This window comes from Archocentrus centrarchus, chromosome 18 (assembly GCF_007364275.1).
Source record: "Archocentrus centrarchus isolate MPI-CPG fArcCen1 chromosome 18, fArcCen1, whole genome shotgun sequence".
Lineage (NCBI taxonomy): Eukaryota > Metazoa > Chordata > Actinopteri > Cichliformes > Cichlidae > Archocentrus > Archocentrus centrarchus.
In genome coordinates this window covers 20,487,192-20,630,292 of record NC_044363.1, presented here as the reverse complement: position 1 = coordinate 20,630,292, position 143,101 = coordinate 20,487,192, and the positions used below count along the sequence as shown (strand labels likewise).

At 41.7% G+C, this 143,101-nt stretch overlaps 8 protein-coding genes across 9 annotated transcripts; 3 read left to right on the top strand and 5 right to left on the bottom strand.

Moving 5' to 3' along the window:
- Positions 1-10,012: 10,012 nt before the first annotated feature.
- Positions 10,013-17,470, top strand: LOC115797206 (diamine acetyltransferase 2-like). Its single transcript, XM_030753722.1, has 6 exons — positions 10,013-10,219; positions 10,512-10,563; positions 13,017-13,100; positions 16,389-16,490; positions 16,582-16,622; positions 16,801-17,470. Exons 1-6 carry the CDS (start codon positions 10,157-10,159, stop codon positions 16,966-16,968), a joined length of 510 nt encoding a protein of 169 aa, XP_030609582.1. The 5' UTR covers positions 10,013-10,156; the 3' UTR covers positions 16,969-17,470.
- A 5,125-nt stretch (positions 17,471-22,595) lies between these two features.
- On the top strand, positions 22,596-31,800 carry tnfsf12 (TNF superfamily member 12). The gene is made up of 6 exons (XM_030753825.1): positions 22,596-23,315; positions 24,620-24,701; positions 26,515-26,574; positions 26,724-26,747; positions 26,865-26,992; positions 30,632-31,800. Exons 1-6 carry the CDS (start codon positions 23,064-23,066, stop codon positions 30,905-30,907), a joined length of 822 nt encoding a protein of 273 aa, XP_030609685.1. The 5' UTR covers positions 22,596-23,063; the 3' UTR covers positions 30,908-31,800.
- A 16,660-nt stretch (positions 31,801-48,460) lies between these two features.
- On the bottom strand, positions 48,461-97,946 carry chd3 (chromodomain helicase DNA binding protein 3). The gene is given in 49 exon segments (XM_030753720.1): positions 48,461-48,762; positions 53,748-53,874; positions 54,181-54,344; positions 55,189-55,384; positions 58,154-58,286; positions 64,179-64,216; positions 64,218-64,242; positions 64,244-64,286; positions 66,222-66,353; positions 66,447-66,563; positions 66,701-66,737; positions 66,739-66,909; positions 67,916-68,073; positions 68,182-68,344; positions 70,273-70,404; positions 70,406-70,418; positions 71,232-71,289; positions 71,292-71,366; positions 71,827-71,868; positions 71,871-71,909; positions 72,253-72,339; positions 72,580-72,757; positions 74,288-74,316; positions 74,319-74,472; positions 74,795-75,043; positions 75,135-75,227; positions 75,229-75,260; positions 77,592-77,709; positions 77,932-77,963; positions 77,966-78,068; positions 78,474-78,615; positions 80,219-80,392; positions 81,011-81,132; positions 81,465-81,602; positions 81,696-81,896; positions 81,984-82,175; positions 82,560-82,656; positions 82,818-82,949; positions 83,031-83,254; positions 85,698-85,901; positions 86,011-86,280; positions 87,981-88,156; positions 90,648-90,777; positions 90,922-91,061; positions 92,331-92,569; positions 94,368-94,495; positions 94,587-94,775; positions 94,877-95,004; positions 97,599-97,946. Coding segments are annotated over 49 exon segments (6,390 nt in total). The 5' UTR covers positions 97,762-97,946; the 3' UTR covers positions 48,461-48,499.
- An 8,111-nt stretch (positions 97,947-106,057) lies between these two features.
- Positions 106,058-109,331, top strand: naa38 (N-alpha-acetyltransferase 38, NatC auxiliary subunit). Its single transcript, XM_030753848.1, is given in 4 exon segments — positions 106,058-106,117; positions 106,120-106,161; positions 107,241-107,415; positions 108,858-109,331. Coding segments are annotated over 4 exon segments (366 nt in total). The 5' UTR covers positions 106,058-106,093; the 3' UTR covers positions 108,983-109,331.
- A 79-nt stretch (positions 109,332-109,410) lies between these two features.
- On the bottom strand, positions 109,411-117,019 carry dnajc3b (DnaJ (Hsp40) homolog, subfamily C, member 3b). The gene is made up of 12 exons (XM_030753681.1): positions 116,575-117,019; positions 114,662-114,772; positions 114,317-114,441; positions 114,117-114,191; positions 113,868-114,011; positions 113,515-113,696; positions 113,313-113,432; positions 112,985-113,090; positions 112,679-112,799; positions 112,101-112,233; positions 111,838-111,986; positions 109,411-110,960 (listed from the first exon to the last, which is right to left on the bottom strand). Exons 1-12 carry the CDS (start codon positions 116,657-116,659, stop codon positions 110,815-110,817), a joined length of 1,497 nt encoding a protein of 498 aa, XP_030609541.1. The 5' UTR covers positions 116,660-117,019; the 3' UTR covers positions 109,411-110,814.
- A 2,026-nt stretch (positions 117,020-119,045) lies between these two features.
- Positions 119,046-123,051, bottom strand: cldn15a (claudin 15a). The gene is made up of 5 exons (XM_030753889.1): positions 122,695-123,051; positions 122,242-122,406; positions 121,913-121,994; positions 121,720-121,827; positions 119,046-119,654 (listed from the first exon to the last, which is right to left on the bottom strand). Exons 1-5 carry the CDS (start codon positions 122,909-122,911, stop codon positions 119,561-119,563), a joined length of 666 nt encoding a protein of 221 aa, XP_030609749.1. The 5' UTR covers positions 122,912-123,051; the 3' UTR covers positions 119,046-119,560.
- Positions 123,052-131,150: 8,099 nt separating this feature from the next.
- Positions 131,151-136,205, bottom strand: fis1 (fission, mitochondrial 1). The gene is made up of 5 exons (XM_030753701.1): positions 136,097-136,205; positions 135,604-135,736; positions 133,082-133,158; positions 131,992-132,097; positions 131,151-131,909 (listed from the first exon to the last, which is right to left on the bottom strand). Exons 1-5 carry the CDS (start codon positions 136,139-136,141, stop codon positions 131,806-131,808), a joined length of 465 nt encoding a protein of 154 aa, XP_030609561.1. The 5' UTR covers positions 136,142-136,205; the 3' UTR covers positions 131,151-131,805.
- A 382-nt stretch (positions 136,206-136,587) lies between these two features.
- LOC115797413 (cytidine deaminase) lies at positions 136,588-140,648 on the bottom strand. 2 transcript variants are annotated; one of them, XM_030753992.1, is made up of 6 exons: positions 140,590-140,648; positions 140,416-140,494; positions 140,167-140,283; positions 137,625-137,736; positions 137,493-137,550; positions 136,588-136,745 (listed from the first exon to the last, which is right to left on the bottom strand). In XM_030753992.1, exons 2-6 carry the CDS (start codon positions 140,420-140,422, stop codon positions 136,632-136,634), a joined length of 408 nt encoding a protein of 135 aa, XP_030609852.1. In that variant the 5' UTR covers positions 140,423-140,494; positions 140,590-140,648; the 3' UTR covers positions 136,588-136,631. The 2 variants fall into 2 exon arrangements, with proteins under 2 accessions (XP_030609852.1, XP_030609850.1); XM_030753990.1 differs by having other exon boundaries at positions 140,416-140,635.
- Positions 140,649-143,101: the final 2,453 nt, after the last annotated feature.

Genomic DNA, 143,101 nt, shown 5'->3' with positions numbered 1-143,101 from the left:
AGCACATTGGGTTGCACAGTGACGCCAGCAGAATTTGGCTGTAAAGCTTTTTCCAAATTGACCTTCTAAAGTTGGCATAAAATTACCATCATGTCTCTTTTTATTCAGAGGTGTGAATAATGTCAGTGTTATGTAATAAGTCTTCTATTCATTCCTTCTAAACAGAAGGTAGGCGACCTTGGATTCTTTTAGTGCTTGCAGTTGCTTGGGATCAGTTTGCATCATCATCATTGATGTAATACTGTGCATGACAGCAAGTGACAATTAATGGCATTACGTTGTATCATGTCCTGTGTGTCATCTTATTAAAAATTGTAAATTTTCACCAGTTAAAAAGAATGGCCATTTTTAACTTTCTGATTATCCAACTGGTTTTCAAAAGGTTTCTTTATCGTCAAAAGAAGGATACTTATCTTCCCTCGTTTCTTTTCTGTAGACTGACCACAAAGATTGGTTCATTTGAGCGGATGGAATAAAAAAATTCAGCACTCCCAGAACCTGTTTTATTTTCCCCTCATTGTCACCTTTAGGCCAACAAGCCCTAAGTCATCATTGGTGATGACTCCAACCCTAAATATGTAATATTTGTTTTTTTTTTTATTGTTCCAGCAAGTCTTGGCAATCAGTGATCAAAGAAAATAATAATTCTTACTGACACACATCAAAATCTATTTGCATTTTTTTCTAAAATGTTTTTTAAAATGGACATTTCCCCTTTCTCCAACATACAAGGTCAGGGTCAGGTTAGGCTTATCACCAGTGATGATATAAACCTCAGAGGGTAAAACACATAACATACAAAGATCATACACTGTGCTCCAAATTATTATGCAGATTGGATTTAAGAGTCATAAAGATTTAATTTTTTGTTTTTCCATTAACCTCATGGATGGTATTGTGTCTGGGGATCTTTGGATCACTGGCACCTGTGATAATTAGTTTGCCAGGTGAGCCCAATTAAAGGGGAAGTACTTAAGAAGAATGTTCCACTTTATTAAGCAGGCCACAGGTTTCAAGCACTATGGGAAAGGGAAAGGATCTCTCTGCTGCTGAAAAGCGTCAAATAGTGCAGTGCCTTTGACAAGGTATGAAAACATTAGATATTTCACGAAAACTGAAGCGTGATCATCGTACTGTGAAGAGATTTGCGGCCGATTCAGGGCACAGACGGGTTCGTGCAGATAAAGGCATAATGAGGAAGGTTTCTGCCAGACAAATTCATCGGACTAAGAGAGCAGCTGCTCAAATGCCGTTACAAAGCAACAAACAGTTATTTGAAGCTGCTGGTGCCTCTGGAGTCCCACGAACCTCAAGGTGTATGATCCTCCAGAGGCTTGCAGTTGTGCATAAACCTACTATTCGGGCACCCTTAACCAGTGATCACAAGCAGAAACGGTTGCAGTGGGCCCAGACATACACGAAGACTAATTTCCAAACAGTCTTGTTCACTGATGAATGGTGTGCAACCCTAGATGGTCCAGATGGATGGTTGGTGGATGGCCACCACGTCCCAACAAGGCTGCGACGTCAGCAAGGAGGTGGCAGAGTCAGGTTTTGGGCCGGAATCATGGTAGGCCCCTTTAGGGTCCCAGAAAGTGTGAAAATGACCTCAGCAAAGTATATAGACTTCTATCACTTTCTTCCATGGTACAAAAAGAAGAACCATGCCTTCCGTAGCAAAATCATCCTCATGCATGACAATGCACCATCACATGCTGCAAAGAATACCTCTGTGTCACTGGCTGCTATGGGCACAAAAGGAGAGAAACTCATGGTGTAGCCACCATCCTCCCCTGACCTCAACCCTATTGAGGACCTCTGGAGTATCCTCAAGCAAAAGATCTATGAGGGTGGGATGCAGTTCACATCAAAACAGCAGTTCTGGGAGTCTATTCTGACATCCTGCAAAGAAATTCAAGCAGAAACTCTCCAAAAACTCACAAGTTCAATGGATGGAAGAATTATGAAGGTGATATCAAAGAAGGGCTCCTATGTTAACTTATAACTTGGCCTGTTAAGATGTTTTTGATTGAACTAGCTTTTGATTTTAGTAAATGTGACTACAACATCTGAGAAAAATATCTCTTGCATAATAATTTGGAACACAGTGTAATAATAACTATAGTTTATGAATGAATAAAGTTGAAAATAAATGGGTGAAAAACAAAAGTTGGCTTTCTAACACTATCTGCAAAATCAGTCCAACCATCTCTCTTTACTTCATTGTCTGGAAAGGACTGTTTGATATAATATGGCAAAATATTACACAATATGGCAGCATTATGTCAGAAGAAGGGTTTTGTTGAAGAGGAAGGAGCTTTCAGCGTATGCTCTTTGTGTTTTGGCACATTGCATCCTGTTGATGATCCATCAGTAGATCAGTTATGAAATTCCGAGCAGCCCCTCTTTCACTGGTCATTCATTGATCATAACCAAATGTTTTCCTCTTTTTGTGTTGCTTTTTCTTTTTTTTTTTTTTTTGGATTGATTTGTTGCTATATTTATTTATAAATATATAAACATACTACCTTCCAAAAATAATGGCGTAATAGTTTGACAAAAACATCATTTTTGCCTAGCTCATCATATTTTAAACATTTGGTTCATTTTTTTTTTTTTGTTTCTGAAAAACTTGAAAATATGACTCACATCATTTTTTTTAATAGCGTATTTTAAGAGTGTATATACTCTATTCAATCTTAATCATGGGAAGGGGGAAGTGAAATTGGAAAATGTTTCATATATCTATATAAATAGCTACAAATGAAAGGAATAATTTGCGGTTGTCTTGTGACTGTGTTGTGCTGTGGAGTGGGGTGGGGTGGTACTTTGGGAGGTTGTTTTCAGTTCACTCATGTCCTTACAGGGAAGAACATTACAACACAAAGTTGTTGTCAGCGATCATCCTCATCCTGTAATGAAAAAAGTTTCCATTTTGATATGAGCAGCGTCTTCCAGGATGACAGTGGGTTGAATGGATTGATGAGCAGGACAAGCTGTGAAAGAGTGTTATGAAAACATAATGAGGGAATATCTTTTGGAAGAATAATGTTGATGCCATCAGTGGAATTTAAGAGAGTTGCACACTGTCACACAGAGCTAAAGACCAGTCAGCAACCATCTGGCAACCTCCTTTCAGGAGGGAAGAAAAGTGGATGTTATCAGTTGCTAAAGCCCCATTCACGCAGGCCTACAGATGGTCAGTGACCCCATGGTAACCTGTGGTTGTTAGGGAAAAGTGTGTATTCCGTAACTGGTTGCTGTCACGAAATTAGTGGCAAGGAGCTACTGCATCAAAAAATCTCCCTGTGATTGCTTTGGTCGCTAGCAATTTGCCACGGCTGCCTGCAGTTTGTATGAAAGATGCCAACTTGTTGCCAAACATTCACAAACCATTTGCGGGAGTGAAACTGCGATAAGTGCGACATGAATCGGAGGTGGAGACCATTCAACTTCAAAATAAAGGCTTTGAAACCTGTTGGTTTCAGCAGTAAGGGCCAACTTTTACTTTAAAGGCAAATCAACATTTTTCAAGTTTCACTACTGCTCAGAGAATAAATAAAGAGTTTTTGCAGACTAGTCTATTGACTCGTTTTATTGAACTTGATTCTATGTATTTAATTCCAAGTGACCACCTAGATTTCATCCAGATTGGCTACCACGATTCAAGACCTGCCTCTAAGAGGACACTGGCCTGGCTAGCAAACAAAGTCGTACTCTGGAGGTTAAAGTAAATGTGATTTAAAAGAGCTTTAGATGTGCTGATAGGCAAATTTTGTTACATTTTGGCAGACCCTGAAAGTATACCGATTCTCTGCCAAGATATCCAGGTCCTGGCCCAAGCTGCAGGCACCAGATATGGGCTGGCAACAGGCCAATCAGCCTGAAACTTCCTGAAAAATTGAGATATTCTTGTGAAATAAAGACATCACAGATGACATGCTGGTGAACCACATGGCTTTTGTAAAATTACTTCCTCTACAGGAATAGTAACCTAAAGCTAAACCAGTACAACACGAGAATTGCGTTCGCTGTTCATACCAGCCGTCCTTTTCTCTGGGATTTTGAAGCATTTGTCAGCAGTGTAGAGCCCAGTCAGTGGCCTCTTTCCTACTCAAACTGCTCTGACTAATACTGTCTACGGTGTTATTGCTTCCAACTGCCTGTGAGTCCTCAAGTGCGTCTGTAAAAACGGTCAGTGGCGTCTCATGCACGTCATCAGCAGCTCCAAAGAGGCCGCTGATGAAAACGCTGGCAGTGCTTTGCGTTTCTGTTTGCGTTGTATGAAAGGAGCCGTTAGTCAGCCTTAAAGAGCTACACAGTCTTGTTGGAGCTATTAATAGGCACACAGCCTGCCTTTTTTTTTCTCAGGAGAAAGGAGAAAGCTGGCTACAGAGCATTTGAAACCAGCCCAGCAAAATCCCCCTTTCTCTGCTCATTTCCTCCCCACCCTCTGCTCTGCAGAGAGCCGTGCACTGTGACAAATCATGAACAAAGTTTATTTTTAGCCTCAAGCAACCACAGTCTCCTATAAATGCTGTAACGTGCGTACAGAGCCAACATATAGGCTCAGGTTGTGAGTTTATGCAGCGGCCCTCTCTGAGACAGAAGAATCCGTCATTAATCATTAGTTCAAACCAGATTTCACGCATGACTGAAGCAGCTGTAGTCGTTGTGTTGTCTGGTTTCACTGAGAATCATCACACTACTCTAGTGCGAAACAGGATCACCCAGGGAAGATGACCTTAAAAGGAATTATTACACAGGTGTGTGAGCAACATCCATAAAGTGATGCTTGACAATTAATTTAATAACCATTATCAAGGATAAGTGATGCCAAAATAACTACAATTGTGACACTACTATAGTGGAGTATCACTTTGTCAGAGGCAGTTTTAGCGTGTTATATCAGGATCACTGGTGAGTGCCTTGGGCAGTAGGTGTTTTTGTAGCTCAGAGGTTGGGGAAGCAGCTCCGTGGTCTCAAGATTGTTGTTTTGAGAACATGAGAACAGGCGCTGGCATATCTTCTACTTGTTTTGTGTAAAGGATCCCAAAAATGACCATAAAACACCAGCTTAATTTTACTAGAGCAGGTAATGTGTGTGAGACTTTCGCAAAGAACAGGCCACTCTGTTCACAGCAAAGGGGTTTGGTGTCTTCAGAGCTCTGGGGGTTTCAAAATGAGGAGGTGGGCAGTGGGCGACTATGTAGGCTGCCCACCCAGTGAGAAGTTAAAACTGTACCAGTTTTTACCTGTGTTCCAGTTGGCTGAGCAAAAAGCTACCGCCCACCTGTGTTTTGCTTTGCAATGTAAATGTAAAAGAGCTGTTAATACACTCTTCTGCTATTTGCTTTGGCTCCTGCTTTAGGTGACATATTATGAATGAACATGGAAATCCATAAAAGGCGCCGCTGATCTATGAGCAAGAGGCTTTTGGTGTGATCACAGGCTTTGAAACAAGAGACTCACAACGTGTCATGAAGTCTAAATCAAACAATAATTAGGTGTTGCTTATTGTGGGCGAGCGTCCATTTGCACGAACAACAAGTTCCAGTGGTAAACATATAATTAATGGAGGAAATATCCAGAACCTTTTCTTATAACACTATGAAAAATATGTGTTACCAGCAAGTAAAAGTACCCATTGTGCAACTTTTTACTGTGTCAAAGAGACTATTTTTAGTACTAAACTAAAAACTGAACCAAAGTAGCAAACAAAGCTCTGAAATATAAAGACTCTACTTCTTTGAACTATAGTAGGGCAGTAGAAAACAGCCATTCAGTGCTCACTACTCAACTGTCAGCTCTGAAGTGTAATAAATGCATGTATTTCTATCACTGCAAATAATAAGGCTGTTCAGTTCCAGTAAAATAACACTCAGAGGGACCTCAGCAGACTTTGCCCTCTGGCTGTGGCTCTGAATTTGCTGACATGACTGTTGAAGCTCATCATTTAGCAGCTGGTCTCAGAGAGTGATCTAACCAATGAGGTATTTTCACTGAACTGCTTCTCTTTTTATGAGCGGATGCCATTGTGAGTTTCACAATTGGGATGCTTGAATCAGGGAAATTAATTTCACAGGCTTCCACAAGGAATTTCGACTCAATTCAGTCACCAATTCACAAAAAAAAAAAAAACAGTGACTTTATATTGTGAGGTGAAGACCCTTCAACAGCAGAGGGAGAACCCAGACAATCAGATGGACCCCTGTGAGCAGGCACTTGGTGAAAGTGGGAAGGAAGAACCTTTAACAGGAAGAGGCATCCAGCAGAACCAGGGTGGGGTCAGCCATCTACTCACTGAGTGAAGGGAAAGAGAAAAGGGAAAAAAAAAAAGGAGCATAGAGTGACCACAACCACCAAACAGGATAGATGAAGCTGTGGGAGAGGGGAGACAAAGGAGGGGAGGGGGGAAAGAGAGGAGGAGAACTGCTCCCCCCAGCAGCCTGAGCCTATGGCAGCGATGAATCAGACTCACTTAATCCAGCCCCAACTATTATCAAAAATGAAGGTTTTAAGCCTAACCTTAAAACTAGAGATGGGATCTGTCTCCTGAACCCAGACTGAGAGCTGGAAACATAGAAGAGGAGCCTGACAGCTGAAGGTGCTGCCTCTTATTATACTTTTTAGAACTTTAGGAAGCAACTTTTTAAATGATTAATGTCTTGATTGCAGATTCTTAATCTACTTTACACTTTTTATGAAACTTCCACTGGGATGTACAAGCCATCCTCAGTTCCTCTAACTTGTCTCTCTTTCGTTTTGTAGGGAACTTGCCCTCCATCCTGTGTTTAGACAGACTAAACTCGTGAGATCATCATTATTTCCGGAGCTGTGGTTCACAGTTTGATGACATGTCCACACTCTGCATCATCACATATGAAGTCAATTTAACCCCTTCGGTTCTGACGGCTTCTGTGAAATTTGTTTTTTAGCTTCATTTTTCATTAAAAGATCTGAATAAATGTTGATTAAAAAAACCAAAAAAAAAAACCATCCACACACAGTAACCCACGCAGAAGCCACCGTTATGTACCAGCTTTGTTATCAGCTGTGGGTGTTGAACCACGCAGACTAACTGCCTGCTGCTTTAATGTGTCTGTGGACACGATGAATTTAGTCTAGTTTATTTAAGATGCTGTGTAACTGTGCACTGTGATTGCACTGAAAAGTGCGGTACCCCCAGAGAACAAGCTATAAGCCAAACTCCAAAGCCTCGTTTTACCTCCTAGGGGCTTAAAAAATATATATGAGCTGTGCTCACAATATGCTGATATTCCTGTTCTTCAGGATGGAGCTAAAATTTTCCTGTTAGTCCTAATGACCCTGAACATGTAAATGTTGATAAGCTGAGAGTTTTGGGCCATTAGCTTTGTTTCTTTTTCTTTTTTTAGTCTGATTTGTTGTTAAGCTGTGTGAAAACATGGGCTACTAAACTAGTGTACAGTCTGCACGTCTTTGATGGATCAGGCATCTTCCTAAGTGAACAAAAATTAATAGCAAACCCTGCAGGGTTAGTAGGTTTAATCCAGCATACTGGGAGGAGGCAAATGCAAGTGACCGAATGACGTATTTGTAGGACGAATAACTGTAACGTTGAAAGAATGGGGGAACAGTGTATGGTTTTTACACTGGGGCCCCCTAGAGGATTATTTTGGCCCCTGCAGGAGGCTGAGGAACACCAATAAAATTAAAACCGCAAGCGGTGATATCGGGCCCTCGCACTCCGCGCGCGTCGACCTGTGGCGCTCGTCGACCCGTGCCGCACTCGGAGGTTTTGTGATCGTGATGGGTCTCTAGAAAGTTGAATTCTTTTATAGGAAAAGGTGTCTTTTGCTCTCGGCATAGACGCAATGGAATATTTGGGGGTGTGGTCACAGCTCCAGCATGCAAAATAGGGCATGGGTCTGATTGACTTTTTTGATGGGCTATTTGTCTAGATGATGTGGAGCCAATTTGGTCTCACTGGGTGAAATGCCCTAGGAGTTCATCCAAATAGCAGGCCTGAAAATGGCAAAAATTGACACTTTCAATTGAAGATGCTGGACTTCCTGTAGGGTTTGGAGTATGGCTCCAAGAGACTTTTTTGTATGTCTTAGGATGTTACATGAGTGTGCAAAATTTCAGAGCTGTAGATAAAATGTAACTCAGGGGCTAGCTAAAAAACATGGTATATTATGATATTTAAAGCTGCCAGTAGGGGGCGCTCTAACGTTTATGGACTTTATGCATATCAATGTGTTCAGGGCAGGAGGCTTATCAAATAGATGAGGATTTTGTAAGGAATGGTGAAAGATATTTCATGTATTTCAGAGCAAAACTAATTCTGTGGACGGTCATACAAATTTTCATTTGCTTCTGTAGGGGGCGCTATTGCGCCTACAGTCTTGAATCTGTAGTTATGGATTCAGCCTGGGTGTGTACATGAGTGATTAAATTTTCAGCCTGATCAGACAAAGCATGTGCGAACAAGTGCACAAACAATTTTGGTGGTGAGGGAGAAAAACAAAGGCCAAATTTAATGGCCTGGTGTGACAAGGCCGTTTAATATTTTGTAAAGATTTCCACAATATTTGATGGGCTACTTGTGTAGATGATGTGGAGCCAATTTGGTGTCAGTGGGTGAAATGCCCTAGGACGAGTTCGTTCAAATAGCAGGTGTGGAAATCGCAAAAATTGACACCTTCAATTGAAGATGGCCGACTTCCTGTAGGGTTTGGGGTATGGGTCCAAGAGACTTTTTTGTACGTCTTAGTATGCTACATGAGCCTGTACATTTTCATACATGTAGAGAAAACGTAGCTCCGGGGCTACTCAAAAAACTTGCTATTTTAAGATATTCCGAGCTGCCACTAGGTGGCGCTCTACCGTTTATGGACTTTATGCATATGAGTGTGTTCAGGGCAGCATGCTTATCAGACCACTGAAGTTTGAGCCAGATTGGGCAAGTTGGCTTGGAGTTACAGCCATTTTTGTGTTCATGGCGAATCATCGAACTTTGCCGTCCCATAAGGGTCACGCCCTTTTGTCAAAAACTCACAGTTTTGAAAACACAGTAAGTCCAACTTCTTAAGGCTATCCAGGTGAAATTTGAGATGGTTCTGCTAAACCACCTTGGAGCTGGACCTCCAAGTGTAAAATATGACATTTCCTGTTCCCACTAGGTGGCGCTGCGACTGATAGTAAATATTGTCATATGTATGTGTTCAGGGGGGCACCCTCATCCTACTGGAGAAGTTTGATGCACATTGGATCATGTAGGTATGAATGAGAGGCAATCAAAATGTCATGGCGAATGATCAAAGTTCAAAGGGGCATAAGGACCCCTCCCCCTTGGCAAAAACTCACCATTTTCGAGATTTAGATTCCCCTGGGGGTGTAGGTTAGACAAACCAAATATGAAGATGATAACGTCTAAAACCTCTGAGTTATTAGAAAAAGCGTGAGGGCTGCAAATCGGCAAATTTGCATAATTAATTAAAAATGGCGGACTTCCTGTTGGGTTTAGGGCATGGCTCCAAGAGGATTTTTGTGCGCCTGGACATGATATACATGTGTATGAAGTTTCATTCATGTACGTGAAACACAGCGGTGGGGCTCCAGTTTAGGGGGCGCTAGCGAGCCATTTGGGCGCGCCCTTGCCCGAGCCCATTAAAATACGTAAATTTTCACCAGGTGTGACGCATGTGCAAAGTTTCATGAGTTTTTGAATATGATAAAGCCCCCAAAAAGCCAATTCATTTGCCTGAATAATAATAATAATAATAATAATAAAAAAAAAAAAATAATAATAATAAACGAAGCAATTACAATAGGGCCTTCGCACAGTTCGTGCTCGGGCCCTAATAAATGGGATGCGGGTCTCTAAAGTGTCAGGCAGCGATTTCTTAAAACAGCTGCAGCTAAAACCCGATAAAGGCCGCCACAGTTCAGTCCACACGAGGAGCTCATTACCCCCCGTCACCTCCTACTTGAAGGAGGGCGCTCTTTATTTAGTTTGCATCCTCTCTGGAGAGGTTGCGGCGTGCTGGTCCAGGATAGAAGAAGAGCCGGGCCGTTCACCCAGTTCTCCCAGTTCTCCACATCCGTCCTCTAACGGGCCGGAGCAGCACCGCGGCACTGTGAGCATCCCCTCATCAGATCCACCCCCGACATGGACTTCTCCATCCGCGCGGCCAACCTGGACGACTGCAAGGACATCGCGCGGATGATCATGGTGAGCGGACACGTGCGCGCGTGCGTGCGGCCCAGCTGTGGATGACTGGGAAGACATTAAGTGGCGTGTCACGGCTTACGTCAGCAGAGCTTTTCGTAAACACGTTATGTTGCTGTTTATTAGATTAGTGAGATATTATTGGATGAACCGTACTCGTCCTGCTCATTAGTTTCAGAGCAAACAGGCTAATAAAGTGCTCGTAAATGACATGTTTACTGTCGGCTGAGCAATAGTGATGCTTGTGAAGTCCTAATAAATGATGACAGCTGATGTTATTTTTATTTTTCTCCAGGAACTGGCAGAATATGAGAAAGCGTCAGACCATGTGAAAGTCACCCAGAAAGGTAGAGTATGTGTTTATGTCTCTGGTTCTCTGCTTTGACCTTATTCTTTATATATATATATATATATATATATATATATATATATATATATATAAGATAAGATAGTGTTTATTTGTCACATGTGCAGTTATACACAGTACAGTGCACAGTGAAATGTATTTTGTACCTGCAACCATATATACACACACATACAAATAAGAAGAATAAAAATAAGTAATTCACACTATACACTATATACTATACACTATACACACTTTACACAGAATTATAGAATATTATAATAATTTACATTGTGCAATAATAGTCCAGTTAGGGCTCAGAGTTGAGCAGATGGATGGCTTGTGGGTAAAAACTCTCCTTCAGCCTTTCAGTCTTAGCCCTCAGGCAGCGGTAATGCCGGCCTGATGGGAGCAGGGAGAAGAGAGAGTGTCCGAGGTGGCTGGGCTGTTTTAGGATCTTCATGGGGAGGGTGGTTCTGATGGTCCGTTCAGCTGAACGAACCACCCTTTTTAGGGCCATGAAGTCCTGCTTGGTGCAGTTTCCCATCCAGGTGGTGATGCTCCCACGCATGATGCTCTCGATGGTGCAGGTGTAAAAGTTCCTGAGCACCTTGAGTGGGAGCTTGAAGTCTGTCAGCCGCCTGAGGAGGTAGAGATGCTGTCTGGCCTTCTTCATAGTGATGTTTATGTGATGAGTCCAGGACAGGTCCTGTGAGATGGTCACTCCCAGGTATTTGAAAGTGTCCACTCTTTCCACCTCAGCACCACTGATGAGAAGTGGATGGTAGTCCCTCTGCTGCTTCCTGCTGAAGTCCACGATCAGTTCCTTCGTTTTGCTGACGTTGAGCAGGAGGTGGTTCTCCTGGCACCAGTTCTCCAGGCGGGAGACCTCTCTCCTGTAGGCTGTCTCTTCATTGTGGGAGATTAGTCCCACAACAGCAGTGTCGTCAGCAAACTTGATGATGACGTTGGACTCTGACGTGGCCACGCAGTCATGGGTGTACAGTGAGTACAGCAGAGGGCTGAGCACACAACCTTGGGGGGATCTGGTGTTGACGGTGAGGGAGGATGAGGTGAGGTGACCCACTCGTACCACCTGTGGTCTGCTGGTCAGGAAGCTGTGAACCCACCTGCACAGGGATTGGCCCAGGCCCAGGTCCAGCAGCTTAGAGACCAGCCTGGAGGGAACTATGGTGTTGAATGTTGAGCTGTAATCTACAAACAGCACTATATATATATATATATATATATATCAGTGACGTGCAGTCAGGGGAGGCAGGTGAGGCACGGCCTCACCTGTCATCGTGGAAATATAAAATTAAAAAATAAATTAAATGGTTATATTCATTCAGTGATTTGTATTTTAAAGTTCTTTTCCATTTAACTACACCATTTTTAGATTAGTTTTTTCAAAATCGCTGAATTTTTGCATTTGCCGGTCAAATACTAAGAGACGAACGGTGAGGCACCAGCCCGGCGAGCCGCACCACGGATTGCGCAATCCGTGGTGCGGCTCAGTATAGTCATTGCCAATGACTACTAACTGTGCTGGCATGCTATGCAGTGAGACCGGATTACTTTCCCTTTGCATGTGGCTATTAAAATGTTCTAACACTTTTACTATATGAACTAAATTTCTATATTTTAGCTGGTGTATATAATGCACAGTTTTTTTTGTTGTTTTTTTCATTAACAACTGTATGTGTGTGTAATGCATTCTTGTGTTGAGCGATCATGAAACTGCTGCGAAGAGACACTAGGTGAGGCACGCAGTTCTCGTGCCTCATGGTAGGGGGCGCTGGTGATCCCAGGGACTCTACGACTCCTCGGTGGCAAGCTACCATAAACAGTTAGCAAGGCCAGTTAGTTTTTCCTGTTGCTTGGCCTTATGTTCAACATGGAAGATTACATAACTCAACTGAAAGAATTTTCTAAACTGGACTTTCAATCGAAGCAGAAGATAATAATTAAAGGAAGACCAACACCGGAGCTAAAAGGTTTGCTTCAGACTATGTTAATGTTAAACAAAACAACTGTTGCCAATCAAATGGTGAATAAGCTATATGTTTGTAAATCTGATGTGATGACGTCAGTGCCTCACCAGTCACGACCCTCACCGCACGTCACTGATATATATATATATATATATATATATATATATATATATATATATATATATATATATATATATATATATATATATATATATATATATATATTCAGATAATCAGATCAGATATTTTTGCTGACTTAAATTTTGTTTAACATCACAAAATATGAGGCGCCTTAACACTGCAGAGGCACAAGTGAGATGACATCCTAATGAAAAGGTTCTCTCTGTTAAACTAAACTAAGTTTCTCCTTTGTGAAAACATTATGTTAACATCTGCCCTTAGTTTCAGGGAAAAACTTTAACATGTCTGCTGTGTTTAAATGTCTGTAATTTCTTTTCAGACTTGGAGCAAGATGGCTTTTCCAAGAACCCGTTCTTTCATGGGATCATCGCTGAGGTGCCAGAACAGCACAGGACCAGAGAAGGTGGGGGAGATCATCTTACACCTAGAAGAAGAAACTTTAGCCAAGCCAAGTTTTTTTATAAAGCACTTTAAAAACAGTAACCACTGACCAAAGTGCTGTACATAGAACACATCAGGACACGAGAAGATAAATTTAAAAAAGATAATAAAAAAAAAAAATACATAAATAGAATAAAAATAAAGAAATAAATAAAACAACAATAAAATACACAGTTTATCCTAAAAAAAAAAAAAAATTTTAAAAAAGAACAAAAAAAAAACCAGCAGTTCATACTAGTCAAAGACCAAATGAAAAAGATATGTCTTAAGAGCAGATTTAACATTGGCCAATGACGAGGCCTGTTTAATGCCCAATGGCAGTGAATTCCAGAGTTTAGGACCTGCCACAGCAAAGGCTCTGTCTCCTCTGAGCCTCCGCTGTGTCCTCAGCAAATCAAGGTGCTCAGCTGATCTGAGTGACCGGGAAGGAGCATGTAAGTGCAGCAACTTGGAGAGATACGGTGGGGCAAGGCCATGTAATGACTTAAAAACAAATAAAAGAATTTTAAAATGGACGGGCAGCCAATAGGAAACTGTGCTTTAACAAAATCCTAAAAGTAACAGAAACTAACACAACACCATCCAGAACTGGATTTACCACGTTTCAAACAAAGAATGCTCTCATTTTCATCTTTAATTGCCAGGAGAGCTATCTCATTAAAGTGGAAGGATCCAGCTCCCCCTTCTCATTCACACTGGATAAGGGATATTATGTTGTGTATGGACTTAGAAAAGATAATATTCACTATTTTATAAAGTTTGGTGCCCCTTCGTGACAGTCTATGAGAAATCTACTACTATTGTCTCTGATTAGCGCCCCCCCCCCACCCTTTTTTTTCTCTTTTTATTTTAATAATAATAATTTTTTTCCTTTTTATACATATTTGTGGATAATATATTTTATCATCTTAAGGTTATCTTAAATGCCATTATTCATCTGGTTTTTTTTTTGTTTGTTTGTTTTGTTTTGTATTGTTTTGTTTTACTTTGAGCAAATGTTATATCTATATTGTACCTCAGTTTAGTTTTGTGTGGGTGTGTCTGCTGTCTGGGGTTTTGGTTGTGGGTTAAAATCTGTTAAAAAATTGATTACTACACATGGCTTTGTATTGTATCTGTCAATATATTTCCAGTAATCAATAAAGAGACATTTGAAATAAAAAAAAAAGAAACTAACACAACACAGTGAGCGAGCAGGAGAAGCAAAAAGGGAAACTCAGGACAGAACTTTACCAAGAGGAAGGATTTGGGCTTTAGTGGGTTCAACATCAGGTTCAACCTTGGATTTCAGGGTTACAGAGGTGCTTCACGTCTTACCAGGGTACATCACCAGGGTAACTTATGCTGCACAACTAATCAGCTGCAGAGCAGGTTATGTTCAGGCAGCACGTACACAAGCTCCTCCCCATGAGAAATCAGTACTCTGGAAAATAGACCTGCAGTTCTACAGAGTCAGTGTGAAGTCTTTATCTTTGCCTGATGAGCATCAGTAAGAAATATAGGAAAGAGCCACTTCATCTGTTGCTTTTTTCATGTTCTTGCAAGCATTGTTTATTGTTCTGTATACCTTAATAAAATACCATAATCCTCAATCAGGGCACAAAAAGGCTTACCAGCTTGAATTATGTTTTTATTTGTTCCTTCTCTCAGAACAATAAACACCAGCAGGGCTCCATGTCAGACAAAATTGCTGAAACTGTTATACACACCATAAGATATCTTAATTTGAGGAACAAATTAATTTAAAGGAATTTATCAGGTTTTTTTTTCACAGTCAGATCTTCTCGTGCCGTAATGAGAAATCTGTCTATTAACCTACCCAGTCGATAGTTTTTAGCACATCGAGCTGCAGCAGCTATGTTGCTTTCAGCCTGTATTATGTGTGTAAACTTCTCATATCTTTTGCAGCTGCTTTGGCCAGTAGATCTGGCCATGTTTGTGATTTATATACTTCAAACACTGTTTCTTGTAGGGAAAGCCAAGGTTGAATTTTTGAATTGATAACCAGCTTTGTAGAGCTGATTAGCCTGATTGCCAACTTTGACAACGATGTGCTCATCACTGATTTTCAGTCCAGTTTCTGCGTAATGTGGCATACCTCAGCCTTTCCTCCCTCTTTCCCTTCCTTAAAAATGATTTATTGACATTTTTTTTTTTTGTAGATTCAACAGATAAATTCTGTGTTTTTGTGACAGGCCGCTATTAACAAAGTGTCTAAAGATACAACATATACAATTGTTTTTAGAGCTGAGCACTGTAGTAGTAATAGTACTGGTATTTGACAACAGAGAGGCCAAATGAGCTAACTCTACACTCAATAATGAGACCACAGCACTGAAAAATACAAAACCAATTTCTATTTTAACAATTACAAAACAGTAGCTACACTTAACACAGGCATTAATTACTAACTATTCAGCCTCTTCATCAACCTATATATTTTTTAGTTCTGTTACCTAATCTAACAGCACACAGCAGATGTGGCCTTCCTCCTTAAACACCTCTTACATAACCAGGCCGATGCAGAGCTTTTCCTCAGAATGCAGTAATTAGACCATTAATATACGCTCTGCTACCCAGCTGTGCCTTTTTCTTCCATGACACAAGTCTTTTTTCCACAGTCACCACTATCCACTATTCACTGGCCTCAAAAATCAGAGTCTATTACTGAGAAGCGGCTGCTTATGTCGTGGACCTCATTAATGTTTTGCTCCACTCTCATTAGTGTTGTTTTGAACAGCTGAAAATAACTGAATAAATCAATAAAGCGTTCAGACCCAATCAGCAGCCAACTAGTTAGGAGAAAATAGTTGAAAGGAGAGTAACTGGACTCAGATTCATCGAGTCAGTAGAAACATGACTCCAGATTCATGTCAGTGCTGCTTCTTCTCTTTTGGAAATTGTTCTACTGCCTCCAAGTGACCAAAGTCAAAAAAGAGACGTAATAGTGCTTAAAATGACCCAACCAGCCCAGACACTGGGAAATATGAGGTTACATTTATACAGATTATCGCCCCTTAAGTGTGAGCAGCACTAAAACTGCAGTAATTCCTTCGCTGATGTATAGGAAATGATACACAGTTACGTGTGCACAATACAAGGTAAAGCATTATGCTGTTAGTAATCATTGTGCTAGTCATTAACTTAATGGAAAAGAAATACAGCAGTTTTATACATACTGACACTGTTTGGCTGCTTTTAAAGGGCGATTACTTTTACTACCTGAAACTGATTTTCATTTTTCTTTCAGGCCACACAAAGATCGGCTATGCACTTTACTTCTATTCCTATAGTTCGTTTGTCGGCAGATCCATTTATATGGAGGACTTGTACGTGATGCCTGAGTTCAGAGGTACAGTACAGCATCTCAGGAGATCTCACCTCATCACTGTGTATCTGTATTTGCAGTAAATCTCAAGTAATGTACGTGATCTGTGTTTCAGGAAAGGGCGTTGGTAAAGCACTGATGAGCAAGGTGGCACAGGTGAGTAAAACAGGTACAAACTGTAGAAGTTAAACCTCGAGGCTTTTCTTATTTTCAGTATTTGTTAGCAAAAAACTGCTAATTAGTGTCTCAGAGGTAGCATACAGTGGAAGTTTCCATCCTACATCTGAGCACAGCAGCCATTCCTGTCTTCCTTCTTGGTTCCTCTCTCCTGTAGCTGGCTCTGGCTGCCGGCTGCCACCAGCTCAACTTCACCGTCCTGGACTGGAACAAACCATCTATGGACTTCTACCTCAGCCAGGGCTGCTTCAATGTCACCTCCAGCCTGGGCTACCACTGCATGCGCTGCGAGGGGGAGGCGCTAGAGCACCTGGCTCAGCCTTAACCCAAGCCTCGTGACCTTGTGGCCTTTGCAGCCACGAGGTCAGCCCACACACTGCAGGGATGGACGCCACTCAGCGGCCTCTTTCCAAAACTTGACAAACTGACTTTTTTTCACTGTTTGCTAACCCCTGCCTCCTTTAACTACAACATTCAAACATTAAAGCCCTTCAGAGATGTGTGGCATTCATCAGTGTTGAAGGTCACATACTTGTTGCTAACTAGCTCCTACCTTAATGACTATTTAAAGAAACATGCCCCTACTACATTATACACATTTTGCCTCTCAGACAGTGGATGTTCCAGTCCTGAGAGGACTAATAATGTGTGTAATACCACAGAATAAAACAGCCAGCTAGTGATATGAAGTCCTCATGAACACTAAATATGATGCACATTGTAGATAGTGTCTTCCACATTTAGTAGCTATAGAATAGAAGAAGAAGAAGAAGAAGAAGAAGAAACAGCCTTTATTGTCCCACAGAGGGGAAATTTGGGTGTAACAGCAGCCGCAGTTATTATAAATATAAATAAAGATATAATAATTCACACTATTAAGAAAAGAATATATATAAAATCAACAAACAATATTAACCTTAATACTACTACTAATAATAATAACACTATATACAATGTACATGATGTGCCTGTGTGTTGAACCTTAACAGGCCGGACTATTTACAGTATACAGAATAACGACACCAAGTCTGAATTTTACTATAAGCTTCAGTCGGGCGCCAAATTTGAGGTCTTATTCAGTGCCTTTTGGTAGCTTGGTGGGCATTGGAACAACTCTTATCCCTTCACTGTGGAGAAATTGGACAATCACCATCCTGGGCAGGGATTTAGTAAATGGTCACATACTTTCATTTTGAAAGAAATATGCAGTGTCAAGTATTGGAATAGGTCCTGTGCAATACATTTAAACAGTACGTTACAGAGGCACTGAAACTGTTTTGTGTTTTTCTCATGTGATGTGATAAATGGTGAAAATTTAGACGACAGGGTGCAATACATGTGCATGTAGTGACATTTTTAGACTATTCATGACCTAAGGTATAAGATATCATCAGAAATATAATTTCCTTTTTGTACAAAGAGCTACAAAAAGTTATGCATTGCAACACTAAGACATACATTCAGTTTATGACTGTTTAAAAAGTGAGTTTTGGGTATCTTATCCCTTTAAATTTACTGTAACCTATAACGACAGCAACCAAAGAGTCAGTCACCCCCCCCCCCCCCCCCCCCCCCCCCCCCCCCCCTCGTCTCCCAGATGAGGAGCGCTGTAAAGCTGTTGTGAAGCACAATGTTTGTATTTGCACTGTTTTCTTCTTTCCTAGCTGTGTTCGTATTGAGTTCTTGTGATGAGGCTGTGCGCTAAAGGAATCAGCTGGACTCAGACTAAAACCTCCATATTTGCAGCCAGGCTTGCGGGACTGGTTTCAAAGACCTGGATGAAGCCTCGAGCCAAACAAAAACAATCCATCTGGTCAAATTTGAAAACTAAGAGAAAATCTTGGACTGGGCTCAGTGCTCGTCTTTGAACCTGTCCCGATAAAACGAAAGCAGCGTAATTCTGGTCTGCACTTCTGTTTTATATTCAGTCTCTTTTTCTTTTTCTTTTTTTTTAAAAGAGGGCTTTTTTCCAGCACTTTAATGAAAACAGGCTGAGTTGGGGTTCTATTTGGTTTGTTTTCTTTCTCTCTAAACAAGTAGAAACCGCTGACCGGGCTTTGTTACTTTTTCCAATTTTCATTTGCGAGGTAATTCAGTCGGGAATGTGTGGGATTTATTTATTTATTTATTTATCCATCTGTCTTTGGGACATCAAATTAGTGCATGTTTGATGTGCAAAATCTGCAGCCTACCTCAGTTTTGCAAAAATAAATCTTTGTGCTGTTACAAAGTGTATTTCCACAAGAATCCATGCAGAGTCCAACGGCTCATGAGGGGATCATTATGTCTTATCTTCGGCTTCCCATCACAATTTCAGACCGAGAGCTATAAATTATTCAGCCTGAGACTGTTTTCCCAACATAGATTTCCCAAAATATTCCAAAATCAAAGTTCAGCCCTTGTTCCTGTCAGTTATGACTGCAATAAATCTCCGAAGAGACGCTTTGCATATAAAAGAGAGCAGCAACCACCAGTCTGATGTTTGAGATGTTTCCTCAGTTTTTAGTGTGTTGGATGTGTGTGTAATTACAACACTGTAGAGGAGGCAGCCATGATGTGTTTTCATTTCCACTGCTGTGCTGCTGTTTAGCTGTCAGAAAGGACCCTACTGTGTGTTACGCAGTGTGCCATAAGAGCTCATATTCAGTGTCCGTGGTCAGATCGGTGTCTTTAATATCTTCATATTTCCAATGTTATCTGTGAAATGGTTGAAAAATAAAGTTGGGTGGAAACCTGTTGAATTCAAACTTTTTCAGGAGCGCCGTGCATTTCCAGTTTCATCCGCTGAGTTTTAAAAAGGGCTTCATGGGATGCATAAATTCCCTCAGCTCACAGAGGAGCAGTAAATTCCTCCGCTGAAGTCAAAACATGAAAAACGAATCACCAAAAAAATGGATTTCTAAGTTTTTCATGTGACATTAGACAGTTATTTGGAGCCATGGAATTGTCAAAAAAGGTAGCTGCTAGAATTTTGAGTCATTTGCTGTGTCCAAAAAAACCAAAACAAAACAAAAAAAAAACATTCAACCTGCATGAGAGTCCGTGGTTTCATGAAAGTGTCAGTTGTGACTCCAGAAGTGTTTTACTGTCCACCTGTATGCCACTTTGCATTGAAGTAGTAAAATCTGTCAGAATGCAGTTTTTTGTGTAGCTGTGCACTTCTTCTTCAGTCTGTCTGTTTTCCTGTTTATTATTAATATTGGACACTTTGAAGCCTTTTTTTGGAAATACAGGCCTGCAATGTAGACCTGAGTGAATTATGCTATCCAGAGGAAAATTTTCATGCGGTTTAATTTTGCCAATAGGGGGCGTACTGACATCAACCATTTCTTTTAATCCCAGTATGGTGTCATATGTGCAGAATGAATGCTGTTCATATATGCAGTGTTGTGCAAAAGTCTTGAACCACACTTCATTTCTTTATATTTTGCTTCCAAGCTGTCAGACTTTCTTGTAGTTTGCTTTAAAGTGGTCTTGAGCAACAGTTCTCCAGGCTTTCTGAAGGACTTTCAAAGACTTTGTTGGACACTGGCTGCCTTTTCACCCATTTCCAGTCCAGTCCCCATACCTGATCATTTTCATTTTTGTTACTTAACACTGAGCCCTGAATCATTCAAGCATAAAACAGGCACATGACTCAGAGGAAGAACCAGTGTTGTATCAACACGACAGATAACTTAGCAAAGAACCAATTTAAAATTGTATTTTTAGGCACTTTGTTACTTGCAGCGTGTCTCCAAAAATATAAAACAAACACAGACACACAAATTATTTTCATTTCCTTTGTTGAATCTATGAAACATGCCAAAGATAAGAGCTAATAGCTGAAAACCTGGCATATCTTGCCATGGTGTGCACTGTTTTCTTAAATTATTTTTCGGAAAATGGACAAGGATCAGGATAGAAAAACACACAGTGGAACACTATCAGTCATGGATTGGCCTCCCCAGAGCCCGGACCTCAACATTATCGAAGCAGTGTGGGATCATGTTGACAGAGAACAGAACAAAAGGCAGCCGACATCCAAAGAATGTCTATCAAGAAGCCTGGAGAACTATTCCCGAAGACTGCTTAAAGAAATGACAAAAAGCTACCTCAGAGAGTTCAGGTTGTGCTGAAGAGTACAGGTGGTCACACCAAATATTGATTTCCAAGCTCAATAGAACTGTACACACTCTGTTTTTACCTCATATACTGTATTTCTGTCTATGCTTGCACATGTTTCAATAAATCGCAGCACTCATTTTGCAAGCAAAATATAAAGAAATCAGGGGTTAAGACTTTTACACAGTACTGGACACTGAGAGAGTACTTGTTACTAATAAGTTGTGAAAGACAAAAACAGAGGAGTTCACTGGTAGTTATGCAGCTCACTTTGTTCCATTTGCCATGTGAGAACAATCACATTACTATGGAGTTTTTAACCACAAGTAGTGCTACGTAGCAATGTTTGTAAATCTGTGTTTTGTGACTTCTACACATCCCATCGATCATAACTGTCATGAGATATAAGGCATGGTACACTCAGGACAGTTCGCCGGTCCATCACATGGCTCTGACACATACAGTTACAAAGAAACTGGAACATTCCATGTTTTTTTTTAATCATATTCAGAGGAGCAAAAACTTTTGATCTTTGATACAGTGCCTACAAATTAATGTGATATACTAAGACACAAACAAATAATAGATGTAAAGCTGTTTGGAAAAAACAGTTACTGTACATCATTAGCTTTGAACTGGCCACTGTTATTAGCAGAAATATCTTCTTGTCCACAGTGCCTGACATTGGCTTTCTGAAATGTTGGACCATCCTTCAGTGCAGCATTTCAGGGTTTTCATCCATTCCTGCAAGCCTGATTTTTGACAAGGTCCCTCCATGGCCCTTTACTTTTTCTCCTTAAGCGTTTGTGGGTTCGCTGTGGGCTCATGATTATTATTCACTCAGATATGATGACTTGAATCAGTGTCTGCAAACTCACCATAGCTATGAAGCAAGAAGCCCCAAATGAAAACATTTCCACCACTATGCTCTACAGATGGTTCTTCTCCTGAAAAGCTGTGTTGGGTCCAAGCCTACTGCTACTGTGGCCAAACAGCTCTGCCTTTCATTGGACTGTCCAGAGCATGTTTTTCCAAAAAGTCTCAGTATTCACCTAAATGTTCACTGGAAGACTGCAGTTTTCTTCTAATCTGTTTGGGCAGGAAATGCTTTTTCCTGGCCTCCCAAACAGGTGAAATACATGACTGCAGGCACATGCACTTTGGCGACATTGGTTGCAGAAGTTACCTGCAGAATCCTTTTCCATGTGAAAATGGAAATGATGTGATGTGATAGCTGTAGTGTGCCAGATGTGCTGTCCAACAAAGGCTGGGAAGAATAACAAGACAGCAAGCAATGAAAGGTTCAAATTCTTTTTCTTTCTTTCTTTCTTTCTTTCTTTCTTTCTTTCTTTCTTTCTTTCTTTCTTTCTTTCTTTCTTTCTTTCTTCATAAAAATGCACTAGAGCATTGAAAGATGTCTCATACCCCTGCTATTTTAATGAACGCTGTAGTTTTGTAAATGTGGCTTCAGCTGTGTGCCAGTTTAAAATAATTCCTAAAAAAATATATTTTAAGAATTACAGCTTTTGTGGTCGGGACCCCGACATGGTGTCACCAGATTTAGACCTCTATGCTTCGCATAAAGGACCTCGTACTTCTGTTTTAAACGCTCCCCGTTTGAACTTTTTGTCCTTTTGTTCTTTGGAACAGTTTATCATTTTTATTCAATTATGAATGAAAACTTGGTTCTCTGGCTCACCTGTTGATGGTACAGTGGGAACAAAATCTCCTCGAAGAGCAGCCTGCAAAACTTGAATCTATACAGCCACCGTGTGGTTACAAACGGCACTGTTGCGCACATGAATGGCACATATTTCGAAGGCATGCAAGTTGATGAAAGTGATTTGACAAGCAGCGGAAGCTCCAGTGCGCCTCGCGTAAAGCTTTCCGTGCGCTCCCCTCGTCGGTTTTCACGGCGGCTGCCAGCTGGTATCAAAACATCAGGGCGCACGCAAAGTTCACCTCCAGGAGAGTTTGTGTGTGTGTCTGTGTGTGCAAATTCATGTGTGCTCATTCTGTCTGTCTAATAGACTGACCCCCCAGCACGCTGTTTAAAGGGAAGACAAGAGAGCTGAGTCAACGAATCACAAGAAGGATGCAACAGTTGATGTGCGCCAGTTGCACAGTTTTCTTGTATTTGGAGACGGCCTGCACACAAAGAGGATGGTGGCTATGATCTGATCAGATGTTTTGCTGCTTTCAAACTCATCTGGCAGATAAACCTAAAGTTAAACAGCAGATTCTACACAGCCATTACAGTCTGTCATTTTATTGCCAGAATGGACGTTTGGACTGAAATGCATTTGGAGGGACTTCATGATCTGCTGGAATGGAGTTAAAGCGGGGGATTTCGGATGGTCTGCGGCGGTGATTAGCAGTGCAGTCTGCACCAATATGCATCGGATTCTGCAGAGGAGGCGAGTGCGCAGGCTGCGGGTCGTCTGGGCTTCTCTGGCTCTGGTGGCTCTGTCTCTGGCCGCATGCAGCGCGCTGTTTACGGCGTGGACTTTGCGACAAACGCGGGACCTGTCTCAGTCCTTCAAGATCCTGCAGGACCGACTTGAGCAGGTTTGTATCATACTTTTAAAAAAATCATTCAAGCGCGCAGACGCCCCCCCCCCTCCATATTTGTACAACAATAATATTTACTCGGCTGCAACTTTTGACAGACAATCAAGTGTTTCTTATGTAACTTCTTTTGTGGCTGCGGTTACGGGAATCTTGGCTGGGGGCATACGGACAAAAACACACATCACCCTCCCCCTGTTCTCTCTCCCCTCGCACGTAGACTACTTATTCTCTTGCACCATTTCTCTGCTTGGCACTTTTATTACCCACCAATAAGCGCAGTTAAATTGGCCGAGTTGCTGCTTATTTTTGTGTCCGGTCTCCCCCCGGACCGTGATGGATTACTCTGGTGCCAGTTGTGCTCTAGTTTTTTATCTAAATTTACCGGAAAGCCTCAACTATTTGGCGTATGTGCACTCACCCCACTGACTGCGCGGAGACTTGAGGCGTGAAACAGGCTGCACGATAAAGCGTGGCAAGTGTAAATCATTTTCAGCCTGCACAAGCCACGGGCTATCATGTAAATCTGAGTTACATTTGCAAGAAAATGGCTCTGAATGTGGCGCAAAGTGCAGCTTTCCTAAACTGTTTTGCACTTGCAGCAAATATTCGGCGTGAGATTGCATCATAAGACAAACACATTTCTAAAAGGAGCTGATGGAAATTCTTCTGGTTTTGAGTTTAGGGTATTCACAAAACCAAGCTGCGATGGATTTCATATCGGAGGGGAGTGGGATACAGACCTGCACATATACAAATACCCCCAAAATTGGACACGTGGAGTGTTGCTGGAGCCCTCCCCAAGGGGGCCCCTGTTCTGTCCATTTGACCATTAGCCAACTCCTGATGAGAGCCAGTGAGTGAACGTCTGGAGGGTGCAGTGCAGCTCTCTGCCTCCTTTTCCACAGTAGCAGTAAATTTAAACATACTTCTCCCTGAGCAGCTTCTCCTCTTACTCGATATAGCTTAGTCCCCCCCTCCAAGGGTTGAGAATTTAAAACCTTCCTGGCTTGACAAAATCAATTTCTTTCGACTAAAATAAAAGGACATGTTTAGAATGTGAAGCACTGAAAACATGCATTAGGTGTCGCAACCAGTCGCTGAGGAAGTGGTAGCTTTAAAGTCAGCATGGCAGTAGAGGGGCAGGATACTGGAAGAGGCCAGTCTCCTTATGTGGCTGGCAGGAAGAAGGCTGTCTGCGGGTTCTGTGCCAGAAAAAAAAAAAGTCATAAGAAACTAACTGGACATTTGGTAATAGCGTGTGTGTTTGTCTTTTTTCCCCTCTCTGTATACCTCTCTCTCAGGTCAACACACAGAGGAAGGCCATTGTTCAGCTCATTCTGGAGAAGAGAGAGCTGCTGGTGGGGCACCGAGTGAAGAGAGATGGTACTGCAACTCCACAAGTCTGCCAAAGCTGCATTTTCTTAACTGCAGCGGCACCAACGTATAAGACGTCCTGTCCTTTCAGCTGCTCCAAATCACCACAGACACAGTCTTCTTACCAACTGTTGTTTTTTTAGGAAGAACATTTAACACAAACGCTCGCCAGTCTTGGCCCGCACGCCACTTTGGTCAGGTCTCGTGGGCCGCAGGCGCTTACCCGCTGCTAAAAGTTGACACAGGAAAAAGTAGGCAGCTGGATGACTGTTCCAGAAATTACAGGTCTGACCGGAGCGGCCTCGAGTCCCAGAAAAACCAGCTGGCGCGGGAGCTGGGGGCCTTGTTGCACGCTTTTGGGCAATGAAATTGATTTTTCATTTTTCTTTTTTTCTTTCCCCCGCCCGAGCACACGACTGACACAGCTATGATTTGTTGTGAAAGCGGTGATATTTGATGACCTATCATTGCGGTATTTATAGCCTCCGCTTGCGTCACCATCACGGGACTGCTTGATCGTCCACGTTTTGTCCGAGAGTGAACCCACAGGCGCTTTCTCGCCGGGTTTTAGCCGAAGGGATGAATGTCCAAATTTGACAGAAGAATTCACAGTGTTTTGCCAGTACATCTATATCGATATCCTCTAAGTTTTGGCTTATTTGTTTTAGTAAGTAATATCTGATTTTGGTCCTTCAGCGTGTATTAAACTGTGTTGAGAAACTCAGGGCTGTCAATGGAGGGAGAGAGAGAGAGAGAGAAAGAAAAGACCAAACAGCTTTTTCCAGTTTGTGGAAAGTTGACCGCCGCAGTGCAGCCTTTCAGCAGGACACTGCTGTTATGTTCTCCTCTGAAAAGACTGACAGCTTAAGTCGGGAAAATCTGGCCAGCCTGAGGGTTTTACGCGCGGCCGTAGCAAATCCTGAATCCACAGGGTCACCCACATGTGAGTTATTTTCGCAGGGACTTAATATTCCCGAATGATGGCGGCGGGGCCCCCCCGGCGTTTGGCTCCCTCGTCCAGAAACATAAAGTGTGTAATTCACAGTTCATACACAGAGTTGTATCAGTATTTGAAATCGCTCCCCGCCGGCTGCATTGCAAGGCAAAAATAAACCTTTAGCGAGTAATAAGAGCAGGCGGTCATCAGCTCTTACTGCCCTGTTTTATTTATTGCATTAATCTGAGCCCGCTCTCAGACGGATGTAGCTTCACTGTTTGGGTCACGCTTCAGTCAGAGACCTTTTTGGCTCTCCTTGTTCCAGCACTTCATTTTTCTTGCTTATCAGCTTTGTCTTTAATGCCTGTCCTTTCTCGTTTACTTCCCCTGCTCATCTTGGTATTAATCTACCCTTGTTCCGCGCGCGCACACACACACACACACACACACACACACACACACACACACACACACACACACACACACACACACACACACACACACTTAAAGCTCTCCATCCATCCATTCTCTGTATTCAGTGTTTTCTGCATGACTGTGTGACCAAGTGGCTCCAAGATTAGCTGCTAAAAGGGCAGGGGGGTAAAATAAATAAATAAAAGAGGCACACGCTTCTGACTGAAAATAACAGTTAGAGGAAATATATTGAAGCATGTGAAAGGAAATCCTTTGCCCATCTGCTAACTGCGTTAAAACGAAGCAGGGTTGAATCTGAATGGCAGCAAATTAACTCAGCATGTTATTAGACAGATACAGATGGGGCTGATTGCTTTGTCAAAAAAAAAAAAAAGAAAAGAAAAGAAAAGAAAAAATACCACAGACTCATTTTATTTGCATTCAATCTCCCATCCTGCCTCCCTTTCACAGAGAAAACGTCAAAAGCGGGGAAGAGTGGAAATGGAAAGAAAGCGGCGTCTCATTTTGAGAGTAAGTGGCTTGGCAGATCCCTCACAGCCGTCTCGTGTAGCATCTGCTGAAGTGTTTTCAATCATACACCCCTATACGATTGCACTCATAAAATCTTAATTGACTTTCCCTTTTCGTTCTCTTTCAACGTCTCTTTTGCTTTCCACCAGTAACCAAAGTCTCCTCTCAGCAAGGTAAGAGTCATAAAAGTGAAGGTTAGAGGTTAATCTTTGGATCTTTTGTCTCTGAGAGGAGTAACCTGGGATGTGTGTGTGTGTGTGTGTGCGTGTTTGTGTGTGTCCGTCTAACAGTGGGAGAAGGTGGGGTGATAAAGGGCTGGGAAGAGAGGACGCTGAATATGAGTAAAGCGGTGAGGTACAACAAGGAGGAAGGCACCTTCACTGTGGAGAAAACGGGCGTCTACTTCCTGTTTTGCCAGGTGAGTTTCTGCTGGGAGCTATAGTTTAATTTTGAGCTATAAACTCTGCATACAGGGTGTGGCTGTTAAATAAGGAGTCTGGGCTTATCTAAGCTGATCCAGCATTAGTCTAGCATTGTTTGGCAGCCGCACCTCCACATTAAAGCTGCAACAGTCGCAACTTTTCCATTTATAAATGTCTCAAATGAATATGCGCCATATCAAAGGCAGCTCAGTGGCATGATTTGAACTCAGACAGAGCCCTTCTGAGTTGAGTTTGCATGCTTTCTTGCCTGGGTTTTTTCCCCCAGCTTTTTCCCACAAATCACATAAATGAAAAAATAAGCAATTTTAATATTTCGGTACACAGTCACTGATCAGAGTTGTGTTTAGCTGTTTGCAGGCAGCTGTTTTATAGCAAAAGAAAGTGTGACAAACTGTGCAAAACCAAATTGCTTTCAGTTAGCAACTATCTTGTGTACACAGCAGATAAAGATCCAGACCTTTCCCTCAGTTTTTGGTAAACACCACCAACTGTAAATAAAAGATATCCACTGGTTTTTGGATAATGTTTTTTTAACGCCTCAAGTTTTGCCACAGACCATAATCGGACCGGAGCCGATCGACTTGCGCTAATTGGCTTGGTCAGCAAGGTTTGTTCAGTTTGATATCAACCCTTCAAACAAAATTTGGTTGTGTGTAGTTGTGTCCTCTATTTGCCTCTAGCAAATAGAGGACGTAAAACAGTATTACCGATATCTAAGCTATATAATATATAAGACTGGAAGTATTTTTGCAGCCGTATTGCCCCCTGGTGACTACTACAAAGAATGCAGGTTTAAGTGAATTTCCTATTGGCTTCATATTTCAGACCCAGAAGCTGCGTTCAACTTTCGTACTGTCTGTGGTCACAATGTCAGCAGCTTGTGATGTTGCAAACTTATAAATTATGACCAAATGCCAATTTGGCATTGCGTAATGCAGTGTTTTTCAACCTTTTTTGAGCCAAGGTACATTTTTTCCATTGAAAAAATCACGAGGCACACCACCAGCCAAAAATGTTAAAAAATGATACTCTGTAGCCTATGTTAACAATATAGTCATTCTTATCAAAGTGTCTTGAATAGGAATCAAATAAACACAAAAAATATATATCTTCTTTCAAATAAAAAGTGCACGTAACATGTCCACTTCAAGAACACAGTTTGAACATAACAAATGCCACAACAATGTGGTCTTATAGTAGAAAACTTCAGTGTTTTGCAAACTCTAATTCTGTCCAAAAGCGTTCTATTACCAGGAATAACACAACACAACAATACATGGAAATAGAGGCAAGCTCACAGCTAATGCCAGTTTAATATCATCATCATGTATAAGTCCCCCGTACAATGTCTTAATGGATGAAGGTTATCATTGTTAGCTATAACCCTATACCACGAACATGTCATAATTGGCTCAGTGTACTTCAGAAGTGTCGCTGTTCGCGGACTTACGGCAACAATTACCGTAATAACACCACAGTAATACCCTATGTTGGTTGTGAAGTGCAGTTTCTCAGCTTTCAGAAACTGTTTGAATTTTTCCGATAGGTCGCGTTATTACAGTAATTCAAAGTTCCTTTGATCAGCCTCCTCAGGCTCTGTGCTAACCAGCTGTTCGGCTAGCAGCGGCAGTATAGGGTTATAATAAGTATGCTGTGTGAGCGTTTCAGATGGCTCTCATGTTGCAAAACTACCGCTGTAAACTGTCGGTCTGTGCATTCAACCGGTGCTTTGCATGCCTCCAGTTTCTTGCTGTGGGGTTTTAATAATGATTCTGGTGAAGGAGTCGCTCTCATGCCTCCGCTAGTGACCACACTCCCTGGCCAATCAGTGGCATGCTGTACTCGGCGTCACATTTTTGTATCGCCTCGGATCGCTTAGATTCACAGGGGTCCTCAAATCCAGGCCTCGAGGGCCGGTGTCCTGCAGGTTTTAGATGTGTCCCTGATCCAACACACCTGAATCAAATGGCTGAATTACCTCCTCAGTATGCAGTCAAGTTCTCCAGAGTCCTGCTAATGACTTCTATATTTGACTCAGGTGTGTTGAAGCAGAGACATATCTAAAAGTTGCAGGACACTGGCCCTCAAGGCCTGGACTTGAGGATCCCTGGCTTAGAACCTCGGGTGAGTGAGTACAGAAAAAGGACCGGCAAAGTGTACCTGATTCGTCAAATCGCGGCGAGTCGTTCCGTATGGAAACGCGGCTCAATTCTCTTGTCTCTATGTACAATGCAATTCGCTACCTGCTGATATCTAGTCTAGTGATATGGAAGAGTATTACATGATTATGCTCCCAGTCACTACTACAGCACAGACACTCGTGGCATATTAGGTGAAACTGGATAACTTCCCACGGCACACCTGACGATCTCCCACGGCACACTAGTGTGCCGCGGCACACTGGTTGAAAAACACTGGCGTAATGTATAATGTACTTTTAGGGAATTTGGTTACCACTGAAAATGAACAGTCACCTCTGTTGAGTGCCTTTTGTAACAAATCTGAAGAAACATTAAGTGGATATGACTAAGAAGAAGTTCACAGTCACAGTAGCGGAAGAACACTGTTACAGCTTACCAGTCACAGGCTTTGTCATCTACTGGCGATTAACACCATGAAAGCAACAAGACAGTTTTTTTCTTTTTTTTTTTATAAAGGCTTCTTTTTTTAATATGACTTCTCTACAACCTGACTTCTTTTTTGCAACCACAGGAGTCACACCCTGTGGTTGCGATTGCCACAGCCATCATTTATATACAGTCTATGAAAAAGGCCAAAACAGAGTCAAAATGAAAATGTTGCTCTGTGTCTGCTGGATGTGATAATAGAAAAATGTTAGCTAACAAGTTTGCAGTATTATTATTCAGTATTATTCCCAGCTTTTCCACTGCCTAAAAACTGCAAATACATAAATGTAGCTTTAAATCACACACTGAAAAAAAACTATTCTGAACCTCAATATTCAGGTAAAGTTCAGCTGATGGAATTTGTTAGGCATCTTTATATTAGTTCTCTCATTTTCCACACTCATACCCTGTCAGACTATGGTTAGGTAATGGTGTCAAGCAAAACTATGTACACTGTGAAGGTCTAGCTGCAGCGAGGCTGGGATTGAAAGCTTCGTGGTAAAAGTTCAAACATTGATGATTCTGAGAAATTATATCCTAAACTGGAAAGATGACCTTTACTGAAAACATCTTCAAGAAAATATAAATCTAAAATAAAGTATCGCACTTCTAAAAGTTATTTTCTTACTTCTAGTATGGTGAATTAGGCTCACCTTGAATTGAATAAGTGGATGGATGGATGGTGATTTAACAAAGTCTATGAACAAAGCTAAAAGCAGGCTTTATTTAGCTCAAGCAGTCATAATGTAGAGGTATGAATCATGTTTTTGGAGCGCTGGATATCAGGTTTTGGGTATTCTCAACTAGCCAGACCTTCCTCTTGTCAGGCTGACAGAAGTCTGGAGAAAATCTAGGCAAAACGAAAAAAGAAAAAAAAAAACTCATAAAATCCTGAGGCAGCATGTTTAGGTTTCATATGAATGCTACAGAGACAAGTTTTCCCTCTGCTGACCTCTTGATGAGAGATGATTTTCTCTGCCCATTCAGGTGTTGTTCAACGAGCAGCAGTCTCAGTACGTGAAACTAGATGTGGTGACCAACGACCCGAGGCCTCAGAAGCTGCAATGCATGGAAGGCTATGGGACAACCCCCTCCGCCGGGCCGCACCCTTTTCACTTCCTGAAGCCCTGCCAGGTGTCCGGCCTCCTGCGACTGGACAAAGGCACGAAGCTGCAGGCCATCACAGGCCCGTCCTTCAGTCTCCACAGCGTAGGCAATCCTTCCGCCTCGCCTCACGTCTTTAGCATCTTTAAAGTTAACTGAGGCACATCATGGAAACTTTTTTTTTTTTTTTTTTTATGAGTACACAGACTCATGGGAGAATTAACTTGTTTTTGTGCGGACGAGATTGTTTTCTAAATGGTGAAACTGTCACAAGCAGTCGAGGCATCGCTTAATGCTACAGCTTCTTCCCAAAGATGCTACTTTGAAAGACAAACCTGACATTTGGGGAAGCTGTTGTGGAATTTTTTTTTTCCTCTGGACTGCAGAGCTGTTTTGGAACGCAGATTTTGGAATAAAACCAAGACCCGCAGTGAACAAAATGCCTCGACGAATGTCTGCCGAGGGAACAGATGTGATGGGAGCTGTTCTGTAGATAAAGGGCCTCATATAAAAAAAGAAGAAAATTCCTTGGATGTTCATCTTAGCCCATGTATTATGCTATAAATTGCACTTAAACTCTTTATAAGACTGTGAGTAAAGCTGTGCATGCACCTTCCACTTCCACAGCTGAGAGCACGTCTGCGAGCGGCCTACACCAATTGTCATATATTTGATACAATGCAGCATCAGTGTTTATGAAATCTCACAAATCCAAACTTTTTTTTGTTTATACTGATTTTATAATCTTAATGCAAACATTTTCTTTGAATACTTTGTATATATTTTATACACATTTTACATTTTATTAAGTAAGGAGATGGTTAAAAAGGGGGCCATTTTTAAATACCACGGATGTGAATTTGTTCTCTTTTGTAAGGTCAAATGATTGTTTGTATTCTTTGTTGTCCAAGTTATACCACACAAAGCATAGCGCTTTAAATATAGCTTGACTCTTCTCCCTCTTCCTCACCTGATTGATGACCATTTTTTAAAATAATAACCTGATAACTGTTAATCAGTCAAAATACAGATAAAGCTACAGTATAAATGAAGCTGATGTTGAATTTTCCTCCTTATTTTTAATCATGTTTGCAAAGTACAGATGCTTGTGTAAGTTATTCACGAACCAGTAAAATCAGAAAGTGAAATCATTGCTATGAAAGTGGTACAAACTTTAACACACCCCCCCAGGATTCATTGTAATCACCAAACTTGCCCGATGCTTTGGGATGACCGAATTCATATAAAACCAGCCGTTTCCTATCAGCCTCAGCTGGACTTTGTGTTTTGTACTCAGGGTTGTGGCTCAGATCGGGTCCTTAGGTCGGATGTGCATGTCGGCATGATTGAGTCATAAACAGTAAAGTCTGTGATAAGTCTGTATTACCTTATTTGGCAGACATCTCTGCATTTTCTGCTCTTTATGAGCGTTTGAAAAGTAGAAATCGTACATGCCGTCTATCCATTTTTCTTCCTCTTTCCAATTCAGGGTTGGAGGGGTGAGCTGGAGCCTATCCCACCTGTCGTAGGGCGAGAGGTGAGGTACGCCCTAGACAGGTGGCCAATCTGTTGCAAGTAAAACTCAGATTAACAAAAAAGGGATTTTATTACACCTGATGGTTTTCTTTGGATCTGGCTAAAACCTTTTGGGAGGTGAGAAGAATTCCTTCTTCTTCACAAAAATCAACTCCAAGTTACAACATAGAGCATTAGAGCCTTTTGTCTCTGACTGTGAATCAGCCCTTTTAACATGTATAAACAGTGTGTAATATTAGCACTGCTGACTGCAGACCAGTGCTTCCCAATTAAACATTCTTATACCTCAGATCTCTCTGCAGTTTCAAAAAGGTAATGGAAACATTAACTATCCAGCAATTTTCCCATCCAATTTGGTGTCGTGGGGCAGCTGTCGTCTATCCCAGCTGCCAAAGGGTGAGAAGATGAGTTCACCATGGACAGCTTTCTCCACACAGAAAGGCCCCAGCCTGCCAGCAGACTCAAACCCAGAACCTTCTTGTTGTAAGGTAACCTCTGCACCACCATGACGCCCTTAACTAATCTAACACATAGGTCAAGTGCATGAAAGTTTCTGAAAAAGGGGATGATGCATGAAGACAACAAAGTTAAAGCCTCGAAAAGCAGAGACATGAGAAGTGCACACAGGTGGCTGCAGTGGACAGTTTTGTCACCACAGCAGGAGCTATTAGCACCAACAAGAACTATAGCAACCATTTACGTTAGTTCACATATATATTAGTTATGTCTTTTAACCAGTTAGTAAACACTTAAAACAGATTAAAGTAAGAAATAGTCAGCTGAAAGTTATGGACTTACAGTAGAGGGTAAATGATGAACACAGATGGCTGCGTTAATTGTGACGGAAATGGTTTCTCATTAAATAGCTAAAATTATGGATAAATTTGGAAATGAATTTCACTAAATGTAACAAATGACTTTGACATCCAGGTTCTGGGGGTACCAGAGCTCATCTGGGCACCGTGGGTATGTGCGGGTCTGACAAAAAACAGCTGGGAATCACTGCTGTAGTCTGTCCTTTTACCCTTTTGTGGCTTCATTTTTATTACAGTGAATTTATAAAAGCCAGATATTAAATCAGTCGTGTGACACCAAAAGCAGAACTCTGCAGAAGCATGGAAATGATCCAACATCAATTTTCAAAGGAGCCGTTCCAGGTTAACCTCGGAAAAAAAAGAAAAGAATAAAGAAGTGAAAAAAAAAAAATTTCTGATTATTTGGTGTCTGACTGAAAAAGAGAGGTGAACGGTGGTGACACTGAAAGTTCGATCTAAAAGCTTTAGGTATTCAATTTGTTTTCACTTTTATATCTTTCTGGAACTATAACTCCTTCCATTCTCTCATATGCTGCTGGTTTCCGTAATATTCCCTGCTACAGTGCAACAGTGTGTATTTCTAGCAGTGGGTTTCTGCACTCCCACTCTTGTTTATAAGTAGTTTTTGTGGATGGACCACATTGGTTTCTCCTCAGCACTTTATTGCAGCGAATGCAGCGTTTTTAATTGGAACCAAACATTTATGTTTTTGAATGGAAAAAAATGCCAGATTCTGAAGTGCAGACGATATATCCTGTTCAATTTCCTCACCATTTTCCTCTTTCCTCTTTATGTCTCAGTCATCCTCCTCCACATCCCTGTGCACCTCATACTTCCCTGTCAGCACCAATCACACTCACACACACACACACACACACACACACACACACACACACACACACACACACACACCACACACACACACACACACACACACACACACAAGCAACCCTCTAAATTTTCACTTCCTGAATCTGAACCTGAACCACACAGCTTAAGGTCTTTGAGGAAAAACATGCCTCGTTCCTCCCCCGCCACCACAAACACACACACATGCACACACACAGACTGCACACAACCTCACGCACACTTCCCTGCCCTGATTCCTTTTCTCTAAATGTCAAAGTTTATCACCACCTCGGAAAGTTCTGTAATGTTCTTAAGAAGTTCTGAGTTAAATGATGATGTATGCATTGTCTACACATCGCCTGTTACATTTCCCGTCGGCTCACACGTTGAATAAACCTTCCTTATTGTCTTTGAAAAGCTGCATTTTCTGTTTTTTAAGGAAGAGCCTCAGAAAAAGGTAAACAGGAAGCATAAAACAGCTAATGGCTGCAGTGTACCACAAATTGGAAAGGATAAATAACACATTTAAAGCTGCACCTATGCTATCAGCAGGTCAGATGATTTACACACGATGTGGACAAAGTCATCTACAATGTGAACCAACAGATTATCCCTCTGCACTTTCCCTCAGCTGCACAGTGCGGTTTAGCTTCCTTGAGCTCATTGCTTTGGTTTGTCACTGTCACTACTTTTAGTGTTGTTTCCGTCCTCAAAAAGCAGATGTTTTCGGTCAAAATATGCCTAGCTGAGAAAATGGCAGGCTAGCTAGTAAACATAGTGCAGCACTTAGGTATAAGCTAGGTATTTTCCTTCAGGACTTCTGGATGAAAAGTAAAACAGAGGTTAAAGTATTAAGCTCCATCCACACATAGTCCAGTCTGTCATAGTGGACAACCAAAGCTCGTGACCATAAACACAGATTGACTGGTAATTGAAAAGCTTTGTCTTCTGGCTCAGCTCTGAAATGAGAATCCAAAAATTCTAATGTTGCTCTTTCTCTTGGTGGGACCAACAATTTGTAGTCAGCATGAACAACTTTAAAGGTCAGTGTAACTGCACCCCAAGTAATAAAACATCCCAGTTATTTTGCTCAGGGACACCTCGTCATATAAGTGGGCTTGGAGTTGGCAATTCAGCTCAGGGTTAATTTTTCTTGCATTGCATTGTGGTATAGATATACAGTCTTTTTAATAAATCTGCAAGTTTAATGTTTTGTTGTTGCAGTAATGCATAGGAAAAACATGTGTCTTATAATGGAAATAATCAATTGTTAATAGCAGGAGAGTTAAGAGGAAGTAATGTGATCAATTTATGATTGACCACATTGATGAAAAAATGTAAAAGTAAAAAGCACGTACAGTACAGAAGGATATTCACCTGAGGCGTAGAAGCAGCTGCAGAGAGCTTTTCAGTGTGAACCTCATGGAAGCTGAAATAAGCTCTTCTAGTAGGGAAATACTCACCAGGGAGCGTCACCAGTCTGTTCTGAATAACAGAGCAGGATGACGCTTCACCTTTAGTCATCGTGAATCACCAATCATCTACTCCTCAAGGTTGTTGTGCGTGTGTGCATGTGGGAGGCAGAGGGGGCCTGTGAAGGGGAGACGACTGAATCAGCGTGTTGTCCTCAAGACCTCCCACACCAGCAACTTCCTGCCTTTAAGCAGCATCCACCATCCTCCATCAAAGCAGATCGACTAAGCAGTTCTGAAGATGACTGTACGTTAGGTGATGTTCACGCAAATTTAAGTGATGACGACTGTGGCATTTAGAAATATATGTTGAATTAAACACTGAGAAGAAGTCTCAGCTGTGTGTATGCATTTATGAGCTTTAAAATACCACCTTTCCCATTTCACTGCTGTATAGATGTAGCTTAATGTAGCTAATGTTAGCAAATTTAGATACTGCTGTGAAAGCGGCCTTAACATCAATCCACTGACTCTTTTCTTTTCTACTCCTTTATACAGCGGACCCCCCCCCCCCCCCCCCCCCCCCCCCCCCCACACCACACACACACACCTTAAAATGCTGCAATAATTAAATTATTGTGGAGCTATTTCCTGTGTTGGTACATGCCCTTCTGGAAAATGTACCAGTATAATAAAGCCAATTATCTTTGACTAAAATAGTCTGCTTACTGAGTGAAAAAGACTGAAAGTCTACATCAGCTGGATGTAGACTTCAGTCTTTTTCACTCAGTAAGCAGTCCCTGTTGTGACATTCATCTGACACTCCTGGAGTTTCTAGTCTAAGCAGTAGGGATCCAACTCCACCATCTCAGACTGCAGATAGCAATGATCCTTATTCTGCCTGTTGAATGAACTGCTATGAGATTTAAAGCCACTTCAGTCAGCAGCAGCATTGCGGGAACTGCTCCACGTGCTATTAATGCTAAGCTCACTGATGCTGCAGGGCAAAACAAAGAGTACAGTTGTGAAACAACAGAGTCGTCCACCCATGAGACTAGAGGCCTACTGGTGAAGCTGAATGGTGTTGAAGACCACCAAACAGTGACCTGAAACATGAGATGGGACGGCCCTGGGCTAGGTTAGCAGCAACTGAAAATGTTTAAAATAATATACCTGCATGTAGCACCTTTTGATGTGTGTTAACGAATTACTGAACTGAGAAGCACAGAAGCCTCAGTACATAGGTTGGCTACTAACTTTAACTTTCAAAGTAAAACCACCTTTAGCAGCAATAATGTGAAATATGACTTTATCAGACTCTCACATCATCTTAGAGGAATTCTGGCCTGCTCTTCTTTATAGTGTTGCTTCAGTTCATTGAGGATTGCAGGCATTCCTTTATGAACAGCTCTCTTGAGGTCTGGACATTGGCTGGGCCATTGCAACACCTTGATTATTTTCTTTTTTATTCGTTCTGTTGGAGATTTGCTGCTGTGCCTGGGATGATTGTCCTGTTGCGTGACCCAGTATTGACCAAGCTTTTGCTGTCAGACAGATTTGACTCTAGAATACTTTTATATACAGAGGAGTTCATAGTTGACTCAGTAACTGCCCAGGTCCTGTGACTGCAAAATAAACTCAAATCATCACCCCTCCACCACCGTGCTTGACAGCTGTATGAAGTGTTTGTGCTGAAATGCTTGTGCTTGATCTCCACTTTGGTCTCGTCTGTCCAAAGGACATCGTTCCAGAGTCTTGTGCAGATGCAACTTTGCAAACCATGTTCTTTCAGAGAGAGAAGCTTCTTCTGGCAACTGTTCCAAACAAGTCATACTTGTTCAGTACTGTCATGAACTTTAACCTTAACGTGCTGACTGAGGCATGTAGAGTCTGAGATGCAGTGTTTTGGGTTTTTGACAGTTTCTCTGAGCATCGCAGAGTCTGACCTTGGGGTGAATTTGCTGGGACATTCATTCCTGGGAAGATTGTGGCATCGTGTTATTGCAGACCTAAATGTTCCAGACCAGCAAACTGACAAAACCTCTGCTTTTATTGAGGGACTCACAACTAGTCCGGTGCATCTAATGGATGGACTGTAAATGTATGTGGTGTATTTAATCATCATCTCAATAAATCCACACAGCAAGTTGTTTTTTCTATTATTTCATTCAATTTTATACAAACAAAACAAAAAAAAAAAAAAAAAGAAATAAAGAAAAAAAAAAAAAGGAGATGCATCATCATTGAAATGTTTTCACTGCCATTCGTCATTTGATCGGCACCACTACATACACAGTGACACAAGATACTCAGAAATCAATACAGAATTCTGGAAAGAAGACAAGTAAAAACAGGAAAAAAAAAAACACTAAGTGCTTGATTTGATGCAACATTTTAGTTCAGGGGTTGCAAACATTTGTAAAATGGACTTGGATACTTCCTGGGAAGAGTTAAACATATGGGATAAAATACTCCTAGCTACCTTGTTGTTGACTTTAACGTAAAAGAGACAATGTTGACTGGATTAACAAGTTGACATCAGGTCCTTAATAATTTTAATGACTTTACATTTGTTTATTAAGGCGTTTTTCTTTTTAATGATGCAGTTTTAAATTTTTCAGCCTCAGATAACTGTATTTTTCCAAGAGTTGGATAGTATGCTTTTTCTTTTTGCTCACAGAAGCATTTAGGGTTACATATGGCCTGTTTTCTATATATGTACGTCATTTGCAAGCCCCAAATCTAAAATGTAAGCGAGGGAAAAAAAAAAGAAAAGAAAAGAGTTCCTTGTAATATATCTACTTCTGAAGTTAGCTCAACTTCTTCGTTTTCAGTCTTTCATAATCGTAGGAGAAACATGGCAGAGAGGCGGACCGTGTGTCGCACATACTGTGTTGTTTTTCATAGTTTCTTGTTACAAAAAAATGTCTCTTTTGGTAGAAGCTCTTTCTCAAATAGCAACGGCGAAAACGACAGCAACATCGACAACAACAATACTCATAATCGCGAGAGTAAAACACAAGAGAACACGAATGAGCTGTTTTAAATATGTAAATTACTGTATATCACGGATTTTGTAGAATGGAAAAGAAACTTGGAAAAGAAAAAAAAAACAGAAAAAAAAAAAAGAAGGTTGATTGAGAGAGGGGATGGGAGGGAAGGTAAGAAAAGAAAAGGGAAGGAGGGAGGGAGGAGTGCCGAAGGTGGTTGATAGGTTTTAATAACACTGACTTGCTTATGAAAGTTATAAACATTCATAGGAGGTTTCTGAAAAATGGCATCGCTGCGAGGCCTTTTCTGGAACAAACCCCCAAAATACCTCAAAGCTCTGTACATAAACTAGGACGAGGGAAGCGGGATGGCATGTCGGGAAATATTTTGTGGTCAAACGAGTCCTGAATATAGTCAACATACTGCTCTGCGCGTGAACATGTACCATTGAAACAAAGTGAAACAAAGGCCAAAAAAAAGAAGAAGAAGCTGGAGCTGTGCTTGGAGCTGCTTGGACTGAGACATCGGAGATTCAGCCTTTCTCTGAGAGTTAGAAACAGTATTAAAATGACTGTAGGCACAGCTTGACGTATATATATATATATTTTTCTTCCTTTCTCACGAGACAGCATTATTGTGATTAGAGCATGCTTCGGGGGTGGGGGTGGGGGGGTGGGGGTGGAGTGAAATGAGTTTAGTTTCACATGCAGCTTCCTGTTGAGGGTTGTAGGAGCAGGGGAGGAGGAGGAGGAGGAAGGTTACATGGTCTATTTGAGAGCTCTAAAATGGTTTCTAGGATTGAGGTGGGTTTAGCGTTGTGTGTGTGTGTGTGCACGCGTGTGTGTTTATGCATTGAGTGTGTGAGGTTAGAAGCATCCCTATAGGAGGAGGACGAGGAGGAGGAGGAGGCCTGTGAGAGGAGGCCGTTTATGAGGAGTATAATGGTTTGAGGCAGACAAGAAAAGGTCACGAGAAGTGTTTGAGAAAAGTTGGACTGTGTGTACTGTCGGTGTGCGTCCACGGACAGTAAGTGCACATGTGTAAGTGTGACTTTAGCTTTTTAGGGAGTACCAGCCAGCACAGTAACATTTTAGAGGACTTCTGCGTGTGTGCAAGTACAATGTGTGTGCGTGGTGTGTCAAAGAAAGAAACTACAATCACTAGTGGGTCAATAAGTTCACCCTCAGTCAGTCAATTACTTTGTGATCCTGGATGTGGAGTTCAGCGGTGCTGGTTTCACCGCCAGAACTGTCTAGGAGAGAAATCGAAGGTATCTTTGCAGCAGACGGGTTTCAGTGTGTGAGTATGAGTGTGTATGCGTGTCTGTTGTAGTTTAGTCGTCGATGCAGATGACCTCTCCACTGCGCTGCTCCGCCGGTTGACTAGCAGCTCTGCTTCCCGCTCCTTCTTTACAGACATGGGAGGTCCATTCAGCACTGCCGGTGGTGAAGGGGAGGGGAGGAGGGGGGGGGGGGGGGGGGGGGGGGGGGGGGTTTGAGGAAAGAGACACGAGTTCAGTTCAAGCAGTTCGCCATGAAAAGTCTTTCTATGATGGATACATCTGACTTGAGGCCTTGTACTTGTTCCCAGCTCAAAGCAGAAAAAGAAAACCAGATTCTTGTGTTATTGAAAGTGTCGACAGGTTTTACCTTCAATAAATCATTGTGATTATGTTTAAATTCACACAGTTTGGGTTTGAAAGTGCATTTTGGATGGTGGGGGTTGGAGAAAGAGAGCAATATGTCTTTTCAGCACAAAACAGGTGAGAGGGCACTGCTCTTCCAAATCATTAAGAGGGGAGCTGCGGTGCCTCCAAGCCAAGGGAGCAACTTCGGGATTTTAAACGATGTGTGCAACGCCAACACCAACGTGCCAAAACTGCAGTTCCTGGACCATCTACGGACAAACTCAATACCATTACAAAGCATATTTACAGCCTGGTACAATGCAAGGCACAGTTTTGTTCTCTATGGACAGTTCCTCCCGTTTTCCATAACTCGCTCATATAGATACCAGCAAGCCTTAAAGTTAGAAGCATTACTGCTTTGACTGACAGGTGTGCTGACACAGGGACCTTTAGCTGACAGCTGTCTGCCTCCCCTAAGCTTTTTAAGTGAGTGAACTGGACCTCTTGGCCATGTCTTTGTAAACTTTATGGGTAAAATTTGCTAATCAAGCTCACTAGCCTTAACTAATAACTTAGCACTCCACACTCTTGACCAAATATGGCTCTCTTTTGGGCTCCAAAAAACCAACGCAGTTGCACCCTAAACATGCTTCAAAATACGGAGTCTAGAAACCAATGGCTGACGGCTCTGTGGCTTTTTACATCTTTTCTATACAGTCTTAGCTCAGAACTAGTTGGAAATAAACTGTATTTGTAGTGATTCTGTAGTGGTAGTAATATGCTGGTATTCATAGTGATAAGGTGGATGTGGCAGAGGACCTTGATATTGCTGCATTAGATTGTATATATATCACAAATGCATGACCAACTGTGGCATGGAAAGGTGTGCAGGGACAGTGTCAGTTCTTCAAAACAGCAACAACCAATCAGAAACTTGATTTATTCTGAACATTAAGAGATGGAAAATGTGGGTTTTACAAAGCAATTTGCAGCCAAACACTTTTGCATAAATGCTTGTGTGTTTGTGCACAAACCCTAAAATTCTGAGGCTTAAATGCAAATGAAATAGATTCAGAAGAATAATCTAGTAACTTGAATTTAAAACCAGTTGTGTACGATGCAAGTAAAAATGAGTTTAATCCGAGGTGCTTGTTTTGTAGAATATGAAAATAGCAGACAAGTTACGTATTTAGTCAAAATGATTTTTCAGTTTGTTTAGCCAGAGGAATAGAAATATTCCGAAGTGGTGCTAAAATGTGCAGAAGATGCAACATTGATTATATCATATACACTTACAGGACACTTTCGTGGGTGCAAACACTCAACTGCTCATTAATGTCTAGTAAGCCAATCATATGGCAGCAGCTCATTGCATTTAGCCATGTAGACATGGTTGACACAACCTGCTGAAGTTTTAAATGAGCATCAGAATGAGGAAGAAAGGTGATTTACATGACTTTGAACGTGGCATGGTTGGTGGTACCAGACTGGCTGGTCTGAGTATTTCATAAACTGCTGATCTGCTGGGATTTTCCCACAGAGCCATCTCTAGGGTTTACAAAGTATGGTCTGAAAAAAAGAGAAAATATTCAGTGAGCAGCAATTATCTGGGTAAAAATGCCTGGTTTGATGCCAGAGGTCAGAGGAGAATGGCCAGACCGCTTCAAGCAGACAAGAAGGCAAAAGTAACTCAAATAACCACTAGCTGCGACCAAGGTATGCAAAAGAGCATCTCTGAATGCACAAAACATCCAACCTGGAAGCAGATGGGCTACAGCAGGAGAAGACCACACCAGTTGCCACTTCTGTCAGCTAAGAACAAGAAACTGAGGTAACAGTTTGCACAGGCTCACCAAAATTGGACAATAGAAGTTTGGAAAAAGTTTGAAAAGGAGTTCCGATTCAGATTTTAGTACCAATTTAATTTTATTCAAACACTACAGCCTGCCTGAGTATTACTGCTGACAACCATCCCTTTGTGACCACAGTGTACCCATCTTCTGATGGCTGCTAGCTGCAGGATAAGGCACAATGTCACAAAGCTCAGATCATCTCAAATTGGTTTCTTGGATATTACAGTGAATTCACTGCATTTAAGCAATCATCAGATCTCAATCCAACAGAGCACCTTTGGGATGTTTCATATCATGGACTCTGCAGCAACTGTGTGATGCTGTCATGTCAACATGGACCAAAATCTCTGAGGAATGTTTACAGCACCTTGTTGAATCTGTGCCATGAAGAATTAAAGCAGTTCTGAAGGCAAAACGGGGGGTCCAACCCAGCACTGGCAAGGTGTACCTCATGAAGTGTGTGGTGAGTATATATAAGCCAATATTTTGCAATACGTTAAGGGTTCAAAGCAGCAACTTTCATTGTTTTTCTATGAATTGGTATCACCCAAATGTGCTTTTTAATACTTTTAATGAGAAAACTTGCATAATACAGTACATCAATATATCATATTACATATACAGTATCAAGTTTGTTTACAATAATGACAAAACCTCAGAATGCATAACTATTAACCTGGAGAGAGTGAGGCCAGCAATGAGTAAACACACACTTTCTCACAGATGCGCACACAGTCACATGAGGACACAGATGCACACACGCATACACACACACACACACACATGCATAAAAGTTAACTTCTTTTTGTACGACTGCACAGCTGGCCAGCAAAGGGATCTGTGCTTCCCACATTTGCGCGCCCCCATGAATCTGCTCAGGGAGTAGAGCGGGGAGTTTAGCACTCCTTTCGAAACAAAGCCAAGAATAGACCAAAAGAGGTCTGACTCGCACCACAGGGAAAGATGAAGTGTCATAACACCCCTGTGCAGATCAAAGGTGTAATACGACGTGTATTGAAGTGAAGATGTTGGATGGGGGTGGAGTTGGGGGGGCAGTACGCTGTGTGACTGTGTGTGTCTGCCTAAAACCAGGGGGGGGACACTTATGGGGAAACGTATGGCATTTCGCCAGTGGAGGCCAATAGAGGAGATCAAGAGAATGAGCTAGTGTGTGTGTGTGTGTGTGTGTGTGTGTGTGTGTGTGTGTGTGCGCGCACACGCGGGTGGGGGGGGGGGCAAGCAAAATCTGATAAAAAGCAAAACAAATCGAGGTTTAGACTGGGTGAAAGAGCAGGAGAAATTAGGAGTTGCATAAAAAAGGAAAAGCTGCAGAAGACAGATACAGTGAAAACACTGCTGCAGATGCAGAAATATAGAAAGAGGAATGCTACAGACCACGTGTGTTCTTCCAGCTGTACAATGTTCTTATAGCAAATTCTCAAGAACACGTATAAAATATTTACGGTATGCCTTAAAAATCTTCAATTTCTAATCAAAGCTGCCTTTCATGGCAGTAATTCTGGTCATTGTTTTTTTTAGAAATAGCTATTTAATGAGTGCACCTCGTGGCAGAGTTGTGCCATTACAGTGCTGGATTCAAATTGTGTTTTCGGACACACCAGGGACTCACAGGAATGATCAGCTTCACTGCTGGCTCTTTACTTTCTTCACCCGGACAATAACCCAGCACTTCCTGCCGGTGTTCTTTCACATTAAAGGCACTCAAATGGCAAAGAATAGGGAATTTATTTATTGTGAAACCGCCAAATGAAATACACACTTGAGCTTTTATAATACACGGGTTCCTGTGATTTTGTCTACACTTAAAGTAGAGAGCAAGACCTTGTGAAGAAATGCTGTCCAAATATTTTTACAAGGCCGTTAAAAAAAAAAAAAAAAGGTGCTAAAGAGGTGTGAAAAGTCCAAATCCAAATAGAATATCTGGTTGGCTGCAACGATCAAAGATGACAAAACAAGACAGTTTCTTTACTTTTTTATCATTGACCAGCTTCCTCATTGTAATGCGCGACTGCACTGTAAACACATATGTTAATCTGTTGGATTTTTGACAGGGGTCACGGTAGTAATTTCACCTGCTACAAAATGATAAAGGACCCTGACTCTGAATATTAGCCTCACAAAACCACAGCAGCTCTTCAGCTTGAATGTACCTTGAATGCTAAAAAGGCATTCAAGGTACAGAAGGAATGGAGATAAAACAGGAGGAGGAATTCATTGAAGCACTTGTACCATACAAGATAAAGATTCTCTCCGTGATGTCTGCAACACTGTACATGTCTTTCTGCTGCCAAAGTAACTCTGCAATGCTTCACCTCTATCTGTCCAAGCTCCTCCTCCTCCTCTTTCCCCGCTCTTCATGCTCTCCTGCACACACCACTCTTCCTGTAGCTTTACAGTAGCAGCAGGCATTTCTAGACAGATAAACCTTTTCTCACAAAGCAAAAATACGACAACCGAAAAAGAAAAATAAGGGTTTATAAACTTCAATCAGACCTAGGAGAAAGCTCTCTTTTCCTAGGCCTAAAACTCTGGACTGAGTTGGATGGAGCATCTGAAGTCCAAAAGGCAATAAAAAAAAAAGATTCCTGGCCAACATGTCAGTCTGTGTCTCTCCCCCGTAGGTCCTGCCTACTATCTGATACAAGTGAATGCTGCCACCTTGGCAAGAAAAGCAGCATTTTTTTTGCTTGCTGAAAAGCTTTGCGTGAGTGCATCAATGCCAAAAACTCTCACCAAGAACAACCTTGTGTCTCTAAACTGTCAGCCCTTCAGGAAGTAAAAAAAAAAAAGAAAAGAAATTTACAGAGTCCGTCCAACTGAGAGAAAAAACCCAACAACTGTGTAGCAGGAGTTTCACAATCAACTGAGAAAGAATATGCCTCAGTTTGAGGTAAACTCATTGATCAAGCACTGAAAATGTAACTGATTTATAGACGTCTGCACTCTTCTGTGTGCATGGACACGTGTTATGCTTATTTTTAAGGCTGGCTTATCACACCTCAGTGCTTTTAGTTACAGGCTACAGAAAGGATATCCCCACTATAGAAAACTGGCAGGAAATAAAAATTTACAAAAATTTATTGGTGAAATCTAGAGTACTGACGGGGACTAGAAAGACTATAATCAGGCTGTCCTAAAAGCTCCCTAAAAAGCCTTCAGCTGATCCAAAATGCTGCAGCTAGAGTACTGACAGGGACTAGAAAGAGAGAGCAGATTTCTCCCATACTGGCTTCTCTTTATTGGCTCCCCGTTAAATCAAGAATTGAATTTAAAATCCTTCTCCTCACATACAAGGTCTTAAATAATCAGGCCCCATCTTATCTTAAAGACCTTATAGTCCCATATCACCCCAATAGAGCACTTTGCTCTCAGACTGCTGGCTTACTTGTGGTTCCTAGGATACTTAAGAGTAGAATGGGAGGCAGAGCCTTCAGCTTTCAGGCCCCTCTTCTGTGGAACCAGCTCCCAGTTTGGATTTAGGAGACAGACACCCTCTCTATTATTAAGATTAGGCTGTGAATGTGATTGCCATGTTATCTGCTTATTAACACATCCAACAGCAGCCTAATGTCTACAAACTGATATTCATATGAATATGCTGATTTTCACCAAGGTACAAGATACTTGATACAGGAAGCTTTCCGGCTTTCATTTGTAGTTTGCTTGTGATCCAGGTTTTAATGATTAATCACATTTGAGCAGGCTTTAGTCACACAAAGGTGCAGTCTGTGCTAAGGGTTAAAGCAGGCCGATATTATCAGCCGATATAAGCTATGTGCCAGTCTAATGGTATCTGTATTTATTTATAATGGCCGATAAATGAAAAGGAAAATTAAAAAAAAAAAATGGAAGAAACAGCCTTCAACCATGTTATGAGTGTTGGCATTGCATCATCTGTCCACCAGAGGGCACTGTGCAACTTCCCTGTTGGCATCAGGTATTTGGAACTACAAACAACAATCAGCTGATCTGAGCAGAGTTCGAGTAAATGAATAACTACACATACCAAATATAAGGGAAATCTGTTTATGCTTCATGTGACTGAAAGAAAAAAAAATATCGGCTGATATATTGGAATATCGGATTTTTAAATCGCCACATATCAGTATCGTTATTGGTCATAAAAAACCAATATTGGTCTGGCATTACTGAAAGCAAAAGGAGAAACATGTTTCCTGAAATGCAGTTTCATAAAAATCAGCTACCAATACATGACAGTTCAGCTTTTTTTATTAGCTTTTTAAATGTATCCATACCTTTAAACAATGACTGGAGCATGGAACAGGACGTCTTGGGCTGGGTCTTCAACAGGAAGATGACTAATGGCTGTAACTGCACTATGCTATCCTTTTAGCTTTGTTTTGGTGCTCCACCATGGTGCTCACCATGCTCTCCAACTTTAGGGATGAACATAGGGTTTATTTTCTCTGAAACCAGCTGCCTGCAGCTGGAAACAGTCACGAAAGCAGTCGCCGAGCCAAAACATAACTAAACTGAAAGATGCTAAACACTCCTAACTGCTGAGCTGGGCGATAATTTTCTTTGGGTTTGTCTCTTATGAGCACTGCCATCTATTATTGAGATGAAAAACACCATTAAAAGCTTTAACTTTTTTGCTCATTTTAGACTGCATTGTATTTAAGATAAAAATATTTTAGTAAAATACTGACTGATCTAAGATGTTTAGCTTATTTTGTAAAAGGAGAAAAAACATATTTGTAGAAAATACTTTTATATTTCCCAGGCTAAGGTATCCAAAGACGTATTGTTTTGTTACTGAATCTCAGGCATCATTTTGGTAAAAAAAAAAAAAATGGCACAAATCACACACATTCACACAGCATTCCTTAACCCACATACATGCGAGATGTTCTCATTGCAGGCCGCACTGCTACCACACTCCTCCGATCATTAAATCCTTTAAACTCAAAAGGAAATATCACTCAATTTCAGCTTAAAACAATCAAAATTCCCAAAAGGGCCATGTAACGTAGTTGTCTCTTCTTCCGTCTAGAAGCGAGGCAGAAGGATTCATCCCCTTTAGGACGTCGCACAGCACGCGCACCAAGCTGGAAAAACAATGACACGTCCAGAGTGTTTTATCTTCTCAGGGTTCGAGGGACATTTTCCAGTGTGGAATCCATCAGGCTGTCACAGCAAAGAAGCTCAAAGAACAAAAACGTCTTCAAAGTGAGTCTCCCTTTTTCTTTCGGTGACAGATTACGGTCTTCATCTTTGGGGAAGAGCTGCTCATAAATTCAGATGGGCTTTTTTCAGCGATTAGGCTTAAAAACAGGAAATGTAAGTAGTTCATTGGAGTGATATTCCCCTTGAAGTTAGCCCCCGTCCCCCCAACAAAAAGGGTGTAACAGTAAATATGCTTTCTAATACAGTACGTAATGTCTTAACAAGCGATGTTGCTACTGACTGTTGGACAAAGGCATCGTCTCAGTTTTTACATCTATGGTTCTTGTTTGGACTCAGGAATGCAAGGGCAAGAGAGTCCATGGGAAGTAGAGTTTTATACTTAGAAAACTTTTTTCTTCTTTTAAACCCCCCCCCTTTTTGCAAGATAATCTGGGTCCACTTTATCTCCTTCACTCTATTTAGAGTTTGTGTCTCATCTCTGCCTATACTCAGCAGATAAATTCACTTCTTTGCAGGTTTTCCAGGTTGTGTGTGAGGTCCAGAGTGTGTGTGTGTGTGTGTGTGTGTATATATATATATATATATATATATATATATATATATATATACACACACACATATATATATATATATATATATATATATATATATATATATATTATATATATATATATATATATATATATATATATATATATATATATATATATATATATATATATATATATATATATATATATATATGTGTGTGTGTGTGTGTGTGTGTTTGACTGAGAAAGAGAGATGGAGGAGTTGAAGACTGTGGAGGAATGAGGGAGTACAGGGTCAGACCGAGGGGGCAGCCTTGTTCAGTCAGCCAGCGGATGAAAAATTGATCCAGGGGGAAATCTTTTTTTGTCTCTGAGGGAGAAATAGAAGAACTAAAGAACTCTGTATAAGGAGGAATTTTTAAAAAATCCTCTTGTCACCTTTTTTTTTAAAAATTCAGCTTCTAAGACTTTTGAAATCCTGTGATTGCATTAACATACTGCCCTTTTCCTGTCGTCTCTTCGGCCCAGGCCTTCAAAGTCAGATTTGGTTGTTCCAGATAAGTTCTCTCTCTTTCCTCCCCCACTCCACCCCTCATACAGGCATCATTAGTGCTTGATCTCAAGGCCAGATTTTTCACCTCTCCCTTTTTATTTTGGACTGACTCTTTCTGCAGTTGACTGCTTGTTTTCTTTAGTGGATCAGAGTGCCGCCACTACTTTTCTTTTCTTATTTCATGTCCACTAGTTTTTTTGCATTTTTTTTTTTGGCTTCCCATCCTTATTCAATCCATCCAGTGGAGGTTTTCTTCTCCGTTTATATCCCTCACATTCCAGCTGTGTCAAAGTGCTCTATCCGTGGATCCTTTTAGGAAAATCTCTCATGCATTCAGGTTCTTGTCTTATTTTTTGTTACATTCCACAACTGTTTTATCCAAGCGTCCCCTTTTTTTTCACCTCCCTCGTTGCCCGTCAGGGTTTCTTTGGTCGCCCATTGCGCGGCAGGTTCTCCACCGTGTTGCTGAGCCGGTACTTGACGATGATGCTGTGCACCGTAGATTTAGGCATCCTCAGCTCATGCCCAATGGCCCCCTCTGACTTTCCGTCCTTCCAAAGGTCCACCACTCGCTGCCGCTGCACCACATCGTGCTCCTTGATCTTCTGGCAAACACCGGCTGGCCCTCCGGTGGCTCCACCAGCAGCTCCCCCGGTGGCCCCAGCAGCGGCGGCGGCTTCTGTGGGGGCAGACAAGCGGCAGACTGTAGTGGAGACTCGGAGAGGGGAGCAGGATAATGTGACACTTAACCGGTCCCCGTAGGGATTTGCTCTTTTAGTTTGCCTCCCTCCTCTGCTGGGAGGTCGGAGGTCAGGGGAGAGCTACTGGAGCTGGCGGGGGAGGGGGGTGGGGTGGGGTGGTGGCAGGTTCCTGCTCAAGGACACTTTAGCAGGATGGGTGCTTGCAGACATGTGCGCTCCAATCCATCTGTTTAATTTCTACGCCTCTAACGGATGAAGTTTTGTCTAGTATGTGGGACTCCTTCTAGCACAGCTGTGCAGCGTCCTGATGGCAGAAACAGGCTTACGAGAATGTAATTCAAGTTATTGTGCAAATGCTGACAAACTGCCACGTGTGAGACAGCACAAAACAATCCTTCATCAGAGCATTGTTACATTTTGTTGTGGAGTTCACAGAGTGCAGCTAAAGCAGTAGATGTGTAGTTAAAGCGCCACAGCCGAAGTATTTTTGGATATGTTTTGTGTACTCAAGTGTGGGAGCTTCTCTTGGGGAAGTGCCGTTAATGGAGGGGGAGCTAGGAGGTCGCAAAATCAGAGAATTGTTATTTTAACTCCATCCATTCCTCCTGCTCATTTTTGTTTTTCCCCTCTCGGGCTCAATCTAAAAAGGTCACGATGAAGCACAACCCCAATCAAGACCATAAATGTGGTCTCATTTGCTGCATGCTTGCGCCCCGCCATAGCGCTCAAGACTGCAGCCCGTGTCCGCGCTCAGCTTCAGCTGCTCGCCGCGAGGGCCCCCGGTGAGCTGAAAAACCCACGAAGCAACACAACACGCGCGTGACTATTTCTGAACAGCCAGCGCTCGGCCCAGCCCGCTGCCAGTTCACAAGTCACAACACGACGTTTACACAACCAAACTCCTGTGGCTTTGGTCCCTCTCAAAATACCTTGGTACAAAGTCCAAATGTTTTCTTGGCACGGCCAGACTCAGACAGGCTGAGCATAATGACATTTTCAGAGATAGGCCCTGGCTCTCTAAAATGCAATGCTTTTGACAGATGTCTCAGTCTGCAATTACAAAAAATCAAGATACACCGAGAGAGAGGCGGGCGCAGCACTGAGAGAGCTGGCTGTTGTGGTTATTTTAGAGCAAAGCTATTGGGGAATATCAGGTTTTACCAGTTATCTCTGCCACATCGCTGCTATCTAAACATCTCCGAACACGAATACACATGCAGAGCAGAGAGTGCGTCTGGAGAGCACATGCTGTTACCAAACTAATTATGAGTAAATAAATGCACAAATCTGCCGGCGAGCCCTGACAGACTGCAGACGAGGACAGCCGGACAAGAAGTCAAAACAAAATTGATTTTTTTTTTTTAAAAAGTTTTTGCATTTTTAATTCTTAAGCCCTTAACTCAGTAAGTAATAAGAGCCACAGCAGGACCTAACGAGTGAAAATAAACAGGCTCCTCAGACAGGTTTGATAGCGCTCAGACTGCTTTATCGTTGCACAATGTGTCATTAGATCCTATAAGCGCTGAGCCGAGTGTTGAGGTTTTGAGGTTGTATATGTTAAGAGATGAGAATGCCTTAATATAGCAGCGCAGCACATTCGTGTTTGATTTGGGTAATGTCTATTTCAGGTGTCTATCTGGCAGCCACATCAGAAAAGCTCTGCTGCAGATGTTTTTTTCCGATACGGACTTCTTTCTGGATTTTAAGGTTTCACAACGAAAGCTGCTCAAGGAGATAAAGTGACTATTCAAGGTGCTTAAAAGTGCGCCGCCTTAGAAGCCAACAGGTAGCTCTTTCAGTTACACAACACAGCATTAAACTGAAACCTAATACTTGAGCAATCCCGTTCTTGATCAGAAAGTATAATGCAAAGAAATCCTGAAATACCCATTTCCCAGACACGGTCATTTAAATGAAGCCTCAGCATGTTTTTCCATTTTCTTTGCTTAATGTTTTTCCACAACAACATAACCATATAAAGCTGGAATTCCTCAGATCACATCTTTAAAAATAGGAGCAACATTCTGGACCGGTTTTTGTCCACCAACAGTGCAAGTTGCCAAGTAATCAAGTTCTGATCTCTGCGGCCAGATTTGCGCTTCTCCGTTGGGGTGTCTCGGAGGATCTGTATCCCTGCTGAAGTTGGCATGCACCCTTTAAAATATGCAACTATAAAAAGTGTTATCGGTGAGATTTGTCTGCTTCTGTTCTCACTGGTTTTGGTAGCCAGAACAGATGGTATAAGAACAAGGAGAACATTAAACAGTGAAAATTAACGGCTCAGTCATACTAGAGAAAAAAATACGTCGCACAACTGCGAGGTGACTGCAGTCTAACTTGGAGCACACTGCAGTTGCTCTCAGACAGATTGGAGAAGGTTTGCCAACATGTTGCAGTCAGTCTGAGTCAGTCTGCACCGATAAGCACAACTCATCTGCAACGTGTCTCTTTGCAATACGGGATTTGGCTCCACTGGCTGCCAGCTAGCTGCTTATGTCATTTTGCAGTTAAATGCTGTCCTGCAGCGACTACGTCACTATTTATTTAAGGATTTTCTGAATTTCTGTTTCAAATCTATGAGGTTCTGGCTGGACTCTGAATGTAAGTAGTTAATGTGAATTTCTGAGCATGCAGATGGCAACAGATTTGCAACAGATTTGTAACAGATTTTCACTGTTCCACCAATAATTGCCATATTATCACAAACAGATTTCACATAATTGACAACTTAAACCCATTCAATCACAGCGCGATAGCAGACTGACTCTGTCTCATTGCTGTTTTATCGCTGTCTGATCCACCAAAGTTGCTTTGAGGATGGCAACTGATGGCAAGTGGTCAAAGTCCTGGTCCCAATCTTTGAAGGAACATTTCAGAGGCAACAAAACTGCATGTTTATTGCACACAGTTGCAAAAATTTGGTCGTGCCGCAGTCTCCAACCACTGTGTTCCTTAGTTTAAGGACACTAAACCAATTTATTGATGGAGCTGAGGAGAAATAAGTAAAAACTGTTGCAGCAGATCCTGAGATATCCCAACTAGTAATCAGTAGCATGGGTGAAGTATTTCCCACAATGCAACACAATAACATCTTTTCATCATAACCTTCATTCCTGGTTAATTACTGTAGCTTTCGAACACTATGATCCCAGTTCGCACTGCTTTCTATTTTAAACCGAGCTCAGACAAAATGATAGTTTTTGTTTGTTAGGCTGATCACTGTGTCAGATTAGGTGATCACAGAGGCATAAAATCTTGCCTCTTTATGACAGGCAGACATGACCGACTGCACACTGCTGAGTCATGCTTGTCATCTATCGAAACGTGTGTGTGTGAGGAGATGCTAGCTCGTGATTTGCAGGAAAACAAGGAAAGGAAAAGAAAATGGCAACCGAAGCAGTGATTATCATACTGGGTTCTGCCTAACCACACTGGCAACATGATTCATTTTTTGCACTGTCACGATTACAGTTGTAGCTCAGCGGTAGAAAAAATCTTAATAGCTGGAAAAAGCACTCTGAACTGAAGGGAACCATCGTGGATAACACCAAAAATTTTTAACAGGCTAGTCTCTACAGTTTTATGTGTGTGTGTGTGTGTGTGTGTGTGTGTGTGTATATATATATGGCACACTACAGGAGACTGTCAGCCACGAAGCCCCGTTTTTATTCCATAATCGGGCTGATATTGTGCAGTCTGAACCTGGCATTAAATAAGCACTATTAAGGCCAAGCAGAGCTGGTGTATGCAGTAAGTGCACTGAGGTTTGACATGACGGTCTTGCAAGAATGAATGGGTGCCATAAATGTGTGCAACATAAACAACAATACAGCTCATTGACACACTTTGGTGAATTTCTAGATTTTTAAAAAAAAAAAAAAAAAAGCTACAGTTTTTGCAAATGGTGCCTGCTCTGATCCTGAATACAAAATCAGAACATCGCCCACACGGGCCAAAAAAATTTGAATTTAAAACCTTGGAGCAGTCTTCAGAAATATCAGCATGCGATTGCTGATAACAAGAAATCATTCAATCACCTGTGAGCCTACAGCTGCTCATCTGTTTACAAATCGCATTCATAAACAGATCTGTTTTGTTAATGGCAGGAAGAGATTCAACTGGAAAAGAAAAACTCAGAGGAGCTCAGTAGAAAAATGACAAACTAATGTGAGATAGTTCATTCTCAGACTGCTACAGTGTTTCCTATGACCATGAACTTTGAGCTCATTTGAAAACTGCATGAGGTGAACTTTGAGGATAAGTCATAAAGTGTGAATTTGCACCACCCTGATCACAATGATCACTATGAGATCACCAAAGTAATTTTCTCAGGCTAGATCCAGACCAAAAAATAAAGAAAAACACAACAGCTCCCCACAGGTTGACGAGAACTCCTCCTGATGAGGCAATCTGAATTTTATGTGGAAAATCGATTGGAAATTATTCAGCCAAACTGAATTTTTTTGCCTGAGTCAGCAAAACCATTTCCACTGCTGTCCATTATCAGCAAGTAAAAAAACACCACAAATTCAGCTATGACCACTTCAGATATGGAAGTCATGCACAACGTGACCCTAAAAACCTTAAATCTGGAGTTGCAGCGGTGCTTTATTCTTAACATCCTTAAATCATATGCCCTGATAATAATCAGTTCCTGTGCCAGAGGCAGCTGCAGCAACACAGCAACAACACCTCCGCCAAGAAGCATAAATCTGAGTAAAATCATCAGCTTGCCAAATGTCAGACAGATCAAACAAGCTTCTTCTTCATTACTGTAATTATTGAAACCCTAATGCCTCAAGATGTTCAATTATTACTCAGTAACTCACCTGTTTTTCTCTCATTCATCCACAAACTGCATTTTCCCCTGACAGATCTTTTTTTTTTTTTTTAACTGTACGCACTTTGGTGCTTTGTAACAAATATTAACTGACACAGTGTCAGCAGAGCCTCAAACACTGACCTGATATGAATGATCCGGGCGGCATCTGACTGTAGTTGGCCCCTCCCATGTGTAGGGCGCTCGGGGGTGCGGGTGTGAAGGGGGCTCCGTAGTTCTGAGGGGTGGCGTAGGGTCCTGGAGGTATGGGCTGTGGACAGAGAAAGAGAAAAAAAAGAGTTTTTCTTCAGGAAAGCAGTGATTTTGACAAAATTATAATAAAATGAACCCCTTTTAAGTTATGTAAGCTGACTACAAAAAAAAAAGTGCTTAGTAAGCAGCTGTGGAGTTAAGAAGAACAGGTGGGTGACAAGATAATGGGCTCTGTATTTTCATTGGACGTCTTCCAACTATTATTTTTCCCCTGCGGTCTGGCAAGCTTGAACAGGTTTCGACTTTTGAGTGTGTGGGTGTTTGTGTGTGTGTGCTGAGTTTAGAAGCCGCCTGTCGTGCTGACCGGGGGGGTGTGCGTCTCGGTGCCCTTGCTGGCCAGTCGGCTGAGGATGCTCCTCTCTGACATCTGCAGGCGGGCGGCGATGGGTGGGACTCTGGACAGCGTGGCCGGTAGCCGAGTCACGTCGGCCTTCATGTCGCTCAGCAGCTCCTCCAACTGGTTCAACACTACAATGACAACAACAATAAGAAGACCATAACAAGAAGAGCCACTGACCAAGTGCTTCAGCTTCTTTTTTATTATTATTATAACTGGATAATTTCCTCAAAATCTTCAATTCATGTGGACAAATGAGCTTTTTTTTTTAACAGGTATTTTACATCCAAGATTGCTTCTGTGCAACAAAGGCCAAGTTTGAATTTACTGGCCATGAAGACTATAAATAGTTTACTTAAACACTTTCATTTCAACATGCTGTTGCTTTTCTTTCTTTAAGTGTTGAGAATAAATGTTCAAATAGCATATTTCTGATGCTGTTTTTCCTAAGAGATTGCAGTTCCCATCCTTCAGTATCTGCCCTCTCTGTCATCATACCCTAACAAGGAATTAATCATTGTCTGCAGCGTTGCTGATAAAAATGTTTTAGCCTTCATTATGTTCAGCTCTGTTAAGACATACAAGACGAGAGCAAGACCAGTAGTCTGCTGAGCATGTTATTCTGTGCGATATAAACATGGGCGGACTTGCTAAGGAGCCAGTGAGGAAATGTTTGGAGCTATCACTTAACATTGTGTAAGCTTATCTGCCTGGCGTTATTGAAGTCAGCTCCAGGCAGAACGATACGGTCAACTCGGCAGGAAAAGATTGCACAACAGCTGTGGTGAGATCTGTCGATGAGTATCTCTTTCTCTGATTATCTGTCTGACAATCTCCCCTGCTTTCTCTGAATCTGTCTGCGTGTCTCTGCACAAATCTGCTTCTCTGACATGAACATTTGTGTTAGCTTTTGTTTGATACACAAGAAACAATTTCCACATAAGTCTTGGCGCCTTTCATCCGATCAGTCCTGACCTTTGTGCAGGACAGCATTGGCTGGCTTGTTCCCTGCCAGGGATTCCTTGCTGAGGTGCTGGTGTGACTCCGCCAGGCACTCCACCTCTGCAAAGCGTGCATTAAGCGCCATGGCCGGGTGGCTGGGGTCCTGGGTCATGTTTAGGTAAGCTGCCCGCCGCAACTGCTCCTCTATCACCAGCGCCTGCTCCAACAGCTGGAGGATAACCGATCAGGAGAAGGCCAAAAGAGAAAGAGCAGAAAAAGGACTGTTTGTAAGTCCAAGGTCACTGAAACCACAACAAGGTATCTGTGCTTTTATTATGACAAATGATTTAATAACTGTACTGATTTTGGTTTGTACTGTATTACGGGCCTTCCTGCACACTCTGAGCTCAAAAATGACAGTGCTGTTTTGAAATGCACTTCAACACAGATATCGAGTTACAAAAACATTACACAGTGCTAAAATTTGCCAGTTCACTTGGTCTGCAGTGCCTCAAGGGCTCTCTTGTTGCATAAGTTACACAAGAGCTTCACTCCCATACTACATATTAATGCTATACAACATCTACAATATAGAAACTGTCATTGTATACAGTTAAAGTTAGTATGCTAAAAATGTAACCAGGAGCTTTACTCTGCTTAAGTATGAGCTGTATTTTTTCATGAACTATTATACTTTTGCCTCATATGTGCATGTTATTACATTTATTTAATGTTTATGTTACATGTAGCTTCTACGTGTATCTACTAAATGCTTTAAAAATGAAGATTTCTACACACAAAGGATATGAAAAACCTTTAAACTCTTAAATTTTGTTAGGAATTCAACTACCTAACAGATTACACAAGTACAGCTGAAACTGATCTAGTAACTGACAGAAAACTGTTTAAATTGTTTTTAATGTATAAAACATGATTCCAGCTTTAAAAATGCAAAGATTTGCTGCTTTTTTAAAAATTCTAAATAATAATCATAGTTTATTTTTACTCATTTTGGACTGTTTGAACAAAAATGGCATTGTGAAGATTCGAACCTGACCAGATTTTTGGCGGGCCAGTATTATGGTCTGATTAGCTAGTCGCTGATCTATTGGTATTGGTAGTCATAAAGGCCGACAAATGAAAATGTATAAAGTGAATGAGATGGGAGAAACACCCTTCAACCATGTTATAAGTGTTATTGTTGCAAAGTTTGTTCACCAGAGGGCACTCTGCAACGACCCTGTTGGCAGCCCACGTTTGGAATGCTACAAACACAACAACCAGCTGATCTGAACAGAGCATAAATGACTAAATAAATAACTACATAACAAATGTTAGGGAAAACTGTTTCAGTTTTATATGTCTGAAAGAAAAAAAATATGAGCTGATATACTAGAATATCAGATTTTAAATCACCAAATATTGGTACCAATATCGGTATTAAAAACTGTGCATCAGCCAGGCTCTAGTAAAGGTGTCACATGGGCTCTGGGTAATTGAGAGAGCTTTTTTCACATTTTTAAACAAAACAATCTATTAATGGAAAAATGTATCAGCAGTCACTTGCACAGTGCAAATACACTACCTCCTGTCCTAATAGAGGAAATGCTATCAATACCCAACACTGACCAAATACACTAAGTATCCTGGGCATAAAAAAAGTCATAAAAATAAACAAATTTATTTCCAATTTAAAAGACAGTGTCTTGTTTTGTTTTGTTTTTTTGTTTTTTGAGGTTTATATATTTCCATTGGAAGGCGCCACTCAAAGAAAAACAATCTGAATCCAGTAAGTGTTTCTCTCTTTAAGGGAGGATCTTCATCTGATAAGTTTGATTTATTCCAGTATTTTCTACAGTGATACTTGCAAAGTGTGTCCAGAAGGAACAAGAAAACTCATGACTGATAATGATGAGAAACAAAAAAATTTATATCACATTTTCTTATGCATTTAAAACATTGTGCATGAATCAACACATTCAGCTTCCCAAGGTAATTTGAGAGTAAGTTCTAGACACTCAGTTTCTAGGCTGCACAGGTGCTAGATATACAGCTGAAACCTCTGTTCACCGAGAAAGCCCACACATCTAATGAAAAAATACTACTAATAATACATGACATAAAGTAGTATACAATTAAATAGATGTTTTAATAAATCAATGTCACACTTAGCCAAAAGAAAACTAAAAAACAAATGTGAATTTTTTACATTTAACTAAAGCACAGATGTAGAAAATAATTTCTACAAACTCGTGGCTTGATTTCCTTTTTTCTTTGCCCTTTGCTCTAATTATACTGATACCTCCAAATCATCCCAATTTTCTCACTAATTCTTTAATCTTTAAAAAAAATGCTTTAGTTGGCATAACATATAATAATAATACAAGCATTTCATGAGTAATCCAGCTTCAGGCATTAATGTACTATATGTGTGTCCTGGAAAAGGGAGTCATTTGTAGTAAGCGTGTTGCAAAAGAGGCTGCTGTGTTGCACAACCAATTACAACTAAAACTGGGAAATATGGTGAGAAATCATTTTCATTTTTGCTGTCCTGCGCATTCTTGATGGCAGATTTACCAAAATATTTCCAATAATTTAGCAAGAAGGTTAATAAGCAACAACGAGGCTGAGACAGAGACAGCAATACAGTAAATGAGGATGTTGAGTGCAGGATCTGGAACATGTGAGCCGCTCAAAAACAGGATGAGCGCTCTTCCAGAAATGCAGCGGTCAGCAATACCATTTGGCTAATATGTGGGTCTAGGGGCATCTGACCTTCAAACGAGTCAAGTGATCGAAGACACCGGACCGCAAGACTATTTATAGCAACTGAAACCGTCTACTGTCATGTCCACAGCGCACAAACACACGTACCCAAATAGCTGGTATGAATAGGCAAAATGTGAGAACTTTGAGCGCTTGGAGGAAACTGAAATTATAAAATGTGCCAGTCTAATTTTGAAAGTGGACTTGAAGGTTTAGCGAAGACCTGTCTTACCTTGAAGCGCCGAGCCAGGAACTTGTTCTTCATTTCCAGGAAGTTGCCTTTATTCGCCTGTGACTTGAAAGGCTCATTGATGATGGCAAACTGGGGATCATTCTGGATGTCCTGCCATCGAGCGTAGCCGTGACTGGCACTGAGGTCAAGGGTCATGTAAACACTTTGGGAATAAGACAACATGAAGCGTCCGACCCGGCATACAAAATCACTTTGAAGCGCAACAAGAAGCACTTTTAGACATTTGGTATTTGTTTGGGAACACTTTTAATCACATTAATTTTTAAAATATATGCATGTTTTCAAAAAAGTATGTTCATACCAACAGTTAAATCTGGACATAAATACAACTATCATGCGTGTCCATTAAGGTGAGAGCTGGGTCAAGAAGGGCATTAATGTAGCTCAGAATAAAAACTCAAAGAAATGGAGTAAAAGTAACTGGAAACATCTGCAATTTCATGAGAGGTGTCCCATGGTAACCTAATCACTGAGTTGTATGAAAAGGAGGGAAGGTAGCCAACACACATATAGATATGTCACTTCCACCTAATTTGTGGCATCTCTAATCATGTTTTGGGGTGTCTGTGGCTCAGGCACTAGACTGGGTTGTCTACTATAATTGGAAGGCTTTAATCACTGGCTCCTCCTCTCCCCATGATGAAATATCCTCGTGCAAGATATTGAACAGTTTCCCCTGAAGCATCCAGTGGAGTGTGAATGTTAGACAAGGTCAGCGTAAAAATGTGCTATATAAAAGTACCTGCTAATCACTAAGCTTGCCATTTTAGCACTTAATTGCATTTAATTGGTTTAAAACACAAATTAGACAATGATGTTAAGGGTTGAAGTTGGTTGGTTTAGCTTAAATACAAATACAAAGACTGGAGAAAAAGCAAGTTGTTCTGTCTGGAGTTATTAAACAACCTGAATTTAAAGGAAGAGTAATTTTTTTAGTTTATTTAATAGGAAAAAAAAGAATGTTGTGCTCATAAACATAGACTGATTACTGTGTAATTACGTCATAAATTTAGAATTAATCCATTAAAAATGTCATGTTGCGCCACCATCTTGAATACAGCGGCTGAGATGGACATCACCCTTCTGCCTCATTGCATTTTATGTATGCAGCTAGAGAACATAGTACACCTTATAAGTTTAAAGATCTCAAATAGCACTTTCAAACTATAATTGACTCTTTAACATTTTCTCCTCCACCCCTGCTCTCTCTCGTCCCTCATTTCCACCTCATCCTCTTCCTCCCTCCTCACCTCAAGTGTTCATCTCCTGAACTCAGATCAGGGCTCTACCACACTAAAACGTGCATTGTGTAAGCGCTTTGAGTGCTCATATCTGAGTAGAAAAGCGCTATATAAGAACTAGTCCATTTACCATTTACCATAAACATGCTCATTTATTCCCAATATCATTGCAGTTACTTTTTGTCAGCAGATTAGACATGTGACCCTCCCATCTCTGCACAGCTGACATGATCCAGCTAAACAACAACAGCTAACGGTTATAAGCAGGGGTGAAAGTATAGTCCGGTATGTCTGTGTAGATTCTCAGTTATCCAGGTCATAGTAGTCTCTGGAGCTTTAAAAAGGCGACTGGACTTCTTTTTGTTTCTTGAAGACGTTTCACCTCTCATCCGAAAGGCTTCTTCAGTTCTCAACCAAATGGTGGAGAGACCCAGGTATTTAAACCCCTGTGGGCGTAGTCCCCTGGAGGTGGTTATGACCTCCTCCAGTGCAAGACTTCCTCCATCCAACCTCACCATTCAGGAGAAGAAGGCCATCACAGCCCTAAGCAAGGATCAAAACATCACCATACTGCCAGCCGACAAGGGGAGGTGCACGGTTGTGCTGAATTCATCGGATTACCACAACAAAATTACTACACTCCTCAGTGACAACAATACTTATGAGGTCTTGAGACGTGATCCCACAAGCAACTACAAGAAAAAAGTTGTTTGCTGCCTGCAACAACTTGAAAAGGAAAAAGCCATTGACCGCCCCCACTTACTACCGCCTGTACCCTGGAGAAGCCACTCCATGCATTTATGGACTCCCAAAGATCCACAAAGAAGGAGTCCCACTTCGCCCCATTATCAGCAGTATAAACTCGGTCACCTACAACATTTCCAAACACCTCGCCACCATCTTATCACCGCTTGTTGGCATCACACCCCACCACATTGAAAACTCTACAGATTTTACTAACAAGGTCCAGAATCTTGTACTGGATCCAGATGAAACCATGGTGTCCTTTGATGTGGTTTCACTTTTCACTTGCATACCTACAACTGAGGCAGTGGAGACCGTCAGAAGACGACTACAGGAAGACGATTCCTTACTGAACAGAACCAGCTTCACCCCAGATCAGATTTGTGCACTTTTAGATCTCTGCCTTACCACAACATATTTTAAATACAATGATGGATTCTACAGACAGAAGCATGGATGTGCCATGGGCTCCCCAGTGTCTCCCATTGTAGCCAACCTTTACATGGAGGAGGAAGTGGAAAGTAAAGCTCTTGGTTCTTTCAAAGGGAAGGCACCTAGCCACTGGTACAGATATGTAGATGACACCTGGGTCAAAATCAAAACCCAAGAAGTAGAAGCCTTCACTCGTCACATTAACTAAGTGGATAAATACATACGTTTTACCAGGGAGGACACCAGAGATAACAAGTTACCATTCCTGGACTGTGCGGTGCTTATCGAGGAAGATGGAAGCCTCAACATTGAAGTTTACCGGAAGCCCACACACACAAACCAGTATCTCCTCTTTGACTCCCACCACCCTCTGGAACACAAACTTGGGGTGATCAGGACCCTACAACACCGTGCGGAAAGTGTTCCCTCTAAGGCAGAAGGGAAGCATAAGGAACACACACACATTAAGAAAGCCCCTCAAAACATGCGGTTACCCCAACTGGGCCTTCATCAAATCAGCTAAGATGCACAGGGATGAAGGCCCAAACACAAACTACAGAGAATGGGAAGGACAAGAGGAACAACATTGTCATCCCATATGTGTCAGGCTTGTCAGAGAAACTCAGAAGAATTTTCTCCAAGCATGACATCTCAGTATACTTCAAACCAAGTCACACCCTAAGACAAAAACTGGTTCATCCCAAGGACAAACCCGCCAAACACAAGATCAGCGCTTTGTAGTGTATGCTGTTCAGTGCAGTGAAGAGTGCTCGGACCTCTACATTGGTGAAACCAAACAGCCTCTTCACAAACGAATGGCACAACATAGAAGAGCCACCTCGACAGGACAAGATTCAGCAGTACATCTGCATCTGAAGGAAAAAGGGCACTCTTTTGAGGATGCCAATGTCCACATTTTGGACAGGGAAAACAGATGGTTTGAAAGAGGAGTGAAAGAAGCCATCTATGTCCACTGTGAACAACCATCATTGAACAGAGGAGGTGGATTACGTCACCAACTTTCCCCCGCTTACAGTGCTGTCCTGAGCTCCCTTCCCAAACGTCTCAACCCCCATTCACACCTTTGTTCCAGTGACCTCAATAGGCCACAGGAAACAATGGAGCGGAGTCCTAAATTGGTTTCAACTGAAACCACTGATTAAATATGACCCACGCCCCCTTCACACCTGGGCACATGTGTTCAAGCACATGATCAATAGAGGGTCCTAACCACCTCCAGGGGACTACGCCCACAGGGGTTTAAATACCTGGGTCTCTCCACCATTTGGTTGAGAACTGAAGAAGCCTTTCGGATGAGAGGTGAAACGTCTTCAAGAAACAAAAAGAAGTCCAGTCGCCTTTTTCAAGCTCCAGAGACTATAGTCCGGTACTGCGTACCACTAAAAGATTCTGCACAGGTGTACACCAAATTCTGCGACCACAGGGGGCGATAGCGTACATCCCTCTGCATGTACGTGCTGAATACGAGCGAGAAGGACACTATTACGTAAACTGTGTAAGCACCCAAACAGGAGATTGTAAACCTTACGGATATTATTTCGTTCGCATTGACGAAGGAAATGCGTTGTTTTTATTTGACATTGAACACAGCTGGACGGACCGTTGCATTGAATGCTTTTATTCTATCGTTTGAAATACATAAACCCACTACTACCCATCCTTCAATAAATTGGTAAACGATAAATAAATGTTTCCAAGCACTTTTTTGGGAAGGGGTTCAAACGATTTATAAGATTTTCTGCCACCCAGCTCAGCTCTCATTCAGCACGTACATGCAGAGGGATGTACGCTATCGCCCCCTGTGGTCGCAGAATATGATGGGTCGCGGAATTTGGTTGTAACACCGGTACGCAGTACCTAGAAGAGGGGGAGCAGCTGTTTGCTGTAAAGCCCTATTTCAGACCCCAGTCCCGGCTGCACTTTCAGTCAGAATAGATCCGCTAGCAATAAGCAGTCTAAAACACGACTTAATCAGTTAATAAATAGCTTCTTTTTTTTTTCTCATTTCAAATTGTTTCTGGACTGTTCGTGCTATGCTGGAGCCTCAATTCTTTAGCTTCTTTGCCCTCGGAGCTTGAGTCAACGCCCAACCTTTACTATGTTAGCCTGTTAACTGGCCACGTCCGCGGGACATATGTAGTGCATTTTATATGGCAGGCTAGACCCTCCCATTTTGATTGGACACCTCATTCGACCCAATCATGTAACTGGCCGGACCCAAAAGCACCGGAAAAAACGGGAGAGGAGGGGGCGCGGGAAAAGCAAGGGCGGAACAGGAGGGCGGAAGGAGGGAGAGAGAGAGAGAGAGAGACAGAGAGAGAGACAGAGAGAGAGAGAGAGAGAGAGAGAGAGAGAGAGAGAGATAGAGATATAGATATATATATATATATATATATATATATATATATATGGTTGTTTGTCATAGTACTGGCAATAATTTAAAACTACTTCACCCCTGGTTATAAGTTAACATTATGCAAGTTAATGTTAGGCTTTGAGTATCTTAAAAAGCACACTTTCCCTCTGATAAACAGTTGAATTACCTTCTCACATTGTATGACTGTTTATTTGCTAAGTGTCTGAGGTCCAATGCTAGATCCACTTTGAAGAAAGTTTCACTAACAGAGGCTAAGAGCGGCAAAAACCAGCAGGTTTACCGACAGAAGAGTTAGATATCCTCAACAACTCACCTCAGTATGCTGTCATCGGTCAGAAGTGAGTTTCACTGACTCATTGACTTGTATCAGACTCCTTTCATAAAGTTTTACAGCCTCCAACAGAGTAAATATAAATGGACACATATTGACAGCTGAGGTAACCAGTGGCCTGACGGCTTGACACACTACAGATGAACGGCAGCATAAGCACAAGTACTAAACTTGCAGTTTCCTATAATAGCCACTGGGGCTGTCCCCAAAGCGAGTAAATTTCCTATAGACCTCATACATCAGCAGTAATACACTGGTATCTGTTACCACCTTACTAGGAAGCAAGCAAGAATCATTTGATGACTTTTGCACATGAACCTCTCGTACAAATGCAGTCACTTCTGGCTCCAAAACCAACATGGCAACAGCCCAAATCCCACACTCAGGCTTTAAAATAGAAGTCCACCCAAAACAATGGCATTGCGCAAAGATAAGCAGCTATCTTCTAATCTTACGCTCACACAGAATAAAACAAAGGGCATTTCCCTTCCAAAACTGAGTTATTCTTTAAAGTGCGTTGCGTGTGTGTGTTTGTTTTTTTATTTTAGTACTAAACAGATTTCATGCAGCTTCTGAAGCAAAAGCATTTCTCCCCTTCTATATCACTCTATTTAGGCCTCAGCATTTAGTTTGTATATAATGAAAACTGAGTTTAATGTGAATACTCCACAAAGTTAATGACCATAATAGAGGAGAACAAACCGAACTAAATGACCCTCTACATCAGCATCCAGCAGACACAGTTTGCTGTTTACTGAGGTCTGGCCGGCTTGTTGACTTATTACGTTAGGCTTCTGCCGGCAAATAGAAAAATAAACACACTAGGGTCATCGCCCGGGCAACTGCTGTCAAGGATACATCACGATTCCCGCCAGCAGCCAGAAGTCGTGCCGGCGGGTGCCAGATCTCGTTCATCTCCCCGAGGAGATGCAGCCCGCTCCTCGTTCTGCCAGCGAGTGTGCAGCTCTGCGGAGAGAAGTCAGCAACGGGGTGAAGAAAACGAGGTGGGTTTACACAGCGCACCCAGAGATACTTCTGGCTCATGCTGCTTTTTGTACAGAAACTCTGGAACATCAGGGCAATGTTTTACTTGGTCATTTTATGTTGTTTACACTGATTCGTAACTTTTTGGACCAGCTGTTAAGATATTTTCACCCTCGCACCTTGATTAATCAGGGAGTCGTTGAGAAAGAAAGCCAATATTCACACAGTGAAAGTGCACTGATGGTTGCAGGGGAAAATCTAAAAGATTTAGATTTGCATTTATTATTAGCAGACAACGTTTTAACGAGTCTGTGTTTGTTTGTTTTTAATGTCTTGTAGACTTGGAGAAGTTCCTAAAAGAAGTATGATGTAAACATCACTGGAAGCGTGATGTTAGAATGGGCTTTATGGATTTTGCTATGAAATTTAATTTAACAGAAAGGCAACACAAACACTTCCCTTGATTCTTTTTTCTGACTACCACAGAAATTCTTAGAAAATAAAGTAAGTATTACACAGGAAACAAAGCTACTGACAAAGGAAACTTTGATGTATGTATGCTATGATGTACAGTGTTGCGCAAAAATTTTGAGCCACCCCTCATTTCTTTATATTTTGTTAGGAAAATAAGAAAAAAGAGCAGTGAGTTACTGAAATATACATGGCAATATAAAAAAACAGAGTTTGTACAATTCTAAAAAGCTTGAAAGTCAATATTTGGTGTGACCATCTTTATTCTTCAGCACAGTCTGAACTCTCTGAGGCAGCTTTCTTGGCATTTCTTTAAGTAGTCTTCAAGAATAGTTCTCCAGGCTTCTTGAAGGACATTCGAAGCTCTTCTTTGGATGTCGGCTGCCTTTTGTTCTCTGTCAGGATGATCCCACACTGCTTCAATAACGTTGAGGTCCGGGCTCTGGGGAGGCCGATCCATGACTGATAGTGTTTCAATGTGTGTTTTTCTGTCCATGCTAAAAAAATGAAGCGTTTTCTAATCAGATGCTTTACAGATGGTATTGCATAATGAGTCAAAATCTAACCGTACTTTTCTGCGTTCATAATTCCATCAATTTTGACAAGATCTCCAACACCACTGGCTGAAATGCAGCTCCAAACCATGACAGAGTCTCCACCATGTTTTACAGATGGCTGCAGACACTCACCTCTCTCCTGACCTCCTCCTCATAATACTGACAATTTAAACCAAAAAGATTCAAAACTGGGTCCATCACTCCATCAGACCTGTTGCCAATGATTTTCAGTTCAGTTCTTGTGCAATTTGGCATACCTCTGCCTTTTCTCCCTGTTTCCCTTCCTTTAAAAGCCACAGAGATCATTTCTGATGAGGCTTCAGTGAACAGTAGATGTATCAGCTGAAGGCCCAGATTCATGTCTCAGGTCCTGTGTCAGGTCTTTGCTGTTTTTCATCCTATTTATCAAAGACATGACTTTCAGATACGGTTTGCCTGTTTTGTACATTCAGCTAAAGAAATGGGAACAAATGATGTGTTTTTGCGACAGGCTGCTAGTGACAAAGTGTGTAAAGATACAATTTAAAATCTCTTTTTTTTTTCTTTTTTTTTTTGCTAAGTTGTCTGTTATGAGCAGACACAACACTGGTTCATCCCTTGAGTTAGGTGCATTTTTATATGCTTGAAGGATTCACAGGTCAGCAAACAAACAAGAAAATTCCTCTCCATGGTCATTTCAAGGACTGAAAATGACTGAAAAAGCAGCCAAAAAAACCCCCAACTTTGACAGGCCTTCAGAAAGCCTGGAGAACTATTGCTCAAGACCACTTAAAAAAAATTATGAGAAAGTCTGGCTCCTTGCAAAGAAAATATAAAGAAATGAGGGGTGGCTCGCGACCTGTGCAATGCAGTAGAAGAGCGAGTCTATTGGACATCTACTGTAACTAACCAGTGAAGCCACCATCTGCGATGTTGAACATGAAGCGAGGTCGCTCAGCCGGAGGCTTCCCGTTACCCTTCGGCGCCTCCTCCTTCGCTGCTTTGACTTCTTTCCCAGCATCCTTTTCACCTTTGACCTCTTCTGTCATCAACAACAGCAGTAAAAGTGTTAATTATTCTGTTACTGCAGCATACTGTTGCAGGTTTAACCACCAGGAAATGAACAGACACACACCTTTCCTCACATCAGACACCTCGGTCTTATCCTTGGCATCTGCTGTTTCCGTTGTGGTAGGTGTTCTCTCCCGCTTTTCTTTTTCCTTCTCCTTCTCCTCCCCAGCCCTTTCTCCCTCTGCAAAAAAAACAGACCTGAGTCACATAAACCTGTTTTATGTGTTTGTGCATGTCAGACTTCATCTCACAATACAAACAAAAGTTATGCCTAACATTCGGGCTTATCAAGTCTGCTTTTTTTTTTTTTGTTTTCACCGGATTTCTCGTCTTTGACTTCTGTATCTGGCTTGGACGTGTTTAGTCTCCTCTTTACTTTCCTCCTGTATTTTCTTCTCCTCTGTAGTGGAAGCTGAGTCATCAGTTGCTTCTTTCTTCTCGTCCTCTTTCAGATCGCTGTCTTCTTTGTTTAGAGTTTTTTGACCAGAGGATGGATTTTGTGATGCTTCTTTTGTCGAGGAGGAAAGCTAAGGAGAATAAAACAACATGCTATCACCTCATCTTGTTTGCAGTTATGTGTTAAAATCTTCATGGCAGAACCGCAGACTGTATATAAAGACAGATGCAGCCAGTATGTCATCGAAGTCTCGAGGAGTAAATCTGACTGATGCAAACTCATGTGGTAGCAACTTATCGACCACAAGGCCAATCCTAAAACACGCCCTGCTTTATCATCTGTTTCACTCTAATGCTGACAAACCATCCATCCATTTTCTTCCACTTATCCAATTCAGGGCTGGAGACTATCCCAGGGTACACCCTGGACAGGTTTCCAGTCTACCGCAGAGCTAGCACTAAGAGACAGACAAACATTCACACTTATATCCACACCTACGAACAATTTAGAATCACCAATTAGCCTGGCCCTGTGCGTGTCTCTGGACTGTGGGAGGAAGCCGTTGTACCCAGACACGCAGACACGAGGTGAACATGCAAACTCAAACCCAGGACCATCTTGCTGAATGTGTGACAATCATGGCAACAGTGTAGAATTAAGTGAATAAGGCCCCAGTAACACAGGCCTCAAGGCCATCTGGCAACCACTGGTCCATCTTTTATATACAGTCTATGGTCGCAAAGGGGAAAATCGTGCTAACATCAGGGACCATCTGTACATTTGTTTTTGTGGCCTTTTAATATACTTAACATTTGGATGGCTGTGTGTGGTGTCATTTTTTGGGTGTGTTTTTCTGCCTTTCAGTCAGCCACTGCTTTATAATGTATGAAATATTGTCTGAAGCTGCTGCTATAGTCAAACTGATTGTATGGATAATTTTAAACCTGAAACTCCTCTTGCATTTAAATTGAAGTGAAACGTGTGCAGTAAATGGAGATTTCTTAAATTAGGCCAAAGTTTTGCTGACAAAATCAGAAATATGCATAAATATCAAGAGTGATGGAATCATTAGGAAGACAATCAAATCGATTGGAAAGGTTTTAGCTTTGGTTTGCATTTTGAGGAGCTCATCCCACCTCTTCAGGATCTCCAGTTTTGGTGCCATCCAAATCTTTCCCTTCATCCTTCTCCTTCAGTTTCTCTTTTTCCACTGCAGCCTCAGCGTCATCCCTGTCCTCTTCCTTTTCTCCCTCCTTCCCGTTCTTTTCTAGCTTCTCTGCCGGAGCAGGGGTCGCTGCATGTATTCATACAAAGAAACACATTTGCACATTACAGATCAACAATGCTTTTATTTATGTGGAGCGCCCCCTGGTGGACGTGCTTGCTGGGTGTTGATGGTTACCTGGCTTGGAGGTGCACGGTGTGTTGTTGTAGCTGGCATCGGGGGTAGGCGTGGCAGTTTTCACTGCAGGAGAGGAGGCCCTGGAGGAGGATTTGTCTATGGTGACCTCAGACTTGAGCTCTGGAAGACTCCACCGCCCGTTAATGTGCTCAAACTCCTGGATCTGAACACAAAGCATGAAAGACTCAAAGTAAAAAAACAAAACAAAAAAAACTTGGCACATATTCGCTTTACCTAATCCCACCACCTTTAAACACACCACCCACATGCCCTGTTTGTCTGGCAGTATATCACACGATCCCTTTGGCACAGATAGGAGATCAGGATGTGTACAGGTTTAAACAAGTCGGAGTGAAAACTGGATAGGAGATGTTTCTATAAACTAAAATAAACTGACTAAGTGGTAGCAGCAGAGAAATCAAAGGATATTTCAAGATGTAATGGTTGACTGTTTCACATAAAAGAGATTTAACATTTTATGTAAGACCTGCTACTTCAAAAGAACCTGTAAATAAAACGCTTTTATTATAATTATATTTATGAAGATAACAGAAAGTCAAAACTTATTTTTTATATGATTTATAGTTGCATTATTCTGCAATAGACATTCAGTTTTTGCATTCGGTAATTGCAGCAGTTTTCACTAGTTAGCTGCACAGTAACACTTTGGATTAAACTGCCACACTTTTGCGTTACCGTCCGGTCTCCACAGCTGTATCAGAGGTGAGTTTGTTTTATGGTCGAGCAAAGTGGACATTCTCCACTACAACTAGAGATTATCACATTTTGGATAGAGAAATCCATAAATTTGACAAATATGTTCAAGGGTAAGCTGCGCAGATAGACTGAATCATTTTAGAAACTTCTCTTCCTCTCTTGTCTTGGATGAACAACTGTAAAACTTTGTAAATGGAAAGAGAGAAAAAAAAAAGGAGTGAACTGGTGAACTGGACCCTATATGGACCAGTGGGAAAACCCTGAAAATAACTCATCCACACAATAGCCTGTTCTCCCTAATGCCCTCTGGTAAGAGGTACAGGATCCACAACTCACACAGAAATAGACTAAAGAACACCACCCCCCCACCCCCACAAACCATAAAACTATTGAATCAATAACAAGTACACAGAACACATACTGTAAAAATGCACACCATCTCTGCAGACCCTTTTATGTATTTTGCATTACCTTTTACATTATTTTGTGCTATTTATTCATCCTTATTTTTGTTCCTGCGTTTAATTTAAATCTTACAGTAAGTATTTCACAAGAATGCATTTGCATAGTCAGAGTGACAACAAACATCTGAAATCTTTATCTGAGCTGTTATCTGTGCAGTCCAGTAACACAACTGAGACACAAATTTTATTTTGTGCACAACTGTTTTACCTTAATGGAAATGCCCTGCAGGACTGCAATTTTTAAGAAGTATTTTTGTTTCTACTGACACAAATACTTCTTTAACTCAAAGGAAAGACTCTGACACAGAGCCAGCAGGGAGCTGGCTCGTGTTTGTTAAAGAGGTGATAGGATCATCTTACAACTAAAATATTTAAAATTTTGCAGGGAGAAGCAGAACAAGAAGGAGCAGCTGCAGACTGCACACCTCCAACTTTACAGAAGGTAAAGCTGCTCAAAATTAAGTCTTATGTCCTTTACATACACCTTTGCAGGTAATGTACCTGCACCATCACATTTTAAGCATTTTTCCCCAGCAACGAGGGGGTTACTGACTGGTCTCTAGGCTTAGCAATCTTAGCAATTTCACAGCAACTTCCAGCAACCACTTGCCAACCAGGTGGGGAATACACGATTTTCCTCTGCCCAGTAGTTGCCAGATGTTCACCGACCAGTCTTTAGGCTTGTGTGACTGGGGCGTTATTAAAAACTTGTCTCGTCATACTGGAAACAGACACACCAGCTGTTCTTCTGTTGTAATTTTTAAAATAGCATGCCAAATTGTCTTTTCTGGAATATTAAACCACACTTCTGTTAAATTGAACCCCCCGAAACGAGTCTAAAAAATGTAATAGCCTGCAACCTTTCACCTCATCGCTCTTCATCTAGGAAAGACAACAGATTCAGTCTAACCTTCTTCTTCACAAGTGACATGACACCAATACGTGTGAGAACTGGCTGTCGACACAGTCCCTCTCTGGGGACGCCATCGGCAAACGTCTCGGCTCCATCAGCAACCGGCTCGCACAGGTGGCGCATAAAGAGAGGACACGTAAGCTCTGGCAAAGAAGAAGGCAGAGATAGACGAATAAACCAGATTTAGAAGAAGTTTAACAGCGTAAACAGTTTTGCACCGACAGTCTGGAGGACCAAAACCACCATAACAAAAAATAACTACATATTTGAATCAATAAATATATTATATATTGATAGCTTTTAGTGTTTTCCCCTATTTATCTCCAAAACTCTATTTATTTCTGGGTTTTTTTAACACTCTGTTATGCACACAATTCAAATACAGTAGGAATATTTCTAGGATTTCTTTGTGAGTCTCCTGACGCTTTGAATCTGGTTCATTTCTCTTTCATTAATGTCAGTTTTCACTCTGAAACTGTGGTGCTTGGTGTGGCATAGTGAAAAGTTGGAAGACAACGATTTGGATCATCCCCCGCTAGGCTGTGACATCTCTTCTGTGGATCACCAGTGCTGAAAGTAAAAGTCAGTTCTGATCTGATTGTTGTTTGTACTGCAGATTGTTTTAAGATGGAGCACTAAAAATCAGAGGGGGAGGATAAAAAAAAATAAAAAATTGTAGAGGCCTCCTTGCAGGCAAATCACCCCCATCCCACCCGGCAAAACACCCCCTGCATTTTAGCATTTATTAAGTGTGTCACGGGATCAAGTTTTCACTTACTGGTGATTAACATCTGATATACTGATTTAAAATACATTTAATCACGACTAAATTTACTTTTACTGTTATTTTTGTTCATTTAATTGCAAGTAAATCTACAAAAAACATGACTATTAATTTGTTTACTTTTGATTATGGCAGCTTTGGTCCTCCGTATGATAAACTGTCTGTTACGTACTTGAATTCTTTCTCAGTCTTGCCCTTGAGGTCTCTTACAAGCCACTGAGAAGAAAAGCATCCTGAGACGGCATGCCCCAGCGCATTACAGCGTTCAGGAAAGCTTTACGCTGGCGTGTGTTAAAGCCCAGGACCTATTGAAGTAAATTACAAGAGCGGTCAGTTAAATACAGCATTTATCTGTGAATTATTCTTATTATGGTAGAGCTTAATTGAAAATGCCAGAATGAAAACTTTGTTGATAATCTTGCAGACGTGGGTGTTTTTTCAAACCTCTCCAGGCCTTTTCTATGGAAGGATGACTTTTTGATAATGCTAAAATAAACTCTGAGTCCTAGTTTAACAATGCAGGCGATTATGATCATAACCTCCACTATCAGCATGAAAAATGAGCTTGGAAGTTCGAAGCTGTTGAAGAAGTAATTGCTTTTCTTGCATCTCCAATGAAGGATATTTCATTTTTTAAAAGACTGTTAGAAAATAGCCACGGGTGCCAGTTCGCTATAAATAAACGCTGACAGATTTCAGAAATATCACAATTTAACAAAAAACCTAATAAAAGGAGTGAGACTAGTTCCAGAGATCTGCAAACCATCCAAGGTTGCCTCCCACTCTGGCCAGAAGAGGAGGCAGAGGTTATCTTTGTCATTCCTCAGCTGGCGACGTGACTGCCGTCGTCCTGCACAAAAAAATAAATAAATAAAAATAAGGTAACAGAAATGATGCACATAAGAATAGTGAGTGCAAATGAACTTGTTTAATTCTACATTTTGCACACCAGTGGTTAAGTCACATCAACAAGGGTTAAAAACCTCTGATAAGCTTGAAGCGTTTCAGTATTGAATTTTTGGCAATCTAACTTGTTCTGCTCTGCCAGAGAGCTGTAACAACTAAATCAAATTCAAGCTGTAATTCAACACAGACCTGAGAGCATGTCTTACAAATAGAATCTTGTCTTTCACGAGCAGCTCTACTTGATCTGGTGTCTCTTTAAAAAGAAACAAAAAAAAAAACGTCCTCACCTTCTGGCCGATCATCAAAGTCCTCGTCCTCCTCCTCGGAGCCCACCGAGTACTCGGACTGGTTATCTGAAATGTCAGCATGCCACTCTGAAACAGCACACGGTGGTCTGTCAATAGGCCAGGCCCATTCACTTCCACTGTGCAAGTAATACCTCAAACAGCAGACACATCATCTATGACCCTGCTTAAATTAACACAATAAATCTTAATAAACTTTACATGTGAAAGAGGACCCGTGTTCAAATGTAGGAGTTCAGACTCATAAGGTATCCATGTGGACTTTCTTCAGCTTACTTGAGCTTCATCAGATCCAGACTCAGCCCCTACCTTGGTCTTCCTGTGCAGCGTCATTGTAGTTGACAGGCTTGCGGTTCCTCTTGCCTTTGCCGAGTTTGCTCGCCAGATCCTCTTGTTGCTGCTCATAGTGATGCCGCAGCAGCTTCTCCCAATAATCTGGGTCCACGTTCTCCTCCTGTTTGATGATCTCCCGCTCGATCTCCTCGATCTGGAGCATTAAATATGGGGACAGACGGGAAAATTGAAGACTGTGGGGCTGACAGTTGGAGTGTAATTTCTCACAACATACTCAGAAGCAATCATATTCTAATAAGTAAGAGAGGAAGCAAAGCAACAGTGTTGGAGGCATGAAGCTGATCTCAAGCTAACCTGTGGAAAGATCTGATGTTTCCAAGGTTTCTGGACAAATCTGCTCAATGTTTTTTTTTCCCTTTCATTTTTTTTTTTTTTGCAAGACTATATTTTATGGACTATAGTCTAGCATCAAAATCAACCAATCACATGGTGGCAACTCAATGCATCTACGCAAGTAACCATGGTCAAGATGACCTGCTGAAGTTCAACTGAGTATCAGAATGAAGAAGAAAGGTGATTTAGCGACTTTGGATGTTTTGTGGTTGTTGGTGCCAGACAGGCTGATCTGAGCATTTCAGAAACAGCTGATCTGCTGGGATTTTCCCACTCAACCATCTCTAGGGTGTACAGCAGTTCTCTGGGTGATGATAGACATCAGGGGAGAATGACCAGAGTGCTTTGAGCTGATAGGAAGGCAGCAGTAACTCAAATAATCACTTGTTACAACCAAGGTATGCAGAAGAGCATCTCTGAACATGCAACACATCAAAACTTGAAGCAGATGGGCTGCAGCAGCAGAAGAACACACTTTGTGCCACTCCTGTCAGCCAAGAACAGGAAACTGAGGCTACAGTTCACACAGAGTCATCAAAATTGGACAACAGAAGATTGAAAACTGTCACCTGGTCTGATGTCTTGCTTTCTGCTACGACATTCAGATGGTAGGGGCCAGAATTTGGCATAAAAACATGAAAGCGTGGATCCATGCTGCCTTGTATTATCAGTTACCAACTGAGCATAATTTAAATACCACAGACTTCCCGAGTAGTGCCTTATAGAGCACAGTGTACTCATCTTCCGATGAGCACAGTGGTACTCATCTTCCGATGAGCACAGTGTACTCATCTTCCGATGAGCACAGTGTACTCATCTTCCGATGGCTGCTTCCAGCAGGATAACGCACCATGTCACAAACCTCAAATCATCTCAAACTGGTTTCTTAAACATGACAATGAGCATCTTTTTTTTTTTTTTAAATTAAAAAAAGTGCAGTTGACAAATCTGCAGCAACTGTGTGATGCTGTCATGTCAATATAGACCAAAGCTCTGAGGGACGTCTCCAGCACCTTGTTAAAGTAGTTTGTTTTGTTTTTGAAGAGTTTTATTTTTATGCTCACTCTAGTGTGCTCCCATTCTCATATTCTTCTCAGACTGCTGGAAAGATAAATGGAGAGAAACTGTGGAAACTGTAATATATGAACATGTATGACTCCATCTCTGTTTTTTCCACATATGAGGAGAAAAGCAATGTAATAAGTCTCCACACCAGACCCAAACAGTCTGCCAGTCAAAATTTTTTCACTATAAATCCAAGATGAAAATCCTTTGGAAAGTTGCACGTCTCTACAACAAACACAAATAGATGTGTCCGAGTACGTCTCACCTTATCCTCTTCTCGCACCATGTACTGGCCACTTTGAAGGAGCTGAGGTACTCGTTCATGTTCTGGACGTCCGAGTCGTCTGTGTCGTCTTGGCTTCGGTCCAGCAGCCTCTCGATGGCGGTGCTGTCATAATGAATGACGTTTGCCCTCGTCTTCAACTTATCCCCTGAACTATTCTTCAATCCCTGCGAATGTGGAGTTAAAAAGCGGGGAAAATTCTGCATGGTTCTTCCAACACAATTTAACAAGTAAAAATGTTCTTGTCAACCAATTATTCCAATCAATAACACCGAATATGCCAAGAATACCCTCCGGCAAAACTCATCAAGATGAAAGGTATTAAACTGAGTGTATTTGACCAAATAATTAAATTGAGGGGGGAAGCCTGCCAACCTCTTCTATTAGAATCAGTCCCACTCCAAGCCAGAACTCAACATCATTATATTTAACAGACTATTTGACTAAAACTCCAGCTCAGTTTGTGAACGTGTTATTTTTAGATGTAACAATTTAACTTCTGTCACCTTCCCCCTCGTCCTTGAAGAGCTCTTCCGTTCCAAACTTGAGGATGTCGTCCAGCTCTTGCTTGGTCATGGAGCCCGCCTTGGATCCCAAGCCCGGGCGCACCACTAGATGGGTCAGCATCATCTTCCTCTTGGCCACCTGGGTGATACGCTCCTCCACGCTGGCTCGCGTCACGAAACGATAAATCATGACCTTGTTGGCCTGTCCGATGCGGTGAGCTCGACTGAACGCCTGCGAAGGGAGGGACGAGATAATTCTTCGAAGAGAGAAAGTTTTATAAGTACGGACTAATTTGCTCACACAACGGCCACCTGAACAGCACCTGAATGTCATTATGAGGGTTCCAGTCTGAGTCGAAGATGATGACAGTGTCCGCTGTGGCCAGGTTAATGCCTAAACCTCCGGCTCTGGTGGAAGAGCAAGAAACAAAACTGGCAAGCGCCAGGAGCTGGGAACAGAGAGGAGGAGAGTGTATGTGTGAGAGGAAAATAAACAGGAACCCATGCAAGTTTTCTGTTGTTAATTTCACCACATCTGTGGACTCAAAATACCAGAGAAACATTTGTTCTCATTGTCACTGCAGCACAGTTACAAATGAACCAACCAATGTTGAAGTGCATAGTTTTTAATTATTAGAATTATTATTATTATTATTAGAATTAAAGTTATCTGAAAGCACAACGAACCCAACGAGTCCTATTTTGCATAAATACTTTTTAAATTTTTAGCTGTTCTTATTCAGCTCTTCTGTGTGGGGCTAATGTCTCATTATTTTTTTAACGCTAGCATTTACCTGAGGTAGCAAATGTACTTGTATCAGCTCCAGGAGATGCATCGCCACCCCCTAGGCTGTTACTCATGTTATATAATTTAAGGTATTTATTACCAACAAGTTGCTTAAAGCATTTCAGGGATATTCCACATGAGAGCAAACAACTCAGCATCATTTGTAATGCACAGGAATCAAATACTGGAGGAACTAGCTTCAAAGACGAATCACACTCAAGAATCAGTTTAGCTGTAGTTTTAATCTAGTGGCAGATTTACTAACGGCAAGTGCCAGTGAAAACCCCGGCTTTGGTGCTGAGAAAGCTTCTGTCGCTAATTGCTAAAAAGGTGCGCTGTCAATTTTGCAACTAGTGTTCAAATGAGTGTTAAATGACTCATGCAAAGGTTTACTAAGGTTTGCAGAATGCAAATTATTGAAAACTGCACTGATATTAACACCTAAAAAGAGGGGGGGGGGGGGTCCTATTTTGCACCTTATGTGGTTGTAATAGTTGTAGCTGCAAGTGCTCAGAGGGGTTGATGTTGTCAGAATGAGCTCACAATTGGCGTGGGTGGATGGCTCAAAGCTGTGAGCACAGTGCCAGAACTTTGGCTCGTCTTCCTGAATGTTTTAGAGCTGAGCCCCACATAGTTCTGCTCCTCAATAACACTGAAGTTGCTTTTTAGCAGTGAGAGATTTTTGATCACACTTCTACACAGAAATGGTCTACATTGAAAATGTCTCTATGCATACCCAGAGTCCCTTTCATGTGTTTTTTTTTTTTTTTCTCTACATTAGTAATGCACTTAGTTGATCAATCAAAGTGCTTCCTAATACAAATCTCATTCACCCAATACAGCACTTTTATCTGTGTCCAAGTGTGTTCTGACATTTGCACACACACTCTGGGTTCTCGGGGTTCTCTTGCCCGAGGATGCAGGATGAAGGAGTCAAATTGATCCACCGAGCTTCCAACTGGTAGACAACCTGCTCTACCGCCTGAGCTACAGCTGCCCTAATGAAACATTAATGCAGAAAGATCTTACAACACGTACCAGTGACTTTGATAAATACCTGCAGCATCATGAGGCATTCAGAAAAAACAAGAGCAATGAACGCTTTTATGCATGTGGTACAGTAACAGTAAATTCATTAATACGTGGATTGGTTCTGACAGCACACAATGTTTTGTCTTCAGGTCAACTGATACACACAAATTTCATATTTATACTGTGGAACAGTTTGCAATAATTCAGCCCTACTCCTGCGCTCCACCTGAGCTGTCTCAACCTCCAAATCCACACAGTCCCCAGCAATCATATAGATTCTTCCTCCGCTGTCCCTCATTGATCTGATTTGCCACAGTGTTTCCAGAGAGAAAAAACATGTGTAAACCAGAGTGCTCACAGGGTGAGCAGGTGACCATGTGCCACTAGGCTGAAATGCAGTATACTGTGTTTAAGTCTGACCTTTTGCTGCATGTCTTTCCCTGTTTTCCTGTCCATTCTCCACTATCTATCTTCCTCTCCCACCAGTGCTTTTTCGTGATTGTGGCCTCATGCAAATTTGGCCCTTAATTCCTCATTTTCCTAAACACTTTACCAGCTTTGACATTGAATCCCAAAAGGCAATGAACACTTCAGGGGTACCAGCAGAGGGTATTTGAAAGGTGGACCAACCTCCCAGCCTGAAAAGCTAGAGGGTGACTCCTCTGGCTGAAAGAAGACGTCCAGTTGTATAAAAGTCTAGGAGAAACAGGCCCTCAGCTCCCTCAGTAAACACTTTTCCAGTGACATCATGGTGTATAACTACATTGTCTTGCATTGCAATTAATCTCTATATATATAAATCAGCTAAATTTCTATGAAAAAGTCTGTTGCTGCATTTTTATTTTTTCTGTCAACTTATGAGGCTTTTCAAGGCTACAGGAGGGGCTGCATGATAATGTCACACCTACTCATCCTTAGCCGAGGTCACGGACAGCTTACCGCACTTGATCCTGTAGCTCACCGTTAAAGCGGTCGATGGCTTCTTGCCTCAGTGCTCCCGTGATGCCTCCATCAATTCGCTCGTACTTGTAACCTTCATAATCCAGGAAATCTTCTAGTAAGTCGAGCATTTTAGTCATCTAAAAGCAGAAGAGACAGAGAGATTGGCGAGGCGCGCATGTTCTCATGTATACTTGATTACCCGTGCAGCCGCACAGCTGGAATCACAGCCTGCCGCTGAGCCTTCTGGAGATGTCATGAGACTAATTTAACAGCTGCGTAGGGAGATACCCATCTGGTGTTTGCGTGTGTATGTGTGTGTATGATCAGATGCGCTCATTTGTGCTTGTGTGAAGACGTACCTGTGAGAAGACCAGTACTCGGTGCCCCTGCTCTTCAGCTTCCTCAGCATCTTCTGCAACAGCATCAGTTTCCCAGAGGCCTTAGTGAGGGCTGACCCTTCATAAGCACCGCTGGGTGTTTTGGGGCTTCCTGGAAACTCAAAGAAATAACACTGCATGAGGAATATCTGTGTACTAGTCTTTTCCACTTGTTTTTTTATGCATTCTTGTAATTATATATAAATAATATGAATGTCAGAAGATGCTAAATGATTGGCTCTTGAAATCATTTTAAAATTTCTTACACTATTGAGACTTTCTCACTGCACAGGGCCACTTATAACACTGCTTACAATACCAGTATGACACTAGAGCACTTCCACACATTACCACAGGGTGTCCCTGTTATGCAATTTCAAGCTAATCTTAGAGGAAGAGCTGAAATAAGACACGAAACAGGGACAAATCACTTGTGTAGCATAAAATTCTCTCTCTTTTTTCTTTATACTTAGCTGTGAAGCAAGTATTCCCAAAAATAAAAGTTCCTTTGGTTTTCATCTCACCATCGAGGCGACGGGGAAGAGGTAGGGATGATTGCAGCACTTTTTTAGGTCCATCATGATGTTCAGCAGCGAGACCTGATTTCCTCCTCCTTTCGAGTTTAGAGCCTCGAAGTTCTTGGTCAGAATTAGCTTGTAGTACTTCCTGCATTTACGAAAACACAAACACAAAATCATGACATGACCAGTACTGTGCCAATTTAATGTAAACTACACTATATGGACAAAAGTACTGGGCCACACCTCTTAATCTTTGAATTCAGGAATTTCATTCAGCCCCATTGCCACAGGTAGATAAACTGAAGCAGCTAGCTGTGCAGTTTTAGGGTGTTTTCACACCTAAGCTGTTTAGTCTGTTTAACTCGAACTCCATATTTTTTTTCCCCTTGATGTCGTTCGTTTGTGCAGATGTGAACACAATAATCGCACATGGGTGAGGACCAAAACAACCACAAGCAGACCTTTTGGAGGCGATGGTTCCAAACAAACTCTAAAGTGGTTCATTTATTATGGGAATGTGATCTCACCTCCAACCCAATATCAGGTGTACGCTGCAAGTCTGAGCTAAATGCTCTCTCATAGCCGAGCATGTTTTGCATTCTGGGATGTGGCAGAGTACCATAGATGTGTAAACTTCAGTTTTACCTGAAATATTACCCAGATTAATGCAAATGCTAGGAGTAAATTCTCCATGTTATCCACAGGTCCAGAACACAGCACCTTCGTCCTATAATTACTTCTGTTGCTCCAGCCCCGGCCACATCTGGCCAATAAGTAGATTGAATGTTCTCATGTGGTTTGCAGTGATACGTTTTGGTTTGCTTGGAGTTTGCTCTCCAAGAAAATAAACCAAATTAAACCAAACCACGGGAAAAAAAGCTTCAAGTTTACAAACTCGTCAACAAATTTGGACCAGACTAAATGAACTGCAGGCATGAAAACGACCTTAATCTTCATCCTTCAGTTTACTGAGACATTTTGAAAATTTCATATTTACAACTTTGTGGGAACAGTTTGGGGAAGGGCCTTTTCTCCTCCAGCCTGACTGCCCCACCGCATAAAGAAAGTCCATAAAGGAATGGTTGAATGAGTTTGGTGTGGAAGAACTTGACTGGCCTGCACAGAGCCCTCATCCCAACTATATCAAACACCTTTGGGATAAACTAGAGAGGAGACTGTCTTATCCAACATCATTGTCTGACCTCACAAATGTTCTTCTGGATGAATGGGCAAAAAGTCCCACTGACACACTCCAAAATCTTGTAGAAAGCCTTCCCACAAGAGTGAAAACTGTTATAGCAGCAAGAACATATTAATGCTGATTGATTTAGCTCCTGTAGGTGGTCCAATACTTTTGTTCATATAATGTATGTATAGATTAAAATCAAAAATAAAACTTTTCCTCCTCTCTTATCTCTAATGTTTAATTTTTAAGGAGGTATAGACTAACTGTTGCAGCTATACATACAAAAACACCCTCTCAATTGAATTTGATTTTGGGATTAGGCAACACCACCACACCAAACCATCACCACACCACCTCAGAAAGATCTGTCAGAGTTTTCCACTTCTCTAGTGGCCACTTAATATCCCCAAAGTTATGAATAGCTTTACTGGTTGACAGCGTTATAACTGGTTGAGCAACTGCGTGGCTGGCTATAGAAAAAGGCCATCAGTCTCTATAAGGTTATTAAAAATCAACTATGAAATCAACCAAAATCCTGTATCTACATTTGTCAGCGTCATACTTCTGCATAGGGCTCAGCTCCACTCTGACAATCAGCTCGGTCTTGGCGGGCATGTTCTTGAAGACGTCGGCCTTCAGTCTGCGCAGCATGTGAGGCCCCAGCAGATCATGGAGCTTCTTGATCTGGTCCTCCTTGGAGATGTCAGCAAACTCTTCTAGGAAGCCCTCGAGGTTACTGCTTAGAGAGACGGGAGGATGAAGGGCTAGTAAAATCTATCTTTATCAAATAAATAAGCAGGGTTTAGTGTATGTAATTTTACTGCAACTAGAGATAAATGTAGAGGAACTACTACTATAACAATTACTTGGAACATTATTGTTATTGTCTATAGCTAATGAGGTAAGTCTATGTAATAGTAATCCCTGGGAACCAAAAGATTAGGCTTCAGACGTCTCTGAACACTCAGTTTCCAATAATATTTTCAACTTGTGCTGAACAAATACCAGCTTTACTTCTATGAATGCAAAGCTTACAAGCACGGGGTTTTGTTTGAGGGAGCCAGGTGAGGGGCAGCCAATCAGAAGAAAGTGGGCTTTCAAAGAGTGTGGCCGTAAAGAAAACACTTTTTTCTAACACGGGATGAAGTGAATGGGCTGCATCAAAAGCTAGAGTAGATAAATGAAACCTTTTTTTAAATGTGAATCACGCAAAGCCACTCTAGTAGAGTCCAAGAACAAAAACAGAGCTGGACATTAGAATAAAATGTTCCCTTTAAAATTAACCAAACTTGTTAGAAAAAAAAGGTGCTTGTTTAGTGTTAAGGTGTAAGCATTACAAAGAAAGAAGTCCTACTTGAAGCGGTTGGGTGTGAGGAAGTTGAGCAGGTGAAACAGCTCCTCCAGGTTGTTCTGTAATGGAGTTCCCGTCAGCAGAAGCTTGTAGTCGATCTTATAGTCGTTCAGACGCCTGAAAAACTGGAACCAAAGAAAAGAAAGCTCGGCTTTATTTAACAATATTTTATTCTCAGGGGCACTCCTACATCATTAAAAACAAATATATTCTACACTTAGTACAGTCAGTTGTAACACAGTCATTGTTAGTCAATGTTAGCTTTTAGAAGTGTACACCTGACTGCCCGAAAAAGCAGAACTAATACTGAGAAGATTATTCTGCCATGATTAATTACACTGAATTAACTCTGAAAGTAAAGTAGTACTGTGAAACTAAAGTGTTGCTATTACAGAGTTTGGCCACCAGAGAGAGGTGAAGTGCATTAATGCTGACTCATATCCACAAGCTGCTGTACCTTCGACTGGTTGTTCTTGAGACGGTGAGCTTCATCCACGACCAGACAGGCCCAGTCGATAGACTTTAGCGCCGTTTGGTCGATGGTCACCAACTCATAGGAGGTCAGCAGCACATGGAATTTAATAGGAGCCTCTCGCTGCATGGAGACAAACAAGGGAGGAAGGCTGAGTGGATGCTATGGTAGACAATGTCTGTATTTTTTATGTTACTGCTAATAATCCCTCTTTACTCTCAGTTTGAAGGCCTTCTTTCCTCCTTTGACAGCCGTGTCATCAAAGGAGAACTCGTTCTCTCGGATGATGGCTCGGCTGTCCTTGTCTCCGGTGTACGTCACCACGTAGAAATCGGGTGCCCACATCTCAAACTCCCTCTCCCAGTTGATGATGGTGGAGAGCGGAGCACTGACCAGAAATGGACCCTTAGTGTGACCCTGGAAAGTGTAGAGAGGAAAATCAGTACTGTTAAAATTGGTACAGTGAGACTTCAAACAACATGAATAAAGAGATAAGTCAAGTACCTCTTTAAAAAGTGAATAGAGGAAGACGATGGTCTGGATGGTCTTTCCCAGGCCCATCTCATCCGCGAGGATGGTGTCAGTGCCCTGAGCCCACGAAAACCGAAGCCAGTTCAGACCCTCCAGTTGGTACAAATGTAGCGTACCGCCTGTAGACGTGACGAAGTCTGGCTGCTCCTCGTATTTTATCGTAGGCTGGAGGGACCAAAGGAGAAAACAGAGAGCAGATACGATTGGGCCACATCTCTCTGTACTCCAATATATTCCAACATATTTGAACACTGTCTTTACAAAGTAGTTCATGTTTTACATTAATAGGGTTTATATATGTGACACAGCATGCAAAAATCCAGCAAAAGTACAAAACTTTAATTTTTTTTACTGTTTTATGTTTTACATAATTTCAATATTGCAGACAGTGAAGTTAAGATAACAAAACATCCGGTTATTCTTGATTGCGACATTGCACGGCTGTTTTTATGTGCAGTCAGGATTCTTGGTCTGCGTCTTTGGCTGTCTTTTTTACAGCCAGCAGCTACAGACTTTACAATACTGAGGTTAAAGCTACAGTTTACTCACATCAGTGAGGGGTGAGCCTGGAGACTCTTCTTCACCCTCTGAGTTCTTGCTCCTTATCTTCCTGGGTTTGTCTGGGTCCTCCTTCATTATGATGTCCCTGTTAAACAGCAGTAGTTATTGCAGCAGCTGTTTTTCAGCAGAGAGATCTGATTTGTCAAAGAAAGATTTTTAGAGATGCTACTGTACATAAACGTACAGCAGGTCTCTACAAAATGGCTCAAAATAATTAACTAACTAGCTTTAGTGAATGAAAAACACCTGTGTTTCCAGTAGCTGGCCTTGTAAATTGCAAAGTCAGGGATATCCATGTCATCTCTCTCCCATGTACACTGGTCATAGGCGAGGTCTCTCCACTTGACCAGGTAGTGGTATATCCCCTTCTTATCCACACTGGCAACGAGACACGTGCATCACAATTAGTGGTCCTACACAAACCGATATCCCACATGCTCATATGCACAGCTGCCTAACCTGTGGTTGATGATGCGGTGAATCATCATCCACTCAGGCTTGATGCCATATCTGTAGTATTTGTCCTCCAGGATGGCATACTCGGGGTCTTTGGCCCTTCTCTTCTCGCTCTTTCCAACTCCGTTCTCATCCTCCCCGCCCGAGCCGTAATCTAAGCTGGGAGGTTCGTCCATGTCCGTCTTCCGCTGGTAGTTTCTATACATCACAGAGTGGAAGATCTCCAGCTGAAGAGAGAACGAAATTAGTTGGTCTGAGGAGCATTTTTCCCCCAAATAGCTTTTGGTCCAAGTATACAGCGTTTCTGAAAAACGGGAAATCAGGTGAGGATGCTCTAAATTGAAGATTCAAAGATTTTTATTGTTTCATTTTATTTTTATGTACTGGACTGGCAGGAGAATCAAAATACTGTCTCTCTCTCATCATAGTATGAAAGAAAAATGTAGAAAAGTTCAAAGGACACTCCAGGGAATATATAAAAGTCAAGTCTATGCACAATAGTGGCAGTAGGGCAAATATAGTAACATAGATGTGGACATATAATATAGATAATAATAATAATAATATAAATACATAGAGCAGCTTGTGAGATGTGCATGGACAGTAGTGCAAATGACCAACAGCAGCAGGTGTGACAGTAGTGCAGGTGTTTGCAGTCAAGTGCTAAAGTCTGTCAGCATCATTAAAATATTTGAATGTCCTTGTGTGTAACCAGGTAAGATAGAGTTATTGTGTAAGTGGGTGTGTTACAGTCCAGGGGTAAAGGGTTAGAAGGGGGCGGTAATGGACAGACTTCAGTCTCCTGACAGCCGGTGGATGAAGCTGTTCAACACTCTGGTGGAGCGAGCCCAGAGGCTCCGGTATCTCCTCCCTGAAGGCAGGAGGCCGAAGAGAGAGTGAGAGGGATGGGAGGGGTCACCTGCGATGCTGATGGTTTCCAACAATTTATTTTTTTTAATTTGGGAAAATTGGACCACTCTCATAAATTTTTTGCCTGATATGGACAGCGATTGGAAACATATCGATCACGGATGGATTATCCTCATTATATTTTTTAAAATCTGATATATTTGAGATTCAACACAACAGAATAATCTAAAAGAATACAGACATTCATTCGTGTTAGTTTGCGTATTTTCTATATATCTGGTGGCCACGAAAATGCTCGGTAAATACTGCAAATGACTGGCTGATTGCAGTTTTTAAAGAAGAATGGAGATTTGAATGAAACAGTAATCTTGAATTATGGTGTTTCGGTTCATTCACAAATAGCATCTCTAACTGTAATAAGACACTTAAAACTATGTGAAAACAGCAGGACTGCGCGCTGAATAAAGCTTCAAAGGATCAGTTTAAGATACTTGGAATTGAGCATTCGTTTATCTAGACACCAGCATGCGCTGCGCTCGTGATTAAGTGATAAGAGAAGCTGAAATCTGAGGTGGAGCGATGACGCTTGTTAGCGACTGTTCTTTTTCCTTTAAGAAGCCTGTGTGTGAAGTAGGTCCCTTGTCGTGGGACGTTTGAGGCAAGAGTGTGTGAGAAGCCGCTGCAGCCACAGAGATGATTAAGCCACTGTTACACATGACACAGTGTCTAGAAAGTTTCAGTGTAACTGCATTCAAAATATGCATTGCGTTGGCTAACCTAAAAGAAAAGAGAATAGATCTCGTTAATAAAGTTTACAATGGGCTTTCTCTCCCCTGTCGAGTGGCTTGGTTACCAGCTAATGAGCCAGGCTAGAGTAAAAACACTACAGCATTTTACCTTCTCAAGAACATTAAAACAGTAAAACTCAAACTCTGTAAGGATTAATATGTCTTTAATCAACAACAAACCAAGCTACCTAACATGTCACTTCATTAGTTACACCTTGACAGTGCCGAGTTGGACCCCCTTTTGTCTTCAGAGCTGCCTTAAGTCATGGCACAGATTCAACAAGGTGCTGGAAATGTTCCTCTGTGAATTTGGTCCATATTGGCATGACAGCATCACACAGTTGCTGCAGATTTGTTTGCTGAACATCCATTAATTGGACTGAGATCTGGTGACTGTTGAGGCCATTTGAGTACAGTGAACTCATTGTCATTGTCATGTCAAGAAGTCGGTTTCAGATGATTTGAGATTTGTGACATGGTGTAACCTGTAAATCTTAAGAGATGGTTGTGTGGGGAAAATCCCAGCAGATCATCAGTTTCTGAAACACTCAGATCAGCCAGTCTGGCACCAACAACCATAAAACATTCAAAGTCACTTAAGTCACACTTCTTCCCCATTCTGATGCTCAGTTTGAACTTTAGCATGACCAAGTCTACATGTCTAAATACACTGAGTTGCTCCCATGTGGTTGGCTGATTAGATACAGTACCAGTCAAAGGTTTTGGACACACTCACCCATTCATATGAATGGTACTGTATTTGTGTTAATAAGCAGCTGAACAGGTGTACGTAATGGCCAGTGAGTGTATAAGAAACTAATGTGTGAATATCATTTCATTCCTTTATTTATGTTTTTGCTGTTGCACATTGTCAAAGGGAAGTAAATTAGGCTACAGGAGCTTGATTTGAATAGACAGATGTGTGCTGCCTGGCCCATTACTCTGACACATCTGTGTGGCTAAAAAAAAAACAAAACAAAACATTATTTGTGGTTGTAAACTTCAGACTCACCTGCAGCTCAGTGATCCAGGTACAGTGCCAGTACGACTGCCCAGTCAGCTTGACAAAGAACTCCCTCTCAGCCCTGCCTTTCATTGGTGGTGGTGGTGGTGCGTCAGGTGGAGCGTCAGGAGCGGGTGGGACAGGAATGGGAGGCGGAGGCTCACCCCATCGCCAGTGGAGGATCTTCTGGACACGTCCCTTGATTGGTGGACACTGGAGCAAAAATATATTTTAAAAATCACATCTAAGTATAGCAGTTTATTGCAATGAGAAGGTGGAAATTTGAGAGGCATAGATACTTATAGAAAAAGCAGTAACTGACCGTGCATCGTGGACACAGCCACTCTCCGTTGGGAATCTCTGGCAGCGGCGGGTTCAGACAGTGGATGTGGTAGGAGGACGTACAGGTGTCACAGCACAACAGCTCACCTCCGTCTTTACACACCCGACAGAACTCCATGTGGTCGTCATCTTCCTCATCCACCCCAGTGGCGACCCTCACACCGACCTCTGATATCACTCTGTCCTCGCTGTCCTCCTCAAAATCCTCAAAGTCTTCATCTTTTGCTTCCCACTGGATTCCCTCTTTTTCCTGAGAAAGCAAGAGAAAATGTAACCATTAAAGGGAGGAACATCGTGAAGATATGAAGTAAAAGTAGCTTTTAATGACCACAAAACTCTTTTGGAAAATTTTACGGTCACATATTAATCACTAGAGATCATAGAAAAAAAAATAACAATTCTGCACACGTTGCCAGCAGCTGTTGCGCTGTGGATTTTTGAACACAATAAAAAAGTCTGGGCTGTAGCTAGAACATTCTTAAAGCCTTAAATGTGAACGTGATAGTGAGACATCAGATAAAAGAGAAAGGAGGACTCAGAGGACCTTCACTGGAGCTGCTCAGGTGCTGTTTTAAGTAGGCCTTGGTGACTGTAAAGGATGGAGTGCATGAAAAATAGATCACTGCTCCAAGTGAACCTATTCTGGGTGAATAAAGGTTAAAAAAAGAAGTACCTGATTTATGTAACAGCTACGATATGAAACCCACATTTGTGATCTACTATCCCTGTGCAACACTGACTGTTAAAACAAATGTCTGCTATCTCAGCCACTACGGACCAAATGTTTTGTTATAAAAACAACTTGTGTAGTAGGTGATTGCACAGATCGCGTTGAGCCAGTATTAAACTGGCATTAGCTAATTTGTAAACTTAGCCTGGCGACATAAAGGGAGAACACTCCAGTGGAAAGCACGGATATTTTGTTTTTACTGTGCAGAATAAAACGAGAATATGAAAGTGCTTATTGAGCCTGATGGACCCATTTGCAAGAACCACTGACTTGCAAATTGCAGAATGGTTACATGGGATTACAAATGGTTGCTTTTTGCATAATGCATACAGATTTACAACATGGCATTTGCTTTGATGAGTGAAATGTTCAGGATTAATGAAAGTGGGACTTGGCTAATCGGACTTGAATTTAGTTGTTATAATGGAGTCGAACCCTTCCAGAAAAAGGCCCAAAGTATCTCACTAGCACTTCAACAAACAGTGTGACAGTTATACCATTGTAATATGGCTCTCTTTCACATTTGATGCCAGTCTACCACTTCTTAGTATTCAGAGATACTTTAGTGAGATAAACCTGAGACTTGCACTGAATAAATAGTAGATAAAAGGTTTTCTCTTTCAGTTCTTTTCAGCCAATTAGCCAAATGATATCTAAACATAAGCATCGCCCCCTTTATTTACACTTCCAATAATATCCATACAGATACGCTACCACCTCAAGTCTTAAATGGGGACACGAGCAAACAAACAATAAGTGATGTCAGCTAAACCATTTGAAATAATCACGTAAACGTTTACACACAGTGGATTTAATGACTGCCCATATTTTGGTATTTTTCTTCATTTCGTCAAACCTCCTGCAGCAATTAAGTGAACAGTTTCATACCACCTTAACTGACTAATCTCAAAGACCTAGCACCGAGTTATATTTGTGCGATTTCTGAATAGATTAAACCCACATTAGGTAACAGTTTGCACCAAGACAGGATGTCTGCACGCATTAACTTCACCACTCAGATTTTTGATATGCTGCAAGGTTTCTATTCATCTGATCCTCCAAGCAAATGAAAGCAAGCTTTAGCTAACACTAACAGGTGTTTTTTCTGCCCAGGTGTGCCAGGTTGCCATGTACTTTGAGATAAATGTTGGAAAAAAGATGCAAAGGAGAATCGAAAATAGAAAATGGGAGCAGATGTGCTCCCGTGTAGTTGTACTTACACAATGGGGACAGCTCCACTTGCCCTCGGGGGCCTTGTCCAGCTCAGGCTCAAGGCAGACGAGGTGGTACGCTCGAGGACAAGTGTCACACAGGATGATCTCTCCGCCCTGCTGACACACCTCACAGTAGTCCTGATGATCAGTCTCGTAGCCATCCCCTTCCTCTTCACCTTGGACTGGAGAAGCACAGGGCGAGTTGACAAGCTTTGGCAAAAGGTCACAAATGATTCATATGCTGTGTTCCCGAAAGAGCTTTTCACCCTAACTAGGTGAACTAACTTTCCACCATAAGCGTGTGGTTTCATGTGCAACTTTAGGTTTCAAGTTCACATGAAGCAAGCACTGTCAAATGTGCGAGATCTGCACAACATTTTCAAGAGCAGGAGTCAGTTTCGGGTATACATTAAGTGCAGAGTCTTAGCTCGCATTTAAGAAGTTGAACAAAATATTGCATTGACCACTGTGGAAATACAGCCATTTTTATACACAGTACTCTATTTTCAGGGGGTCAGTGTAATTGGACAATTCTCTCAAAAAGTGTTCCATGAATAAGTGTGGCATATTTCCTTCTTATTTCTTCGAAATTAAAGATGCAAAAGGTCTAAAGTTTATTCCACGTTTCGCATTTGCAAGCTGCTGCGGTGAACCCACACCATGCAATCAAAGGAGCTCTCAATGCAAGTGAAACAGGCCAAGTTTTAGGGTGTGAACACAGGAAAGACACGTCATGAAAGGCAAAGGGGGCGAATTTCAAGTCAAACTTATCTCAACTTTAGGGTGAGCGATTTAAGAAATGAGAGGGCATATTACTGCAGACTGATGCATGACAGGATGGTAAATACAACAGAGGGTTGCCTAAGTAACTAGAGCTTGAAATATCCATTATAATGACCAACCATCAGCTACAAAGTGATGCACTGCAAGCCAATCACTTAAATGTGGATGGGGCTTTAGGGAAAACCAGAATAAATCAATCAGAGAGCAAATGGGAACATTAGGAATGGCCGAATAAACAGCAATGAGAAATAAAAAAACACATTTGTGAGCTCAGCAGCATAAAAAAATACCTGGATGTCCAGGGAAGACCACAGCGGTGGATGATCATAGGATCCTTTCTATGGTAAAGAAAAATCCCTTCACAGCATTCAACTGAGAAAACTCATCATGAAGAAAGCATCTTAACTCGAGAAGAATTCATTAGAAAACAGTACAGGAGGTTCCCCAGAAGGTGCAAAGGATAGAAGGCGACCTTGAGTGTCCTGAAAGGCTCCCACAAATAAAACGCATTATTTTATTATTAAATTTTTAATTATTAAATTATTAAATTCTGTCTAAAAAAACCCAGAGAAGTTCAGGAGCAGCATTCTTTGGACAGATGAAACCAAGACCAACCTGCACCAGAGTAACAGAAGAAAAAAAAGTATCGAGAAGGCTTGGAAGGCTCATAATCTGTAAAACACGGTGAAGGCAGTGTGATGAATGATCATGCATGGCTTCCTGTGACACAGGGCACTATTGTTCATTGATGATGTGACAGAAAACAGAAGCAACCAAATTCATTCTGGAGTGAATAGAGCTTACTGAAGGTCAGAAACTGGAATAATCAGAGTCAATCACCTGATCTCAACCCCATGGAGCATGTATTTCAGATGCTAAAGACCAAGCTAAAGGCAGAGAGACCCATTAAGAAATAACTAAAGACAGCTGCAGTAAAAGAATGGCAAAGCATCACAAAGGAAAAAAATAAAGCAGTTTTTTTGGTGGTTCCATGCACTCCAGAGTATTGAACATCAAGATTTTCATTTTGAGTTTTTTTATGTTAATTTCTCCAGTTACACGAGAGCCCCTGAAAATAGGTGCTGTATAAAAATGGCTGCAATTGATTGGTGCAATATTTTTGTTCAACTCCTTTGAATAAAACCTGAAAAATCTGCACTTTGGCCACATTTTAATCAGATACTTATAACTTGAAAATGTTTTGTTAAATAGCTGTGAAATACACATTCCAAGAGTACAGTGAACCCTCGTTATAACGCGCTTCACCTCTCGCGGCCTCGCTGTTTCACGGATTTTAGTGCAGTTTTTTATGCTTTTTTTTTTTTTTTAAACAGTGTATGAACGCGCATCGTGTTCTGCATCCTGACTGGCTGTCAATCAATCTCCTCCGTCCCTCGTCTCTGTCCAGCACAGAATGTGTTCGGCTTGAAAACAGGTTTTGATCTTTGGTTTCGTTCTATAGTAGTGTATAATAATTGTAAAAAATAAAGCTGACTACTTCGCGCATTTCGCCTATCGCGGGTTATTTTTGGAACGTAACCCCCGCGATAAACGAGGGTTCACTGTATCTGGATTTAACAGGAGAAACTGCAGAAAGTGACAAATAAAGAAAGAAAGCTGGAAGCATCTTCAGCCTTCATACTGTTCAGTGATTGCTTCAGTGCTGTTAATATTCAAAGCTGAGTAGCTCAGGTTCAACCTCTTAAATATCCTTTTATCAGCAAGTAGAGAGCTCATTGTCTGAACCAGAAGAGTTGAGCTGCATTATTCCTTTGGATTCCAAGAAGCCAAAGCAAACTTGACAGTGGAGCTATAAGATGGATGTGGACAGGGAGACTGTACATCATTTATAATTATGTGCTGTACATATAACAAGCAGGCCGCGCTTACTTTTCTTCTTCTTCTTGGCAGGCCGTCCCCGCTTGTTCTTCTTCACTCGGCCAGAGCTGTCAGAGCGTACCGAAGAGCTGTGAACACTGGAGTCCTCCTGCTCAGAGTCGTCCTCATCCATATCCTCGCTCTAACAGAGCACAAGAAAGCACGGGGGAAGTGAGTGAAAGAAAGAACGACGGGCAACGAAAAGTAGAGGAAAATAAAAGTGACCCACTATATTCTTAATTTCACTCATTCCGTGTTTTACGAATTCTCTAAACTTCAGACTCACTGAGCAGCTCTTCTTCCTCTTGGCACCAATAGGTGATAATTTAATACGGATGGGTGCCATCTTTTTAGCTTTGGCTACAGCTGAAGCCTTTTTCTTGTCTGGAACTCGAGGACTTTTACTGCGCTTCTTATAACCTGGGCCTGGATAGAGAGAATGACAAAGTAGTATGTGTGCTGCATTAGCAAAGGGATAGGATTAAATGTGATGTTTGCATTCTAAGAAACACTTAATTTACTGTTGTGCATTTGCATGTACAGCACTGTGCAAAAGTCTCAAGCCACCATTTATATCTTTATATTTTGCTTGGAAAATGGGAAATAGGTGCAGCAATTTATTGAAATGTGCAAACATCAATGTAAATACAGTGTATGAACTTGATAGTCAATGTTTGGTATGACCACCTTTACTCTTCACCACAGTCTGAACTCTCTGAGGCAGCTTTCTTGCCATTTCTTTAAGCAGTTTTCAGGAATAGTTCTCCAGGCTTCTTGAAGGACATTCAAAGCTCTTCTTTGGATCTTGGCTGCCTTTTGTTCTGTTCCCTGCCGAGATGATCAAACACTGCTTCAATAATGCTATCCAGGTATTCTTTTACTGCACTGACAGTGCGTTTGGGATCATTGTCATGCTGAAAAATGAGGTCAGATGCTTTCCAGATGGTATTGCACAATGGCTCAAAACCTGATGGTACTTTTCTGTGTTCATCAATTTTGACAAGATCGCCAACACCACTGGCTGGAATGCAGCCCCAGACCATGACTGAGCCTCCACCCTGTTTTACAGATGACTGTAGAGACTCACACTGCACATTATGCTGAAAAATGCCAAATTTGCAGCTAATAGCTCTTTGGGAATCACTTTGTTGGTGCAAACATACAATTTTATGCCTGTCAAACTGTGTTACCTTTGGCATTTTTTTTTGTAGATTTAACTAAAGAAATAAGAACAAACAATGAGCTTTTGTGACAGGCTGCTAGTAACAAAGTGCCTAAAGGTACAGTTTAAAATAGGTTCTTTGTTAAGTTGTCTGTAGACACAACACTGGTCCATCTCTTGAGTTAGGCGTCTTTTTTATGCTTGAACAATTCATAGCTCAGTGTTAAGTAGTTAAATAAAATAAAATTTAATTTTAAAAAAAAGTTTATCTGAAAATAATCAGGTACAAGCAGTGGAAGAAAAACTTTGAAATACCTTCAGAAAGCCTGGAGAACTACTGATCAAGACCATTTTTTTTTTAATTACAAGAAAGTCTGGCTCCTTGGATGCAAAATGCATAAAAAATGAGGGGTGGCTCAACAATTTTGCACAGTACTGTAAACCAAACATCAGTCGACATCTGTTGTTGCATCATGAGCCTCTAAAACATCTCACTGCCCTGGTCCTAGTACAGGAGTGTGAAGACTACAGACCTTTGCCCTCTTTTGTCTTGGCTTTTCTAATAGGTGGCGGCTGAGGTGGTGGTTCAGGTGAGGCGGTCGCTGCAGAGACCTGCTCAGCAACAGCGATGGCAGCGGCGGCAGCGGCAGCCGCGACAGCAGCAGCATTGCCCTTGAAGGGGTTGTTAGAGCTAAACTCCCTCCACTTGACCCCCAGGATGGTCATCATCTTTGACATGGGGATCTTCGGGTTCTTCTTGGCGATCATTGGCCTGCGAGAGAGTGTTTTGAGAGTGAAATCATCTTAGTAAAATTCCTAAACTTTCAGCTCCATCTAAGAGCTGCATTCAGTAGGTTAATTTCAAGTGTGCAGAGTGTCAATTATCTGTCCTCTGCAGATCGTTTGGCTGAGTGGACGTGAGACAGCCAAACAGCTCTCCAACTTAAAACAGGCGCTGGGCATTCCACCATTACTTATCAGAGTCAAAGCAGGTATGAGTCAGCCGCAGAGACTGAGGCTCTGGCTGCCGCTGACACAGTGTCACAAGTAACACGGGCTGCTGTCTCATTTATACAAAGCTGGGATGAGAAAGACACAGCTGCCATACGGGGACAGAGACAAGTAATAGTAAAGTCAGCTGAGGCTACTTGTATCTGTGCTAACATGCTGCTGGTTGTTTCACCGTGGACAGCTTTAGGAAAGTGCTGATACCGGTGTAGAATGAGCTCAATTTAATGCTGAGAAATGAAAACACAGCAGAGAAAGTAGTGGAACCAAAAAAAAGATTAAATTACTATTATTATTAAAGTAAATTTTGTATTAATTGACATTGTTTGTTTGCACTTTTAATGCAGAATCAACCACATCCTGATGTTTCTACTGTAGTATCCGTCCAGCCATCCATTCTACTGCTTTTCCGGGTCCTCATCCCAAGGGAAAGGGGCTGAGTAGAGCTCACCAGATCTCCCCCTCTCTCCCCCTAACCACTGCCTACAGATTGGGAGGATAGGTGTTTCAGTCAAAAGATATAACCTCTTCAGCACATCCTGGATCTGGCCTGGGATCATCTCCTAGTTGACCAATCCCAAAAACATTGCCTCACCTATGAGGCATTCCTGAGAGCCAAGACACATCCTAGAAAGATACTCAGGTACTCAGGCCACCTCAGGTCTACTCAGAGCACCTCCCAGATGAATGAGCTTTTCACCTTGTCTTCAAAGATGAGACTAGGCACCCTTCATTGGAAGCTCTCTTCCACTCTTGCATCTGTTGGTCAGCTTGATGCCAGGTATGTACTTAGATAAACCGGTAAATCAACAGCATTGCCTTGAGGCCCAGCTCTCTCTTCACCACAGCAGACCAGCACAGCATCTGCGTCACCACAGATGCTCGTAAACAAGACCCCGAAGCACCTGAACCCCTGAAAAGGTAGTCAGCCAAGCGCTGCAGCCACATAGAGAAAAAGAAATCCTAAGTCTCCTAACTAGGCTGAGCGTTCACAGTAAGCTTACCAGTAAATGTAGACACCGTGGGGGAGCAAAAATAAATAAATAAGCCATAAGCATACAGTCAACATCCAGCATCATTAGCAGCAGCATCAGTTAAAGGGGATCTGACTCTCAGCGTCTCCACTCAGCAACTCAAACAAAAGTTACAGAGCAAAGTGCTTCCAAACTGCACCCCTGCAGTGCAAATTCACAGCGAGTGTGGAGAAGTAATGTGTTCTGAATACAGGAATAATGACACAACATTTTCAGACAAGCGTTCCCAGAGGACATCAAAAGTGTTACACTTGTTTTACTCTTAAAAGCGAGATAAAATCTTGTGTCAAACGCCTTTCACACCCGACGACAGCTGATCAGAAGTCTTGAGGTGTGTGTGTGTGTGTGTGGGGGGGGGGGGGGGGGGGGGGGGGGGGGGGGGATCCAACAAACTCAGTTTGTGAAGTGTACTGGAGGAGGTTCAGCTCCACCACTGCTGCATACATGTCGTTATTTGCACATCTTGATATCACCCACCCACCCGTCTCCAGCCAGCAACGCCGCATGAAAACAAAGAGCGAGCCGTACCTCATGAACTGGCTGAAGGCTTTGTAGTTTGTGAGTTCCCTGTAGTCCTCCTCTGTGAAGATATGATCGACATCCTCCAGACCCCACTCTTTCGCCAGCTGGGCTGAGGTCTTCTGCTCTAACGGTTGCTGAGAAGAGAGCAGCGCATCAGACCGCGAACAAGAGCGGACTTGTCAGTGATGACTTTTGGGCTTTAGGGAGACAAATGGAACTCTTTACCTTTGTTGTTTCCTCCTGACTGCTGTCTCGATCCCCATCGTCTTTTTTCTTTTTCTTGGTTTTCTTCTCCTTCCTTTCTTTGTGTTTCTTCTTTTTCTTTTTCTCACCAGAACCATAGTCGCTGGCAATGCTGTCCGAGTTCTCGCCATAGTCTCTTTCTCTGTCTGAGTCTCTCTCTACATCACTGTCCTGTGCAGTGAGATTAAAAAACAAAAACAAAAACAGTTAAAACGCTGTAATGTGGTCATCAAACTAAAAAAATCCACAGGCCAAGGGCCAAACAAACTCACAATCTTCTTGCGTTTTTTTGCTTTGACGGGTTTCCCCTCTTTGTCTTTCTTCTTCGCGTCCTTCTTCTTCTTCGGCCGGCCTTTCTTCCTCAGCGGGACCTCTCTGTCTGATAACTCTGCCTCTTCGTCTGAGAGGAGCAACGGAGGAGAGAAAGGGTTAAAGAAAGCCTGGAAGAAAAGAAAGCTATCAGAATCAGCTAAACAATAATCTTCTCAACAAGTCTGTTAATCCCTGCTGAACATAAGTGGACACAACAAAAGCTGCATGATAGCCACACAGTGGCAACAGTGACCTCTGACCTTGCCTGAATTGTGACACATGCTAAATTAGATAGTTTGTCAGAGAGCTCTAAGTAGATTTGACAGCTGGTTGCTGCAGCCTGGGGATGATTGGTTTATGGCAATGCAAAGGATGATCATCACTTCTGCAAAAGAGCCCCAGTGGGTTTTATTGCTGATAATCAATCATTAGATTCTGATGAGTTAAAAGAGAATTTTAAAAGATCGTATATTACATTTATAAAACTTTTATTTTAGGGGATACAAATAACAGAACAAATAGTTGGAAAACCTCAGCTTTTCTAATATGTAGCTCAAAGGAGTCTGAAGCACAGTGCACTGAAACTACCTGACATTATCTGTGCTTTCAGGGAGCATATGATCTGAAAATGTCAGGCTAGTTATTCCCTGTTGTACCTGGGCAACATCCCAACCACGGGAAAAGCAATTTAACCTGCAACCTGACCTGGCTTGGAACTGAAAAGAGAAACACAGGAAGACAAGGCGAGATGGCAGCCTCCGCTTCAGAGAGAAAGCAGCAAAGCATTAAAGCATAACCAAAATATGGGCTGCGGTCTCCGCCAGCCACTCGTCCCGTTTGATAGGCTACGTTTTGTCGGATTTTATTGTCTGCCTGCCTTTGTTGGTGCGCGCTCCCACCACCAGCAGCAGAACCAGCCCCCCCACCTCCTCCTCCTCCTCCTCCTCACTCCCACCAACCCCGCTTCCCGCGTCTGCGTGCAGCGTGCAGCCGCCGAACACATGCCGGGGGCGGCAGCGACACGCACGCAGGGCTCGGTGATTCAGAGGCCGCCGGTGCGGTGAACTGGAACGACTTCTCTCCCGCTCAGCAATTCCCACGACGGGACCCCGACCACCGCTGTGACCGCTGCTAGAAGGTCGCGATGGGGTTAAGGTCCTCGACGGGAGGCCCGACACTAATTTATCTGTCTGGCACTGCATGGCGGCGGGTCCGGAGAGCCGAGCTAATTAAGTCAAAAGACAATGCGCCGGGATGATTTCTGCAGGCTGTTATTGATACAGGAGATCACCCTCTGGGCCTGTATGACAGCTCAGCAGTGACTTTTTTACTGTTTCAATCACATCCAAACCAAAGCTCACAGCTTATCTATTTCAGCTTTCAGTGAAGCTTCACTTCTGCACCGCTCCATCTGATCTCCACTGTTGCAGCGTGGTTAACCAGCCTCCACTTTCTGCAGCCTTTACTTTCACTGCAACCCCCGCGCAAGTTCACTGCCACAGAAACTTCCAGAAGGGCATTTAGTCAATCGTCGCCTGACGTGATCGATACGCATGCTGCTGCTGCCGCTGCTTGAAAACAAAAACGCCCAGCTCCGAGGAGCGAAAAACCCCGATAATAGACGTTTAATGCAAGTGTTATTCAGCCAATTAGCGAGCAGGTCCTCTACACGAGCAGATGGGAGCTGAACACTCTCACCTTTCTGTCCTGCAAGAAGTGAGCGGCATGCAGCAGCGCAGTCCTATTCTGACCTGTCATAGCCACAATGAGGCAGTGACAGTGGGGCAAGTTCGTGCCTCTCACCGCGATTTCACACTATCTGCCCGGCTTTATGTCTGCAGCACCTCTCCAGACTGGTATCAAATATATATAGCCTCCGGCCAAGGTGGGAGTCCATGTTTGTGCCAGTCTATCTTTCCCTCGCTGTGAGCTTTTTACCCTTCAGGGCGACCTTATTACCCCCCCGCAGAACCCGTGCTTTTTTTTTTTTAATTTGCAAGTTCTGCACGTCCAGGACCCCTGTCAACGGGGATTTTTCTTTTCTTTTCTTTTCTTTTCTTTTTTTTTTTAAGGACAAACAAGCTGCAACTTTTCATGGCAGAGAAGTGAGCATGCGACGCAAAAGCCAGCAGCGGTGGCAAGTTAAGTTTTAACTTTTGCTGGGGATGTGCTAGACGTAAAGAGGAAGTGGAGCGAGGACAGAGTGCAAAACACAACACAGCAGAAATAGCTACATCAGTAGGTTGGGGTGTTTGTTCTTTCTGGCGTTTTTTGTTGCAAACTGGACTTGTGTTTGCACAGCGCGCTCTCGCCGACTCTTGCAGCTGCAAACATGGCACCTACAGCAACATATAGCTGCCCTAACAAGACAGCAGCTTTCTGTGGAGCGACGTGTGTGTCTATTTTGGGGAAAATCTGAACCGTTAATTTGGTTTTCCTCTTGTTTTTTTTTTTTTTTTTGTCTGCGCTCACTTAAGACCTCGCTGGTCTCTACTGTACCGATCTGGTCCTGGACGGGATGTGGGGGAAACCAAAAAGAAAAAGAAAAAAACAGCTGCTGGTTTCTGCCACTTCCAAAACACGCGCTTTCTCCCTTATTTTTGTGCCGCTAAAGTGTGTGTGTTTTTGTATTTCGTGTGCGCGCTCCCGACTTGTCCGCCAGTTTTCCCTTTTTTACTGTACCTGGCGCGGCTGGTGTTGCAGTTTCCCGAGGCGCCGCCGGCGAGTTTATGTCGCTTGCGTTCTCGTCTAGGTCTCCGTCGTCGTCTTCTTCATCAAAATCTCCTCCCTCGGAATTAACCACCATGCCCTCGTCTTCCTCACAGGACCGGAGAGGAGAGGACATTATATTCCTGTCATTGGATCCGTCCTTGTATTCAAAAAAAGCGTATTCTTGTCCGATTATATGATATTTATTTAATATTCAAATCGGCACAGAAAAAAGTGGGGGGCGTTTTGGAATATTTTACACCAGGCAGAGCAACAAAGATGGCCGCCCTCTTATATTTATTTTTTAACAACCCCCCCAATAAGAAAAAATCCCCTTACATAAAAAATGGCTGACTATATTATTTCAGAACGCACCCCCCTCCTCCTTTCTCTATCTCTCTCCGTCTCTCTTTCTCCCTCTGCGCGCCCCCTCCCTCCTTAAAAACGTACACATTGTTACAAGAAAAAGGGGTGTGTGACTGCATGTAAGTTACATTGTTACTTGTTTGTTTCTTTTCTGTCTGCCCCCCCCCCTACTTCTTTCTCTCTGTCTCTCTCTCTCTCTCTCTCTCTCTCTCTCTCTCTCTCTTTCTCCCCAAGTCCGGATCAGTCACGAATCCGACAGACTTGCCTGGTGTCACTGTCACTTGCAAGATCACACGCAAACACTCTCGCTTTCTGCATTGCAGAGCCCGACACAAATCTATCAAATATGGCCACCTTATATTCTCCGGAGCCCCCACCGTGGTGTAAAAAAAAATATTTTGGAGCAGCAGCAGCAGCGTTGTGCACGCGCTTATTTTTGTGTGTGCGCGCGCATGTGTTGTGTGTATGCGTGCGTGCGTGCGTGCGTGTGTGTGAGTGCTGGGGAGGGATTGAGAGAGGGGGGTTGGGAAAATCTGCCGCAGCCATGCCCAGACTTACATCAGATTGTATTGCTTAAAAATTAACTACTTGTGGTGGGGATGAAAACAATTCGGGATATGCAAAACTACATTTCCACCTTTAGAAAGCACCGCGAGGAACAGCTCAAAGTGCACAATCCGTCTCTCGCACGGACGTTTAAAACGGGCACGAGAGATTTTCCGAGCACTCACTGTAAAGCCGGGCTCTCGTTAGCGGCGGGCCGTGTCAACTGGATGGCAGTAAGGCCATGGGAATCCCTAGACCCCAGCCAGCCCTCGGTGGCTGCCCAGGGGCACTTTTGTTTTGACAAAAGGAATTTTGATTTGCTTTTTCGCATTCAAACCTCACATCGAAATCAGGGCCAGGCAAGAGAAACTGGGACTTCACTAAAGATATATATATATATATATATATATATATATATATATATATATATATATATATATATATATATATATATATATATATATATATATATATATATATATCTCCCAACTGTCAAAACATTTGCATCCAGATCAGTTCATGGAACTTTCTTTAAAGGCATCCCGTGTTTTAAAAGAAATGAGTGATATTGAATTTAAAATAATGGTCAAATTACAGATTTCTCACAATCTCTTATTTCTTATATCTTGTATTAGTAGGCTCTTAATCCCAGGTCTTTATTATTTCATTCATTTTAGCACAAAAGTTCAAACTTGATCTAGGAAACTGAAGTTGGACCAACTTATTTTATTTTTGGCAGAACAGTATGGAGGGAAAGCAGGGAGAGAGTGTGGACGAAATGTCCTGCAGGCAGACTAAAATCCTGGGCACCTGCAGCAGTCTTTGGCATATGGGTCACCTGCTCAACCAGCACCCAGTACTTTAATTGGGCCATTTTATTGTCTGAAGTCTGAGCCACCTAAGGAGACCCCAGGGGTCAGACCACACCAAGGTCAAAAGGTCCTTTACACTCCATTCGGTTTGGCATGCCGAGCACATGGAAATACTAAAATGTATGAAGGGTGAATACTGTGAATGCAGCCTCACTGTCACCTCAGTGAACCACTGTTCTAGTCTTATTGACCACACATTGTGGTTTACACTTCACACCACATTCACCCATTTACACCCATGCATGTTCAAACAGCACCTTATACATGATATACTGCAGTTTTCCTGAACATTTAACTTAAATTATTGTCTTTTTGGGCCTAATTTAAAACATGTCTGTTGAGTGTTATGGATTTACTTATAGTACTTTTTTATTTCTAGAAGGAAAGAAAGAAAGAACCAGATGTTGTCAAAGTTTTGAATCCTAGATGCAGAGCTATGTTACCTAATACTTCATGTCAAATGTGATACAAAGTTCTGCAAGCCTGCTCACATTATAAGCAGTAGAAAATATAATAAGACTGTAACTGAAAGTTAGTGCAAGCAGGCATAAACCTTCCTGAATTCCACCTTGAAACAACCTCCTTTAACCCTCCTGATGTCCCAACAACTCTGTAAGCAAACACAAGAGGCAAATTTGGAAATATGCTCTAAATAAAAGTGTCAGAAGCTGAAAGACGTTGTGAGCAAACGACCAACAGCTCAGGCAGCCCCGCCACTGTGGCATCCCGTATCGCTCCCTCTCTACAATATGTGTCACTCTGTCAGCTGTGGCTCCCACACCAATAACTGGATATCATGTAAACAAGCATTTCAGTTACGCCTCGCCTGCTGAGCCCGCTCCTCCTCTGTCTGCTGCTGCTGCTGCTGGTGCTGCAACAGGTGCCTGAGCTGCTCCAGCTCGGCTCACCCGTGCCCACAAATGAGAAGAGAGGAATTCTGTTAGTGCCCGATCCAAAGGCCACATCTGCCAAGAGAGACACGGCGCGATGCAAGACAACACGGGGAGAGGAGACGTGTGTGTCTGTGCAGGGGAAGTGCATCAGAGTGTGTTTGTGTGTGTGAGACTGGAGTCCCCCCACCCACCTACTAAGCCTCTGGCCACTGAGGTGTCTGTGGCTGCCAGATTGAGAGGCTGGTGAGGCGGAAGCAATGTGTGTGAGTGTGTGTGTGTATGTGTGTAGCTTATATACTCTAACACACAGTATCTATGTGTGTGTGTGAGGTATTTGTAGTCATAACTATGCACGTTTCTCACTATACTACTGTAAAAAAGAAAAGAAAAGAAAAGGGTGGAACCAGCTAGGACTCTCATACGCCGTAGGCCCTGACATACTGCACTACTGTGCTGTGACTACCCCCCCCTCTCCCACCACAACCAACACTCCCCGTGTCCGTTTGGCAGGGAGACATGTCGAGGATGAGAGAGAAAAGCCTCCCCTGGGTGCTGCGCTCTAGCTAACCCAGATTTTATGCAGTGTGACACACAGAGGAAGACACCGGCTCCTGAGCTCCATTCAGCGCTGAGCTGTCTGAACTGAGGCGACCCAGGGAGCAGATAATGCTTAAATAAGAGGCGTGCAGCGGGGGCCAATACAGCGGAAGGCAGTGTGGGATTGAATTAGCAGCAGAAGAAGTGCTTATTGCTCGAGAATATTCCCCGACCAGTGAAACGCCTCTAATAAAGTGTTATAAGTGCAGGCATGACATATGCATTTGGGGATTTACTTGAGTCAGTTAATGGGTTCCAATTATGGGCTCTACATTTTGAGGTTTGATCAGTTTCTGAGGAGGTTTCATTGGAGATGAGAGAGAGCACTCGATGGATGGATGGATGGATGGATGGATGGATGGATGGATGGATGGATGGATGGATGGATGGATGGATGGATGGATATGCTATTCTCCAAAACACAGCATTAAGTTTAGTGTTGTCACTGATAATGATGACCTCAGAGATTAAAAACCTTTCCATCTTCGTGTTCCTGCACTTCTCCTCAAGATCGGTCACTGTTGAGGGGGCATTTGGATTGGACTCTCTGTCCCAGTGAGCAAAGAAATTAAAGTTAATTTTAGATAATGCTTCAAAATAACAGCCCAGGGGCATTTCAAGGTGGCAGCAGAGTGGCGAGACTTGCTTCTAAAAACATTTTGTTCAGTGTTTATTTTGCATCTTCCAGATGATCTCTCAGCCATCATCGTTAAACAGAATCCTGAATGTAATTACTAATGCACGATCGACTGATGAATATTGATATCAGCTAATATTGGCCTTACTGAATGCTATCAGCTTATTGGTATAAAACTGGATGATATTTATATTTCTCTGTTGTGTTTTGCCATGGGATAAAGAGCTGTTTTTACTGAAGATTGGTTTCCCTGGAACAAATGCGAAATAAATAAAAATAAAATAATAAGCAAAAATAAAAATAAATATATATATTGGCATCTGCTATCTAATAAATTGATATTTTAAACTGTGGTATTGATATCAGCACAGTCGGCATCAGTGTGGACAGCTCTAAATACAGATATCCAAATGCCTCTTTAATACATTTAAAAAGCTGAATTTATTTACTTTTAGTGATTAGACATGTTACATGAGATGCTAAATCTTTCAAAAATGATGATGATATTACAAACCCAGTTCCAAAAAAGTTGTAACTGCATAACCATCCATCCATTTTCTTCCATTTATCCGGGTCATGGGGCAGCAGCCTGAGCAGAGGAGCCCAGAGCCCTCTCTCCCCAGCCACCTCCTCCAGCTCATCCGGTGACACTGAGGCATTCCCAGGTCAGCCGAGAGATATAATCTCTCCAGCGTGTCCTGGGTTTGCCCCGGGGCCTCCTCCCGGTGGGACATGCCTGGAACACCTCACCCAAGAGGCGCCCAGGAGGCATCCCAATTAGATGCCCGAGCCACCTCATCTGGCTCCTTTTGATGTGGAGGAGCAGCGGCTCTACTTTGAGCCCCTCCTTGTTGGCTGCACTCCTCACCCTGTCTCTAAGGGAGAGTTAAGCCACCCTTTGGAGGAAGCTCATTTCTGCCGCTTGTATTCACAATCTTGTCCTTTCGGTCACTACTCAAAGCTCGTGACCGTGAGGGTAGGGATGAAGATTGACCAGTAAACTGACAGCTTTGCTTTCACACTCTGCTCCCTCTTCACCACGACAGACCGGTGCAGCGTCTGCACCACTGCAGATGCAGCCCCGATCCGTCTGTCAATCTCCCATTCCCTTCTCCCGTCACTCGTGAACAAGACCCCAAGATGCTTAAACTCCTCCAGCAGCAACTCGTCCCTGAGCTGGAGTGGGCACTCCACCTTTTTCCAGCTGAGGACCTCAGACTTGGAGGTGCTGATTCTCATGCCAGCTGCTTCACACTCGTCTGTGAACCGTTCCACTGTGAGCTGGAGGCCACCACCCGATGAAGCCAACAGGACCGTATCATCCGCAAAGAGCAGAGATGAGATTCTGAGGCCACCAAGGAGGACGCCTTAAGCCAAGTGGTGTAACTGCATAACATGTAAATTAAAGCAGAATGCAATGAATGTCAAATCTCATAAAATTTTATGAAAACATATCAAATGTTTAAACTGAGAAATTAATTTGACACACGTCTCAAAAATGCTGGCTGTTTAAATGCAGTGCTGCCCGAGGGCCCGAAGATCACAGGCATCCAATATGAATTTTTATCCTTGTTCTTTGTGCACAGCGATTTCTCCAGATTCTCTAAATCTGTTGACAATTTTATGTGCTGTAGGTGATGAAATATTCAAAGTCTTCCCAATTTTACACTAAGCAACATTCCATCCATTCGCTTCCGCTCATCCTGTTCAGGGTCGCTGTCATAGGGCAAGAGGCAGGGTACGCCCTGTACAGGTCGCCAGCCTGTGCACAGCGGCAGAAATGAGCTTCCTCCAAAGGGTGGCCAGCCTGTTGCAGGGCCAACGCAGAGAGACAAACAACCTTTCACACTCACATTCACACCTGTGGGCAATTTATAGTAGCCATTTAACCTAACCCCAGTAAGTGCATGTCTTTGGAATGTGGGAGGAAACCCATGCAAGCACGGGAAGAACAGGCAAACTCCACACAGAGAGAGGGAGAGGCCTGGGCCAAGGTGGAATCGAACCCAGATGTTCAGATGTTATTCTAACTGTGAGGCAGCAGCGCTAACCACTGCACCACCGTGCTAAGCACCATTATTCTGAAATGTTTTCACAGTTTGTAGATGCAGTTTTTTTTGCAGATTGGTGAACCTCTGCCCATCTTTACATCGGACAAACTCTGCCTCTCTAAGATGCTCTTTTTTTTTTACCCAATCAAGTCACTGACCTGTTGCTAATTAGCCTTATTTAGTTGCATGTTCCTCCAGCTGTTTCTTTTAGTATCACTTACTTTTCCAGCATTTTGTTGCTTCCATCTCAACTTTTTTTGAGATGTGTTGCTACCATCAAATTCAAAATGAACTAATATTTTTGATAAAATAGCAAAATGTCTCAGTTTAAACATGTGATATGCTTTCCATGTTTTATTGTGACTATAATCTGGGTTTGTGAGATTTGCAAATCGTTGCATTCAGTTTCTATTTACATTTTACACAAGGTCCCAGTTTTTTTTTCTTTTGGAATTGGTGTTGTAAAAGCATTTGTCAATACGATGTGGGAAAAACAGCAGAACAAAAAAAAAAAAAAGAAAGAAAGAAGCTGATTGGTATATGCTGCATGTTGCTGTGCAGACTCTCTGTTGATGGTAACACAAGGAAATTTCAACATGTTGTGTATGGTTAAAGTATGGCACTGACGGATACCAAGTAATTTACTAACTCCTTAACAAACCTAAACACCTGAGGTGAGATAGTTCAACAGCTGCTGGTGCAAACACACTCAAGATTAAAAACCAGTTATGCGCTCACTAAAAGTGTACAAATATGTGTGGCAAAGATCAAAATAGCCTTCTTTTCCATGCTATGTGCGGTGTATTAAAGGACAAAAAGGATACAAATAAGCATATGCTGCTCACCTTTAGTAAGGATATTGTAATGCCAGGCGATATGGTCCCACGTAGTACCATTAATCTCTTCTCTAAGGATCCATGATGCCACTGGCACAGACAGTAGCATGGCCAGCAGTCACTGGCACTAACAAAACCAACCAGGAAGATCCATGGATTATGAGTCTGAGGACAGAAGCACCATCATAAACTGAGAATTTAGAAAAAAAAAAAATGCACAAAGATGCTCTTAGACCAAACCCTGAGTGAGTCACTATTTTCACTCACACATGGACAAATGTACACTGTAAGTTTTTGTGAGGTCAAAGGCTGTTGCAGCGCACAAAGAGATTAATTTTCTCCAAAATCACACTTTTTTTTTTTAAAAACATCTGTAGTTACATCTGTTCCGGGTTGTTTCCTGAACAGAGTTTGTCTGATCTTATCATATCTTGTCTTAACTTGATCTTGTCTTTTCCAGGAATGGCACATAAATTGTGGTCTGTGTGATTAACTCTACATTTTTTTCAAACAGTAGCCTTTTTAGTCTTTTAAAACCATTCGCAGGAGTAATAAAAACACAGAAACAAAGAGAAAACTATTTGCCTCTCATTTGACCTATAAGGGTTACCCCCACCACCACCACCACCAAAGGAAAAAAAAAACAAAAAAAACCACTGCGCTATTAGCTTTTTGGCACTTGAGAAACAGAGGTTCATTGTCCCTGTCATCTTTTTTGGCCTGTTCTGCCTGTGGTCTCACACAGCTTCTCTGTCCTCTTTTTCCTGCAAGTAATTGTGTTTCAGCTGACATGGCAGTGTTGGCAGATGTTTGGCCTGGTGGATCTTTTGCTTATTGGTGCATCTGGTTGCCCTTTTCACTATCCAATACGTTTAACTGCTCCTTTCATGTGTAGAGTTAGGGTTACAGACTCTCTTCACCTCCCTGCACTTGTATTTTGAATGCAATTAACATGACAAAAATGTTAAAGAAGAATTTGAATGAGAGTATTTGTGTTTTTTGTAGGTAGGTATTATAATATTACAGTTATCGTGTTTCTATTTTGGTCAAAATACTATTGTAGTAAAAATGATATTGTAACAGCCACAACCACAATAAATTTGGCTGCTCTATTTTAAAGTTTAATGTCTTACAAGGGATTTTTATTTTCAGTAACGTTTGATAAGTTATACAAGTCGTCATATCAGTGAGGCTCATGTGTTAAATAACTCATTCCACTAACAGACACACATATGGTTTCATGAGTGTTTTTAAGGCGCTGTCACAGGAAACGAGAGGAAAATAATCCTGCAGTGGCCACCTGTGGCCATAGCTGGGCTACACAGGCCTGCTTTAAAATAAAGTGAGAATAAACACTCTAAGGCCATTATTTGTTTTTTTGTTTTTGGTAAAGTATTTTTTTTTTTAAGGCTTGGCAATAGACGCTAAAGGTCAGTTGAGAAACAACTTTAGCAATTGTGTCGCTTCCGGCTGTCTAAATTAAACTTAATAAATTATAAGATGTAAAGATTGACTTATTTAATTATTTATTTTTCCACAATGAGACTGAATGTTTTTTATTCTATCAGCATCCCAACGGAGCCTCCCTTTAAAAAAAAAAAAAAAAAAAAAAATAAAGGATAATAGTTTCCGGTTTAGCTGGTCCGTCGGTGGAATTGGTCCGTAAGCCAATGCCGGAGGAGGAGAAGAGGGGGAGGTTATGGCTACAATGATTGAGGAAAATGGTCCTTCGACTCATGTAAGTGTTTCTGGTTTTGATTTTTCGCTGTATTACACAGTTGTTCTCGTTGTTTAACGTGTCAAAAGTGAGAAACTAAACGGTTCAACTGAAGCGTATTTCGACATTGACAAGGCCTCAGTTGTAGCTAATTTGTTAGCCGATGGCTAACAAATGAGACCTGATAGCTTGTGTTTGTTTAACAGATTATATATATTCCCGTTATTGAACGGCAGACTGTGTGTTGACTTCTCCTGCTGAATTATATTTTTCAGCATCACCTGATGTCTTTCTTAAAGCCCAGAGCCTTTTCTTAATGTGGCTTTCTGCGTCTGATCAGCACCCAAACACACACAGCTGGGTCACATCATCTCAAATCATCACATTTTTACAACATTTTCTGTTCGACCATCTAAGATTTGCCTTAAAATTTTATTGTCCAAAGTTTGAACTTGTGTAATGATTGCTGTGACGTTTTAGCTTCACATTTCAAATACCTTTCTAGATATATTTTTTCTCTCACACAAACACACACACTCTGAAATTTGAGGCACTGTTTGAACATGAATATCTCAAAAATGCTTTCTGGCTAGTTAAAATATAAAAAAGATTCAAGCACTCCGGTCTCATATTTGAGCACAGCCTAATAAAAAGCTTCACATTGCAAAAGACAATTAATGGCGATAAAGTTGTATTTACAATAATGCAAAACAAAACATGTAGGAAACTTTTTAACACAAAATTCTTTGTCACAAAAATGAAGAAAAGGGGCTTTTCCTTCAACTTTCAAGCTGGATTGAGCAAATAGCATCGCCCTTCAGGAGTCTCATAATTCAGGTTCAGTTTAAAACATTAAAACAATGCAGCATTTTCATATATGTATTACAGTTCCTGCAGTATTCATTCTAGCAGTCAGCATGCTGGTTGCCTGATCCCTGGTTGCCTATAGCAGTTGTAGCATTAGGGTTAGGTTTGGATTTGAGGACTAGTTAAAGTCTAAATAAAGTAAATGAAACAATAAGACTATTAGTCCATTAAGTAAGCATTCAAGAATCAGCTTCAGTCTTATTTTGCTCGCTTTCCTTTATGTCCTCACCCAGGAGCAGTCTGAAGTGTCCTTATCATCTCAGGCAAGGCAGAAGCTGGAGGGGCTCCTGAACAAGAACATGAGGATCCGCATGACAGACGGACGGACTCTGGTGGGGCTTTTCCTCTGCACTGACCGGGACTGCAATGTCATCCTCGGCTCAGCTCAGGAATTCCTCAAATCCACAGGTAAGCAGAGGCCAGAGACAACTTGAGCTCAGTGCAGACTGATGCCGTTTGTGCTGTACAAAAACACTCTCCTGTTCTTTGACTTCAACTTGGTGGATTGTTCAGTTCAGCATTAAGTTGGCAGCAGGAGTGAAGTCCATTTTATCCTCAGCTTCTTCCTTCACTCCTGTGAGTCTAACTTTTCTAATCACTTTTCTCTCGTGTCTGCCACTCACTGAACCTTTTATTAGGTACACCTTCCTAGTAAAGGGTTGGACAGAGACCCTCTTTTGCCTTCAGAACTGCTTTAATTCTTCGTGGCACAGATTCAGCAAGGTGTTGGAAACATTCCTCAGTGATTTTGGTCCATATTGCCATTATAGCATCACACAGTTAACTGCAGATTTGTCAGCTGCACATCCATGATGAGAATCATCTATTCCACCACATCCCAAAGGAGCACCTTTGATTTTCAAATTGATGCCAGAGATGCACCTACTAAAAAACTGATGTTAGTTCTTACCATAATGATGCCAATCTCAGAAATTGATAGTATTCTCAGTGGTTGATATTTATGATAATTTTAGCATTTCTTATTCCTGGTTCTTTCTTAGCCATTTGCTTTTGAATTGATACAGTAAATAAAGTCACTGAGCCTCATGTGCACACCATTAAGATCTACTGAGACCTGCTAATTATGTTCTACAACTTCCAGGGGATTTGTGCCGCCTAAAGACTCTACTGCCAGGAGGCTGAGGGGGAGCACTGGCAGCTGTCAGGCTCAAAACAGTCTGGCCATTTTCCTCTGACATCACCAAGATACCCAGAGAACTGCCGTCCACTAGATATTTTCTCTTTCGGAACATTCTCTGTAAACCCCAGAGAGGGTTGTGTGGGAAAATCCCAGCATATTCTGAAATACTCAGATCAGCTCATCTGGCACCAACAACTATGCTGCATTCCAAGTCACTTAAATCACCTTTGTTCCTCATTCTGATGCTCAGTTTAAACTTCAGCAGGTCATCTCAACCATGTCTACATGTCTAGGGCGCCTGGGTGGCTTAGTGGTGAAGCCGGCGACCACATACACACGCCGCGGCGCGGGTTCGCGGCCCGGCCCGTCGCCAATTTGCCCGCGTGTCTTCCCCCGTATCTTTCCCCCATTTCCTGTCACTCTCCACTGTAGACAAAAAGCCGCTGTGGCCAAAAATGCAAAAAAAAACAAAAACCATGTCTACATGTCTAAATGCACTGTTGCTGCCATGTGATTGGCTGATTAGACATTTGCATTAACGAGCAATTGGAACGTGTGCCTAATAAAGTGGCCAGTGAGTTTATAACATCATTGTGAGGAATTGTGAAGAGAACGTTTGTTTAGATATTATACAATATTTAACGGTTATTATAAAGTCTGACCTGTTCGGTTACACTGAGTTGTCCCTCATCACTCGTTTTCGTTTCAGACACATTCTCCCAGAGTGAACCCAGAGTCCTGGGCCTGGCCATGATTCCCGGTCACCACGTTGTGTCCATCGAGGTGGAGACAGACAGTCTGGATGACACACAGGGATTCGGCGCTAATCACTGACGAAGCGCCCTCTGTTTTCAGATTCGCATTCGGCATTCATGTGACTGACTCCTGCTGAGCCAGATGCAAGACTGTGGTTGATCCAAAAGGAGAACAGACGTCTTCGATCGCTCAGACTCTTTGGACGCAGAACGTCTGCATCCGATGTCCTGGATTTAGTCAATCCCGCCATGACAGACAGACGAGAGTGCGTTTGCAGCGACTGCTGTACACTACAGCGAGTGTAGAAGGGGTGTGAGTGTGTATGAAAAGGCGTGGGTAAACACGAGCTACGTGGATGTGTGTTTCAGTGTCTGCAGTACCTTTGTTACAGTGCGTTTTAAAATAAATCATCCTATTTGAGGCTTTTTGTTGCTGTCCTTGCCTTGCTTGATAGGATATCACAAAATGAGCAAAAATGTTTCAGTATTTTAATACACTTGAGCACATCAGCCGACTCAGTTTGGCAACAAAAACAAAAACAAAAAAAAAAAAAGTGATGCCAACAACAAAAACCCAGAAACAAAACAGTCCTGCTCAGAGAGCCTGTCACATTTTGTTCACACAATCAAGCAGTAGAAGCTGGTTACAGTCACCGTGTCCTGAAGTTACTGAAGACCAAATAACTTAATTTGTGCTAAAAAATAAAGTCTTTAAAAATAATATCTTGGTTCAACTGTGTGGCCCATGTGGCTGCAAGAGCCTCATTTACAAATTGTATTAAATTGATTCAGTGTGTGTGTCAGTGCAACCGATTGGATAAATATTATCCAAATATGCTGCTCATGAAGTAGATATGGTTATACCTCAGGAAAAAATAAAGCAGCAGCTCAGTCCACCGCTGGATACGTGCACACTTCTGTTAAGACCTATTTATAAATGAGGTTCTCAGATAGCCACTGAAGACACACACACACACACACAGGAGTGTGTGAAAGGCTTTTCAAAAGCTTACAGTAACATTTCAGGAGTGAAGAAGGACAAAGAAAAGTGCAAGCTTCCAAAAAGTTTCCTTGAAGGCGGAAAGGAAAAGAAAGGAAAAATATTCCACATCTTGATTCGATCACCTGCTGCTGCATGAACTTTTTGTTTTTGCAGTTATTTTGTGCACTTACATCCATAATGTCTGCAGTTGGACATAAATTAGCATTTCCAACCAAAATTCACACATCATTCCAATTAGATACCCGGAGAAACCCACACTGACTTAAATAAAATCACAGAGCACCTACACTGAGTTCAGATCCATAGGATATTGAAGTTCTTAGAGCCACAGGTTTCCTGCAGCAGTGCTTGAGTTTCACCATAAATATAGGAGCTCAACATGGATCTAATGATAAATACAAAAAAAAAAAAAAAAAAGAATCCTGCTTCTCTAGTGTAGAGACATCTCAACATGGTAAAAAATAGAGACTGAGATCAGTAAACCTTTAAAGAATACTGCAAGCAAACAAACCAACATACAGATATTCTGAGTCCGAGCAAGAGTTACGGCACTAGAAAGGAGTCGCTGAGTAATGCGTCAAAGAATGGCACAAAGAAACAATAAGAGAGGACACTGCTTCCAACCATCATCCATTTCCTAAGGAGCTCATGTGTAGACTTCATTTTCTTCAACCACAGCTTAATTTAATCAGTAACCACAGTTAGGTCCTTTGATTTTGTGGTAAGAAGTCCCAAATTAAAAGATAAACAAGACGAAGTTTGACAAAAACTGCGTCCAGGCTGACGCAGTTCTTTCGAGGAAGACTTTTCCTCCACAAATCCACCGCAGGTCTTCTCCAGTATCCAATCCACCTAAAAATGGCACTATCGCCTCCCTTCCCATAGGTGTGTTCATCAAGTCCTGCTCTCTAGTTGTACTGGAACTTGAAGTGGAAGCTGCCGCCAGACTCAAAGGGGTTGAAGTGAAAAGGCCAGCCCTGGTGACCTCCGCCTCCCCCTTGCTGGTTTTCTGGGTCCAGTGGATCCTCGCCCGCGTCAAACTTCTGTCTCATTTCTGGAAAGATGACAGGAAGAATAAAGGGACACATTTAAGAATGTGAAGGCTACATCGTTAACTCCTGGCATACTAGTTTGGAGTCTGACAAACATTCATCTCCTGCTTTTCCAATTCAGGGTAACACGCGAGGCTGGAGCCTATCCCAGCTATCATGGGGCGAAAGGTGGGGTTCATCCTGGACAGGTCGCTATTCTGTTCTAGGACAAAGACAACCATTCACACCTATGGCCAGTTAACCTAAATATACGCATGTATTTATACTGTGGGGAGTAAACAGAGAACCTAGAAAGAACCCACGCAGACACGGTGAGAACACACAGCTTGTGGCGGCTGGTGGATTTGAACCCAGGACCTTCTTGGTGGTCAACAGAGCTAACAGCTGCACCACCGTGCTGCTCCCGCTCCCACTACTATTGGCATGATACTACAGTGACCTCCTTCCATTCATCTTAAAACCTGACAGTCAAGGTCTGATCTTTGACTGAAGAGCTGCAGGTTTAAGTTTAAAGTTGCCCAGCAGCCTTTTCTTTCTTTTTTCTGTGTTACCGCTCATTTCTATGTGTCTGATATGAAGGTGCAGCCTGATAGCTCAGCTTAACTTATCCAGACATCATTTATCTGAAAGCACAACTTCTAATTTTCATGTTTTGTACCATAGAACACATTTAGTGAGGTTTAGAGATCCTTTTGGAGGACTTTGGTCACTTTTAGTACCCAAAATTATTTAAAAGAATAATTATCAAAATTATTTGAAAGGAGATATTAGTAGTGAGAAAATGTGACTGTAAACGTGTTGTTTTTTTTAGTCTCCTCGAGAGACTAAATCTGACTCGCTGTGAGCAAATATCTCCTAAATTCAGTCTCGGCTCCTGACCTGGGTCGGTGAGGACCTCTTTAGCCGACGCGATGTCGATAAACTTCTTTTCCGCTTCTTTCTTCTCGGCCTCGGACTGGAAGTTGTCGGGGTGCCACTGCTGTGCCAGTTTTCTGTACGCCTTGATGATCTCCTGCTTGTTGGCGTTCCTGAGGAAGTTCCTGAGAGTTAGTGGCTGCTTTATAAAAGTGCTAGATGTCGGCTTTGGCGTCAGTGAAAACTAAACAAACGCTGTTTGTGATGAAACTGGCTGGACTGGTTACCTGCTCACACCGAGGATTTTATAATAGTCCCTCTTACGAGACAGCTTGAGCAGCTTCTGGGCTCGTTCCAGCCCCTCTCTGATCTCGCTGCTGTCGCCATCGAACTCTCTCGCCTCCTGGTAGTCCTCCACAGCTGCACAACGGATATCAAGAGGAATTTAAAGATTCCTTCTAAATATTTTTTTTCTACCACATATTTGAAGGCTAAATAGTTAATTTTATTTTACTTTAAACATCACTTATCAATTAAATCTGATCAAATTTTTTATATTTTATTTTCATTCCCAGATCATTTTGGTGTGAGCGGCACAGTTTTGCCAATATTGCTCAGAAACGAACCGCACACCAAAACAGCCTAGACGGACAAATAATAGAGGAAAAATCTGTAAATATGACTTGGGGATGAAGCGACCCTTTAAAAATTACACCACACTTGTATGTGTGGCTTTATTTCAATTTCCCCTCAACAAACTGTGGATGCAAATGGGATATGTTTCTTTAAATTCAACGGCGTGCACTGTGACTGCTCACACCAGTCTGTAACAAACAGCAGGAAGCTGCAGAGAAGATCGTGTCACCTTTCTCATAGTCCTGGTTGAGGATATAGGCCTCTGCTCGGTCTCTGAGGACGTTGACGTTGCGGGGGTCTCTCTGGTGGGCCTCTGAACACACATCTATCGCCTCGGCAGCAGACTTAGTCTGGAATTGATTAGAAGCAGAAGGATAAAGATTAAAAACTGTGACTGAACCGGAGTGAGAACTTGGGCAGTGTGTCTGCAACCCAGTGGCAATTTATTTAGAGGTTTGACATTTTCTGGGCCATGTGAAAGGAAAAAAGTGAGCATCACCTAGCATGAACCTTAAAAATTCAGTCACTCTCTCACCTTGACAAGACAGAAGCATATCCTCTCTTTCGCCAGGTTGGTGTAGTACGGGACATTAGGCTCTGTCTGCATTGCTGATGTATACTTTTCAATGGCTTCTTGATACCTAAAGGCCGAGAGAAACTGAGTTACATCATGAAATCAACGTACAAGCGAAGAGTTAAAGCCCGTATGCTTTAACTCACTGTAGCTCTGAAACAGTTTCCAATTTAGCGCCTGCAAACGTACACATTACAGTGCACAGAGGCCGATATTTCGGATGCACTTTGAAACTCTCATTCGTGTGCAGATGGAACGGGAAGTGCATCGACCCAACAGATGTACCGACCTGCCCTCCTGAATCAGCTCCTCTGCCGAGTTGAGCTGCTTGCTGAGCTTTTTCACCTGCTTGTAGTGGCTGAAGCACTCTTTGTCGTCCTGGTCGAGCTTCAGACACTCTCTGATGTGGCTGCACGGGAACAGACGAACAGAGTGAGACTTCATTTGCATGGAAGCCAGAGTAGTTTGTTTATTCCGGGAATGACGCTCACTTGAGTGACTCGTGGTGCTGGCCGAGGCTGTAGTGCAGCCTGCTGAGCTTCAGAAAGGCGGCGCGGTTGTCGTTGCGAAGCCTCGTCGTCGGGGTGAGATCCTGGATGGCTTTCTGTGGATCGCCCATTCTGATGTAGCACTCTGCCCGAAGCTCCCGGGAATCCGGATCCCAGGGAGAGATCTGGAGGAGGACAGAAACTTTTACACACGAGCAATCAGCTCAGCAGCAAAGATCATAACGATTCCTTCAAAGAGCTAAAATGTTGAGACACTAAAATAAGATCCAAAAATCACACTTTCAGTCATTAATTCTAAGATTTTAAAAAATAACAGTAACTGAGAAGACAGCTACCTCTAGAACTCTCTCCAGCACAGTGATCGCAGCACTGTAGTCCCCTTGGTGGTATGCACCGTGGGCCTCCTCCTGCAGCTCCTCCAGCTCGTTCGCTTTCATCAGCTGGTTCTGAGCTTCTTCATCGGTTGGGGACCGCTGCAGCTGAAAAAGGAGACAGATTTCTCCTTTGAAGGCTTGTTTACTTCTGGCAAACACACACAGAATAGTGATTTAGGGACCACAAAAGCAGCATGTTATTAATCCTACCACTGCTTCAAAGTCCTCCCGGGCCTCCTGCGTGTTGCCCTGCTTCAACAGGATATTCCCTCTCTGCAAGCGGGCCTGAAAAAACATCCAAATAGATGAAGACAGAGGATGACGAGGACTTAGAAGAGAGAATAAGAGATGAAATGTGATAGAAGAGAATAATAAAGATTGCTGGGTAGTGAGCAATCGGGTGAACCTACAGCCAAGAAGTCGGGCTTGAGCTGGATAGCCCTGGTCAGATCTGGCAGGGCAGATTTGGATTTTCCCATGGCCAAGAACACCGCAGCTCTCTTGTAGAAGGTCAGGTAATTCTTAGAGTCGCCCTCTGAAAAATGCCAACATCACAATTTATTTACTTTTTGACAAAGTAACAAACACAAGCTTTCAAACACTTTTATTCCACAAAAACACACCTTTCCTGGCTGTTAAGACAGTTTTGCTGCACTTATAGTAGAAAATAAGCATTATGAGAGCACAGACTGTAGACTGAAAATGTCAGCCAGTGGCAAGAACATGAATCTGTGTCTGTGTGTGTGTAATCGTACCCACGGCAGAGTGGTAGTGGGATAAGGCTTCGGCCAGCTGACCAGCTGCCAAAAGTTTGCGGCCCATCTCCAAGTGGTGCTCGATCTCAGCCTGGGTTGCCCCCAAGACGCCTGCAACATAAAACTGGGTTTGAGCCTCGCTGGAAATAAATCGCAGTGAAAGACCGCGGAGCAAACTTATAGCTGAGTGTTCTCTGTGTGTTTGTCAGGATTTTATTCAGACTCGAACCTTGTTTCAGATTACTGAGACCGCACATGCTCATAAGTAACGCGGTGATAAAATATCTTGACTTGGCATTTGATTTATAAACTTTTCTGTTCATTTTTCCATTTATTTTCTGTAAGATATTCTTAGTCACTGCATATAAACAGCAGGGACGCACCGACTGGGTCGATACCAGTGTTTAAAATAACAACAGTCACTGTATGCTCATCTACTCTGTTGAAATTTGTCCTTTAGCAGCACAAAACTGATATCGCATGGCAAAAATCTGGAAATTACATTTTCTTTGTTGCTGAGCAAATAGAAAGGCAAGGGGAAGCAGAATATTTAATCAGAAATAAAATCAATATGAGAAAACAACGGGAATGACTTTTAAGCTCATGCTGCAGCCCTGTGTCTCACTAAGTTTTTTTCTTTTTTTATGTGATAAGTGGTGCTGTGCAAGAGTTTAAACATAATTTTGTATCGGATAAAAGTTACAATCCTGCAAATGTTCTTCTTTCATCTGCTACATTTAGGGGTCATCTGCCTCCATCTCACCCTATCCCTCTTCTGTCACACCAAACCTCTGCACATCCTCCTTCACTACATCCAAGAACCTCCTCTGAGGCCTTCTTCTTTTTCTCCTGCCTGGCAGCTCCATTTTCATCATCCTTTGTCCAATATATCCACTATACACATGTCCAAACCATCTCAGCCTTGTGTCTCTAACTTTGTCTCCAAACAGCTCCACCTGAGCTGCCCCTCTGATGTTCTCATTACTAATCCTGTCCATTCTGGTCACCTCCAATAAAAATCTTAACATCTTCAGCTCGGCCTAATGTCTTTTTGTCACCGTCTCCAAACCATACATCTCACTACCATCTTGTAAACCTTCCCTTTCACTCTTACTGCCATCCTTCTGTCACAAATCATCCCTGAAACTCTTCTCCACCTGTTTGCACTCTCATCCTCACCTCTCTGGTGCCCTGTCCATTGAATGATGCTCAAGTTGTCTTATTAAAAACATTTTGACCTAAAATGAGCATACTCCTTATACAAAATGTGACTTCTAAGAATCATATACATTATATTATTGGATCATTGTAGCTGATGCAAATAATGCAGTTTATCTGTAAAATAATAAGCAACTAAAGCCTTAAAATAAACAGCATGGAGTACAAAGTACAACATTACTAACCAAAATATGATGGAGTAGAAGCATAAAGTAGCAGAACATAGGGATACTTAGATACAGTGCAAGTACTGTGTATTAAAACTGTACTTTAGTAAAGTACTTGACCAAAGTGTAGAGCTGACAGTACTTTAGCACTGGTGGAGAGGGAGGGGCAAAAGTAAAGAAAAGGGATGAACCGAAAAGTGAACGTAAAGTATTACTGCAAAAACAAAACTGTGTACAATAATCGTTTTTATTTTGATAAGCTTTTTAAAAAAAAACACACACATTTGGAAGCAACATTTGTAAATGAGATATAAATACGACCAAGTTGGACGTATTAAGGTAAGGTAAATGGAGGTGGTGCTGGGGTCTGTAAGTCCTCACTACGCCCCTGGCTGTACACACACTGCTCCTTTATGTTTAACTTTTACAAGCTAATTAGTTTTAAATCAGAACAACAGCGTGGTAGTGACACGGCAGGCTGTTAAAAACCTGTTATGTTTTGTTTTTTCAGTATGGAGCGGGTCTTACCGTCCAGCTGGATGTCCAGGATGACACACAGCAGTGACAGGGAGCACAGGACCCCGCTGAGCCCGGCCCGCCGACACGGCTCCATCTCTGAGCGGATTCACGCTGTCACACCGGAACCAGCCAACTTCACAGCTCTGAGTCCACGTCGACTGAAAGTGCCCGTCTGTTTCATTGAAATCTGGCTGTTATTTATTACAACCGCATGGTTTTCTCCACTAGAAAAGAGCTACGACGGTGTATTTACGGTCCCGATCGGACGGTATTCCGTGTGGAAATGAGTCGCGTCGCTGAAAGGTTCCCTACCCTCCCAAAAACTAGCAGCTCAAATCGGCTATCCCGTCTGAACCAGCTTTTTTTTTTTAGACTCAGCCTAAAGTTAAAACAACTTGTACTTGTTCCTGAAGCCGAACAGCTGACTGTCCTTACGCTTTGTAAACGAAACCTTCCCCACCCCACCTGCTAGCGCCGTCCCCGCCCTATCTGCCCTACATTTCCGTGGTTGGTCCGACCGGCGCGCATCCGTGTTCCTCTAGAAACGTGGGCTGCTCTCATTGGATAAGCTATTTTAACGGTGACGGCACTCCCACGATGTCCCTGCTTTGGCCAGGCAGCCAGCCTGCCGAAGCCAAGCGTCGCCGCAGGGCATGAAACTCTCAGCGGTAACATATGAGAGCGTGCTATGTAATGTAAATAGTATTAGAGCCAGCAGAGCCGGCTGAACGTCTCAAATCTGCGTTTTGTATCAGAGAAATGCAAAAAAAAAAAAAAAAAAAAACGTATTTAATGTGGTTTTATCCTGTCTTAGTAAGAATAATAATAATGCAGGTGTAGCACGTTATTATTTTTTTTCTGCGGGACCACTGAGTTTAGCAATTTAATAGTCAGTCTTCAGTTTAAAACAACACCGAATCTTCTTTTTTTTTAATGATTTACACTCACTGGTAACTTCATTTATATATTGCTTTTACCGGGTTGGACCTTCTTTTTGCCTTTAGAACTGCCTTCATTTGTCATGGCACAGATTCAGCAAGGTGCTGGAAACATTCCTCGGAGATTCTGGTCCATATTGACATGACAGCATCTCACAGTTACTGCAGATTTGTCAGCTGCACATCCATGATGTGAATCTCCTGTTCCAGCACATCCCAAAGGTGCGCTGTTGGATTGAGATCTGGTGACTGTGGAGGCTATTTAAGTACAGTGAACTCATTGTCATGTTCAAGGAACAGGATTTGAGCTTTGTGACATGACACATTGTTGTTGTGAGCAATAACACTCAGGATGGCCGTGGTGGTTAAATGATGCTTAGTTGGTACTGAAGGCCCGAAGTGTGCCAGGAAAATATCCCCCACACCATTACACCACCACAGGCCTGACCTATAGATACAAGGCAGCATGGATCCATGCTTTGATGTTGTTTAAGCCAAATTCTGACTCTACCATCCGAATGTTGCAGCTGAAATTGAGACTCATCAGATCAGGCAATGTTATTATTATTATTTATTTTTTTCAGACTTCTGTTGTCCATTTTTGGTGAGCCTGTGTGAATTGTAGCCTCAGTTTCTTGTTCTTAGTTGGCAGGAGTGACATCCGGTGTGGTCTTCTGCTGCTGTAGCCCATCTGCTTCAAGTTTGATGTGTTATGCATTGAGAGATGCTCTCCTGCCTACCTCGGTTGTGACAAGTGGTAATTTACCTTCCCGTCAGCTTTATGCAGTCTGGCCATTCTCCTCTGACCTGTGGCATCAACGAAATATTTTCACCCAGAAAACTGCTGCTCCCTGGATATTTTCTGTTTTTCGAGCCATTTTCTGTAAACCTTAGAGATGTTTGTATGGGAACATCCCAACAGATCAGCAGTTTCCAGCCGATCTGGCACCAACGACCAGCGGTAGAGAGCACTGGCTAAAAAAGTGATCAAACAGGGATGAGATGAGGTGGCATCAAAGGCCACAGCACATGATTCACATCATTTTCACGCACATCAAACCATCTAGTGATCTCATGTCTCTGTCATCCTGATAGAGACCATTTCCATCTGCATACTTTTATAAAAGGATACGATGATTACTCAGTGACTCTTCGCTAACCTCTTTATTTAATAATCATGTGAAATGTTCCCACATACCGTATATGGTGCTGCTTCTCACCATTATAGTGACACATCATAAATAAGTTGTACAAAATACAGCATTTATTTTATACATAAAGAAGCACAAATGGCTGCTTTTGTACCAAATTCAAATAGTAAACATTTGTAATTTGATGAAAATATAACATTTGCAATCACTCTGAATACACACGTTAAACAGTTTGTAATGATTTCCCACAATATTTTACCCAAATCACGTGCTGACATACCTTTCTGATACTTTAAAAAAAGAGTTGTATTAAAAAAAAATATATACAATCACCACCTGTTTTGGCTGCAGTGAGTAAAACTGGAATGTTTAGCATAAAACACTTAAAAAAAAAAAAAAAAAAAGGTAAAATACAGTCAAAACAAAGATAACCTGTCCTTGAGCCTCTCTTGCAAGTATCGCCTACAAAACTGTACAAAACGACACATCCGAATAATCACGCGTTTGACCTTCCCCTTACAAATGTCAGATCACATGATTGAATTCATTTGAAAATAAGGGACAATATCAGTGAAATATAAATATAATCATTGAGAGCGCACAGTAAGTTTGTGCAGTGATGGATAGCTTAGCTTTGTACAGCTTTTACAGTATCAATGCAATCATTGTATCAGTGTTATTAGTACAGAACACACATTTTGAAACTGTGGTTATGTACAGCACAGCGGTGCTGAGATACTCCTATCAGTGAACATCTGACGCACTGCGAAGGTTTCCACAGTCACGGACAAAAAAGCTTCAGTGTAAAAAAAAAACAAAAAAAAATTGAATGGCACGATGTGTTAGATACACCAGCAAAAAGTGAGGTGATGAAAAAGTCCACAAAGCTCGGTTTCCCTTTCCTGCTCAGACGTAAGCATTTCTTCCGTAAGTGCTGGCGGCCACGCTTCTGCTTGGTGCTGGTCCAGAGTATACAGTTCCTCTGGTGTGAGGCAAAGGGCTGCAGAACGAGACGGTGAAAGGAAAACGTCAGTCTCACACAGGGTGGGAAAATAAATCAGTGTCTTCAAATCCCTGAAAACACTGCACACAGACACTCTGAGTCTCAGTAGGGAAAGTTAAAGTGTTACAAAACTGTGGCTCTCCTCTGTTAAATTATCCCCACATTGGCACTGCAAATACCAGGAGAGTATAAAATAAATATTTCGCGATAAAAGCATAGGAAGGCTATGCAACCTTGTTACCACCATTGAAATTTTTATGTTTTGTTGCTGCTATCCATAACTCGAAATTTCGAGTCATTAACTCAAAGTTTTGATTTATGAATAATTTTTTTTTCAGTGGCGGAAACAAGCTTCCATATAATGCTGTGTTCAGCGTGAAGTAAGTAAAGTTCCTGTGAAAAACCAGGTCTCCACTATATCCGACCACTAGGGGGAGCCAGTCTTCTAATAGAAATAAGCTTGGCCTCTAAGGCAGCCATCCTACGGAAGCCGAGAGCGGCCATGGTACGTATAAACTTTTTTTCTGATGGTTTTCGATAACGATTACCGTTATATCGAGATAACGAGATAATTAACTCGTTATCTCGAGATAATGAGTTAATTTACCGATGGTTTTTTTCGAGATCACGAGATGATTATCTTTTCTTGAACACTCATGATCATGAAATTTCTGTTTAAAAAGACATTTTTAATATCAATGACAGTTTTCATCTTGATAAAAAAAACGAATATATAAAAGTCACTTTGCCAAAAAAAAAAAAACTGAGTGCAGCTTCTACCTTGTGATAGAAATGCTGTTTTCTCACTCAAAATGATATGTTTGACACGTGTTTCACAGATTATAGGTCAACAAGTCATTTACAGCCGTTTAAACACAGGAAAGCCGGGCCAGAGAGCCTTTTTTCCGGGTTAGTGTGTGGAGAGTGTCCCCCCCGTTCAGCGGTGGAGCTCCTCCGCTGAACGGGAAATCAACGGGGGTCGGCTGGCTGGCTGGCTGCGTTCGTGCCCATGGTACACTGTACACATATGAGCCAGCGCACCGGCATCGGTCGGCCGCCTGTCTGCCCGGGGTCCGACAAAAGCTTGGATCGAGGGCTGACTTTCAGTAGATCGCAGCAATTAGCTGTTTTGCTACGCACAAGACCCTGAGCCAGAATCAGGTCCTTTACAAGTTATTTAGCACCAGGTTCTCCACAAACATGAGTGCGCGGTTGGAGAGGGGAGACCGTCGTTCGGCCGTCGTTTTCTCGAGATAACGAGTTATTTATCTCGTTATCATGAAATAACGATTACCGTTTTCTCGTGATAACGAGAAAACCATCAGAAAAAAGTTTATACGTACCATGGCCGCTCTCGGCTTTCGTAGTCATCTTTCTAATACATGGACACTTTTTTTTTAAAGCGCCATCCATATGAACTATTTCTAATGATCACCAGGACATAAATCTTAATGTACATAATAACCAGTAAACTCTGATTTAAAAAAGGTTACAAATTTTGCTGACTTTGCCCTAAAATAAGGTAAAAAAGAATGTAAGTGTGCGTGTGTGTGTGTGTGTGTTTTCTTGAGGTTTTGTTTCTGTCTACCACAGATTTCAATTCTCTTTCAGTTCTTTGACTGACATGTCTCTGATATGCACTCCAGAAAAAGTTTTGTGTATGTTTACTCCTGAGACAGGTACTCACCAAATGACCTACAAGCCTACAAGCCACCTAACCCTGGTACTTAGGTACACCACAGAAACAAAGGCACCCAGAACGATCAACAGTTTGAAGGAAGATGTCAAAAATCTGTTCAATTTACCCCAGTGAGTCGCTAGAGAGCCATGAAGTGCTTACCTGTGTGTGTGCGTGCGTGAGTGTGTGTGTGTGTGCGCGGTTGAGCGTGTGTGTGTGAGCGTGTGTGTGTGTGTTTTCTTGTACAAACTTGGAACTAGAGCACTAAAGGAATGGACTGATTGCTTATTGCCATTAATTAAGAACAAATATTAACGGCTGTGACAAATTGTAACTAGATTTGTGCAAATCCCTCCACCTCCACCAGAAAAAGATGAAACTCACTATTTTTCCTCTGAGGCCATTTTGCAGGAGCAGGTGAGACAGACTCCTCCAGCGATGGCGAGCACAGCAGAGCACCAGCCGATGTAAAGCCCTTCTCCTATTTCATACCTGTGACACAGAGCGAAATTATAGACTGTCAGCACTGCACTTTAGGCTTGTTTATCCCACACCGCCACCACTAACAGCACCTTACCTAATGCCAGGATAGAAGGGGTCAAAGAAATCCTGAGTGATATTGAAAGCATACCAGGACACTGCAACCATAGTGCACAAACCTTTTGATAGAAAAAAAAAAGAAAACAACAAACAGTCTTTAATGACTGATATAGCAGTGAGGGGCAGAGGTTAACACAGGTCCAAAGTCTTGACGTAAACTGATTTGAAAGGGCAGTAAAATAAGATCAGAATTCATTAGCGTACCCGGGAGGTTTCTTTATCTTCTCTATGTGGTAGTGTATTAGGGAGGTCATTATTATCAGCATGACCTGGAGGAACAGACTGTATTTTCTATGTTTTTGTTACCTTGGAGTATAAAAAGTACTCCAGCAGTGCCTGCGATCCTCCCTTTGAGAACATAGTTTTCTCCTCCTGCTTTGGAACACTGTATCCCGATGAGCGCGGCCACCAGTCCAAATGAGCCGAACACTATCGAGGAAATCATCAAGGCACGAGACGCTTGGATGTAACCTGGAAACATGGCGGACATATACAAAAACAGACCATTTAATGGATTTTTTAAAAAAATGTTGACATATTTGGCAAGTTTGATGTTTTAATGTGTATTAACAAAGGGAGGTTCAGAGAGTCCAAGGTTAAAAAGTTATCCTTTTAACTATTTTCTTATGACATAACCTCTTCTCCAGACAAAGCAATGGAAATATTTTATGGAATCCAATTTTTCTAAGGTAAAAAAATATTGTTATTAAATCCATTTATTGCAGTTAAGTGGTGTGTTTATTTTTTGGGTCAACATACCATTCAAAGCGAGCAGTGAAGGGAACTCCCTGCAGTTGTGCACCCCGGTCGAATCTGTCGCGCAGGACATCCACAGGTTTTCATAGATTGTCGAGGTGGTGATGACGTTTCCATCAACAGTGGAGGTCCTCCAGTATCGGTTTGGCAGAGTAACCCCCACCATCACCCAACCAATGAACCCCAAAATCACAGCCACCACTTCCACAATCGGATCCATGACTTCTCCTCGGCCCGGCAGTCAGTCACAAGTGTATCCAGATCTCCGTTTTTGAAATCAATAAAGTTTTCATGAAGGTCAAAACATCTGATTCTGGTGAGTGTGTGTGTGTGTGTGTGTGTGTTTGATGTGTGTCAGCTCTGCCACTGAGAGATGTGTCCAGCTCAGCAGATAAGTATAATCATTTATGTGACTCACTTCAGTCTCTCCTCCCCCTTCACGCTCTGTCTCACACACACATACATGTACTCTATCCTCTCTCTCTCTTTTTTTTTTTTTGGTGTTTTACACCCCTGAAACTGAACAGGTGTTTATCTCCTCACTTTCAGGGTCCAATGGTCATCTGCTGCTCTTCTCTCTCTTTTTTTTTTTGGTGTTTTACACCCCTGAAACTGAACAGGTGTTTATCTCCTCACTTTCAGGGTCCAATGGTCATCTGCTGCTCTTCTCTCTCTTTTTTTTTTTTGGTGTTTTACACCCCTGAAACTGAACAGGTGTTTATCTCCTCACTTTCAGGGTCCAATGGTCATCTGCTGCTCTTCTCTCTCTTTTTTTTTTTTGGTGTTTTACACCCCTGAAACTGAACAGGTGTTTATCTCCTCACTTTCAGGGTCCAATGGTCATCTGCTGCTCTTCTCTCTCTTTTTTTTTTTTGGTTTTTTACACCCCTGAAACTGAACAGGTGTTTATCTCCTCACTTTCAGGGTCCAATGGTCATCTGCTGCTCTTCTCTCTCTTTTTTTTTTTGGTGTTTTACACCCCTGAAACTGAACAGGTGTTTATCTCCTCACTTTCAGGGTCCAATGGTCATCTGCTGCTCTTCTCTCTCTTTTTTTTTTTGGTGTTTTACACCCCTGAAACTGAACAGGTGTTTATCTCCTCACTTTCAGGGTCCAATGGTCATCTGCTGCTCTTAAAGAGACCACTCTGTGTGTGTGTTTGGTTATCTTTATTAGACATATTTAAGCAATGATATCTATAAATGTGTTTCATAACAAAGGTACAATCGGGATTATGATTTGTTTTTTCAGTGCTGTTATTGAAGAAACTTCATATTTCTTTGCATTCATTAGTCTGGGCTTTTTTTTTTTTGTCTTTATACTTTAGAATTCACACTGAAACATTTGAGAATATATTTTTCTAAACTATATTGCACTTTTGCAATATAGTTTAGAGAATGCGACTATCTCAAGGCCAGAAGACGCAAGGTCACATCCTATGTTTTGGAAATGTATCAACATTTAACAGGTTCAATTTAAAGTCACAAAGACCATCCAGAGACAAATCTGAAACGCTTCCCAGCTCGCCTCGTGGTTTCTGTGTTTCTTTCCCATCATTAATAATCCTCCTGATAGCTTTTTGTTGCCAAAGTCAGGGCGCTCTGAGTTTATCTCACTGATAATAAGATAAGTCCTAACTTGCATTTCAAAGTGTGTGGAGGTGAGGAGATTTATAAACCAGCAAATGTGTTTGTTTAAAGTTCAGAAATGAGGCTCCAGAAATATCCTCAGTTCACCAACAAGAAGCCAGACTCCAGCTGCTCGTCAGCAAAGCGTTTGCAGAGGGAAGCGTGTTGACTGGAAATTAAAAAGCCGCAAAGGTTGTTAAATGTAATGGAAATCAAATCAAAATGTTACCAAATTATTTGCACAATATCGCAATGATGTATTTGTGAAAAGACTGAAAAGAAAGACTGAATATAATGTCACAATTTGGATTTTATTTGACTAGATTTAGGCCTTTAAATGCAGTATATTTATGTTCATGAACATCCTTTTACTAAAAACTAAAAAAGTAAAACAAACTTTGCATAAATTCCATCTCACCACCCCTGAAACATTTCAGTCTGCTCTGCCAACTCGACCCGTCTGCAACATGAAATGAGGTCAGGACAAATGCCGCCCAAGTGCCATAAAAAAATAATTTTCTTTTTTCTCTTTAAATGTAACCATTATGCAGTGATGTGATTACTGGTTGCCAAATGTAATGTGATCACAGAGACGCATTATTTTGCAACAATTTACCTCCAACACTCTTTTGCAGCAGAGAAGAGGAGGATGTGGTCAAACTGCTTCTCCGTCACAAACTGCTTTTATGAACGTCTCCACAGTGATATGGGTGCATGATTAGCCAGAGTGACTTAACGCTCCAGCACACTTTCCAGGAAACAAAGACATTCTTAGGACACCCAGATATTTCTGCTGGTTTTTTTTAATGATTACCTAATGGCTTCTAATTCATTTAAAAATATTACATGTTGATCAGCTGTTACACATCAATGATTTAATAAAGTCCTCAGATTCCCTTATATGCAAAAGAAACAATTTTAATGGTACAAAAAAAAAGAAAATCTAAGTCTGAAAATCCAAAATTCATAGTTATATTTTTGCAATATAGTAATAATGTAATTTAGGAAATCCACAGTTAGCATTATTTATTTTACCATTATTTACACACACACACACACACACACACACACACACACACACACACACACACACACACACACACACACATGCAACAAGTACATCAAAACATACAAAATCTACCTTAATACTGATCACTTTAAAAACTGAAGTCTTTGAATATTTCAGTTTTAAATTGTATATCCCATCTGGCTATAAAGAAGCTACTGTATACAAAGATAAAGGTATTTAAGATATAACTAAAATAATTTCACACAAAATATTTCTGCTAACTGACTTAACATTTTGCTCAAAAATCTGCCACGTTCACAAATATTATTGGACTATATGATTAAAAAAAAAAAAATACATTACTGCTTCTTTTTAGTAATTTAACCAACAGAGACATTTGACCAAGAAAGACAGAAATTCAAACCACAGTTACGCTCAGTTACTCAGCAGCGATCTTCTTCTTCTTCACCTGCACCCAAGGCGCTCTAAATATGGATCCAGGGCCGCCATAAATGTCTCAGTTTATGAGCAAGCTGTTTGCAAAGCCCATTTTTACGGCTCACTTGGCTGTGTCGTTCATTGCTGATAACTTTGTGCTATTAAATACAAATTTCACAGCTCTGCCTGTGAAAACCAAACTTTATGTGACTTTTTAAAAGCGATTCCTGGAAAGAAGTTCATAACTTTTTCAGGTGCTTCCCAAGAACAGGCCATTAAAGGCAGGCGAGATGAGCGTGTGATGGGTGGACACAAAAAAGAAACATGCAGATAAATGCTCAGTAAAGTTTCTGCATTTTCTGAGTGAATTTATTTAAAACTCCTCAGTTCTGTTTAACGAGATGTTACTTTTCCTTTACAAAATGTGTCAAGTGTGAGTTTAGAAAAAAACATTTCGATGTGCACCATAATTTGAAATTTTAAGTCAAACATCCACTTCAAAAGCTAGCCACCGTGCAAGTTAAACAATCTTTTAAAAGATTATCTCACACCTTTATTATTCTGTATTTTTGTATAAATTATTCATATGCATTCATTATAGTGTTTTTTTCTTGTGAAAAACAAAATAACAACACAAAAAAACCCCTCAAACATAAAAAAAGAAGAAACTGCACTACGAGCGCATCATTTTCAGCCTGTGCTGCTAACTTTGGTCAGGTTGTCTGAGAAATTTCTTTTTGTTTTTTGGCGGTGGCATTTAAAAAAAGTGACATCACATCTCCTACACCAATCAGAATGTAGCAACATTTGTATATAAAAAAAAAAGAGATGACAGTTGGTGGACTGTTGCTCATGTTGCCAGGCAACAGTCAAAATATCTGACCAACCACACACACACACACACACACACACACACACACACACACACACACACACACACACACACACACACACACACACACGCACACACACACACACACACACACAGAGCCCTATAATGAAATAAATCAACTACTTTTAAATCAGCTGCAGGTATAAGTCTGCCTTTTAGGTCCACCCTGTAGCTACTGGGTTTATTAGCATGAATTGTTTTCTTGAAATAAAATTTGGTGGAGACATTAATGACACACGAAGAACAAATGTGATTTTGGTGCCACCACAGTATCTTGAAAACCTGAGTTCAGCATGGCTGAGTCACCAAGTTACTGACTTCCATGTGCAGCATATACAAGACTAGTCATATACATATAAACAGGCCCCTCCCTGAGGTCTGGGGCTGTTTTTGATGGTGGTTATGCTCATGGATCAGCTTCCTCCATTTAGGTATGTTGGTGACTCAGAGCTGTCAGACTCTAATCTAAGAAAAATACTGATGCTATTAAACTTGGGAAGTTGCTAACTATTTTACTGAGACCAACATGATTGTTGATCTGTTGGGCTTTGTCTCCTTGAGCTGCCCTGATGTTCCTCTTTTTCTTTTTTCCTTTCTTCAGTTTCTTTATCCTCCTGTCTTTCTTTTGTCTTCCACTTCAGGAGTTTCCCAGTAACCCTCTCCCTTTCATCCCTTCCTTTACTAGTACAGGCATCTAATTATTTTATTTAGGTAACTGTATACAAATAGACATCTATTTGTTCATTTATTTTATTCCAATTTCTTGTGTTGTGTATACACATGTGGAGTGACCATCAGCCACCTCCTGTACAGGAGGGATCGAGACATCAACTCACTGATCCCCCTCACCAGGATCTACATTTAGAACATTGGGTTTGCAAAGAGAGGGATAGCAATCTGGACTGAAGGAGTGGAGCTGCCAGAAGGCAGAATAGCAGGGATACGGGACAGCTACAAGTATCTGGGTATCCCACAGAACAAGGGGAGCCACGATGAAGATGGTCAGTCACAGCCAAATAACTCCAGAAGGTAAAACAGGTGCTCTAAGAGTGCCTCAGGCAGCTGAAGACAGATGGTGATGAGGAACAGGAACTTGGACAACCCAGACCCTGCATGGGATGTACAATGGTCGAGAAATCCTACCAGCAGCTAGAAAATGCTGTTTTAAAGCACAGCACAGAGGCTCTGATCATGGCAACACAAGAATCTACCACAAGTCTTCCAAAGCCGACAGGACCCAAGCTGCAGATTTGCAAAGGCATCCTGGAGACAGTCCAACATATAGTGGCATGATTTGAAATGCAAGCGGGGACCATGAACACTGAGAGGCACAACCAAGCAGCTGGGATAGTGTACAGGAACATCTGTGCCACATAAGGACTAGTCCCCAAGTCCTGATGGGCGACACCACCAAAGATGGTTGAGAATAACAGGGCTGAGGTCCTGACAAGCAGCTGCTGATCAACCAACCAGACACAGTGGTGGCTGACAACGAGCAGAAGACTGCAGTTGTGATAGGTGTGACAATCCCAGCAGCCAGCAACATCAGGAAGAAGTAGCATGAAACAAGAGAAAAAACAGGGGCTGAAGGAACAACTGGAGCAGATGTGGAAGGTAAAGTCCAAACTGGTCCCAGTGGTTACAGGAGCATTTGGAGCTGTAACCCTGAAAGTGGAAGAGTGATTCCAGGTGCACCATCTTCTGTCCAGAAGAGCACAGGCCGAGGAACAGCTAAATTACACTTTTACCCCCCTGTGTACCCCCATTCTATCCATTTATTTTAACTTGTCCTGTTTTCCATGTTACATGTCCATGTTCTGTGTCAGTATCATTTTATTTTTTAAATTTTTTTAATAAAATTGAAAAAGCTTGAGAGAGCAAGAAACTTGTCTTGTAATTAGGTCATGAGCAGCAGTGTCAGCGAGTTCTCAGACACACCCAGCTTTGAATATATCGCACGTTTATGCCAGATAAAGATACCACATGAGCGGTTACAAAGACATTACAAGTTTAATATGAAGGACAGTGGTTAGGAGTTTCTCTTTCCTTTTACTTAGTACTATCAGGTCTTAGTACTTTCAAACTGAACCTTCGTTTTGACTTCTACTTCACTCCTGTAAAGATTTGTGAGTGCATTGTGAACGGTTGCGACACACAACAGCCTTTGTTCCCGCTACGGTCGATTCCTCCAGGACTGTACTTTACCATGACGACACACTCACACAGACAAAGATAGATTCACCCTCTCATCTTGGTAAATATTACTCATGGACTGCACATAAAATTGTGACAAAAATCTAAATTTACTGCCTCTCTTCGGAAAGGATGTGAGGCGACAGCCAATAAACCGCTTGTTTACTGGATTATACAATAACCCTAATTTACAGTGTAGTTACACATATACATGGGGCTAACTGAGCCCTTACACCTTGTTCCCAGCTGATTTGCACTTCCTTGCCGTGATTACGCATTAGTATCTGTCAGCCATGTGCTAAAACCAGTGGATGCTCAACGATCATTGGCCTTCAAGGTCCCTGAAGCTGAGCTGAATTACACCATCTCTGATGAATCATTGATGTTTATGTGTGTTTAAGACTGTGTGTGGGAAGAGACTGGAGACAACTCAAGGGTTAGTTAGACATTGTGTTTACCTTCTGCTCCTCTGTTTGGGTATTTGTTTCTTTAGATGTGCCTTCTCTAATTGTTTACCTGCACAATCATCTCTTTTACACCACAGAAAATGATTGCTTTCTCAGACCTGTTCTTCTGGAGTTTCGGTCCTTTGAGCTGGGTTAATAGGTAACATCACACATTTCTGATAACAGCACACACAAATGATAGCCTCCATAACCCTTCCTGTTTTAAAACGATGTCGGCCGCTTGAATCTATCTGGGGGGTCAAGATACGAGGATAATCGAGACTGAGTGAACTCGATCAAGCGTGTTTTTCTTTCCTTTAAGCATGAGCAGCAGCTGAAGTGGGGATCACAATGCAAGCTGTCACACAGTGCCCACTAAAACCCTTGTCTTAAATCTAATAGAGTTAATGAATGACGCCGATAAGAATGGGGTTTTATATCGGACTTTGCTTCGTCAATTGATCTTTATGAAAATGAGTCAGCTGGAAAATGACAGGGTCCTGGATTTCCTTTCAGAACAGAAACAAAAGACACTCTTATACTGTGTGCTTTGCAGCCATTTAGTTCTTCTTCCTCTCAAATAATCTATCGATTATAAGCTGCTTTGTGCTGATGCTATGTTGAATCTAAATAAAGCAATATGTGCATATTTTTCTGAGAGCTCGCTTCCTGTGAAATGAGTGAGATTTTGCAGAAGAAACGACCAATATCTACTTTTTTTCCAGGAGGACAGGCTTTGACAGGGACAGGGTGCGGTCTTGCAGAAAGGGAGATGTGCTGACAGGAAATGGCCCATTTAGAGACGCACCAAACAAGACTTTTCTTCACCTGGGTATGTAAACAGGAATCTTTCTAAGTGAAAAAAAAAAATGCCAGCAGTAGAATGAAAAAATGGGGATGATGGCGCTTTCAGCTGAACATCAGGGACTGTGTAACTCAACTCTGATGAAAGTTTTAAAATAATTACTTTTAAACTTGTTCTAATCTTAATAAAGCCCTGATAGCTCTGACGGAGCACAAACAGCTCCTTCATATAAACCTGTACCCTGCACTAACAGCATGACAGAGTGTTTCCTGCTGATTCTGGTCGCTGCTGTGCCAAAGTGCGCAAATGTGACATAGATGGTGTTCATTAAAGTAGGGAACTCTGACAGCCAGCCAGCTGTGGACATCATGTTTTGACGATAAGTGATATCTGAATGTTCAATTGCTGTATTTCAAGTATATTCCTCTAAAAGACACGACATAAGGAGAAAGGAAGCTAAGTGCATTGAAGCTCATTTGGTGTGTGTGGGAGAGCTCCGTCTGCGCACTCCTCCCGACTGAAAATGCGCATGAATGAACCAGTTTGGAGGGGGGGGGGGGATGAGCCAGTGCTCCCCCTGAACCGACAGGACCCACCGCTGTTCTGTTCACAGTTTCTGCCCATCTGAATACAAACAGGTTAACAAAGATACTGGCGGGTGTGAAACCTTACTTTATTAAATATTTTAAAAGTCTCTTAATCTTATAAATACCAAGAATTTGTTTAGCTCGCCCTAGTTTCTAATTATATAAATATATTAGATTATGAAGATGTTGGTTCATCATTAAATAGGAAACAAATAAAAATACATATTTTAATATCAATAAAGTCACAAATACAAAAATTACCCAGTATATTTTTTAAAGATATTCGTTTCAACTGTTTAACTATTTAATAGAAGAAAATGGATGGATGGGTGGAATTTTTTTATTTCATAAAGCACAGTGGCGCAGTGGTACTGTGATCCCAGCTGCAGCCTTTGTGTTTCCTCTGGGTAATCCAGCTTTTTTTATACTGCGTGTGTGGCAATGAGCTATCAACACAAATCTCTCATTTCAAAATCCTTTTATTTATTGAGCTGGAAAACACAATCTGTTAATATTAATGTTAGGAAATGTTCTATACACAACGAAAAACAGTTTAATATCCATTACAAGTATTGCATCCCTTAAAGTTTTATTCAGAAGAAACATCACGTCCAAAGTAAATACAAACATCTGCTCGCTGCCTCTGCAGCAGCTGCAGCAGCAACATCACCAAACAAATGATTCTGTTCCCATTTGGATTACAAGCTTCACTTTCCGCTTCATCAGTAACACTTTCTGTAACGCTTCAAAATCAACGCAGCAAACAACTGAAACAAAATGATGCTTTTGGAAAGATTATTTTTACAAACTGTAAATGTCAACAAATTTAGGCTGAAGTGCACACCATGAAAATTACATGAAGGTTAAATGGCACCTCATCTGTTCTCATTTGTTTACATTAGAAATGAGAAAGTGACAGGTTATTAGTGTGTGAATAAATGTACTTATGATGATTTGAAACCCTGTTAAAATTTGAAAACTGGCATTTTTCACTCACCCTCAAATCAAAATTATATACCTTTCAAGCTTTCAACGCAAAAGCTTTATTTTTCTTTTTATGCAGGTCGGTCAGTGTATGAGTCCAGCATAATGAAGACACGCCGTCCTACACCCAGGTTAGGATTTGGCGGCTCCTTTTGACACGGCCAAGCCGATGAGGCCCGCTAAACCGGCCACGCCTAGACCGATCCCCCCGACAATCGCCATGCCCACAAGGCCATCTAGATAACAAGAGGTAAAGGTCAGGATGTAGTTTTTAAAAACACAAGCAACTAGATTATGAAGCCAGGTAGCGCCTCTTACCTTTCTTTAAAGCTTTATCGATGAGCTTCTCCAGCTCCAGAGCCTGCTTGTTCCCCGGCTCGTTCCTTAGGAGAGTGCGGATGTACTTGAGAGCTTTTTCATACTCCTGGAGGGAGAAGAGAAAATCTTTAATTCAATACTTTTAGTTTATGGAAATACTTCCAAAAGATCCTCTTGTCACTTTATAGCCACCCCCGGTAACACCTCCAAGCAGTTATTTAAATTAATGGGAAGAGAGAGTCATGATTGTAATTGCAGTGGTCACTGGACTTTGGTGACTCTGCTCCATAATAAGGCTTTAAAAGTTTTTTTTACTTCCTAGTATTAATTCTGTTATCCATGTCCAAGTTACACAACACCAGCATCTCATTTCCGATTCACTTTATCGTGCTGACACGATTAACATCATTCCTCCAGAGAAATGGAACAAATGCTGATTCATGTTATGAATAAAGCAAGCCGAGGAAAATGATACACTTATCTACATCTTTATATGTCTGATATGTCAACTGCCAGCTTCAGTTACAAAATTCTTCCACAGATTCATTAAGAGCCATGTCTCTCTTAGGAATAAAATATAATGAAGAGTGGCCCGGTCTCAACCTTGCATGCTGATATTTTTATACGCTTCTCTCTCTCTCTTTCATGAAAGAAAGAAATCATCTGTCATGTCTGTGTTGGGGGGAACTGTTTTTCACTTTATGGATACTGAGCCTGATATGTATTCAATAAAGCACTATCAGATAACCATACTGTGCAAGGAGTGGTATAGAAGAGACAGAGATCATCTTGACCTCAAGACTTCAAAGACCTGATTAGTTATCTTGAAGAACAGCGAGCGGGAGAGCAGAGGCAAGCACACTACTGTACGGAAATACAGGTGAGAACATTCCAGATACAGAGGAGTGGGTGTGATAAGGAGGCATTTTTCCAGCAGTGTCTATAAGGATGCATCATCAACATTTTAGAAGTAGACCAATCAGAAAGTCCTCTGTGTACATGCTGACCAATGAGTAAGATGACATACTTTTGGGAGGAGCAGGAAGTAAGAGGTTCAAATGAAAAAAATCCACCAACAAATGCCACTCACTTTGAGTCTGTAGTTGGCCACTGCAAGGTAGAACAAATAGTCCCGGGAGTCGTCCTTCGATGCTTTCTGAACGAGTTCTACAAGGAAAAAAAAAAAAAAAACATGGATTCAAACCAGGAAAGCTGAAAAAACACAAGCCAATAAATTACAAGAATCATCACTGTGCAAGTATTAGAGCTGCCTTTGCTGTTCTTTAACTATGACGCAGTGCATGAGCCTAATCCAGAACCGGTTCCACCCACTCTTAAAGAAAGAAAAAGACCACAAAATTGCTGAGCCCAAAGCTGCAAACGCTGACCTCAGTGACCGCACGAGGAGCTGCTGTAATGTCTCGCAGCTGACACTCACAGCTTCTGTCCACTATGACTTTCCTCCCAAAGAAATGGCCCAACAGCCTTTTACATACTTTACATACCGTAAAAAATCTTGACAAAGTCATTCTTGTTTCCTCACTGCAATATTTAAGAAAAAAGGTTATTTAAAAAAAAAAAAAATTAAACTATGCCTGTTTTACACACAAAGTTTTACATGGATGTGCTCCACCTGCTTTAAAGGAGTTTGTTACTCAAAAGACAGAATGGGGTGAGGGTCAGCACTGGGACCACCCCTGCAGGGGACTGTGAGGTGCCTCATAGGCGGATAATCACTAAGAGGAGCTAAATACTCGAACAGTTTACCAATGACAAAGTAGTGCTCTGCTTATGCTACATTTAAATCCAACTGCAAATAAATGGGTGATGACAGACCAGGTCTGTGACCACCTTTAACTTATTTCTGTCTTATGTGATAACTGTGTTTTTGTTACATGTCTTACTTTACTGTAAAGTTATTATGTGACCTGCCCTGCGCCTGCTGGTGTAAATGAGCAGTTTTGCTATAATCTGGCATGTTTATGTCTTATATTTTTGGTATATTTATGTCCATGTGTTTGCCCTGTTAAATAAATACAGAAACCCCCCAAAAACAAACAAAAAAAGAACCTGAAGAAAACATGAAAGTATTTAGTTTGAAACACGCTGACATGTGGGCTGGTCCTCAAAATGGACCGTGACCTGTGACGCTGTGTAATACACCTGTACTGGATCAGTGGATGAGTCATCAGTAAACATCAGTCTATAATGCAACAACATTTGTATAATTTTAATTACTAGAGTTTTTTTGTTTTGTTTGTTTTTGCAATGCAGCATTGCAAAAGATATGGCATAAATGTAAACAGGAAGTTTATTTTTCTGTCCGTAAACCACCCCGATACACATAAAAGTCTTTAAGAACAAACTTCAGAGACTTCCTAACGAAACATATCTGAACAAGTGACAGATTTGTTTTGTGTAAGTGCCTCAAACATCGACCTCAGAAATCCTGCATCAGCGGTGGGGTTCACTATGAATGAACAACACACAGTCAGGCTTCCTTTGTGTTAGCTGGCTTGACAAAACCTGAAACTCCAGCTGGAGATAACGGGCATCATGAAGGTGGTTATCAACTTTCTCTGTTAAGCCGGGCTTTCTGCTTCAGGCTCTGTGCATGAAAGGGGGCATTTTGCGGGTCATGTGACTCCTCTTCTGTACAAAAGATCCCTGTGAGTTCTGTCTACTCCAATCAGAGACATTATAGGTGATGGTAAAATGGTGGTTAAAAAAAAAATATATAAAGACAATAAAAAAAATAACTCCACTGTAGCAAATCAGATATTAATGTTGCAGTAAATCGTTAATTGATTTATTGCACAGAACAGTAAAATAAACACTTTAATTCAAGTTAATTATCTTATCACTGAGCATATAGTTTTAGTCTTTATTCTCTCAGCTGCAGTCTCAGGGCTGTTTAAGGGTTTAAGAGTAAATATTTAATATAAAAATAGAATTCAAACATAAGCTCAGTCTACATGCAAATTACATATTAGATATGAGGTCAGCAAGGACAGTGTAGGTGTCCTGTTTTAGGATCATATTTATAGAATACTTATAGAATAATGAAATCTTAAATAAAAAAAAAAAGAAAACAATAAAGTTGCAACTATGAATCTATATTTATTACTGATGCTCATCAGGGAAACCAAAGATTTTAAACACTGAAAAACTCCCACTCTCCCGGCAGAGGTCCGTGGGGGCACTGTTTTCTGGAGAATTGATTGGTCGTGGGCGGTGATTTCATAGCTGTTGATGTCTAATCTGGAACCTAACGTGCTCCGGAGCAGGATAGATTCACAGCAAAAGTCACGACAGCGATATACCCCGGTAAGAAGTGAACCACCCCGGTCTAACCCTGAAGTTACCCGAATAAGCCAAAATCCTGCTTTGCAATACAGGCCTCAGGTTATGCATTCAGCATCAGTTACCATGGTGATTTAGCCAGGTAAAACGGAAGTCACTTTTGTGACACAGAAAACTCTGACTTTAATCTCGACAACAAACTAATCTCGATTTGTATTACACCCCTCTGGGCTCTTAGTCAGCAGCAACTGTTTGCCAACAGAAATGTAATAAAACATTAAGAGCATAAGATAAATTGGATGAACTTACCCTCCAAAAGGACAATCCCCTTCTTGATATCCCCTGAGTATTTACTCCTGATCAAACACCAGGCATATTCAAACTTTGTTTCTTTGGACACAGCACCCTTCGCTAGCTCGCTGTTATATTTCTTCTCAAATTTCTAAAATTAAAAAAAAAAAAAAAAAAGGCAGAAAAAGTCTGATTTAATATTTTATTCAGCGAAATAAAAAAACAGAAAAACACTTGTGCGCTTGCAGCTGTTGCGCAAGTAAGCTTATAAAGGTCACTTCCAATTATTTTATTAGTCGAAACTACGATAACACAGTGACCGGATATTCTATCATAAACATAACGATTAGCAGGAGCTAGCTACGTGACGCGACAAAGTACGCTTCGACACGTCACATTTTACCCAAGTATCGGCGTTTATCAGCGGCCAAATGCTATCAGGCGCCACGGAGAGTCACTCAAGTGCAAATATGAAAAGGTTTTAAAAAGGTTTAATACCGTGAAAACTTACTATGAGGTCTTCAGGAGCCACCACATCACTCAGCACAGCCTCCATGTTTCCGGAAACCGAGTTAAGACCCGCCCAGTTTCCTCACATGACGTGTACGTCATCCTCAGAATTCTCTGGTAACGCCTCGATTACGTAATGAATAAATAACCATTAGACAGGGATCCTCAAATCTAGGCCTCGATGTGTCGCTGATCCAACACACCTGAATCAAATGGCTGAATGACCTCCTCAGTATGCAGTCAAGTTCTCCAGAGTCCTGCTAATGACTTCTATATTTGACTCAGGTGTGTTGAAGCAGAGACACATCTAAAACCTGCAGGACACCGGCCCCAGAGGCCTGGATTTGAGGACCCTTGCATTAGACGTTTAAACAATGAGCTTTGTTGTTTGTGGGAAGCTTGGTATTACATTTACAGTTGTTTACCATAAAACAACTTAAAGGATGACACAATTTGTATAGATTTATTATGTATTTATTTGTTTTTCTTGCCGTGCTACAGGAAAATCACACAAAAGAAGGATTTCTGAGGCTTCATCAGTTCTTAGTCAGGTGTGCTGGGGAAAAGGCTAAAGGCAACAGTTCACTGAGGCTGGTTTCTTTGTAAGATCCATCAGGCTTGGTCAAGTAAACAGTCCAGTCTGATCCAAACTGTTGAGACAGAGACAGGGGGAGAGAGAGAGAGAGAGCAATGCAGAGAAGCATATAAAAACATCACCATGCAAGGTTTAGACCGGGCCAGTCTTCATTATATTTTATTCACACTGAGTATTTCAAAGCCCGTGCAAGAGTCTCTGTGAATAAAATGTTAGTTTACATTTTTTGGCCTAAAAGTTTGAAGGAAAGTTTAATAATGGGTGACCTGGTCACTTTAGACAAAATAAAGTTCATAGATTATACTTTTCACTCCAAGGACTACATGTATGATAACCTGGTGGTTTAGAGTAGTTTGTGATCTTAATTTTGAATAAAATGATCTATCATATCACCGAAAACATCCCTTTTAACTGGATTAAATGTTTATTTCAACAGATAAAAAAATTCACTTATACAAAGTAGCCCTTCTCTGTAGTGAAGTTATAACATTGCTGTGCTAGTTTAACAAGCATGTCAAATGCAGTTTTTACTGCTGTAGTCACACAGACACGGCCTGCTGTGGATGTGTTTGACAGGACAGGATGAATACATGTTCCTGGATTACACAGATGAAAAAAACTGTTTTAGTTTGTCTGTAACGTAGTTATAAAGATTTTTTATTTCTTTTAAACTCTCATAGCCAGAAAAGTGATGATAGGTTAAACCCCCCCCCCCCCCCCCCCCCCCCCCCCCCAGCATATGTATAGACTGCTCATCACAAGCTAATGATTGAATATGCTGCTCATAAAAGAGACACCTCACCTCCATAAGAACCTGTCGGCATGCTCCACACGGCCCGACGAAGTGATCTTTGACATCGCTGCGCAGAGGAGAGGAGAGGATGAGGGCATAAGAATATATTGCTCTATGCTTAATTACACCGAGTGTCTTTACCATGTCACGGCGATGGCACTGAACCGTCTGTGGCCCTCCACTACAGCTCTCTGGATGGCCGTCCGCTCGGCGCACGCCGTCAGGCCGTAAGAGGCATTCTCCACGTTGCAGCCTGGAAATCCAGCAATACTTTGACCCTGGGCTCTTTTACAGCGATGGAAGAAGTGTTCAGATCTTCTGTGAGGCACTGTAAAATCATACTTGCTTTCTCTAGCTGTTTAGAAGTAATTTTATTTCATATTTGAGTCTCATTGTTTTGCTGCCTTCTCTTGGTAAGTCTTTGAAATCTGTGATTTGAAAATTGTTATATAAATAAAGTTTGTCCAAAGTATCAAAGATATTTTAAAAAAATATGCACCATATCTGCCTGTCAGTTTTATTTACTGGATATAATTATAGTATTATTGCATATGCATGTGGCTGAATGTGATGAGATAAAAGAGGATCAGATTAGATAAGATAAGATGAGGTTTTATTGGTTTGTTCCATGAAATTAAACTTTTACTGCAGCAGCACATTAACTCACTGGCATTATAAGGAGCTACAAAGTCCTGCATTACAAACACAAGATAACCTTTATTATAGTAAAATATACACATACATAAATACTGTGATGTGTACAGATAAATTCAAAGTCTCATATGAGAAGACTAGTTGCAGAAATTTGGAAATTATAAAAATAAATAGAGAGACTGCACACCAGAGAATAATGCTGTTTAGTGAGTGGTATATTTGAAAGGTACTTGAGCAGAATGCTGCCTCCTGTTTTAGTTGTTGGATTATAAATGCTAATGCATTCACATGTTAAATGCCTATAAGCATTATAGCTGCTTTTGGTGCTGTGGTGCAGATAGAGTAACAACTACATAAAAAACTTCTACTGCCCCCTGAAATGCAATTACACTTAAGGAAGAATAAATGGAAATGACCTTTAACTGCACTTAAAGTTACAGTGTGTAAAATATTCATCTCTGGATGTCAGTAGATTGCAATGGTCAGCTGACTTCTCCCCCCCCTCCTCCCAATTCAAGTGCATTATCCTGGCTACAGTGGCTGCTATAGGACAAACATGTTTTAGTCAGCAACAAGAGAGCAAAAACACTAAATTCAGACTGTACCCCATTCTGGCACAGCAGGCCGGGGGGGTTTCTACTGTTTGTGTTAAAAATAATATTGTGTACACACTATATTTTGACATATTTGAATATTATCAACACTTAGCAAAAATCTGGAATAAAAAGCAAAACAAATATGGCTGATTAAATATTTTGTGGTATTTTATGTTTCGCCCCTTGAGTCGCTTCAAAAACTCTGGCCATCATTTATCGGTTGTGAGTAGTCAGACAACAAAGTGACTGGACCGGAGTTTTTCCCCTGTCAGCCGTTGTTTATCTCAGCTGTAAGTGCTGGGTGAGAAGCATCCACTCTGTTTACTCTGGAAGAGGCTGTAAACTTCAACAAGAGTCAGTCAAGCTCACTTCTGACCAATGACAGCCATACTGTGGTGAGCCGTTGAGGATATCCTGAATTTTTCCATCCATAAGCGCTGCTATTTTTGCCACTGTTAGCTGATATTAGTGAAACTGTCTTTTAAGTGGCTCTAACATTGTTGGACGTGAATGCTCAGTGAATAAACTGTCATATGATGTGAGAATATAATTAAACTGTTTATCAGAGGGAGAGTGCGACTTTTAGGACGCTCAAGCCTAACATTAGTTGGCATAATTTTAGCTTAGAACCAGCTGCTGTTGTTGTTTAGCTGTCTGTTGAGCATGTCTAATCTGCTGGCAGTGAGTAATGGTGACAATATCGGGAATATATAAGCATGTTTTTGTTTGTGCATGTTTTCGTGTGTTTAGAGCCCTGACTTTAGTTTGGGAGACGAGGCTCGAGGTGAGGAGGAAGAAGATGAGGTTTTATTAAGACGCTGGTGGTTGTCTTTTTCCTTGGTGTTTTTGTTTCTTTGGGGAAAGTGGATCCCTTCTCAGATGATAAAACAAAGGTATGATCCTTCATATCCCGAGTCTGAAGGTACAGATGCAAATTTAAATGTCCCCACCACAGCACATGAAAGCCTACCAGTTTACTTCTCCTCGCCTTTGGTGTTCTTCGTATTTGGCTGGTCTCAGGTCACATATGCAAAACACAATTAGTCAGAAGGGAGATGTCCTTCCTGGCCACTGTATTGAAATATGGTGGGGGAACATGGCAGTTTCCACAAACTGGCACCCACTCCTATGTGTTTACAATAGATTAATTATAAGCTTATGAGAATGTATCAGTTTGTTAAAATACGTAATTACCCAGTAATCAACTATATTTGTGAGTACAATTTTTTAATTAAATAACCTTAAAAAAATACTGAATGCACCTTTAATTAAATTCCGTTCAATTTAGTTTTATTTATATAGCTTTAAGCAGAGCATTCTGTTTATGTAAATGCACTTTTATCCATTGCTTATAGTTATGGTACCTAAGAGGTTGTTTATGAGATTTAGCTTCGATGGGTGCGCGTGCAAAACACGCACCTCTCTATTGTTACCTGTGATTATAGCGCCATCTTCTGTCAATACGGCCGCACCGACGGGGAACCGGCTGTATGGACAGTAAGCCATGTCCCGAGCCTGCAGGCACTTTGAAACGAGCTCCTTCACTTTGTCTGCGCATGACAGAAAAACAAACCACTGTGAGCAGTGATTAAACACCTGTAACTGAGAATCCCGAGGCTCCTGAGCGTGTGTGTGTGTGTGCGTGTGCGTGTGTGTGTGTGGGCTCAGAAAGGTGGACTTGCCTGCCATTGCAGTGAATCCTGGTTCCCGCAGTTTTTTGGGGAGGGGGCAGAGACCTCTGGGTTATGTCACCTTTACCGGCTGTTACGTGACAAAGAAATAACTAGTTGTGACTATGGCAATGAAACGGAGTCTGAATCAGCAGGTTTGCCGATGGCTGCAGGCGCACTGTTTACCATTCACATTATTGGCCCGCACGGTGCAGCGTCATCGACCAGCTCGGGACCGTTATAGCCGGGACTGGACCTGACTTTTGGCAAGTTTCTCGCGAGAAAAACGGGATGAGAACCACTCCAAAATTTTAAACAGACAACCCTCAAATACTGAAAGTTCAGCATCACGAGAAAACCGTCCCGCACGCCCGCATGTTTGAACAGAGCTGCACTGTGAGGTCAGGCATGCTGAATGTGGCGCTTTTCCCAGTTGTAATCCACATCTTTATTTAAATACAGGAAATTTTAGGCCTACCAAATTAACGTGGAATAACAGACAAACATCTGTTTCACCTTTTGCTAATGTGTTTCTGATTACACACAAAAAAAGGTGCATACTTAGAAATAAAATTATTAAGAACTTTCCTAAACAAATCCCACGAGAGGATTAAACCAGCGCAATGATTTGAACAAGCATCATCATCTCTGGATCCAAAGCTGGATCCAGCTCAGCTCTCTGTGCCAGAAACTTTCACTCAGAACTGTTCAGTGACCCACACCACTGCACCTGGTGACACACTTGTTCATTAAAAATAACACAAGCACTTTCTAAAGTACAAATTGTGTACTAGTGAGTGTCTTATGAACCTTATTCCTGTGTTAATTACATTTGCTATAGAGTCCCACTGTTTTTAAAGAGCTAGTTTAACATTCAGTCATAGAGTTTGTGCTGGCAAGTACTAAACACATCATATTATTTTACCTCCGCCAAGGAGGATATGTTTATAGTAGTGTTTGCATGCCATTCTGCCTGTAAACATGTTAAAAGCTTTGAATGAATTCTGATGAAACTTTGTAGCGTGGGGTCATGTTAACAATCCTTTAAAATTTGGCTCACATCCACCAAAATCTTTGAGGCCACCTTAATGATTTATTGGTCCAAAAACGACAGAAAGCCTCAGAACTCAGAGACTATGATTCTTACAAGTGTGGTGTGTATTATTAACATTTAGAAAGAATCATATAAAGATTTAAAATATGTCTCATTTGATCTTTGACCTTGCCTTCAAGGTCAATAGATTGATCTGAAGGTGACAATAATGTGATAATAATGCCATACAGAGCTACTTAAAACTATGTTTCTTACTGCTATTGTTGGTATCAACAACACATACGCATACAGGTAATGATATATGAGAATTCTAAATATTGTGTTATTTTATTATGACTTTGGTATGTAAATTGCAGTAACAGTTTATAACCCTTCCTACATACATTTCATTTCAATACATTTCATTTTTTAAAAAACAAAATAAACTTGTGATCGAAAACTTTTTCACTTGATTTTTTTTTTATTAATCATTTAAACAAATTTGACTAAACAATTTAATGAATGCTACATATGTGCTATAGCTACATAAATAAAAAAAATAAACTGAAAATGGGTTTAAACAGAGCGAATAACAAAAACTTGGACTTTACTGCACTACAACCTTCCTAAAGAACAAAGAAAACAAAATGAATATACAGAAAATGCAGTACTATTTCCTTAGACGTAAATACTGCCCAGAGAGCGCACTGCCTTGGTGGAGGTTTGCACTCTCAAAGTGCTTCTCGCTCTATTCATCTATTTATTTATTTATCAAAAATTAAAAGCAAAGTCTTCCGCTCTACACTAATATCTAAAGCACATATTGCTGCTGGTGTTAGCAGGAACTTAGACATTATTAAAGCTCCTTTTTTTACTGAAACAATATTTGCTCATTTTGAATTTGATGGCACCCACACATTTCCTGAAAGCTGGGATAGCAGCATGTTCATCACTGTGCTGGATCACCTCTGCAGCGCTTTCTTGATTAATACATGAGACGTTTAGAAGTTTCAACAAATCCAGGCCTTGTTTGTCACATTTTACATTTTGTAATTCGCCAGATATTTTTAGCGGGCGGTAGGTCTGAACTGGATTTTCTTTTAGCAGCATGTTGGTGTAATACTTGCAGAATGTGGTTTGGCACTGTCCTTCCCTGAGCTACATGTTGTCAGGGTGGCAGCAAGTCTTCCTCTAAATCCTTTTGAATGGGACAACATTCCCCTCCCAGAGGTCCAGCAGCTGCTCTCCTCAGTTCGCAGACATTTATGGACTGTTGTTTAAAGAAGAGGGGATGCTACACAGTGGTGAATGCAGCCCTGTCACAACTTTTTTTGGAATCAGGGTCGTATGTAACGAATATAAATGAAGCAAATAAATAAAGAAGGAAAAAAGTTGGCTAACTTTTCTGAAATGTTTTGCCGAGCTCAAATCCAAAGCGAGCTTATAAGTATGACAAACTCAAAGCAGGTTCATCAGGAGCAAGGAAAAAAGTTGTTATCAACCCACCCTTCAATCGCGGGTGGGTGGATGAGCTGACGTGGAATGCACTTTTATGGTACTGTCAATTGTCAGACGCTATAAATGTGTTCAGTGAGCTGATGAATCCTTTTCCATAGTATAAAAAGACAAAATCAGCAGGAATAAAAGGAAAAACATTCAGTGAAC

Excerpts from the sequence above, each read along its gene's own strand:
- LOC115797206 (XM_030753722.1), top strand. The coding sequence starts at position 10,157 with ATGGACTTCTCCATCCGCGCGGCCAACCTGGACGACTGCAAGGACATC. Across the intron at positions 10,564-13,016 it reads TGTGAAAGTCACCCAGAAAG|ACTTGGAGCAAGATGGCTTT; the intron begins GTAGAGTATGTG and ends ATTTCTTTTCAG. Across the intron at positions 16,491-16,581 it reads CGTGATGCCTGAGTTCAGAG|GAAAGGGCGTTGGTAAAGCA; the intron begins GTACAGTACAGC and ends TCTGTGTTTCAG.
- LOC115797413 (XM_030753992.1), bottom strand. Across the intron at positions 137,551-137,624 it reads AGTGCCATCGCCGTGACATG|CGATGTCAAAGATCACTTCG; the intron begins GTAAAGACACTC and ends TCCTCTGCGCAG. Across the intron at positions 136,746-137,492 it reads GCCGACAGGTTCTTATGGAG|TTTGGATCAGACTGGACTGT; the intron begins GTGAGGTGTCTC and ends CTGTCTCAACAG.
- fis1 (XM_030753701.1), bottom strand. The coding sequence starts at position 136,141 with ATGGAGGCTGTGCTGAGTGATGTGGTGGCTCCTGAAGACCTCATA. Across the intron at positions 135,737-136,096 it reads TGGCTCCTGAAGACCTCATA|AAATTTGAGAAGAAATATAA; the intron begins GTAAGTTTTCAC and ends TTTTAATTTTAG. Across the intron at positions 133,159-135,603 it reads GGGGATTGTCCTTTTGGAGG|AACTCGTTCAGAAAGCATCG; the intron begins GTAAGTTCATCC and ends TTTTCCTTGTAG.
- dnajc3b (XM_030753681.1), bottom strand. The coding sequence starts at position 116,659 with ATGGAGCCGTGTCGGCGGGCCGGGCTCAGCGGGGTCCTGTGCTCCCTG. Across the intron at positions 113,091-113,312 it reads GAGCTGATTCAGGAGGGCAG|GTATCAAGAAGCCATTGAAA; the intron begins GTCGGTACATCT and ends CTCGGCCTTTAG. Across the intron at positions 111,987-112,100 it reads AAAATCCTCGGTGTGAGCAG|GAACGCCAACAAGCAGGAGA; the intron begins GTAACCAGTCCA and ends GAACTTCCTCAG.
- cldn15a (XM_030753889.1), bottom strand. The coding sequence starts at position 122,911 with ATGGATCCGATTGTGGAAGTGGTGGCTGTGATTTTGGGGTTCATTGGT. Across the intron at positions 122,407-122,694 it reads TTCACTGCTCGCTTTGAATG|GTTACATCCAAGCGTCTCGT; the intron begins GTATGTTGACCC and ends CCATGTTTCCAG. Across the intron at positions 119,655-121,719 it reads ATGGCCTCAGAGGAAAAATA|CCCTTTGCCTCACACCAGAG; the intron begins GTGAGTTTCATC and ends CTCGTTCTGCAG.
- tnfsf12 (XM_030753825.1), top strand. The coding sequence starts at position 23,064 with ATGATCTGCTGGAATGGAGTTAAAGCGGGGGATTTCGGATGGTCTGCG. Across the intron at positions 26,575-26,723 it reads AGCGGCGTCTCATTTTGAGA|TAACCAAAGTCTCCTCTCAG; the intron begins GTAAGTGGCTTG and ends GCTTTCCACCAG. Across the intron at positions 26,993-30,631 it reads TCTACTTCCTGTTTTGCCAG|GTGTTGTTCAACGAGCAGCA; the intron begins GTGAGTTTCTGC and ends CTGCCCATTCAG.